This window comes from Apus apus, chromosome W (assembly GCF_020740795.1).
Source record: "Apus apus isolate bApuApu2 chromosome W, bApuApu2.pri.cur, whole genome shotgun sequence".
Lineage (NCBI taxonomy): Eukaryota > Metazoa > Chordata > Aves > Apodiformes > Apodidae > Apus > Apus apus.
In genome coordinates, this window is record NC_067311.1 from 5640897 (window position 1) to 5760030 (window position 119134).

General features: G+C 47.2%; 1 protein-coding gene across 1 annotated transcript; it reads left to right on the forward strand.

The window, feature by feature from the left end:
- Window positions 1–24292: 24292 nt before the first annotated feature.
- Window positions 24293–113420, forward strand: LOC127395199 (uncharacterized). Its single transcript, XM_051641774.1, has 2 exons — window positions 24293–25144; window positions 113338–113420. The coding sequence occupies exon 1, from the start codon at window positions 24296–24298 to the stop codon at window positions 25094–25096; it is 801 nt and encodes a 266-aa protein (XP_051497734.1). The 5' UTR covers window positions 24293–24295; the 3' UTR covers window positions 25097–25144; window positions 113338–113420.
- The last annotated feature ends 5714 nt before the right edge of the window (window positions 113421–119134 follow it).

A 119134-nucleotide genomic window follows, 5' to 3' on the forward strand; every position in this document is an offset into this window, starting at 1 on the left:
AGTGCGTGGGAGCAAGTGAAGGCAAGACAAAGAGAGAGAGCGAGTGGAAGTGAGAGCAGGAGAGTGAGCATGAAGGCAAGCAAGAGGAGATGAGTGAGCGGGAGGGCAAGGGAGGACAAGAAGGCGGAGGGAGGGGGAGGGGGAGAGGCCGAGCAAGAGGGGGAGGGGGGCAAGGAGACAAGGGGGCAAACAGGGATTAGGGGACAAGAGGGCAGAGAGGCGCGAGGAGGCAGGGAATAAGGAGGCAAGCGAGGTGGTGAGGGGTTATGCGGAGGTGTCACGGTTTAATGCTGGGCCGAAAATTAAACGAATGACAGATTGCTGTAACCCCCCCTCCCTCCCCCTAGAAGAACCCACTCCCTTATCTGCTTGAGAAGGACTGGCCTTATTGTTGTCCCAAAAATTGATTCCTTACCCAGTATGCAAAGTCCAATCCACACACAGAAATGAGATATCAAGTTTATTACAATCCTGTGAAGGATCGGATGCTACCAGGCTAATGCCAAGAAGCTAGCACACCATAGTAACAACACAGAGAATATTTATACACTCCAGGTTAAGATGAAGTTACATTGTCCGGGGGCTAAAATTGATAAGGGGTGTTTTGGCTTAGGGGGGTGATTTAAAGATTTACTCAAGCACTGGCTTAGCTGACTTGGGACATTCCAATTCCTGTTGTTATCTGTATGGTTAACAATGCATCCTGTCCTGGAGCCAGCCAGTCCAGCAATCATCACCCTAAGCACAGTTATTCTGAGTCCCGTTTAACATCATCCCCTCCCTGGTCTTGTAAAACCTTTGGAGCTTTTGGCACAGGGATAAGGGCTGGGACCTTTCCTCTTTCTCTTGGCTTTGCTCCTAGTCACAGGGTCGACTAAGTAGTGGTGTGGACTGAGAGTAGCCATAGGAGCTGCAGCAGTAGCAGCAAGGCTCCCTTCCTGAATCAAAATAGCGGCAGTGCCTGCAGGGGAGGAAGCAGCAGCTGCAGTTGTAGCAGCAATATTTGCAGTTCTCGATGGCTGTGTTGGAGTCGTAGCAGCAGTGCTCTCTTTACGAGTCTGAGCAGCAGCTCTCACCCTATGAATGGGTGTGCTCACTCTCAGAGTTTTGAGATAATTGTCTTATGTCTCCCTAACACATCAAAAGCATTCATAATATTCAATAGGACATTCAGAAACACCCCCAATATCATAAAGCTATTTTGATAAAAATCTGGTGGACTCAGTTCGAGAGAAAATGGAGTGGTATAGTTCCCCAAGGTAAACTGAAAGTGCAATTACCAACAAAGTTTTCTATGTCTACGTTAAACATCACTGCAAAATGTACCACAATGTATGTCAGTATTAAGGACCATATCACAACTACAGCTCTTGAGCAACGCTTACCATTGATAAACCACAAAGAGACACCAATACCAGCTACAAAGAAGCATATCACATACCCTACATACCACAGATATGACATCACAGTCTGTTCAATTTCCAACCTTTTGAGACTTTCAAGCGAAAACCTCTTGATACTCTCTTAAGGGAGCCATCTGGGAGTATCCTCCCATCAGAGTTGGAATTCAAACTATTCAGACAATTAGTCAGAATTTAAGCCTAGGCTCAAGCTAATGAGCTTGGGGCATGTTGGGCACCACTAAATCTGTCACTGTTTAATGCTGGGCCAGCAAATAAATGAATGACAGATTGCTCTCTATTAACCACTCTCCCTCCCCCTATAGGGAAGAGAGAGGAAATAAGGGAGAAAGACTAACGGCTTGGGAACTAAACTACACAGCTTTAATGAAACAGTAGTGCTGAAAAGGAAAATAATTAAATATATACAAATATAAACAAATATTAAAAACCCCCTATTGCACCACTCAGGCTCATGTCACCACTGAGGCTGCAGGGCAGGCCCTGGAAAAGTCCTGGACTCGACTGCTGGAGTCAGTGGCAGACAGAAGCTGGGTGCAAGAACGCAGGGATTCAGGAACACATGGACTGGGATCAAAGGCAGACGAATGGATGGAATCCTCCCAGGGTGCCAGCCATGGACAAAGAGAGCTCATGATTCCTCATATTTATACTACATATGACGTGTATGGGATGTAATACTTTGGCCAATTTTGGTCACCTGTCTGGTCCACTCCTCCCCACAGGATGGTCACAGATGTGACCCCTTTCCTCCCTTCTGTTTCCAGAGCATAAGATGCTTTTCAGAACCAAGCAGTGGCCTTGGTTCTGCATACCATTCTCCAGCAGTAACTATAAACATCAAGCTTTATCAGCCCTAGAAGCAGACACTGACTGAGAAACATGCTGTTAATTTCAGCAAGTGCAGGTTCTTAAAAGGGACTTAACTGAAAAGTAAAATCACCAGAAAGAAAATTGATTTTATCCTGGCTCAACCCAGGACAGGGGGCAAGTGAGTGAGGAGGTGAGTGGGGGTGAGGAGGCAGGCCAGTGGACAAGGAGGTGAGTGGGAGCGAGGAGCCAAGTGAGTGGACAGGGAGGTGAGTCAGGGCAAGAAGGCAAGTAACAAGGGCAAGCTGAGTGGGGACAAGGAACCAAGCAAGAGCAAGGGGCGAGGGGGCAAGGAGATGAGCATGATGAGGGGTTGTACCAGGGGGAGGAGGTGAGCGTAGGTTGTCACCAAATATGGGAAAAATAACTTATGGACACCAATGTGATATAGATAAGCAGACACTTCTTAGACATAGACACTTCTTAGAATCATAGAATCATAGGGGTTGGAAGGGACCTCGAAAGATCATCTAGTCCAACCCCCCTGCCAGAGCAGGGTCACCTAGAGTACATCACACAGGAACGCATCCAGGTGGGTTTTGAATGTCTCCAGTGAAGGAGACTCCACAACCTCTCTGGGCAGCCTGTTCCAGTGCTCTGTCACTCTCACAGTAAACATTTTTTTTCTGATATTCACCTTAAACCTCCTATGCTCCAATTTGTATCCATTACTCCTTGTCCTATCACTGGTCATCACTGAAAAAAGCTTAACTCCATCTTCTTGACACTCACCCTTTACATATTTGTAAACATTGATGAGGTCACCCCTCAGTCTCCTTTTCTCCAAACTAAAGAGACCCAGCTCTCTCAGCCTTTCCTCATAAGGGAGATGTTCCACTCCCTTAATCATCTTTGTGGCTCTGCACTGGACTCTTTCCAGCAGTTCCCTGTCCTTCTTGAACTGAGGGGCCCAGAACTGGACACAATACTCCAGATGCGGCCTCACCAATGCAGAATAGAGGGGGAGGAGAACCTCTCTTGACCTACTAACCACCCCCTTTCTAATGCACCCCAGGATGCCATTGGCCTTCTTAGCCACAAGGGCACACTGCTGGCTCATGGTCATCCTCCTGTCCACCAGGACCCCCAGGTCCCTCTCTCCTACACTGCTCTCCAGCAGGTCAGCCCCCAACCTGTACTGGTACATGGCGTTTTTCTTCCCCAAATGCAAAACTCTACACTTGCCCTTGTTGAACTTCATCAGGTTTTTTCCCGCCCAAGTCTCCAGCCTGTCTAGGTCTCGCTGAATGGCAGCACAGCCTTCTGGTGTGTCAGCCACTCCTCCCAGCTTGGTGTCATCAGCAAACTTGCTGAGGGTACATTCTGTACCCTCATCCAGGTCGTTGATGAAGATGTTGAATAACACCGGTCCCAGTACCGACCCCTGAGGGACTCCACTAGTCACAGGCCTCCAACTAGATTCTTCCCCATTGACTACAACTCTCTGACTTCTTCCTTTCAACCAGTTCTTGATCCACCTCACTGCCTGATCATCAAACCCATACTTGATCAACTTATCTACAAGGATGCTGTGGGAGACGGTGTCAAATGCTTTACTGAAATCAAGATAGACCACATCCACCGCTCTACCATCATCTATCCACCTAGTAATTTCCTCATAGAAGGCTATGAGGTTAGTCAAACATGACTTACCCTTGGTAAAACCATGTTGACTGCTCTTGATGACCCCCATCTCCTTGATATGTCTAGAGATAGTGCCAAGGACAAGTTGTTCCATCACCTTTCCAGGGATGGAGGTGAGGCTGACCGGTCTATAGTTACCCGGGTCCTCCTTCTTGCCCTTCTTGTAGACTGGAGTGACATTTGCTATCCTCCAGTCCTCAGGCACCTCTCCTGTTACCCATGACTTACCGAAGATGATGGAGAGTGGCCTAGCAATGACCTCCGCCAGCTCCCTCAGCACCCTTGGATGCATTTCATCCGGACCCATCGATTTATGGATGTCCAGATTACGCAACTGATCCCTAACCCAATCCTCATCTACCTGGGCAAACTCCTCCTTTATCTTGACTTCTTCTGGGGCTATATGAAACTGGGGCTCATGGGGAAAGCCTGCAGGAGTAAAGACAGAGGCAAAGAAGGCATTCAGCACCTCTGCCTTCTTTAAATCCTCTGTCACCAGGGCACCCGCCTCATTCAACAGTGGGCCTATATTGCCTCTGGTATTAGATTTATTGGCTATGTATTTGAAAAAGCCCTTTCTATTGTCCTTAACCCGACTTGCAAGGTTAAGTTCCAAGGAGGCCTTAGCTTTCCTAGTTGCCTCCCTACATTCTCTGACAACAGTCCTATATTCCTCCCAAGTAACCAGCCCCTCCTTCCATGATCTATAGATTTTCCTTTTCCACTTGAGTTTGCCCAGCAGTTCCTTTTTTAATCACGCTGGTCTCCTAGCTCCCTTACTAGATTTCCTAACCCTTGGGATGCTCTGATCCTGTGCTTGCAAGAAGTGGTCCTTGAATGTTGACCAGCTATCTTGAGCCCCTTTACCTTCTAGCACTCTGTCCCATGGGACTTCCCTTAACAATTGATTGAGGAGGCCAAAGTTTGCTCTGTGGAAGTCCAGGGTTCTGGTCCTGCTGGGTATTCTGTTCCTCCCACACAGGATCCTGAACTCCACCATCTCGTGGTCACTGCAGCCAAGGCTGCCATTGACCACCACTGCTTCAACAAGGCCCTCCTTGTTGGTGAGCACAAGATCCAGCAGTGCTCCTCTTCTGGTCGGCTTGTCCACCATTTGCATTAAGAAGTTGTCATCAATGCATTGGAGGAACCTCCTAGACTGTAAAAGGCTGGCTGTGTAAGTCTTCCAGCAGATATTGGGATAGTTAAAATCTCCCATGAGGACCAAGGACTGCAGTTGTGAGGCTACTGTCAGCTGCCTGTAGAAAGCCTCATCAACTTCCTCATCTTGATCAGGAGGTCTGTAGTAGACTTCCACAACTGTATCACCCATACCACTCTGCCCTTTAATTCTTACCCACAGACTTTCAACTTGCCCCTCATCAGCCCCTGCACAAAACTCGATACATTCTAGTTGCTCTCTCACATAAAGAGCAACTCCACCACCTCGCTTCACCGACCGATCTTTCCTAAAAAGCACATAGCCATCCATGGCCACATTCCAGTCGTGTGAGCTGTCCCACCATGTCTCTGTTATTGCTACCAGATCATAACCCTTAGACCGCACACAGACCTCTAACTCTTCCTGTTTATTCCCCATGCTACGTGCATTGGTGTACAGGCATTTCAGGAAGCAAGCAGAGCACACTGGTGGGACCAAATCCTCCTTAGACTACCCTCCTTCAGGCCCTGGTATGTTTCTCTTGGGCTTGTCCCTAACAGACCCAGTTTTCTCCCCTTCCCCCTTCACATCTAGTTTAAAGCTCGCTCAATGAGCCCTGCTAAGTCCTGCCCCAAAAGCCTTTTCCCCCTCTGTGACAGGTGCATCCCACCTGCCACCATCAGGCCAGGTGTCTCATATAGCAGCCCATGATCAAAAAAAACAAAACCCTGCCTTTGGCACCAGTCTCGTAGCCATTCATTCATCAGTAAACTCTTCCTGTTTACCTCTCCACCCATTCTTACAGGAGGTATGGAGGCAAACACTACTTGCTCTCCAGACCCCCTAACTAGCCGTCCCAGGGCCCTGAAGTCTCTCTTCATTGCCCTTACATTTCTTGTAATAATTTCGTCACTGCCAACCTGAAAAATCAGCAGTGGGTAGTAATCAGATGAATTTACAATACTAGAGAGTTTCCTTTTAACATCTCTAATGCGAGCCCATTTATTGACACGTGGAGGATACGGGGGATAACTCCTCCTAGCGTATCCTGAATTGCATTACAATCAATAGGTTTTTGTAGATTAAATTTCTATTGTCCAAAATATTTAACATAAAAATGCATATAATGCTCGCTTTTAATTATTCATTAAGTTTAACCTTTGCATTGATTGGCCCCTTCAAGTTACATAACTTCATACATATTCATTTCTAACAAAGATCACTGGTCACCCTATTGATTGTAGTCCGATATTCAAACCAGGTTGGCATTGGGAAAGGGGATATTCAAGCAGCATAACTGGTTACTGAGACCTTGGCTACCATGATAGAGTCAGGATTTATTATTGTATTATTCTTTCCACAGTAACTGCTGAAGCATATCTTACTTTTTTTGCAACACTAGACCTTAGCTACTTGTACATACCACTTGTCTAGTACATGTGGTTTCTGTGACTACTGAAGTAAAACATAATTACCAACTCCCCGTCCCAATATGATTCCTATACAAACAGTTTCTTCTAAAAGCCTTGTCTTGGTCAGGCCCAACCAGGCCTTCTAAATAATCAAAATGTAGTCAATTCAGTAACAGTGGGAGGAGGCAAGTACAGGACAGTGAGCGTAGGGTGGCAAGCATTAGGTGATGAGCACCAGGAGATGAATGCAAGGATACAAACCTGAGCAAGAGTGTGAAGAGACTAGTGACGGGATGAGCACAATTGAGAGAGGGAGGAGATTAGAGAGAGAAGATGAATGCACAAGAGAGGAACAAGGATATGAGCATGAGGGAGAGAGAGAGGAGATGAATGTGAAAAGACAAGCTAGAGAAAGAGAAGTAGACAAGCATGTACTAGAGAGCAAGGAAAGGAGCAAAGACTATATCAAGAACAAGAGTGAGGCAGCTAGAGCAAGAGACCAGGAGGCAGCAGGCAAGAGAGGGAGGAAAAGAGTGCAAGGAAAAGAGGAAGAGAGGGAACGTGAGATGGCAAGAGTGAGACAGCAGTTGTGAGACAGAATGAGCGAGACTGTGAGAGTAAGTCAGTGTGGGCAAGACAGTGAGTTCAAGTGAGATGGCAAATGCAAGACTGAGTAAGAGAGGGTGAGACAGTGAGCAAACATGCAACAGTCAGGATGAAGGACGAGTTTGCTTTGGTAGATGAGGACTGGGTTAGGGATCAGTTAAGCAATCTGGACATGCATAAATCAATGGGTCCGGATGGAATACACCCGCGAGGGCTGAGGGAACTGGTGGAGGACATTGCTAGGCCACTCTCCATCATCTTTGGTAAGTCGTGGGCAACAGAAGTGCCTAAGGACTGGAGGATGGCAAATGTCACTCCAGTCTACAAGAAGGGCAAGAAGGAGGACCCGGGTAACTATAGACCAGTCCTTAAGAGCAGTCAACATGGTTTTACCAAGGGGAAGTCATGTTTGACCAACCTTATAGCTTTCTATGAGGAAGTAACTAGGTGGATAGACGACAGTAGGGTGGTAGATGTGGTTTATCTTGATTTCAGTAAAGCGTTTGACACTGTCTCCCACAGCATCCTCATAGATAAACTGAGGAAGTGTGCTCTTGATGGTCAGGTAGTGAGGTGGATCATGAACTGTTTGAAAGGAAGAAGTCAGAGAGTTGTGGTCAATGGGACAGAATCTAGTTGGAGGTTGGTGACTAGTGGAGTCCCTCAGGGGTCGGTACTGGGGCTGGTGTTGTTCAATATTTTCATCAACGACCTGGATGAGGGAACAGAGTGTGCCCTCAGCAAGTTTGCTGATGACACAAAACTGGGAGGTGTGGCTGACACACCAGAAGGCTGTGCTGCCATTCAGCGAGACCTGGACAGGCTGGAGACTTGGGCAGGGAGAAACTTGATGAAATTCAACGAGGACAAGTGTAGAGTCTTGCATCTGGGGAAGAACAACCCCATGTACCAGTACAGGTTGGGGGCTGACCTGCTGGAGAGCAGTGTAGGAGAAAGGGACCTGGGGGTCCTGGTGGACAGGAGGATGACCATGAGCCAGCAATGTGCCCTTGTGGCCAAGAAGGCCAATAGCATCCTAGGGTGCATTAGAAAGGGTGTGGTTCTCCTCCCCCTCTATTCTGCCTTGGTGAGGCTGCATCTGGAGTATTGTGTCCAGTTCTGGGCCCCTCAGTTTAAGAAGGACAGCGAACTGCTTGAAAGAGTCCAGTGCAGAGTTACAAAGATGATTAAGGGAGGGGAACATCTCCCTTATGAGTAAAGGCTGACGGAGCTGGGTCTCTTTAGCTTGGAGGAGACTGAAGGGCGACCTCATCAATGTTTACAAATATGTTAAGGGCGAGTGTCTGGAGGACGGAGCCAGGCTTTTTTCAGTGATGTTTAGTGATAGGACAAGGGGCAATGAGTACAAACTGGAACACAGGAAGTTCCACTTCAACATGAGGAAGAACTTCTTTATTGTGAGAGTGACAGAGCACTGGAACAGGCTGCCCAGAGAGGTTGTGGAGTCTCCTTCGCTGGAGACATTCAAAACCTGCCTTGACGCGTTCCTGTGTGATGTACTCTAGGTGATCCTGCTCTGGCAGGGGGGTTGGACTAGATGATCTTTCAAGGTCCCTTCCAACCCCTATGATTCTGTGATTCTGTGATTCTGTTATGCAGTCACAAGCGTGAGAATGTGACTGCTAGCAAGTGCAAGCAGGTGACAAAAAGAATGCTAGGTGTCAGTAGCATATGTGAGAACAAGTGCAAGGTCATGGGAGTGGGCACAAGATGGTGGACAACACATTTAGTGAGCGTGAGACAGAAGAGCGAGTGAGTAAAAGTGAGCAAGATAGTGAGAACGAGAGAGTGAGTTGGCATGAGTGAGACAGAGAAAGATAGATATGGAAGGAGAGAGCAAGTGCCACAGACTGAGCAAGAACTAGAGAGAAACTAAGAGACTGAACAAGTGAGAGACAGACAAGGAAAGAGAAAGAGAGAGACAGTGAGTGTGAAAAAATTCAGAGCTGGAGACAGAGGCACACAGACAGTGAGAGAGGGACTGTTAGAGAGCTAGAGCGAGAGGGAAACAGTGAGCAAAGGCATGAAAGATAGAAGATAGTGAGATAGAAGGAAAACTCAAAGAGAGACAGAGAAGATTAAGGTGTTAATTGATCTAGTGGTTCAAGCAGAATACCTGAAGGTTATGGGGTTTACTGCAGGCTGCAACACTTGGGTGTTTTCTAAATAGCAAATAGGTACAAACTATAGTCCGTGGTTTCTCTAATTTGTGAAGTATGTGTTTTCAATAGTGTGTTGTTGGTGTTTTGCATGTGAGATTTTGTTTGGGCAGGGTGTTAATTTTTTTGTTTGGATTTTGTTGTTAGTTGTGAAGGGAAGAATGTGCTTAATTGTTGCAAAAACAATCAACTTCTGGAATATTTTACTTAGATTAATGCTTGCCCAGGATGTTGTTAACTGCTTTGCCATCCTCTGAGGAAGGTACTACAGAATACTGTAAAATACCTGCCCATGGCAAGGGGGTTGGAACTATTTGATCTTTAAAGTCCCCTCCAACCCAAATAATTCTATGAAAATACAGAGCTCTTGGACACTGATAAGTAGGTCTTCATGGGGCAAGTGTATAAGCACTGTGACTTTTTACTGAATGTAGTGCAGCTTAAATGTTTTGGCAAACACTTATTCTAGCTAGATTTTAAATTAGGTGTTAATTATATATTAAAACTATATTATTTTTTAAAATTGACATCAAGTAGTTTAGATATGGAAAACCTGATTAGACTTAAGAGATGTATTAAAATACAAGAGGAGTTTCTGAAGTGAATAATACTTTCATGAAATTACTGCAGTGTAAAACCTGCAGTAATCTTTTACAAATATGAGGGCCTCTTGATTATCCTTTGAAGACAGTAAAATTCATCTCCTTGTATGCTGCTCATATCATGCTTCATTTCACCAAAATTATCTGCTACAATATTTAGATCTCTCTCTTGCTCTTTCTCTTGCACACTCTCTCTTAGAACTTTACACCAGTTTAAATGTTTATTTCTATTTAGTCTGTTCACTGTAAGCCCTTCTGTTCACACTGTCAGAACCATATTATCTTAATAACAGGAAAAGTGATCAAGTACTTAGGATATCTTGAATTATATAACTTATTGTTGGGGGTTAACCTCAGTAGGCAGCTAAGCACCACAAAGCTGCCCTCTCATTTCCCTCCTCAGTGCTATGGGGAAGAGAATTGGAAGGGTAAAAATGAGAAAATTTGTGGGTTGAGATAAAGATAGTTTAATAGGTAAAGCAACAGCTGTGCACGCAGGCAAAGCAAAATAAAACAAGGAATTAATTCACTACTTCTCATTGGCAGGCACATGCTCAGCCATTTCCAGGAAAGCAGGGCTCCAACTGTTACTTGGGAAGACAAATGCCATAACTGTGAATGCCCCCCTTCCTCCTTTCCCCCAGCTTTTATTTCTGAGCAGTGACATCATATGGTATGGAATATCCCTTTAGTCAGCTGGGATTGACTGTCCCAGCTCTGACCATCCCAACTTCTCGCACGCCCCCAGCCTACTCACTGGTGGGGCAACATGAGAAACAGGAAACCATAGAATCACAGAATGGTTTGAGTTGGAAGGGACCTTAAAGAGCATCTAGTTCCAACCCCCTGCACGGGCAGGGACACCTCCCGCTAGATCAGGTTGCTCGGGGCCCCATCCAACCTGGCCTTGAACACTTCCAGGGATGGGGCTTCCACAACTTCCCTGGGCAACCTGTTCCAGTGTCTCACCACCTTCACACTAAAGAATTTCCTCCTAATGTCTAACCTAAATCTCCCCTCTTCCAGTTTTGATCCATTACCTATTGTCCTCTCACTACAAGCCCTTGTCCAAAGTCCCTCCCCAGCTTTCCTGTAGGCCCCCTTCAAGTACTGGAAGGCCGCTATAAGGTCTCCCCGGAGCCTTCTCTTCTCCGGGCTGAACAGCCCCAACTCTCTCAGCCTGTCCTCGTAGGAGAGATGCTTCAGCCCTTGGATCATCTTCGTGGCCCTTCTCTGGACTTTCTTCATGAGTTACATGTCCTTCTTATGTTGGGGGTGCCAGAATTGGACACAGTACTCCAGGTAGGGTCTCATGAGAACTGAATAAAGGGGGAGAATCACCTCCCTGGCCCTGCTGGCCATGACTCTTTTGATGCAGCCCAGGACATGGTTGGCTTTTTGGGCTCCAAGCACACATTGCCAGTTCATGTTGAGCTTCTCGTCCACCATCATCCCTAAGTCCTTCTCCTCTGGACTGTTTTTGTCCATTCTCCACCCAGCCTGTATTTGTGCTTGGGATTGCTCTGACCCAGGTGCAGGACCTTGCACTTCACCTAGTTGAACTTCATGCAATTTGCATGAGCCCACCTCTCAAGCCTGTCAAGGTTGCTCTGGATGGCATCCCTTCTGTCCTGGTTTGAGCCAGGATGAAGGCAATTTTCTTTTTACTGATATTTTTTTCCATTCAGTAAGATCTCTTTTAACTAGCAGCAAGTTTTCTGGTTAGTGGTCTGATAACACTGGAATGTTTATGTTACTGCTGAGACACCGAAGTCACTTTGCTCTACTTGTTGAATCTGTGGCCTCAGATGCTAAGGGAGCAGAAGAGTTGTATCTGCAACACTCCCGTAGTGAGGAGTGGACTAGACAGACAGCAAAATTGGCCAAAGTGTTCCATTCCATATATCTATGTAAGCTCAGTGTAAGGTCAGAGATCACAGAAGTTAACTTCCTTCCTGCTTCTTCTTCCCTTCTCTTCCATTCATGGCCAGCATCTGGGGAGGACTCCGTCTATCCATCACCATTGATCCCTAGGCTCGTGCATTCCTGACCCTCATAACTCTACCTTCAGCTCCTGTCTGCTCTGTTGCTGTCTCTGGCAGCGGTCCGGGACATTTTGGAACTGCTCACAGTTCAGGAGATGCCGTGGGAGTTTCTGGGGGTGTGGTGAGGCAATAGGGTTTTGCACATTCCTGCACATACTTGTATATATTTTATTTTATCATTAGTATTTAATTAAAGCTGTCTAGGTTTCAATCCGGAAAGTCTCTCTCCTTCATTATCTCTCTCCTTTCCCTACCAGGGTGGGAGGGAGGAGATCGACAGCATTATTGTCGCTGGTTTAATTGCTGATCCTGGGTCAAACTGTGACACCTTTCCTCCAGTGTGTCGGCCTCACCACACACTTTGATGTCATCAGCAAACTTGCTGAGGGTGCACTCAGTTTCACTGTCCATGTCACAGAGATAGATGTTAAATAGCACCAGTCTCAGTACTGACCCTTGGGGAACACCACTCATCACAGGTCTCCATCTGAACATCGAGCCATTGATCACTACTCTTTGAGTGCAATCATCCAGACAGTTCTTTACCCAATGAATGGTCCATCCACCAAACACATACAGTTCCAGTTTTAATACCAGGATGTCATGCAGGACAGTGTCAAAGGCTTTGCACAGGTCCAGGTAGATGATGTCGCTTGCTCTTCCTTTGTTCACAGAAGCTGTGACCCCATTGTAGAAGGCCACCAAATTAGTCAGGCAGGATTTGCCCTTGGTGAAGCAGTGTTGGCTGTCACCAATCACTCCTTTGTTTTTCCATGTGCCTTAGCAGAGCCTTCAGGAGGATTAGCTCCATTATCTTTCCGGGCACAGTGGTGAGACTGACTGGTCTATAGTTTCCCAGGTCTTCCTTTTTTCCCTTCATGAAAATGGGAGTTATGTTTCCCTTTTTTCAGTCAGTGGGGATTTCTCCAGACTGCTAGGACTTTTCAAATATGATGGACAGAGGCTTTGCAACTTCGTCGGCCAATTCCTTCAGGAGCTGTGGATGAATCCTGTCAGGTCCCATAGACTTGTGCACCTTCAGGTGGTCATGAACCTGCTCTCCTACAGTGGGGAGATCTTCCTTTTCATAGTCCATGCCTTTACCTTATCTAACTTGGATGGTGTGACCAGAGCCTTTGCTGGTGGACTGAGGCAAAGTAGTCATTGAGTACCTCAGCCTTCTCTATGTTCTGCATGTCCAGGTTTCCAGTTTCCTTCTAAAGTGGGCCCACAGTTTCCCTCGTCTTCATCTTATTGCTGACGTACCTGTAGAAACCTTTCTTGTTATTCTTAGCATCCCTGGCCAGGTACAACTCTGTCTGTGCTTTGGCCTTCCTTACCTGATCCCTTGCTGCTCTGACAATTTGTCTGTACTCCCCCCAGGATACCTGGCCCTGTTTCCACTCTCTGTAAACCTTGTTTTTACATTTAACTGTGTCCAGAAGCTCCTTGCTCATCCATACACACCTCACAGCTCTCCTGTCTGCCTTCCTCTTTGTTGGAACACATAGCTCCTGGGCATGGAGGAAGTGATCCTTGAATATGGGCCAGCTTTCCTGGGCTCCCCTTCCCTCCAGGGCTTTGTCCCATGGTACCCTACCAAGCAGATCCTTGAAGAGACAAAAATCTGCTCTCTTGAAGTCGAGGGTAGTGAGCATGCTTCACTCCTTCCTCACTGCCCTAAGGATCCTGAATTCAACCATGTCATGGTTGCTACAGCCTTGTCTCCCATTAAGTGTTAAATCATCAACCAGCCCATCTCTGTTAGTGAGAACAAGGTCCAGCAAAGCACCTTTTCTTGTTGGTTCCTTGTCCTGGTTTGAGCCAGGATTAAGCCAATTTTTCTTTTAACTGATTTTTTTTTCCTTCAGTAAGCTTTCTTGTAACTAGTAACTGTGTGTTCTGCTAAGCTGATAAGACAGTGGAATGTTTTTCTAACTACTGAGGTTTCAAGGTTACATCTTCACTCCGCCGGCTCAGACACTACGGGGAGATCTCTGACCCCCCCCGTGGGAGGCTGAGTTAGACAGACAGCAAAATTGGCCAAAGATATTCCATTCCATATATCTACGTAAGCTCAGAGGAAGGACAGAGATCTTAGAAGCCAGCTTCCTCCTTCTTCTCGCCGCCTCTCTTCCGTCCATGGCCGGCGTCCGGGGAGGACTCTGCTCATCCATCACCGCCGACCCTTAGGCTCGAGCCCTCCTGACCCTCATAACTCTTCGCTTTCTCCAGCAGCGGCTCCAGGATTTCTCGGGACTCTTGCCAGTTCAGGGGAGTGCTGTGGGAGTTGCTGGGGGTGGGGGGAGGCGAGAGGCTTTTGCCCATATCTGAATATATCTGTATATAATTGTATATATAATTTCTTGTGTGATTCATTAGTGTTTTAAGAAAAGCTGTGTAGTTTAGTTTTCAATCCAGCCAAGTCTCTCTCCTTTTCTCTCTCTCCTTCCCTGACTGGGTGTGGGGGGGAGGGGATCGAGAGCATTGTTGTCGGACCTGAGTCAAACGGTGACAACAATTTAATTGGCGCCCAACGTGGGGCTTGATTTTAAGCCCAGATTACACATTTTCATCAATTGGGAGTGTCCAAAATTCCATCTCTGAGGGGAGGAATCCCTCAGATAGCAATGAGCAATAATTCTGCTGAGTGTCCTGACGGATTGAAAACTGAACAGACACTTGCTGCAATGAATCTATTGGATCTTTTTCCAAACCTGCAATTGTACATGTGGTATGTAGCTGAGGGCATTCTGCACTTTGTAGCTGCTCTTGTGATTCTTTTGTGGTTTATTGACAGAACTGTAGCCATAGTCAACCGTATCATTACCAGCCTAGTGATCCTAGGGATGATGATACTGTTCTCTATGGGGTCACTGTATGTGTACAGTTACACTGCTAGTCCTACTGGTACAACTCCTAAAGTGAATAGAACGGTCCATGTTGGTAACAGCAATAGCTGGTTTAATTTTACCTCTCCATATTCTCTCAAGCTGAATCTCCCAGCTCTTGATGTGAATAGCATGGTTGCAGTGGGGATGTTTTTGCTGAATGTTTATAATATAGTGTGGATGCGTAGGGCCAGATGTTGTTCTGCTCACTGCCATTCCCCCACAGGCAATGTTGCTGCCACTGCTGCTGCCAACACCACTGCTGCCAATACCACCACTCCTGCTGCTACAAAAACAACTGCTTCTACAAAGAAAAAGCCTGATCCATCGCGAATGAAGCTAGTTGACCCTGTGACTAAGAGCAAGGCAAAGCGCTCCGCCCTTTTCACCCGCTCCCGTCTGAGATATCCAGAGTTCCTTGAAGCAGCAGAAGGTGAGGGTGAGGAAGAAGAGGATCCTAATACAGTTGATGGAGCAGGTGCCTCTCAGACAGAGGCTGACGGTGAGGAAGGGAAGGATTCTAAATCAGATGATGGAGCAGGTACCTCTCAGACAGATAAAAAACCAGACCACTCTCAGACAGATAAAAAACCAGGCCACTCTCAAGCAAATAAAAGAACAGCAGGTCCTCCTCAATCAGATGACGACGATGACCTTGCCCACCCTTTCTCTATGAAAGAACTGCGCCTCATGAGAAAGGACTTCACCTGCATTGATGGTGAGGGGATCCTTCCTTGGCTGCTCCGATGCTTTGATAGTGGTGCTGAGACCTACAATGTGGATGAGAGAGAAGCCAAGCAGTTGGGATCCCTGGCCAGAGATGCTGGTATTGACAGAGCACTTAGTAGTAAGACAGGAACTACTACCCTGTGGGACCGACTTCTTTCAGCTGTGAGAGAGAGATATCCCCACAAGGGTGACATCGGATGGCGCCGAAGCAGAACACCCACTCTTGAGAAAGCCATCACCTACTTGAGAGAGATTGCTGTGCAAGAAGTGATCTATAATAACGATGGAATCACAGATCCTGATGATGTTGAGTGTGACACACAAATGTTCCGGAAGTTTGTTCAGGCTGTACCAGCAGCGCATGCCCATATATTCTCCTTCATGGGATGTTTTGAAGGTTACGAAAGACCAACTGTACGTGAGGTAACTGTTAAAGCACGACAGTATGGAGACATCCTCTCTGATTCCCTTTACTTCCAAACCTCAGCTGTTAAGAAAATGGTTGACAGGAAGTATAAGATGCCAAACGGATGGGGAAGTAAACTCCAGACTCTTCCTAGAGACAACTGGTCACGTGTTGCAGCTATTAAGAAGAGACATCCTGCTACGAGACAGCAGCAAGGAAGACAGGACTCACTGCGACGCCACCTGTGGTCTCTCTTGAAAAATCATTTTAGAGAGGACATGAGAGTCTGGGACAAGAAACCCACTGATATGCTCCAGTTACGTGTGCAAGAGCTTCTAAACAGAACAAAGGCAGGAGATGGTTCTTCCAAGAAGAAGGTTGCACCAGTCAACAACCAGGATGGTTCATCGAGCTCTAGTGCTCAACCCTAGGGATGCCCTGCCTCCAGCCAGGAGGAGGAGAGGGACAACCGAGTTTATTGGACTGTGTGGATTCGGTGGCCTGGCACATCAGAACCACAAAGATATAAAGCTTTGGTGGACACTGGTGCACAGTGCACTCTAATGCCATCGAATCATAAAGGGACAAACCCTGTCACTATCTCTGGAGTGACAGGAGGTTCTCAACAACTGACTGTTGTGGAGGCCGGTGTGAGCCTCACTGGTAAGGAGTGGCAAATGCACCCTATAGTGACTGGCCCAGGTGCTCCGTGCATCCTTGGCATAGACTATCTCAGGAAAGGATACTTCCGTGACCCGAAAGGGTACCGGTGGGCCTTTGGTATAGCAGCTGTAGAGACTGAGGACACTGAACAGCTGCCTACTTTGTCTGGCCTTTCAGATGACCCTTCTGTAGTAGGGTTGCTGAAGGTTGAAGACCAACAGGTGCCAATTGCCACTTCAACAGTGCATAGACGACAGTATCGCACCAACAGAGACTCTGTGATCCCCATTCATAAGCTGATACGGCAACTGGAGAGCCAAGGTGTGATTAGCAGGACTCATTCACCCTTCAACAGTCCTATCTGGCCAGTGCGAAAGCCTGATGGCAAGTGGAGGCTGACAGTGGACTATCGTGGCCTGAATGAGGTGACACCACCACTTAGTGCTGCTGTACCGGACATGCTAGAGCTTCAGTATGAGTTGGAGTCAAAAGCAGCTAGGTGGTATGCCACTATTGACATTGCTCATGCATTCTTCTCTATTCCCATAGCACCAGAGTGCAGGCCACAGTTTGCTTTCACTTGGAGGGGAGTCCAGTACACCTGGAATCGACTGCCCCAGGGGTGGAAACACAGCTCAACCATTTGCCATGGACTGATCCATGCTGCACTGGAGAAGGGTGGAGCTCCAGAACACCTGCAGTACATTGATGACATCATTGTGTGGGGTGACACATCAGAAGAAGTTTTTGAGAAAGGTAAAAAGATCATCCAAATTCTTCTGGATGCTGGTTTTGCTGTAAAAAGAAGCAAGGTCAAGGGACCTTCGTGAGAGATCCAGTTCCTGGGAATCAAGTGGCAAGATGGTCGTCGCCAGATCCCAATGGATGTTGTCACCGTTTGACTCAGGTCCGACAACAATGCTCTCGATCCCCTCCCCCCCCCACCCAGTCAGGGAAGGAGAGAGAGAAAAGGAGAGAGACTTGGCTGGATTGAAAACTAAACTACACAGCTTTAATTAAAACACTAATGAATCACACAAGAAAATATATACAATTATATACAGATATATTCAGATATGGGCAAAAGCCTCTCGCCTCCCCCCACCCCCAGCAACTCCCACAGCACTCCCCTGAACTGGCAAGAGTCCCGAGAAATCCCGGAGCCGCTGCTGGAGAAAGCGGAGAGTTATGAGGGTCAGGAGAGCTCGAGCCTAAGGGTCGGCGGTGATGGATGAGCAGAGTCCTCCCCGGACGCCGGCCATGGACGGAAGAGAGCGGCGAGAAGAAGGAGGAAGCTGTCTTCTAAGATCTCTGTCCTCCTCTGAGCCTACGTAAATATATGGAATGGAATATCTTTGGCCAATTTTGCTGTCTGTCTAACTCAGCCTCCCACGGGGGGGTCAGAGATCTCCCCAAAGTGTCTGAGCCGGCGGAGTGAAGGTGTAACCTTGAAGCCTCAGTAGTTAGAAAAACATTCCACTGTCTTATCAGCCTAGCAGAACACACAGTTGCTAGTTACAAGAAAGCTTACTGAAGGAAAAAAAAAATCAGTGAAAAGAAAAATTGGCTTAATCCTGGCTAAAACCAGGACATTCCACCCCTTATTCCATACCATATATTACATACAGGCTCTATACTTTACCAGTTGTCAAATTAAGGATTCTCTCCCAAAGTCAGATTACCTTGAGGTACATATTGTACTTCACCATCCTCCATCATTACACACCAGATATGTCCAGGTCCCTGAGCAAAAGCAATACCCCTGACAGGTTTACCTTTGCCTGAAGCAGGATAGACCCAAACACTTTTACCCAGCAGGTTTCTTTCACATACCACAGGGACTTTATCCCCATCTGTAGTATGCAAAAGGTCTGACTGGGCAGGACCAGCCCTATTGATGGATCCCCTGGTATTAACTAACCAGGTGGCCTTTGCCAAATTTTTATCCCAGTTTTTGAAAGTTCCACCACCCATTGCCTTTAGGGTAGCCTTCAACAGACCATTGTACCTTTCAACTTTCCCTGAGGCCTGTGCATAGTATGGGATATGGTAGATCCATTCAATACCATGCTCTTTAGCCCAGTCAGTGACAAGACTGTTTTTGAAATGAGTCCCATTGTCTGACTCAATTCTCTCTGGAGTACCATGTCTCCACAAAATTTTCTTCTCAAGACCCAGAATAGTATTCCTGGCTGTGGCATGAGGCACAGGATATGTCTCCAACCATCCTGTACTTGTTTCCACCATTGTAAGCACATAGCGCTTACCCTGGCGGCTTTGAGGAAGTGTGATGTAGTCAATTTGCCAGGCCTCTCCAAATTTGTACTTTGACCACCTCCCCTCATACCACAAAGGTTTCAACCGTTTTGCCTGCTTAATTGCAGCACATGTCTCACAGTCATGGATCACCTGTGCAATAGTGTCCATGGTTAAGTCCACCCCTCGGTCACGAGCCCATTTGTATGTTGCATCTCTGCCCTGATGACCTGAAGCATCATGGGCCCACCGAGCCAGAAAAAGCTCACCCTTGTGTTCCCAGTCTAAGTCTACTTGGAACACTTGAGCAGCCTCATCTGCTCGTTGGTTGTGTCGATGTTCCTCAGTGGCTCGACTCAGAGGCACATGTGCATCCACATGACGCACTTTTACCTCCAGTTTCTCTATCCGAGCTGCAATGTCTTTCCACAGGTCAGCAACCCAAATAGGTTTACCCTTTCGCTGCCAGTTATTCCGCTGCCACTGTTTTAGCCAACCCCACAAGGCATTTGCTGCCATCCACGAGTCAGTGTAGAGGTAGAGTCTCGGCCACCCCTCTCGCTCAGCAATGTCCAAAGCCAGCTGGATGGCTTTTACCTCTGCAAACTGACTTGATTCACCTTCTCCTTCAGCTGCTTGTGCAACCAGTCGTGTAGGACTCCACACGGCAGCTTTCCACTTCCGGTGGTTCCCTACAAGACGACAGGAGCCATCGGTGAAAAGAGCAAATTGTTTCTCAGTCTCTGGTAGATGATCATATGGTGGAGCTTCTTGAGCTCGTCTCACCACTTTTTGTGGTGGCATTCCAAAGTGGGTGCCTTCTGGCCAGTTTGTAATTGCTTCCACAATACCTGGACGATTAGGTTTCCCTATTCGGGCTCTTTGGGTGATCAAAGCAGTCCATTTACTCCAAGTCACATCGGTGGCATGATGGACAGGAGAAAGGTTATTCTCGAACATGAATCTCAGCACCGGTAGCCTGGGCGCCAGAAAGAGCTGTGCTTCAGTGCCAATCACTTCTGAAGCGGCTCTAACTCCTTCATATGCTGCAAGTATCTCCTTCTCAGTTGTTGTGTAGTTGGCCTCGGAACCTCTGTAGCTCCGGCTCCAGAATCCCAGGGGTCGACCTCGAGTTTCCCCTGGTGCTTTCTGCCAGAGGCTCCAGTTGGGACCATTGTGTCCGGCTGCAGTGTAGAGCACGTTCTTGATGTCTGGCCCTGTTCGAACCGGTCCAAGGGCCATTGCCTGCGCAATCTCCTTCTTGATCTGCTCAAAAGCTTTCTGTTGGTCAGGACCCCATTTGAAATCATTCTTCTTTCTGGTCACCTCATAGAGAGGTTTCACAATTTCACTGTAACATGGAATATGCATTCTCCAGAAACCAACAGTCCCTAAAAAGGTTTGAGTGTCCTTTTTAGTTGATGGTGGGGCCATAGCTGTTACTTTGTTAATCACATCCATTGGGATCTGGCGACGACCATCTTGCCACTTGATTCCCAGGAACTGGATCTCTCGCGAAGGTCCCTTGACCTTGCTTCTTTTTACAGCAAAACCAGCATCCAGAAGAATTTGGATGATCTTTTTACCTTTCTCAAAAACTTCTTCTGATGTGTCACCCCACACAATGATGTCATCAATGTACTGCAGGTGTTCTGGAGCTCCACCCTTCTCCAGTGCAGCATGGATCAGTCCATGGCAAATGGTTGAGCTGTGTTTCCACCCCTGGGGCAGTCGATTCCAGGTGTACTGGACTCCCCTCCAGGTGAAAGCAAACTGTGGCCTGCACTGTGGTGCTATGGGAATAGAGAAGAATGCATGAGCAATGTCAATAGTGGCATACCACCTAGCTGCTTTTGACTCCAACTCATACTGAAGCTCTAGCATGTCCGGTACAGCAGCACTAAGTGGTGGTGTCACCTCATTCAGGCCACGATAGTCCACTGTCAGCCTCCACTCACCATCAGGCTTTCGCACTGGCCAGATAGGACTATTGAAGGGTGAATGAGTCCTGCTAATCACACCCTGGCTTTCCAATTGCCGAATCAACTTATGAATGGGGATCACAGAGTCTCTGTTGGTGCGATACTGTCGTCTATGCACTGTTGAAGTGGCAATTGGCACCTGTTGGTCTTCAACCTTCAGCAACCCTACTACAGAAGGGTCATCTGAAAGGCCAGACAAAGTACGCAGCTGTTCAGTGTCCTCAGTCTCTACAGCTGCTATACCAAAGGCCCACCGGTACCCTTTCGGGTCACGGAAGTATCCTTTCCTGAGATAGTCTATGCCAAGGATGCACGGAGCACCTGGGCCAGTCACTATAGGGTGCGTTTGCCACTCCTTACCAGTGAGGCTCACACCGGCCTCCACAACAGTCAGTTGTTGAGAACCTCCTGTCACTCCAGAGATAGTGACAGGGTTTGTCCCTTTATGATTCGATGGCATTAGAGTGCACTGTGCACCAGTGTCCACCAAAGCTTTATATCTTTGTGGTTCTGATGTGCCAGGCCACCGAATCCACACAGTCCAATAAACTCGGTTGTCCCTCTCCTCCTCCTGGCTGGAGGCAGGGCATCCCTAGGGTTGAGCACTAGAGCTCGATGAACCATCCTGGTTGTTGACTGGTGCAACCTTCCTCTTGGAAGAACCATCTCCTGGCTTTGTTCTGTTTAGAAGCTCTTGCACACGTAACTGGAGCATATCAGTGGGTTTCTTGTCCCAGACTCTCATGTCCTCTCTAAAATGATTTTTCAAGAGAGACCACAAGTGGCGTCGCAGTGAGTCCTGTCTTCCTTGCTGCTGTCTCGTAGCAGGACGTCTCTTCTTAATGGCTGCAACACGTGACCAGTTGTCTCTAGGAAGAGTCTGGAGTTTACTTCCATTTGGCATCTTATACTTCCTGTCAACCATTTTCTTAACGGCTGAGGTTTGGAAGTAAAGGGAATCAGAGAGGATATCTCCATACTGTCGTGCTTTCACAGTTACCTCACGTACAGTTGGTCTTTCGTAACCTTCAAAACATCCCATGAAGGAGAATATATGGGCATGCGCTGCTGGTACAGCCTGAACAAACTTCCGGAACATTTGTGTGTCACACTCAACATCATCAGGATCTGTGATTCCATCGTTATTATAGATCACTTCTCGCACAGCAATCTCTCTCAAGTAGGTGATGGCTTTCTCGAGAGTGGGCGTTCTGCTTCGGCGCCATCCGATGTCACCCTTGTGGGGATATCTTTCTCTCACAGCTGAAAGAAGTCGGTCCCACAGGGTAGTAGTTCCTGTCTTACTACTAAGTGCTCTGTCAATACCAGCATCTCTGGCCAGGGACCCCAACTGCTTGGCTTCTCTCTCATCCACATTGTAGGTCTCAGCACCACTATCAAAGCATCGGAGCAGCCAAGGAAGGATTCCCTCACCATCAATGCGGGTGAAGTCCTTTCTCATGAGGCGCAGTTCTTTCATAGAGAAAGGGTGGGCGAGGTCATCGTCGTCATCTGATTGAGGAGGACCTGCTGTTCTTTTATTTGCTTGAGAGTGGCTTGGTTTTTTATCTGTCTGAGAGTGGCCTGGTTTTTTATCTGTCTGAGAGTGGTCTGGTTTTTTATCTGTCTGAGAGGTACCTGCTCCATCATCTGATTTAGAATCCTTCCCTTCCTCACCGTCAGCCTCTGTCTGAGAGGTACCTGCTCCATCAACTGTATTAGGATCCTCTTCTTCCTCACCCTCACTTTCTGCTGCTTTTGTCTTTGCCTTGCTCCTAGTCACAGGGTTAACTAGCTTGGTTCGCGATGGATCAGGCTTTTTCTTTGTAGAAGCAGTTGTTTTTGTAGCAGCAGGAGTGGTGGTATTGGCAGCAGTGGTGTTGGCAGCAGCAGTGGCAGCAACATTGCCTGTGGGGGAGTGGCAGTGAGCAGAACAACATCTGGTCCTACGCATCCACAATATATTATAAACATTCAGCAAAAACATCCCCACTGCAACCATGCTATTCACATCAAGAGCTGGGAGATTCAGCTTGAGAGAATATGGAGAGGTAAAATTGAACCAGCTATTGCTGTTACCAACATGGACCATTCTATCCACTTTAGGAGTTGTACCAGTAGGACTAGCAGTGTAACCGTACACATACAGTGACCCCATAGAGAACAGTATCATCATCCCTAGGATCACTAGGCTGGTAATGATACGGTTGATTATGGCTACAGTTCTGTCAATAAACCACAAAAGAATCACAAGAGCAGCTACAAAGAGCAGAATGCCCTCAGCTACATACCACATGTACAATTGCAGGTTTGGAAAAAGATCCAATAGATTCATTGCAGCAAGTGTCTGTTCAGTTTTCAATCCGTCAGCACACTCAGCAGAATTATTGCTCATTGCTCTCTGAGGGATTCCTCCCTTCAGAGATCGAATTTTGGACACTCCCAATTGATGAAAATGTGTAATCTGGGCTTAAAATCGAGCCCCACGTTGGGCGCCAATTAAATTGTTGTCATCGTTTGACTCAGGTCCGACAACAATGCTCTCGATCCCCTCCCCCCCCCACCCAGTCAGGGAAGGAGAGAGAGAAAAGGAGAGAGACTTGGCTGGATTGAAAACTAAACTACACAGCTTTAATTAAAACACTAATGAATCACACAAGAAAATATATACAATTATATACAGATATATTCAGATATGGGCAAAAGCCTCTCGCCTCCCCCCACCCCCAGCAACTCCCACAACACTCCCCTGAACTGGCAAGAGTCCCGAGAAATCCCGGAGCCGCTGCTGGAGAAAGCGGAGAGTTATGAGGGTCAGGAGAGCTCGAGCCTAAGGGTCGGCGGTGATGGATGAGCAGAGTCCTCCCCGGACGCCGGCCATGGACGGAAGAGAGCGGCGAGAAGAAGGAGGAAGCTGTCTTCTAAGATCTCTGTCCTCCTCTGAGCCTACGTAAATATATGGAATGGAATATCTTTGGCCAATTTTGCTGTCTGTCTAACTCAGCCTCCCACGGGGGGGTCAGAGATCTCCCCATAGTGTCTGAGCCGGCGGAGTGAAGGTGTAACCTTGAAGCCTCAGTAGTTAGAAAAACATTCCACTGTCTTATCAGCCTAGCAGAACACACAGTTGCTAGTTACAAGAAAGCTTACTGAAGGAAAAAAAAATCAGTGAAAAGAAAAATTGGCTTAATCCTGGCTAAAACCAGGACAGATGTGATTAACAAAGTAACAGCTATGGCCCCACCATCAACTAAAAAGGACACTCAAACCTTTTTAGGGACTGTTGGTTTATGGAGAATGCATATTCCATGTTACAGTGAAATTGTGAAACCTCTCTATGAGGTGACCAGAAAGAAGAATGATTTCAAAAGGGGTCCTGACCAACAGAAAGCTTTTGAGCAGATCAAGAAGGAGATTGCACAGGCAATGGCCCTTGGACCGGTTCGAACAGGGCCAGACATCAAGAACGTGCTCTACACTGCAGCCGGACACAATGGTCCCAACTGGAGCCTCTGGCAGAAAGCACCAGGGGAAACTCGAGGTCGACCCCTGGGATTCTGGAGCCGGAGCTACAGAGGTTCCGAGGCCAACTACACAACAACTGAGAAGGAGATACTTGCAGCATATGAAGGAGTTAGAGCCGCTTCAGAAGTGATTGGCACTGAAGCACAGCTCTTTCTGGCGCCCAGGCTACCGGTGCTGAGATTCATGTTCGAGAATAACCTTTCTCCTGTCCATCATGCCACCGATGTGACTTGGAGTAAATGGACTGCTTTGATCACCCAAAGAGCCCGAATAGGGAAACCTAATCATCCAGGTATTGTGGAAGCAATTACAAACTGGCCAGAAGGCACCCACTTTGGAATGCCACCACAAGAAGTGGCGAGACGAGCTCAAGAAGCTCCACCATATGATCATCTACCAGAGACTGAGAAACAATTTGCTCTTTTCACCGATGGCTCCTGTCGTCTTGTAGGGAACCGCCGGAAGTGGAAAGCTGCCGTGTGGAGTCCTACACGACTGGTTGCACAAGCAGCTGAAGGAGAAGGTGAATCAAGTCAGTTTGCAGAGGTAAAAGCCATCCAGCTGGCTTTGGACATTGCTGAGCGAGAGGGGTGGCCGAGACTCTACCTCTACACTGACTCGTGGATGGCAGCAAATGCCTTGTGGGGTTGGCTAAAACAGTGGCAGCGGAATAACTGGCAGCGAAAGGGTAAACCTATTTGAGTTGCTGACCTGTGGAAAGACATTGCAGCTCGGATAGAAAAACTGGAGGTAAAAGTGCGTCATGTGGATGCACATGTGCCTCTGAGTCGAGCCACTGAGGAACATCGACACAACCAACGGGCAGATGAGGCTGCTCAAGTGTTCCAAGTAGACTTAGACTGGGAACACAAGGGTGAGCTTTTTCTGGCTCGGTGGGCCCATGATGCTTCAGGTCATCAGGGCAGGGATGCAACATACAAATGGGCTCGTGACCGAGGGGTGGACTTAACCATGGACACTATTGCACAGGTGATCCATGACTGTGAGACATGTGCTGCAATTAAGCAGGCAAAATGGTTGAAACCTTTGTGGTATGAGGGGAGGTGGTCAAAGTACAGATTTGGAGAGGCCTGGCAAATTGACTACATCACACTTCCTCAGAGCCGCCAGGGTAAGCGCTATGTGCTGACAATGGTGGAAACAAGTACAGGATGGTTGGAGACATATCCTGTGCCTCATGCCACAGCCAGGAATACTATTCTGGGTCTTGAGAAGAAAATTTTGTGGAGACATGGTACTCCAGAGAGAATTGAGTCAGACAATGGGACTCATTTCAAAAACAGTCTTGTCACTGACTGGGCTAAAGAGCATGGTATTGAATGGATCTACCATATCCCATACTATGCACAGGCCTCAGGGAAAGTTGAAAGGTACAATGGTCTGTTGAAGGCTACCCTAAAGGCAATGGGTGGTGGAACTTTCAAAAACTGGGATAAAAATTTGGCAAAGGCCACCTGGTTAGTTAATACCAGGGGATCCATCAATAGGGCTGGTCCTGCCCAGTCAGACCTTTTGCATACTACAGATGGGGATAAAGTCCCTGTGGTATGTGAAAGAAACCTGCTGGGTAAAAGTGTTTGGGTCTATCCTGCTTCAGGCAAAGGTAAACCTGTCAGGGGTATTGCTTTTGCTCAGGGGCCTGGACATACCTGGTGTGTGATGATGGAGGATGGTGAAGTACAATATGTACCTCAAGGTAATCTGACTTTGGGAGAGAATCCTTAATTTGACAGCTGGTAAAGTATAGAGCCTGTATGTAATATATGGTATGGAATAAGGGGTGGAATGTCCTGGTTTGAGCCAGGATTAAGCCAATTTTTCTTTTCACTGATTTTTTTTTCCTTCAGTAAGCTTTCTTGTAACTAGTAACTGTGTGTTCTGCTAAGCTGATAAGACAGTGGAATGTTTTTCTAACTACTGAGGTTTCAAGGTTACATCTTCACTCCGCCTGCTCAGACACTACGGGGAGATCTCTGACCCCCCCCCGTGGGAGGCTGAGTTAGACAGACAGCAAAATTGGCCAAAGATATTCCATTCCATATATCTACGTAAGCTCAGAGGAAGGACAGAGATCTTAGAAGCCAGCTTCCTCCTTCTTCTCGCCGCCTCTCTTCCGTCCATGGCCGGCGTCCGGGGAGGACTCTGCTCATCCATCACCGCCGACCCTTAGGCTCGAGCCCTCCTGACCCTCATAACTCTTCGCTTTCTCCAGCAGCGGCTCCAGGATTTCTCGGGACTCTTGCCAGTTCAGGGGAGTGCTGTGGGAGTTGCTGGGGGTGGGGGGAGGCGAGAGGCTTTTGCCCATATCTGAATATATCTGTATATAATTGTATATATATTTTCTTGTGTGATTCATTAGTGTTTTAAGTAAAGCTGTGTAGTTTAGTTTTCAATCCAGCCAAGTCTCTCTCCTTTTCTCTCTCTCCTTCCCTGACTGGGTGGGGAGGGGAGGGGATCAAGAGCATTGTTGTCGGACCTGAGTCAAACGGTGACATTCCTCTACCATTTGGAGGAGGAAGTTGTCATCAATGCACTTCAGGAACTTCCTGGATTGCTGATGCTTTTCTGTGTTGTTCCTCCAGCAGATATCGGGGTGGTTGAAATCTCCCAGGAGGACCAGGGCCTTTGAGCATGAAGCTGCTCCTATCTGCCTGTAGAGGGCCTCATCCACTTGGCCACCCTGATCTGGTGGCCTGTAGCAGACCCCCGCTATGACATCTCCTGCCCCTGTCTTCCCTTTAACCCTGACCCATAAGGTTTCAGTGGATTCCTCCTCCATCCCCAGGTGGATCTCCACAGACTCCAGCTGGTCATTAATGTAGAGGGTGACACCCCCTCCTCTTCTGCCCTGCCTGTCCTTCCTAAAGAGCCAATCATCCCCCCACTCCAGTCATAGGAGTCATCCCACCATGTCTCAGTGATACCAATAACATCATAGACCTGCAGGCATGCACACATCTGCATTTCCTCCTGCTTATTCCCCATGCTCCATGCATTTGCATGGAAGCATTTAAGATGGTCCCCTTCAAAGCGATCATGCTGTCAGGGATAACAATTTGCAGGTCAGATGCTTTCCTTTTGGCCTGCAATCCTCCTGTAGTCCCAGGGCATATGTTACTGGCTCTGTCCTCAATGTGGTGGATGTGAAAGCCTTGATCTGGGAAAGGGACAACTGGCCATTGCCAAGTGGCTGCCGGACACATCTACACTGCTGACTCACCGTTCATGGTGGTGAAGACAGTTTTGTTCATGGTGCTGAACAAGCGCTTCCTGCTGATCAGCATGCAGTTGTCCCAGCGGTGATTCAGTGGTGTGGAAGTGTCTGGCAGCCAGTTATCCTAGACCCCTTGATGCTGTGTAAGCACTGTTCTGCAATAGCTAAAACACTAGTGTGTTATCAACACTGTTTTGGTCAGAAATTCAAAACATAGCACCATGCAAGCTGCTATGAAGAAAATTAACTCTATCCTAGCCAAAACCAGTACACTTATGTTATAGAATCAGTCAGATAATATTATTTGTCATTAAAAAAGAAAGAAAAAATATTAAAGGAATAAGAAGATTTTGCTTGGTTTTGATGTCCTTGTAATTTTTGATGTAATCTGAGATAAAACTTTCCTTTGAACTTTACTGTGAAATACAACCATAACATCTTTTACCATATATTATTTTGTTGTTCCGTAAAATGTACATAAAATGAATACATTTTACAAGGAAAAGCCTTTTAAAATAAGTAAAACTTGCAGTTTCCAGGTCTACAAACTCAATCTGCATTCAGAGAGTTCAAGCAGGGTCTTTTTCCTTGTAAAGGTTCAACAACACAACAAGGAGGGGTTTGAGCAGTTGACCCCTTCCCCTTGTTTTAGTTTATACCTGCCAAACCCCCCCCCCCCCCGGATAGTACGCACTTCTACTCAAAAAGGGAATGAGGACACGGAGTGAGGGGTTTATATGTGTTGATATTTTATAAACAAAACAGAGATGTACAAATATATAACTATAGTACAAGCCACTGATGAGATGAAGATTGTTATGGTAAAGGGAGGTGATTTAGAACGCGTCGCAGTTCTCCCCCCGTTGGGGTCGCCGTTGTGCGTGAGTATGGGGAGTGAATTCTAGAGAGGGGAAAAGCAGGGAAGATCCCCGGATGGGGTTCTTATGCGTTGAAGGTAGCAGAGGTGACGGCTCCTGGGCTGGAGGGCAGCAGGCACGCAGCGCGTAGGCAGCAGGCAGCACCACGTGAGCAGCAGACAAATGCCGCGTGGGCGGCGGCTCCCTCGGGGTGGTGGTCCCGGCTGGGCTCGGCGCTGCACTGTCCTCGGCTCGGCTCGGTTCCGCCTCGGCTACTGCTGCGACGGTGGCTCCTGGCTCGGCTCTGTGCTGTTCTCGGCTGCAGGAAGAGATGAGGCCCCGGCTCGGCTGGTGGCAGTTCCCGGCTCCAGCTGGGCTGTCCTCGGCTGCCGGTAGGGGTCTCAGCTCTCTGTTCTTAAAAGAACAGTTAGATTTCAGTCTTTATTCCGCCCCTGGAATCCCACGAAGATCTGGCAGGCCGCAGCACACTAGTGTGTCCCTAAGCTACTGATGAGTTCTAATCTCCTTTTTCACAGAGGCAGAAGCCCCCCCCTCCCCCGTGCTGTCCAGTGATTTATCTTAGGTTAGGGTGAGTTTCAGGTGCCGCAATGCATTATCTCATCTGCATGCCAGCCCTGGCCCAGCCAATCTTGAGTCCCGGGGCAGGACAGACCAGCTACAGACAGAGGGGTCGACCCCTTCAGCAAGGAGCCAGTGTCTTGGATCTTGACGGTTCCAGGTGTCAGAGGCACTGTGCAGGAGTGGTGTCCATTTAATCGTCCTTATATGTTGAAATAGTTTCATGGGAGACATATATATTTTTTTTTGTGGTAAGGGACATAACCCTTACATTTCCACATTGGCACGGTATGTTTTCTGCTATTAATCCCTTTATTGCTGCTCATTGGAATTTAGTAAATAATTTGGTCCTAGAATAAATAATTTGGTCCTAGAATAGTTTGAGTTAAAAGGGACCTTTAAACATCATCTAGTCCAACCCCCCCTCTGCAATGAGTAGGGACAACTTTCACTTGATCAGGTTGCTCAGAGCCCCATCCAACCTGACTTTGAATGTTTCCAGGGATGAGGCATCTACTACCTCTCTAGGCAACCTGTGACAGTGTTTAACCACCCTCATTGTAAAAAATGTCTTCCTTATATCTAGTCTAAATCTATGTATTTCAGTTTTGTCCTGGTTTGAGCCAGGATGAAGCCAGTTTTTCTTTTGCTGATCCTTTTTTTTTTATTTCAGTGAGCTTTCTTCAACTAGCAACTGCGTGTTCTGCTAGGTTGATAAGACACTGGAATGTTTTTGTAATTGCTGGGCTCTCAAGGTCGTGCCTTTGCTCTGCCGGCTCAGACACTACGGGGGGATTTGTGCCCCCCCCCGTGGGAGGCTGGGTTAGGTGAACAGCAAAACTGGCCAGAGATATTCCATTCCATATATCTACGTAGGCTCGGGGGAAGGTCGGAGATGACAGAAGAAAACTTCCTTCCTTCCTGCTTCGCTCTCTCGCCGCTTCGCTTCGCCTCTCTATCTGCCTTCCTTCTTCTCTCTTTTTTTTTTCTCTCTTTCTTTCGTTCGTGGCCGGCGTCTGGGAAAACACCATCTGCCCATCATCGTCGACCCATCGACCTCAAGCCCTCCTGACCCTCATAACTCTCTGCCTTTCCCCAGGAGCAGCTTCGGGATTCCTCAGAATTGTCTCTTCTGAGGGAAGTGCTGTGGGAGTTGCTGGGGGTGGGGGGAGGCGAGAGGCTTCTACCACACCTTTGTATAATCACTATATATATATATATATACACTCTTATATCACGTATTAGTATTACAAATAAAGTTGCACGGTTCAGTTTTCAATCCAGCCAAGTCTCTCTCTTTTTTTTCTCTCTCTCCTTCCCTACCTGGGTGGGAGGGGGAGGGGATCGAGAGCATTGTTGTCAAACTGAGTCAAACGTTGACAAGTTTAAAACCATTACCCCTTGTCCTGTCACTACAGGATCTGCTAAAAAGTTTGTCTCCATCTTTCTTATAAGCCCTCTTTAAGTATTTAAAGTCTGCTATAAGGTCTCCCCGGAGCCTTCTCTTCTCCAGGCTCAACAACTGTAGCTCTCTCAGCCTGTCCTCATAGAAGAGGTCTTCTATCCCTCTGATAATTTTTGTGGCCCTCTTCTGGACCTGCTCCAACAGGTCCATGTCTTTCCTGTGTTGGGGACTCCAGAGCTGGACACAGTACTCCAGATTGGTTCTCGCCAGAGCAGAGTAGAGGGGCAGAATCACTTCCCTTGACCTGCTGGACATGCTTCTTTTGATGCAGCCCAGGATAAGGTTGGCTTTCTGGGCTGCAAGCTCACATTGCCAGCTCACGTACGGCTTTTGATTCACTAGTACCTCCAAGTCCTTCTCTGCAGGGCTGCTCACAAGAAGGAATTGAAATCAACTTAGACTCAGCTGTGTTGCCTTTGCAGGCAGTACAGGGGTGAATATTATTAACAGGGGGTTTTTTGTGACCAAATTTTTTTTTCCTTCTAGCAGAGTGTTCCAGCTAGGAATGATAACAAACAGTGGAATGTTTTTCTAACTGCTGGGTCTTCAAGGTCATACCTTTACTCTGCCAGCTCAGACACTACAGGGAGATCTGTGACCTCTCCTGTAGGAGGCTGAATTAGACAGACAGCAAAATTAACCAGAGATATTCCATTCCATATATCTACGTAAGCTCAGAGGAAGGTCAGAGATCACAGAAGACAACTTCCTTCCTGCTTCTTCTTCCGTTCTCTTCCATCCATGGCCGCCATCCGGGGAGGACTCCATCCATCACCATCAATCCCTAGGCTCGAGCGACCTGACCCTCATAACTCTGTGCTGTCTTCGGCAGCAGTCGAGAATTTCTTGGGACTGTTTGCATCTAAGGAGAGTGCTGTGGGAGTTGCTGGGAGAGGGGGGAGGCAAGAGGCTTTTGCACATATCTGAACATATTTGTATATAATAGTATATATTTTCTTTTATCATTAGTGTTTAATTAAAACTGTGTAGTTTAGTTTTCAATCCAGTAAAGTCTCTCTTATTCTCTCTCTCCTTCCCTACCTTGGTGGGAGGGGGAGGGGATCGAGAGCATTGTTGTTGAACCCGAGTCAAACAGTGACAATTGTGTTTATGCAATTTTACTTATTTCAATTTCTTAAACAACAGTGTTCTCTAATTATGCAGTCTCAGATTGCTCAGAGTGAAAGCCTGAGTGAAACAGAACTGGGAAAGTCAGAAAGGTAGATACCTGGGACTGAGTTTTTCAAAATTTTTTCCTTAATGATTCCAAAGAGGAAATATTGAGAGTCTCAATGATAACGTATGTCTTTCAGTTTTTTAATTTTGCAGCTAGAGAACAAAAACCCCTCTGTCATGTTTTCAAGGGGGAAATTTATGTGCTTGCACATGAGCTTTATAGACACACAAGATTTATAAAATGTACTTAAAGTTTATTTGAATTTTTAGTACAATATGTTACAATTAACACTTTAAAACATAAATGGATGTTTAAAATTGTCTGGAATTATGTCACAGTTAGAGGCCCAGAGTCACTTCTGAAGCTGTAATGTTTCAATTTCTACTTAAAAGCAACTGGAGTATAAAGCAAGCATACATTGCTTTTATTAAAAAATAAGGGTTTTTTTTAAGCTTCTGAAAACCTGTATCAACTTCCTTTTCAGGAAGGATTTTAATGTAGCTGCTGCAAGTGATTTAGGACAAAGGAAGATAAGAAAATTGGCAGAAGCTTGATGTGGTAGGATTCCTTAATATAATTTTATATCATCTTCTAGTTTTCCAGTCTTTGGGATCCTTTACAGAGGTAACTCGTAAATCCAGTAAGAATAGCTACCATCATGTGGAGAAAATTCCTGGATGGTTATCAAATGACAAAGTTTACAGATACCTTTAGGGGACCAGGACAGAGATAAAAGTTACTGAAATAGAAAAGCAAAAGGATGAAAGACAGGGAGTGCTCCTTATAAGTATGCTGTGGGCTGCAGATATCAGTTTTCTGGAAGGATGAAACTTTTTCAAACAGGGATGAGTGGGGTGTACATTCAGCAAGAGAGGGATATGGAATGAACACCAGAGAGATAGTAAGAAAGATGTGAAAAAGAGTACCACAGACTTCTCAGTTGTTGAGGGGAGCTGCTCCGAAGCTGGGTCAATCTGCAGTGGAGCAGCAGATATTGGCAAATAGGGTTTTTCCTGCAGTTTCCCTGTGGTAGGGAAACACCAGGGGAATGGAGTGACATGCCAGAAGCTGGAAGCTCTCCTGAGAGCCGCTGATGAGACCTGGACATTGACAGAGCAATGGACGCCACCCCGCCTATAAAAAGTGGCCCTAAGGAGTGAGAAGGATCAGGAGTGCTGTGTGTCAGAGTGGGGCGTGACAGTTTGAGCAGGAAGGGCACCAGAGCTCGGCCAGGGAATGATGGTATCTACCTGGCAGAAAGCCATGGCATCCCTCAGTTCTGCACACACTAGGTCTGATGCAACTTCCCAGACTGAGCTCTCCTGGGAAAACGTTGCCACTATGGTGTATGTCTGCAGGGTGTGCCCTACCCACACACCATTATCAGATGGTAGCAGTGAGCTAGTTCTCCACCTAGTGATGGAGCTCTGGGAGGAAGTGAATAGGTTAAGAAGCATCAGGGAATGCAAGAGAGAGATAGACCACTGGAGCCACAATCTACCCTCCCTGAAACAAGCCCAACAGGCTGACAGGGCTCATAACACAGAGAAGTCCCTATTCTCTCTTTGCCTGGATGAACACGGTGACTTAAAGGATAGGGGTAAATGGCAGCAAGTTCCTGCCCGGTGTAGCAGGTGCCACAGGCATGTCTCTCCAGCAACTGCCACACGTTCCCAGTTCCCCTTGCATAATAGGTATAATGCTTTGCAAGGGGAACTGAATGCTGACAAGGATGATGGTTCACCTTGCTTGGAGATGACACCAAGGTTGAATTGGGCTACACCCTGCATCAAAACCACTCCAGTAAAGAAAAAAACAGGTCATAGTCACAGGTGACTCAATTCTGAAGGGAGCAGAAGGCCCAATGTGCAGAGCGGACCCACTTCTTAGGGAAGTCTACTGCCTCCCTGGGACCTGGGTTAAAGATGTTCAGAGAAAGCTCCCTTCCCTAGTAAAGCTCTTGGATTACTATCCATTATTGATCTTTCAGGTAGGCAGTGATGAAACAGGAACAAGAATTCCAAAGGCAATGAGGAGAGCCTTCAGGGCCTTAGGACTGGTTAAGGGATCACAGAAACACAAGTAGTATCCTCCTCTGTCCCTCCAGTTGTGGGGGATTGATGAGGGAATAAACAGGAATATCAACACCTGGCTCCAAGACTGGTGTTGTCACGGGCAGGACTTTGGGTTCTTTGACCACCATGGCTTGATTTACATAACACCAGGCCTGCTGGCAACAGATGGGGAACACTTGTCTCAAAGGGGGAAGAGGATCTTGGTGCAAGAGCTAGCAGGGCTCACTGTGAGAGCTTTAAACTAGAGTTGAAGGGAAAGGGCACAAAATTGGGCCTGGGGCCAGCATGCAAGTATTTGAGGGATGGTGTGCTAGCAAGGTTTTTTAGTCTGCCGTTTCAGTGGAGGTAGGGGATGGAGACTCGTGGTAGCACAGATGAAAGAGTTACTGGTTGGTTAGTGTCACGGTTTGACAGGATCGGCACTTAAACCAGAGACAACAATGCTCTCAATCCCCTCCCACCCAGGTAGGGAAGGAGAGAGAGAATGAGGGAGAGAGACTCTCTGGATTGAAAACTAAACTAGACAGCTTTAATTAAACACTAATGATAAAAGAAAATATGTACAATTATATACAAATGTGTTCAGGAATGTTGTCCTGGTTTGAGCCAGGATGAAGCCGCTTTTCCTTTTACTGATTCTTTTTCCTTCTACTAATTTTTTTTTTTTCCTTTAGTAAGCTTTCTTTTAACTAGTAGCAAAGTGTTCCAGTTAGGAGTGATAACACTGGAATGTTTTTCTAACTGCTGGGTCTTCAAAGTCACATCTTTACTCTGCCGGCTCAGACACTACGGGGAGATCTATAACCCCCCCCCCGTAGAAGGCTGAGTTAGACAGACAGCAAAATTGGCCAGAGATATTCCATATATCTACGTAAGCTCAGAGGAAGGTCAGAGATCACAGAAGACAACTTCCTTCCTGCTTCGTCTCCCCTTCTCTTCCATCCATGGCTGGCATCCAGGGAGGACAATTTTTCTGTCTGTCTAATTCAGCCTCCTACGGGGGGGTCATAGATCTCCCAGTAGTGTCTGAGCTGGCAGGGCAAAGATGCGACCTTGGAGTCCTGGCAGTAACATAAATATTCCAGTGTTATCATTCCAAGCTGGAACACTCTGCTACTAGTTAAAAGAAAGCTTACTGAAGGAAAAAAAAATCAGTAAAAGGAAAACTGACTTAATCCTGGCTCAAACCCGGATAGTTAGTTACCATGGAAGTGCCTGAGAACAGTCAGGTAGGAATTGGGATTTCTCGTGACAAAAAGGTGGCAAGACCATCAGCCCAACTGAAGTGCATCTACACAAATGCATGCAGCATGGGCAGCAAACAAGAGGTGCTGGAAGTCATTCTGCAGCAGGAAATGATTATATTGTTGCCATCACAGAAATGTGGTGGGACAACTTGCATGACTGGAGTGCTGCAATCAATGGCAACAAGGTCTCCAGAAGGCATAGGCAAGGAAGGAGAGTACTATGAATGCCTGGAACTCAATGATAGTGACAATAGGGTTGACAGTGACAATAGAGTTAAACGTTTATGGTTAAGAGTCAGGGGAAGGCCAACAAAGCAGACATCTTGGTGGGAGTCTGTTATAGACCACTCAACCGGGATGAAGAGACAGACAAAATATATAGAAATCTGAGAGAAGTCTCTTGATCACTTGCCCTTGTCCTTGTCGGGGACTTCAACTTCCCAGATGTCTGCTGGAAACGTAATACAGCAGAGAGGGAACAGTCCTGGAGGTTCCCAGAGTGTGTGGAAGATAACTTCCTGACATAGCTGGTGAGGAGGTCAACTAGGGAAGGCATCCTGCTGGACATGTTGTTTGTCAACAGAGAAGGGCATGTGGAGGATGTGATGGTTGGAGGCCATCTTGGTCATAGTGACCACAAAATGATAGAGTTGTCTATTCTTGGAGAAGTAAGGAGGAGGATCAATGGAACTGCCACCTTGGACCTGAAGACTTTGACCTGTTTTGGAGACTGGTCCACAGAGTCCCTTGGGAGGCAGTCCTGAAGGGCAAAGGAGTCCAGGAAGGCTGGACATTCTTCAAGAAGGAAGTCTTAAAGGCACAGGAGCAGTGCTGTGCTGAAAGATGAGCCAATGAGGAAGACCAGCCTGGCTGATTAGAGAGATCTGGTTGAAACTCAGGGAAAAAAAGAGTTTATGGCCTTTGGAAAAAGGGGTGGGCCACTCAGGATGACTACAAAGATGTTGTGAGGCTATGCAGGGGGGGAAATCAGAAAGGCCAAAGCCCAACTTGAAGTCAACCTGGCTGCACCTGTCAAAGATAACAAGATATGCTTCTAAATATATATTAGCAACAAAAGGAGGACTAAGAAGAACCTCTGTCCTTTATTGGATGCAGGGGGAAACATAGTGATTAAGGATGAGGAGAAGGCTGAGGTACTTAATTGCGGTGGAGCCAGGGACCGGGACGCCATGATGGTCACAAGTATCAGCCTTTATTATTATATTACATCACATGCTTATACTTTTTTCTCCTGTCCACGTGCCTTACGCTTCCTTCCCATTGGTTAACAGCTTCTGTTCACGCATTCTATCTTACTTTGTGATAGGTTACAAGTTTCTTACATTTTCTTACAAGAATGTCAACATGCATCCGTATCTCTCTCATACCTTCTTTTCCCACAAACATGTTTTTCTCTAACTGCCAAGGGCACAGCTGTAGTTTGTTAAAATCAAGGCCGCTTGGGGCCCGTAGCTGATGCCCACAATTCCCCCATTTTGTTTTTCAACAAAAGGGCTGTGTTTACCATCCTCTGCAGGGCCCTTTGCAGAGTGGATGGCAAACACAGCACTACTGACAAAATGATAGTGATGGCACATAATCTTGACAATCCTGTTTGCAACAAGCTTTTAACCCATCCTGATATTTTTCAACCTTCCAACCATTTATTCAGTCCAAAAAAATCCATTATCTTCTGCGATCCTTTTGGTGGTGTCACTCAGTTCCTGGATGCTCTTGTGGATTGACTTTAAGTTGTCTTTCAAGTCCATGTTCCATCAAAGCTTCACATCCGTGTCCATAAGCTAACGATAGGAAATCAATAGCAGCGCAATTCTATAAACATGGCAAACACTCTTCATATTAGTTACTAAGACACTCAATAATTCGGAAATCTCATTAGCTCTTTTTACCACACAACACACTAACTTACTCAATTCTATCAAAGTATTTGCATTTGCATCTACGTTTGCGTTTGCTTTTGTGGCCGCAAGCTGAAGCAAAAATGAACTAACAGCAAAGCACTCCCTAACATTCTACAAATCTACTGTGTTAATACTTTTCAACATTATCTGTTACAATTCTCCTTTTTACCTATAGTGATGAGTATAATTTAATATCATTTTTGTGCCGAAAGATACTCAGTCTGGGCTACTGAAGTACAAAATTTTGTTTGATTCATGGCATGTAACAATGATACCCATATATCTTTACTGTTCCTTGGCATCAGGTGAGGTGCCATTAATTCTGTCGTCCCGACGGTCAGCGTCCAGGACAGGGCATACACACCAAGCAGGTACCCAGCGAATCCCAGTATCTGTGGAAACACAAGCATAACCTCGCCCCCAAGTAACAAGGTCCCAGGGGCCTTCCCAGACTCGAGTCTGAAGGTTACGAACCCAAACAGGGGCACGCGATCACACTAGGTCCCTGTCAGAATGCAAAGAAGAGAAATGAGTTATGAGAATAGGTACTGTGCTAGAAGGAGGAAAAGTTAGATGATTCATTGTATATACTGCTTTCCACACTCGTGCTTGTGGAGTTTCACCCATCATTCCCCCTTTGTCACCGTTTGACTCAGGTCCGACAACAATGCTCTCGATCCCCTCCCACCCAGGTAGGGAAGGAGAGAGAGAAAAAGAGAGAGACTTGGCTGGATTGAAAACTAAACTACACAGCTTTAATTAAACACTAGTGATATAAGAAAATATATACAATTATATACAGATTTGTTCAGGTATGTGCAAGAGCCTCTCGCCTCCTCCCAACACCAGCAAATCCCACCACACTCCCCTGAGCTGGAACAGTTCCGAGAAATCCCGGAGCTGCTGCTGGAGAAAGTGGAGAGTGATGAGGGTCAGGAGAGCTCGAGCCTAAGGGTCGACGGTGCTGGATGGATGGAGTCCTCCCCGGACGCCAGCCATGGACGGAAGAGAAGGGAAGAAGAAAGAAGGAAGGAAGTTGTCTTCTGTGATCTCTGACCTTCCTCTGAGCTTATGTAGATATAAGGAATGGAATATCTCTGGCCAATTTTGCTGTCTGTCTAACTCAGCCTCATATGGGGGGGTCACAGATCTCCCCGTAGTGTCTGAGCCGGCAGAGTGAAGGTGCGACCTTGAAGCCCCAGCAGTTAGAAAAACATAGAATCATAGAATCATAGAATCATAGGGGTTGGAAGGGACCTCGAAAGATCATCTAGTCCAACCCCCCCGCCAGAGCAGGGTCACCTAGAGTACATCACACAGGAAGGCGTCCAGGCGGGTTTTGAATGTCTCCAGAGAAGGAGACTCCACAACCTCTCTGGGCAGCCTGTTCCAGTGCTCTGTCACTCTCACAGTAAAAAAAATGTTTCTGATATTCACCTTAAACCTCCTATGCTCCAATTTGTATCCATTACTCCTTGTCCTATCACTGGTCATCACTGAAAAAAGCTTAACTCCATCTTCTTGACACTCACCCTTTACATATTTGTAAACATTGATGAGGTCACCCCTCAGTCTCCTTTTCTCCAAACTAAAGAGACCCAGCTCCCTCAGCCTTTCCTCATAAGGGAGATGTTCCACTCCCTTAATCATCTTTGTGGCTCTGCGCTGGACTCTTTCAAGAAGTTCCCTGTCCTTCTTGAACTGAGGGGCCCAGAACTGGACACAATACTCCAGATGCGGCCTCACCAATGCAGAATAGAGGGGGAGGAGAACCTCTCTTGACCTACTAACCACCCCCTTTCTAATGCACCCCAGGATGCCATTGGCCTTCTTAGCCACAAGGGCACACTGCTGGCTCATGGTCATCCTCCTGTCTACCAGGACCCCCAGATCCCTTTCACCTACACTGCTCTCCAGCAGGTCAGCCCCCAACCTGTACTGGTGCATGACATTTTTCTTCCCCAAATGCAAAACTCTACACTTGCCCTTGTTGAACTTCATCATGTTTTTCCCCGCCCAAGTCTCCAGCCTGTCTAAGTCTCTCTGAATGGCAGCACAGCCTTCTGGTGTGTCAGCCACTCCTCCCAGCTTGGTGTCATCAGCAAACTTGCTGAGGGTACATTCTGTACCCTCATCCAGGTCGTTGATGAAGATGTTGAATAACACCGGTCCCAGTACCGACCCCTGAGGGACTCCACTAGTCACAGGCCTCCAACTAGATTCTTCCCCATTGACTACAACTCTCTGACTTCTTCCTTTCAACCAGTTCTTGATCCACCTCACTGCCTGATCATCAAACCCATACTTGATCAACTTATCTACAAGGATGCTGTGGGAGACGGTGTCAAATGCTTTACTGAAATCAAGATAGACCACATCTACCGCTCTACCATCATCTATCCACCTAGTAATTTCCTCATAGAAGGCTATGAGGTTAGTCAAACATGACTTCCCCTTGGCAAAATCATGTTGACTGCTCTTGATGACCCCCATCTCCTTGATATGTCTAGAGATAGTGCCAAGGACAAGTTGTTCCATCACCTTTCCAGGGATGGAGGTGAGGCTGACCGGTCTATAGTTACCCGGGTCCTCCTTCTTGCCCTTCTTGTAGACTGGAGTGACATTTGCTATCCTCCAGTCCTCAGGCACCTCTCCTGTTACCCATGACTTACCGAAGATGATGGAGAGTGGCCTAGCAATGACCTCCGCCAGCTCCCTCAGCACCCTTGGATGCATTTCATCCGGACCCATCGATTTATGGATGTCCAGATTACGCAACTGATCCCTAACCCAATCCTCATCTACCTGGGCAAACTCCTCCTTTATCTTGACTTCTTCTGGGGCTATATGAAACTGGGGCTCATGGAGAAAGCCTGCAGGAGTAAAGACAGAGGCAAAGAAGGCATTCAGCACCTCTGCCTTCTTTAAATCCTCTGTCACCAGGGCACCCGCCTCATTCAACAGTGGGCCTATATTGCCTCTGGTATTAGATTTGTTGGCTATGTATTTGAAAAAGCCCTTTCTATTGTCCTTAACCCGACTTGCAAGGTTAAGTTCCAAGGAGGCCTTAGCTTTCCTAGTTGCCTCCCTACATTCTCTGACAACATTCCTATATTCCTCCCAAGTGACCAGCCCCTCCTTCCATGATCTATAGATTTTCCTTTTCCATTTGTTTGCCCAGCAGTTCCTTTTTTAACCACGCTGGTCTCCTAGCTCCCTTACTAGATTTTCTACCCATTGGGACACACTGATCCTGTGCTTGCAAGAAGTGGTCCTTGAATGTTGTCCAGCTATCTTGAGCCCCTTTACCTTCTAGTACTCTGTCCCATGGGACTTCCCTTAACATTCCAATGTCTTATCAGCCTAGCTAGAACAGAATGTTGCTAGTTAAAAGAAAGCTTACTGAAGGAAAAAAAATTAGTAAAAAGGAAAATTGGCTTCATCCTGGCTCAAACCAGGACACCCTTTTTGTTTTTCAAGCAACACCTTGAGGGACTGATGTGTGCACTCAATGGTAGCTTGACCTGTGGGAGAATGAGGAATGCCTGTCATATGCTGGACACCCCATAATTGCAAAACCTATTGAGTCCGGCTAGCAGTATAGCCGAAGCCCAACAAGCTGCTCCTTTTTTTTTTTTTTTTTTTTTTTTTGTGGTATGGTACAAAAACCCACTACAAAAGGTGTAATGGATCTGCCCATTCTTCATACCATTGAGCAATAAGTCCAACCGGGTGATCATGAGATACCAAGACATACAAACTAAGAGGAATAGCAGTAACGACTTTCCATGCCTTCTTTTCTGAAATGGCAATTTCCACCTGTTTAAGTGCTGTTTCAGCTTCTGCTGTGAGGCACCGAGGAGACAGTAGGTCAGTGTCTCCTTTTAACAGTTCAAAGAGTGGAGCTAGCAAGGTGTTAGATAGCCCCAACAAAGGCCTTAGCCAATTGATAGTTCCCAACAATTTCTGTAAGTCATTCGAGGTAAATCCGTGTTGCATAATCGTAGTTCTTAAATCACGTAGAATAGTCCAATGAAACGGATCCCACTCATTTGATTCCTTCTCATTACCACGAATAACAGGGCAAGCTAAAATATCACCGGCCAGTTCCACTTCTCCTGCCTCTTTAGCCTGCGCATAAACTTTCTTCCAAAATTTGCCTGGGTCTGGGCCTTGAATTGCTACAGAAACCGGCTGTATAGTCAGTAAATTCTGAAGGGGAGGGGCAGAGGGCAAACACGTCACTCCGTCATTAGCTCCGGGGGCTGGAATCACAGACTGTGCAGTTAGTGAGCTCTGCAGGGGGGGGGGCGGGAGGCTGATAGTTCTCTCTGTCGTTCCCCCCAAGGGCTGGAATCACAGGCTGTACAGTTAGAGGGGCAGAGGGCAAACACTTCATCATATTTTATGCCCCTCTTTACCAATATTCTTAGCAGAATGTTTAATATAGACCTCTCTTCTGCTGACATCTTTGCCCCCATATTTATGTTCCCAGCTGCTCACCTTTGCCTCCCAGAGGTGTGTATTTCTTCTGTGTCTGGACTAGGCTCCCAAACCGCCTTTCTTTTTTTTACTTGGCTGGACTCTGCTGCTAACTGCTCTCAGGTCCGCAGTTACTAATCACTATCCCCTTTAACCTAGGCTCTTGATCTGCCTTTTTTTTTTTTTTTTTTTTTACTTAGCTGGGCTCCACCGCCGGCTGCTCTCAGGTCCTCAGTCACTGATTCTTATCACGTCGGCCCTGCTCTCAGGTCCGCAGTTGCCGATCCTTATCATGTCGGGGTCACCATTTGCGGCGGAACCAGGGACCGGGACACCATGATGGTCACAAGTATCAGCCTTTATTATTATATTACATCACATGCTTATACTTTTTTCTCCTGTCCACGTGCCTTACGCTTCCTTCCCATTGGTTAACAGCTTCTGTTCACGCGTTCTATCTTACTTTGTGATAGGTTACAAGTTTCTTACATTTTCTTACAAGAATGTCAACATGCATCTGTATCTCTCTCATACCTTCTTTTCCCACAAACATGTTTTTCTCTAACTGCCAAGGGCACAGCTGTAGTTTGTTGAGATCAAGGCCACCTGGGGCCCGTAGCTGATGCCCACATTTAATGCCTTCTTTGCCTCAGTCTTTAGTAATAGGACAAGTTGTTTGCTGGCTGCCCAGTCTCCTGAGCTGGAAGACAGGGACAGGGAGCAATGTGAAGCCCAAATAATCAAGAAAAGATGGTTAGCAACCTGCTGCACCTACAGAAGTTTATGGGGCCATATGGGATCCACCCAAGGATGTTGAGGGAGCTGGTGGAAGTGCTCACCAAGCCACTTTCCATCATTTACCAGCAGTCATGGCTAACCGAGGAGGTCCCAGTAGAATGGAGATTGGCAAATATATATACATTTATATACAAATATGTTCAGATATGTGCAAAAGCCTCTCGCTTCCCCCCTCTCCCAGCAACTCCCATAGTTACATAAACATTCCACCGTTTGTTATCATTCTTAGATAGAACACTCTGCTACTAGTTAAAAGAAAGCTTACTGAAGGAAAAAAATCAGTAAAAGGAAAAGTGGCTTCATCCTTGCTCAAACCAGGACAAGAGGTTTCACAATTTCACTGTAACAGGGAATATGCATTCTCCAGAAACCAATAGTCCCTAAAAAGGTTTGTGTGTCCTTTTTGTTAGTTGGTGGGGCCATAACTATTCTTTTGTTAATCATGTTCATTGGGATGTGGCGATTTCCATCTTGCCACCTGATTCCCAGGAACTGGATCTCTCATGAAGGTCCCTTGACCTTGCTTCTTTTTACAGCAAAACCAGCATCCAGAAGAATTTGGATGATCTTTTTACCTTTCTCAAAAACTTCTTCTGGAGTGTCACCCCACACAATGATGTCATTGATGTACTGCAGGTGTTCTGGGGCTCTACCCTTCTCCAGTGCAGCATGGATCAGTCCACAGCAAATGGTTGAGCTGTGTTTCCACCCCTGGGGCAGTCGATTCCAGGTGTACTGGGCTCCCCTCCAGGTGAAAGCAAACTGTGGCTTGCACTCTGGTGCTAGAGGAATAGAGAAAAATGCACAAGCAATGTCAATAGTGGCATACCCCCTGGCTGCTTTAAACTCCAGCTCATACTGAAGCTCCAGCATGTCTGGCACAGCAGCACTGAGCAGTGGTGTAACCTCATTCAGGCCACAATAGTCCACTGTCAGCCTCCACTCTCCATCAGGCTTTCGCACTGGACAGATAGGACTGTTGAAGGGTGCGTGAGTCCTGCTTATCACTCCTTGGCTCTCCATTTGCTGGATCAGCTTATGAATGGGTATCACAGAGTCTCTGTTGGTTTCTATATTGTTGTTGAAGTGGTAATTGGCACCTGTTGGTCTTTGACCTTCAGCAACCTTGCTAGAGAAGGGTCATCTGAAAGACCAGGCAAAGTATGCAGCTGTTCAGTGTCCTCAGTTTCTACAGCTGCTACACCACAAAATCACAGAATCATCAACGTTGGAAAAGACCTTCAAGATCATCAAGTCCAACCATCCACTCTACAACCCCTAACCACTAAACCATCTCCCAAAACAGCACATCCACCTGTTTTTTGAACACCTCCAGGGACGGTGCCTCCACCACCTCCCTGGGCAGCCTGTTCTAATGCCTCTCTGCTCTTTCTGTGAAGGAATTTTTCCTAATATCCAATCTGAACCTCCCCTGGCACAACTTGACCCCATTTCCTCTTGTCCTATCACTAGTCACTATGGAGAAGAGGCCAACACCCACTTCACCACCATCTCTTCTCAGGTAGTTGTAGAGAGCAATGAGGTCTCCACTCAGCCTCCTCTTCTCCAAGCTGAACAGCCCCAGCTCCCTCAGCCTCTCCTCATAAGGCCGGTTCTCAAGACCCCTAATCAGCTTAGTTGCCCTTCTCTGCACCCTCTCCAGCACCTCAATGTCCTTCTTATACTGTGGCGCCCAAAACTGCACAGAGTACTCGAGGTGCGGCCTCACCAAGGCCGAGTAGAGGGGCAGTATCACATCCTCGTTCCTGCTGGTTGCACTATTTCTGATGCAGGCCAGGATGCTATTGGCCTTCTTGGTCACCTGGGTATGCTGCTGGCTCATGTTCAGCTGGCTGTCAATCAACACCCCCAGGTCCCTCTCTGCTGGGCAGCTCTCCAGCCACTCCTCCCTAAGCCTGTAGCGCTGCCAGAGTTTGGTGTGGCCAAAGTGCAGGACCTGACATTTGTCCTTATTGAAACTCATGCCATTGGCCTTGGCCCAACAGTCAAGCATGTCTATAGCCCTCTGCAGAGCCTCCCTGCCCTCAAGCAGATTGACACTCCCACCCAGCATAGTGTCATCTGCAAACTTACTGAGGGAGCACTCTATCCTTTCATCCAAGTCATCAATAAAGATGTTAAACAGGAGCAGCCCCAGCACTGAGCCCTGGGGAACATCACTCACGACCAGCCACCAACTGGATTCAGCTCCATTGAGCCCAACTTTTTGGGCCCAGCCATCCAACCAAATTTTTTATTCAGCAAAGTGTATGTGCATTCAAGCCACAAGAAACCAGCTTCTCTAGAATGCTGTGGGAAACCTTGTCAAAGGCCTTGCTAAAGTCAGGGTAGACAACATCCACAGCCCTTCCCTCATCCAATAAGCAGGTCACCCTGTAGTAGAAGGAAATGAGGTTAGTCAAATGGGACCTGCCCTTCATGAACCCATGCTGACTGGGCCTGATCACCTGGTTGTTCTGCATGCACCACATAACGATGCTCAGGATGATCTGTTCCATCAGCTTCCCTGGGACTGAAGTCAGACTAACAGGCCTGTAATTTCCCAGATCATCCTTCCGTCCTTTCTTATATATGGGGTTAACATTGGCTGATTTCCAGCCTGGTGGTACCTCTCCAGCCAGCCAGGACTGCTGATAAATGATGGAAAGCATCTTGGTAAGCACCCCCGCCAACTCTTTCAGCGCTCTTGGGTACATCCCATCTGGCCCCATAGATTTGTATGCATCTATGTGGTGTAGCAGGTCACTGACCATCTCCTCCTGGATTGTGGGGGGGAATGTTCTGCTCCTGGTCCCTGTTGCCTAGCTTAGGGAGTTTGATTTCTTCAACATAACTGGTCCTGTTACTAAAGACTGAGGCAAAAAAGTCATTAAGCACCTCAGCCTTTTCCTCATCATACGTCACCATGTTTCCTGCATCTAATAGGGAATGGAGGGTCTCCTTGGTCTTTCTTTTGTTGTTAATATATTTATAGAAGCTTTTCTTGTCCTTTACCATGGAGGCCAGATTACTTTCTAGCTGTGCTTTGGACCTTCTAATTCCCTCTCTGCATAGCCTCACAGCATTTTTGTAGTCATCATGAATGGCCTGCCCCTTCCTCCAAAGGCCATAGATTCTCTTTTTCTCCCCGAGCACCAGCCAAAGCTCCCTGGTCAGCCAGGCTGGTCTTCTATGCCACCAGCTCACCTTAGAGCACATGGGGATGGCCTGCTCCTGTGCCTTCAAGACTTCCTTGAAGAGCATCCAGCCTTCCTGGACTCCTATACTCTTCAGAACAGATTCCCAAGGGATTCTGGAAATCAGGGTGTTGAACAAGGTAGTTTGCCCTTTGGAAGTCTAGGGTGGCAGTTTTGCTGCCCCCCCCCTCCTGGCATCTCTAAGAATAGAGAACTTTAACAGCTCGTGGTCCCTGTGCCTTAGCAACTCTTGTACACTTATCTAGAGAATAGCAATGGGTTTATTATCCCAGGTTCTCATGTCCTCTTTATAATAATTATGCATGAGATCCCACAGGTGATGTTGGAGAGGGTCCTGTCTCTCTCGCTGCTGTCTTGTAGCAGGGCATCTCCTCTTAATGGCTGCAATACGAGCTCCATTGTCTCTAGGGAGAGACTGGGGCTTACCTTCCCATCTGTCCAGCATCTTATTCCTTCTGTTAGGCATTTTTTCAATGGCTGAGGTGAAGAACTGATGGGGATCAGAGATCATGTCTCTGTGCTGTCGTGCTTTGAAAGCTAATTCATGCACAGTTAGTCTATTGAATTCATCCCAACATCCCATGAAGGAGAATATGTGGGAGTGTGCTGCTGGTACAGCCTGCACAAACCTCTGGAACATAGGCGTGTCATACACAACATCACCAGGATTTATAATCCCGTGGTCATCATAGATCACCTCTCGCTCAGCTAATTCTCTCAAATATGTGACGGCTTTCTCAAGAGTGGGTGTTTTGCTTCAGTGCCAGCCCACGTCACCCTTATGGGGATATCTCTCCCTTACAGCTGAAAGAAGGCAGCTCCATAGGGTGGTAGTTCCTGTCTTACTACCAATTGCTCTGTCAATGCCAGCACCTATGGCCAGGGATCCCAACTGCCTGGCTTCTCTTTTGTCCACATCATAGGTATCAGTTCCACCATCAATGCATCGGAGCAACCAACAAAGAAGCGGCTCACCTTCATTGTGGGTAAAGTCCTTTCTCATGAGGTGCAGTTCCTTTAGAGAGAAAGGTTGGTCAAGATCCTCATCCTCATCTGCTTGAGAAGGGCCTGCTCCTCCATCTCCTTGAGAAAAGCCTGCTTCACCGATTATGCCTTTTAACATTGCTTTTATAAAATTGTCCTCTGCTGCTAAACATGGATCTAGAAGAGGTCTTCCTCTTCTTGTTTTGGGAGGCTATTTCTTTACTTTGCTCCTGATCACAGGATTAACTTTTGCTCATTTGGATTGAGTAGGAGTGGCCTTAGTTTTTGCAGTAGCAGCAGTGGTGGGTGCAACTCTGCCTGTGGGGGAGTGGATTGTTATCACTCTACGCATCTACAATACATTATAAACATTCAGCAGAAGCGTCCCTAGTAGAACAATGCTATGCAGATCAAAAGCTGGGAAATTCAGCCTGAGAGAAAACGGAAAGGTAAAACCGAACCTACCATTACTAACATAGACCTTTCTATTCATATGAAAAACCTTACTATACAGTGTGCTGCTTAAAAGAGAGTTCATTGAAGAAAAAAAAAAAAATCTGTAAAAATAATATTGGCTTCATCATGGCTCCAACCAGGACACTGACCAATCCAGTTCTCTTTATTATCTTTATCAATGATCTGGATGAGGGGATTGAGTGCACCCTCATTTTGCAGATGACACCAAGTTGGGATGGAGCGTTAATCTGCTTGAGGGTAGGAAGGCTCTACAGATGGACCTGGTCAGGCTGGGTCGATGGGCCAAGGCCAATTGTATGAGGTTCAACAAGACCAAGTGTCAGGTCCTGTGCTTGGGCCACAACAACCCCCAGCAGCGGTACAGGCTTGCAGAAGAGTGGCTGGAAAACTGCCCAGAGGAAAAGGACCCAGGGGTATTGATCAACAGCCATCTGAATATGAGCCAGCAGTGTGCCCATGTGGCCAAGAAGGTCAAGGGCATCCTGGCTTGTATCAGAAATAGTGTAGCCAGCAGGACTAAGGAAGTGATTGTATCTTTGTACTGGGCACTGGTGAGGCCACACCTTGAATACTGTGTACAATTTTGGGCCATCCACTTCAGGAAAGACATTGAGGTGCTGACGTGGCTAAGGGATCTGGGATTGTTCAGTCTGTAGAAAAAGAGGCTGAGAAGAGACCTCATCGCTCTCTACAACTACCTGAAAGGAGGTTGTAGTGAGCTAGGTGTTGGTCTCTTCTCCATAGTAACAAGCAACAGGAAATGCTCTCAAGTTGGGCCAGGGGGGGTTTAGATTAGATGTTAGAAGAAACTTCTTCACTGAAAAGCCTATTAAACACTGGAATAGGCTGCCCAGGGAGGTGTGCCACGACCCAGGTAGGGCAACCCAGGGAGATTGAGATGGGACCCCCTTGCTTTCAAAACTCCTTCTCAGAGAGGAGCCTAGGTGCAGTTGCATCCAGTCTTTGTCTCAGACCTGGCACTCCCAGGGAGCGTGAGTAAAATGTTACTGTCCAAGGAAATGCTTGACTGTTTGATACCCCTTGGCTGGATTAAGGTGAAATGACACTCAAGGTCTGTATTTGAATTACAGAATCATAGAATCTTAGGGGTTGGAAGGGACCTTGAAAGATCATCTAGTCCAACCCCCCTGCCAGAGCAGGATCACCTAGAGTACATCACACAGGAACGCGTCAAGGCGGGTTTTGAATGTCTCCAGCGAAGGAGACTCCACAACCTCTCTGGGCAGCCTGTTCCAGTGCTCTGTCACTCTCACAATAAAGAAGTTCTTCCTCATGTTGAAGTGGAACTTCCTGTGTTCCAGTTTGTACTCATTGCCCCTTGTCCTATCACTAAACATCACTGAAAAAAGCCTGGCTCCGTCCTCCAGACACTCACCCTTAACATATTTGTAAACATGGATGAGGTCGCCCTTCAGTCTCCTTTTCTCCAAACTAAAGAGACCCAGCTCCGTCAGCCTTTACTCATAAGGGAGATGTTCCCCTCCCTTAATCATCTTTGTAACTCTGCACTGGACTCTTTCAAGCAGTTCGCTGTCCTTCTTAAACTGAGGGGCCCAGAACTGGACACAATATTCCAGATACGGCCTCACCAAGGCAGAATAGAGGGGGAGGAGAACCTCTCTTGACCTACTCACCACACCCTTTCTAATACACCCTAGGATGCTATTGGCCTTCTTGGCCACAAGGGCACATTGCTGGCTCATGGTCATCCTCCTGTCCACCAGGACCCCCAGGTCCCTTTCTCCTACACTGCTCTCCAGCAGGTCAGCCCCCAACCTGTACTGGTACATGGGGTTGTTCTTCCCCAGATGCAAGACTCTACACTTGCCCCTGTTGAATTTCATCAAGTTTCTCCCCGTCTAACTCTCCAGCCTGTCTAGGTCTCGCTGAATGGCAGCACAGCCTTCTGGTGTGTCAGCCACACCTCCCAGTTTTGTGTCATCAGCAAACTTGCTGAGGTTACACTCTGTCCCTTTGGTCAGTTGGGGTCAGCTTTCCCGGGTGTGTCCCCTCACAACTACATGTGCACCCCCAGCCTACTTGCTGGTGGGGTGGTGTGAGAAGCAGAAAAGGCCTTGACTCTGTGTAAGCATCGCTCAGCAATAACAAAAACATCCCTGTATTATCAACACTGTTTTCAGCACAAATCCAAAACATGGCCCCATACTAGCTCATATGAAGAAAAGAAACTCTATCCCAGCCAAAACCAGCACAGTCAGTTATAGCTTAATGATTGGTGCCATAACATAATATGGCGTTATGACTACTTACTTCCTTTGCTTTTCAGTCCCTCCAAAGAAATATGGCAAGCAAGTCTAGTCTGAAGATGTGTCTTCTGAGACATGTTAGATTAGTGCGTTTACTCTAAGGATAATTAAATAATTTTAATCACAAAGAGTTGTCATGATACTCTGTCATGACTACTTAAGTTACTTCCTGGAAAATCAGTATACTTGCTGTGTTTTTGTACTTTTATTTAGTTTATCATATAGCATCCTACACAAATATAGCACAATGTTTTTATTGCTTCATTCTCCCCCCTCCTTTGAAGTTGTGGGAAACTGTTCTTTTCTTCCCCACATAAGTCTAAACAAAACCGGCTTGCGACAGAAGTAACTGAAAACTACAGAAATTCTGACCTAGTAGATTTCCATGCTTCATTCTTCTGAATTCCCATAATTTCCCCTATATTTGGTTAGTGCCATGTACTGAGTCTGTCTGGGATGAAGTTAATTTTCCTCATAGCTGCCTATATGGTTCTGTGCTTTGCATTTGTGGCTAAACAGTGTTGATAACATACCAATGTTTTAGCTATTGCTGAACAGTGCTTGCACACCATCAAGGCCACCTCTGTTTCTCACTCTGCCCTTGCAGTGACTAGACTAGGGGTGTGCAAGAGGTTGGGAAGGGACACAGCCAAGACAGCTGATCCAAATTGACCAGAGAGATATTTCATGCCTTGTAACATCATACTCAGCATGATGAGAGTGTAGTCTTTATGGGGGGGGGGTAGTCTTTACAAGGTTGCCATTGTTCTGACACCAGCTGAGCATTGGTATGCTTGTAGCAGGTGGTGAGTGATTGCCTTTGCGTCACTTGTTTTTTTGTTGTTGTTTTTATTCCCCCCCCCCCCTTCATTTATTAAACTGTCTTTATCTTGATCCTTGAGGGTTTTTTTTCTCTCTTTTGCTCTTCCCATTGTTTCCTCCATCCCACTGCTGGGGTGAGTGAGTGGCTAGTAGGTGCTTAATTGTTGGTCAGGGTCAACCCATCACATGCCATTATCAGATTTCAGTTAAAACTGTAAAGAATGCTCTGTGAAGAATTGATCATGAAGCAGTAATTGCAGAGGGGCACATCTTTTGAAGAACATGAAGCAATAATAATGTTGAATGCTTCTCAGTGTTGTGCCTTATGTAATGACAGCTTGTTATATTTTGCAGAAGACCTGCAAGACAGGTTATAGTCCTGTCAAAGAGATGAAAAAGAAGGCAGACTTTCTGAACATTACAAGCAGCCAAAAGTGCCCCTGAAAATGAATGTGTGATATGTTTTTGATCCTACTTGGAGACTGGCGGTGAACTGTAAATAATGAAAATATCTGAGATTTTGTCCTTAACAAAATGTGTGTATCTTCTTAGTGCAACTAATGAAGGAGTAGGGAGCTATTGCTACTGTTCCTGACTAGTTTTCACTCAGACTGTATTTAGAAGTGCAAAATTGAACAAATAAGTTTGTGTTACACATGGGCTTAGTATCTAAGCAGCCCTAAAATATCTACTGTTGCTGAAAGGTCTTGCATGTTTGTCTTGTCACAGCATCCATTTAAACAAGTTGTCCAAATGTGAAATGAGCAGGTACATGGTGTGCTGGGTGAAGAACTGGCTGAAGGACAGAGCTCAGAGGGTTGTAGTGAATGGGGCTACATCTGACTGGTGGCCAGTCACCAGTGATGTTCCTCAGGGCTCAATCCTAGGGCCAGTTCTGTTTGATCTATTTATCAGTGATCTGGATACAGGAGCCGAATGCACCATTAGCAAGTTTGCTGACAATAGCAAACTGGGAGGTGCTGTTGATTCTCTCAGAGGACAAGATGTCTTGCAGATGGTTCTAGATATATTGGAGCACTGGGCAATCACCAATGGCATGAAATTTAGCAGGAACAAATGCCATATTCTGCACCTGGGATAGAATAATGCTAGACACAAGTACAGATTGGGAGAGGAGTGGCTGGAGAGCAGCCCTGCAGAAAGGGATCTAGGGGTACTGGTTGACAGCAGGGTCAATATGAGTCAGCAGTGTGCCCTGGCAGCCAAGAGAGCAAACTGCATCCTGGGGTGCTGTCACGGTCCGAACCCGCTTTTGGGTCGAAGCCACCTTATCTCAGGGCACAATCACCCTGTTTGTTTATCAGGATTTTGTGACACTGATTATATATATTTAGGATAGCCTTTGAATTATTTCAGTGGGTCCGTCCCTGGCTGTTAGCCTGTTTGCTTCCACCGGATATATAACCGATTGATAAGCTCCTCTCGGAAGCACACACACACACAGGCAAGTTTTAGCTTTTACTAAAATATCAAATAGAGCAGTGGAGAGTGGGAAGAGATGTCGTAAATACACCAGGGAATATGTGTGTATGAAAGCAATAAAAGAGAGGGTGGTCACGAGCTCGAGCCTTTCCCTTTCGGGTTGACGAAAGTGAGTGCAAGTGAGGGGCCAATTACACACCCGGGGGGAGAACGCGTTAGAGATGAAAGGTTTGAATGGCAATGTTATGCTCCTGGAGCCGGGAGGGGGGTGTGTATGTGAGGCGAGTTGTGGCAGCAGTGGCAGATACAGCGTAGGTGCTGCGGCAGGGACAGCAGGGGTGGCGAGGCTGCAGCAGCTGCTTTGTTCATCCTTCTGGTGCCTCTGGCTGGTAGCCGAGCTACCGTTTGCCTGGGCGCACAGGGGACCGCTCTTTTTGGAGTTTGGGCACGGCACAAGTGGCAGGCCCACTCACCGCTATCGCCCTTAAGAGTTTCTTCCGATGATCTCAGGAGCGCTGGAGAGGCGAGGGGTCTGATGCCATTTTCCTCACTGGACCTGGGTCTGGTGGCAAAGTCATGGCCTGTGGTGGTCTCAGCAAGGGCTGCTTTCAGCTCGGCTCCTTTTATTTGGTTTTCCTTCTCCTGTCTCTTTTGTCTTCTCTCTCCTTTGTACCAGCAGCAGCGGGCAATGGGCACGGTAACAACCCACAGATGATCGCCTTTATGGGCCTCGCATTCATTGCTTACAGTCTTAGGCCGCCGTGCAGCTCATGATGAAGTCCCAGGCGCGGCCCCTACCCTGCAGCATTGCCGCCGTTTCTCCTTTATTTTTCTTTTATTTTTTCTGTTATGTCTCTCTCTTACAGTCAATTTCAGTGAGAGACATACTTTTGGAGGCCAGTTCTCCACAGGTGCAACAAACACAAGATGACCAGATGGTCAAAAAGAGGTGATTACCCTGCTGTATTCAGCATTGGTGCAGCCTTCCCTTGTTTTATTTTGTGTGTAACGCCGTTATTTCCACATGCGCTGGTGTCCTGGTTTGAGCCAGGATTAAGCCAATTTTCTTTTTACTGATTTCTTTTTCTTCGGTGAACTCTTTTAAGCAGCAAGTCTTCCAGGTAGTGGACTGATAACGCCTGAATGTTTATGTTACTGATGAGAGACCAAAGACTCTTTGTTCTGCTTCTTGAATCAACTGCTGAATCAACTGTTGAATCAAGAAGGCATAGCCCAAGGTTAGCCCATATCTATTAAACTGTGTGAATGAATGGTTGTTCACAATGTCCCTTGCGACTTAACAAAGATCATCCGAGCAAAGCACCTCCCCTGCGTGTCCAAGACAGGAAAACACTGTGGCACACCTGGCAAATTGACTACATCTGCTCACTGCCACCCTCAGGGGGTAAGAAATACATATTGGTGGGGGTGAAAGTAATTTCAGGAATCATGTGGCTGCAGCTGTAACGAGGAAAATACAGTAGTTTAACTGAATGGTTTAGCATACTCCCCCTTCTGGAGGAGATTCAGAGTGATAATGGGTCACATTTTACAGCTGGAATAGTACAGGACTTGGCCAAAGAAGAAGGGATTCGGTGGGTATTTCACACACCATGCTATCCCCAGTTATCTTTGCTTTGAAATTGTCTCAGTGAAAGTCCTTGCTAGGGCTCTGAGGTGGGAAAAGTGCTTCAGTGAAACTCTTTTTGGTGGGACTCTGAAGCAGCAACTTTGCAAAGCTGTCTCAGTGAAAGTCCTCGTGGGACTCTGAGACAGGCAAACGTTTTTAACATGCATCAGTAAAAGTCCTCCACTCCAGTGCGCAATGACTGCAGCCAAGGCTGCCTCCAATCCTGATGTCACCAATTAATTCTCAAAATAAAAATAAAAATAATTGCTAAGTCTCTGTCCATCATATTTGAGAGGCCATGGTGGTCTGGTGAGGTTCCCACTGACTGGAAACAAGGTAATATAGCTCGTATTTTTCAAAAGGGGGAAAAGGAAGACTTAGGGAACTACAGGCCGATCAGTCTCACCTCTGTGACCAGCAAGATCATGGAACAGATCCTCCTGGAAAGTCTGCTAAGGCACATGGAAAATAAAGAGGTGATTGCTGACCGCCAACATGGCTTCACTAAGGGCAGGTCGTGTTTGACCAATCTGGTGCCATTCTATAACAAGGCTACAGAGATGGTGGATGGTGGCAGAACAACTGACGTCATCTACCTGGATTCGTGGAAGGCGTTTGATGCTGTCCCACATGACTTCCTGGTCTCCAAATTGACAAGGCATGGATTTGACAGATGGACCACTCGGTGGATAAGAAATTGGCAGGATGGCCGTACTCAGAGAGTTGTGGTCAACGTCTCAATGTCCAAATGGAGGCAGGTGACGAGTGGTGTTCCTCAGGGGTCAGTATTGGGACCAGTGCTGTTTAACATCTTTGTTGGAGACATGGACAGTGGGATTGAGTGTATCCTCAGCAAGTCTGCTGATGATACCAAGCTGTGTGGTGTGACTGACACCCTAGAGGGAAGGGATGCCATCCAGAGGGACCTTGACAGGCTGGAGAGTATCTCTACACAGAAGGCAAACAAACCCAAAATATTTCAGTAGTCAGAAAACGACTGTACTCAGAAACATGAGGATATATAATAGAATCATAGAATCACTAAGGTGGAAAGGAACCTTAAAGATCATCAGGTTCAAACCTCCCTGCTATGAGCAGGGGCACCTCACACTAGACCAGGCTGCACAAAGCCTTATCCAACCTGGCCTTGAACACCTCCAGGGAGGGGGCTTCCACAACCTCCCCGGGCAACCTATTCCAGTGCCTTACTACCCTCATGGTGAAGAATTTCTTCCTGATGTCTAACATAAATCTCCCCTCTATCAGTTTAAAACTATTACCCCTTGTCATGTCACTGCCCTCTCTGATGAAAAGGAAGCCCCTCCCCGGCTTTCCTGTAGGCCCCCTTCAGGTACTGGAAGGCCGCTATAAGGTCTCCCGGGAGCCTTCTCTTCTCCAGGCTGGATAGCCCCAACTCCCTCAGCCTGTCTTCATAGCAGAGGTGCTCCAGCCCTTTGATCATCTTGCTGGCCCTTCTCTGGACCCTCTCCAACAGGTCCATATCTTTCCTGTGCTGAGGGCACCAGAACTGTACGCAGTATTCCAGGTGCGGTCTGACCAGACCAGAGTAGAGGAGCAGAATCACCTCCCTGGCCCTGCCGGCCACACTTCTTTTGATGCAGCCCAGGATGTGATTGGCTCTCTGGGCTGTGAGCGCACACTGGCGGCTCATGTCGAGCTTCCCATCTACTACCGCCCCCAAGTCCTTCTCCTCAGGACTGCTCTCTAGCCATTCTCCCTCCAGCCTGTAGCTGTGCCTGGGGTTGTGCCGACCCAGGTGCAGGACCTTGCACTTGGCCTTGTTGTTGGCCTTCATGAGGTGGGCATTGGCCCACCTCTCCAGCCTGTCAAGGTCCCTCTGGATGGCATCCCTTCCCTCTAGGGTGTCAGTCACACCACACAGCTTGGTATCATCAGCAGACTTGCTGAGGATACGCTCAATCCCACTGTCCATGTCTCCAACAAAGATGTTAAACAGCACTGGTCCCAATACTGACCCCTGAGGAACACCACTCGTCACCTGCCTCCATTTGGACATTGAGCCGTTGACCACAACTCTCTGAGTACGGCCATCCTGCCAATTTCTTATCCACCGAGTGGTCCATCTGTCAAATCCATGCCTTGTCGGTTTGGAGACCAGGATGTCATGTGGGACAGCATCAAACGCCTTCCACGAATCCAGGTAGATGACGTCAGTTGTTCTGCCACCATCCACCATCTCTGTAGCCTTGTTGTAGAATGGCACCAGATTGGTCAAACACGACCTGCCCTTAGTGAAGCCATGTTGGCGGTCAGCAATCACCTCTTTATTTTCCATGTGCCTTAGCAGACTTTCCAGGAGGATCTGTTCCATGATCTTGCTGGTCACAGAGGTGAGACTGATCGGCCTGTAGTTCCCTAAGTCTTCCTTTTTCCCCTTTTTAAAAATAGGGGTTATGTTCCCATTACTCCAAGTAGCGGGAACCTCACCAGACCGCCATGACCTCTCAAATGTGATGGACAGAGGCTTAGCAACTGCATCCACCAGCTCCCTCGGGACCCGCGGGTGAATCCCATCAGGTCCCACAGATTTATGCACCTTCAGGTTCTTTAGATGGGGATAAACTTGCTCTACTCCTACAGTGGGGGGTAATTAACTCTCCCAGTCCCTGCTTTCACCTGTTGTGGCCTTTGTGTTGAGGCTGGAGCACTTGCCAGAGAAGACTGATGCAAAGAAGTCATTGAGGACCTCAGCCTTCTCAATATCCTGTGTTGCTACCTTGCCCATTTGCTTCAGGAGAGGGTCTACATTCTCCTTGGTTGTCCTTTTCTCCCCAACATACCTAAAGAAGCTTTTCTTATTGTTCTTAACATCCCTGGCGAGATTTAATTCTAGCAGGGATTTGGCTCTCCTCACCTGATCCCTAGCTGTTCGGACAACCTCTCTGTAATCCTCCCAGGATAGCTGCCCTAGCTTCCACCCCCTGTAAGCTTCCTTCTTCAGTTTGAGCTTTTCTAGGAGCTGCTTACTCATCCACGCCGGCCTCTTGGAGTTTCTACTTGACTTCGTCTTAGTTGGGATGCAACGCTCCTGAGCCTGGAGAAGGTGATCCTTAAATATCAGCCAGTTTTCATGGGCCCCTCTACCCTCCAGGATGTTATCACTTTCTCTGAGCAGATCCCTGAAGAGGCTGAAATCTGCCCTCCTGAAGTCAAGGGTAGTAAGCTGACTGTGAGCCCTCCTTGCTGCCCTAAGGATCTCGAACTCCACCATTTCATAGTCACTACAACCTAGGCTGCCCTTGAGCTTGACATCCCTCACCAGCCTTTCCTCGTTGGTGAGGACAAAATCCAGCATAGCACCTCTCCTTGTTGGTTCCTCGATGACTTGGAAAAGCAAGTTATCATCCTTGCACTCTAGGAACCTCCTGGATTGTTTGCATTTAGCAGAGTTGTTCTTCCAACAGATGTCAGGGTGGTTGAAGTCTCCCATGAGGACCATGGCTTGTAAATGTGAAGCTGCTCCTATCTGTCTATATAGTGCCTTGTCTATATTATCCTCCTGCTCAGGCGACCTGTAGCAAACCCCCACCGTGATGTCACCTTGGCCTTTCTTCCCCTTAATCTTAACCCATAAGCTCTCTGTTGGCTCCTCATCCATCCTCAGGGAGAGCTCCATGCACTCCAGCTGGTCTTTGACATAGAGGACAACACCCCCATCCCCTCTCCCCTGTCTGTCCTTCCTAAAGAGTTTGTAACCCTCCATTCTGACGCTCCAGTCATAGGAGCCATCCCACCAGGTCTCAGTGATGCCAATGAGATCATAGCCCTGCAGGCTCACCCTCATCTCTAATTCATCCTGTTTATTCCCCATGCTGCGTGCACTTGTATAAAGGCATTTAAGCTCCAGTGAGGTTGCCTGACTAGCTGACCCGACCACTTCCATGGTTACTAACCTGTTAGTGAGCCCTCTTTGTTTCCCATGCTGTGTGCATTGGTGTAAATGCACTTGAGCTGGGTCATCGATTTCATCCCTGACATGGGCACACCACCCCTAGGCTCATCTGTAGTAAGCCTGGCTTTATCCCCCACTCCCTTCTAACCTAGTTTAAAGCCCTATCAATAAGCCCCACTAACTCCTGCTCTAGTACCCTTTTTCCCCTGTGGGACAGGGTCTTCCCATCCAATGTCAGCAGGCCCGGTGTCCTGTAAACCAAACCATGATCAAAAAACCCCAATTCCTGTTGGTAGCACCAGTTTTGGAGCCAGGCGTTGATCTGTGTGGTCTTTTTGTTAACCCATTAATCATTCCCCAAGAATGGAGGGACAGAGGAGAACACAACTTGTGCACCCGAGCCCTTGACCAGTCATCCCAATGCCCTAAAATCTTTCTTTATTACCCTCAAACCTCTTTTCCCCACCTCATCACTACCAACCTGAAAGATCAAAAGAGGATAATAGTCTGAGGGCCATAGCAGACCAGGAAGTTTCCTGGTTATATCCCTTACCCTGGCTCCAGGGAGGCAGCAGACTTCCCTGTGGGAAGGGTCCGGCCAGCATATGGGACCTTCAGTTCCCCTCAGAATGGTATCACCTATCACTGTCACCCTCCTCTTGCTCTTCTCAGAAGCAGTCTTAATATGAGGAGCTGGTTGCTTTGGCAGCTTCTTAGAAGCATTCCTATTGCGTTGAGCTGGCTGCTTTGGCAGCTCCCTGGATGGGGCTTCTGCAGCATCCTTGTTTAACTGGTCCCCTATCTCCAGAGCCCTGTATCTGTTCTGTAAGGGCACCTGGAAATGTGGGGAGGGTCCAGTGAGAACTCTTCTGCTACCCCTAGCAGGGACCTGCTTCCATTCCCCCCCGTCCTCTCCTAGTTCCCGTCCTTCTTCCTGGTGACCAGAGGGCTGGGGATCTTCTACCTCTCGTGAAGCTGCCTTTCCCCCAAGGATGGCAGGGTGCAGCTCCACCAATCTATTTTCCTTTCACGTTCCCATATGGACCTTAACCTCTCCACTTCCTGCTTAAGCTCAGCAACCAGGCTGGGCAAATAATTTATCTGGTCGCAGTGCGCACAGATGTTGTCTTTACTGTCATCCTGTAAGAGTGACAGACTCAGACACTCCATGCAGCCCGACACCTGGACAGCTGCATGCCTCTGAGGCAGATCAGCCTGGGTTCCAACATTGCTTTTAAGCAATAAAGAAAAATGCTGATGAAAGAGGTGCAGAGCAGATACTGAATTTATTCCCAATTTTATATGGGAAAAAGCTAATGAAATTGCAGATCTTCCTAAGGTATTCAGAAGAAAAAAGGCAGAAGTAAGTTCACAAAGTGGTGTAACATCTGTACTATAAAGGAAGTTAAGCAGCAGAAAAACACATGAAGATAAGATTCCGATCTTGGAATTTACACTGTCAAGAATTATCAGAGACTTTGTCCTAGTTTGAGCCAGGATGAAGCCACTTTCCCTTTTACTGATTTTTTTTTTTCCTTCAGTAAGCTCTCTTTTAACTAGCAGCAAGTGTTCCAGCTAGTGGTCTGATAACACTGGAATGTTTATGTTACTTTTGAGACTCCAAGGTCGCTTCTTTGCTCTGCCAGCTCAGATGCTACCGGGAGGTCTATGAACTCCCCGTAGGGGAGGCTGAACTAGATGGACAGCAAAATTGGCCAGAGATATTCCATGCCATATATCTACGTAGGCTCAGAGGAAGGTCAGAGATCACAGAAGACAACTTCCTTCCTGCTTCTTTTTCCCTTTCTCTTTCATCCATGGCTGGCATCCAGGGGGGACTCCATTTATCCATCACCGTCGACCCCTAGGCTAGTGCATTCCTGACCCTCGTAACTCTACGCCCTCTCTGGCAGCGGTCCGGGACTTTTCGGGACTGTTCAGAGCTAAGGAGAGTGCCGTGGGAGTTGCTGGGGGTGGGGGGAGGCAAGAGGCTTTTGCATATTCCTGAACATATTTGTATTTAATTGTACATATTTTCTTTTATCATTAGTGTTTAATTAAAGCTGTCTAGTTTTCAATCCAGAGAGTCTCTCTCCCTCATTCTCTCTCTCCTTCCCTACCTGGGTGGGAGGGGGAGGGGATCGAGAGCATTGTTGTCTCTGGTTTAATTGCTGATACTGAGTCAAACCGTGGCAGACTGGACGAAATATTACTACAGTGAGTCACCAAGGCAGGTGAGGCAGGAAAATAGGCAAATGTGAAAAAGTAGAGATTTGTGCTTCTAAAAAGAGAGAGAAAATGATATTTTTTTGCATACTGTCTCTTCTTATCTGGGATCAGAAAAATCAGTTTGGTCATTGATGCAGTACATTATCCAAAAGAAAGAAAAAAAAAAAAAAAAGAGGAAGAGATGCAAGAGTTATGGGTATTAAAATGAAAGAAAAAGTCTATGTAGAGAGACAACAATGATTATCTACTATCTGGAGATGAGTTGGGTCTTATGCAAGGCAAAGGTAAGGGCAAGAAAGGGAAAAAGTCAGGTGAGAGAGTAAAGCTTCAGACGACCAACACAAGCCTCCCATGAGGCTGCTCAGCTGTAAGAAGGAGAAAGGTTCTCATGGGAAGGGCAGCAAACATCTAAAAAGCAAAAAGCCATGTATTTCTTAAAATTTTAAGAACACCACTCAATTATTTTAATGTATACATAGCTTCAAATATTAATGTAATATATTGCATTAAATAGATAATGAGCTTTACTTTGATCAAGCTGGAACTGTGCTTGTCTATTTAACTTGCTTACAGATGTTTTAGTACAAATTACATCCAGTCCATAGTGTTGCCTCAGGGAAAACCTGGTACTTTGTTTGCCATGTCAGATTTCCCAGCTTTGCCCTTCCCCAATGCTTACTGACTTACAAAAGTTTTTTTCTGATTGCAATAAGCTTTAAGAAATCAAACTCGTTTCTAGGAAGCTACAAATTACCTCACCTGCCTACAGTAAAACTGACTTTTTTTCTTTACATCTCTGTTCTTTATACAAATACCCCTAACTAAAAACTGCAATGGAGAAACATTTTTTTTTTTTTCTTTAAAGGGGATTATTAGGGTCAAGAAGTATTTTTCAGCATTATCTATATGCGACTCTTCTTAGATCTTACAATATATATTGACACTTTGCAGAAAATATGAACTAGTACAAAATAAACCTTTTCTCATAGGGTCACTTAAAATACCTATTTTAGTGTAGTGGGCATATGTGGAAAGGTTTTGGTAGCCAGAAGGGCTGCAGGGGTGGCCTCTGTGAGAAGAGGCCAGCCCTGCAGGATGGGGGCCCATCTTGTGCCAGATACAGCCAGTTCCAGCAGGCTCAACAACAGCCCCACTGCAGGCCAAAATTGAGACCACGAGCAAAGTTGGTGATGTGTCTGTGAAAACATATTTAAGAAAGGGCAAAACTGCTGGAGAGAGAGGAGGAGGGACCAAAAAGAGTGAGAAACAAAAGAGGGAACATCAAGGTCAGAGGAGGAGGTGGAGAACCTACATCGAACAGATGGATATTCCTGAAGGACCGCAGCCTATGGAGAACCCATGTCAGAACAGAGCTTTAAACTAGACTCAGTGGGGTAAGAGGATGGAGTTTTGAGCAACAGAGAAAAGCCAGGGGCTGCTGATGCATTGGGAACCAACACGGGAACACCTGAGAAATGCCGCAAAAGAACTGGGGCTTGATCCTCCAAAAAGGTGACATGGTCGAGAGCCCGGCTGAAGGGCCTCTATCCCAATGCACGCAGCACAGGTAACAAACAGGAGGAGTTGGAAGCTACTGTGCAGCTGGAAAGCTATGGCCTAATTGCCATCACTGAAACTTGGTGGGATGACTTGCATGACTGGAGCGCTCCAATCGATGGCTAGAGGCTGTTTAGAAGGAAGGAGAGGCTAGGGGGAGGAGGGGAGTGTTGCCCGCTATGTAAAAAGACAAAAGGTTAATTGCACAGAGCTGTCTTTGAAAGACAGCAATGAACAGGTTGAGAGCTTATGGGCGGCCAAGCCAACAAAGGAAACCTCATGGTTGGTGTCTACTATAGGCCGCCCGATCAAGGGGAGGATGTTGACGAAGCGTTCTTACTTCAACTACCAGAAGCATCACACTTGCAGGCAAGGAGTAAAGTCAAGACCCTGAATTTTAGGAGAGCGAACTTTCAGGTGTTTAAAGAACTAGTGGATGGGACCCCCTGGAAAACTGCCCTCGGGGATAAAGGAGCAGAAGTGAGCTGGCAGCTCTTTAAGGATGTTTTTCTTAGAGCACGAGAGCTCTCGATTCCCACATGTAAGAAATCAGGCAAGGAAGGCAGGAGACCCATGTGGCTGAGTAAGGACTTTCTGGTCGAGCTGAAGTGCGCGAAGGAAATGCATAGGCAGTGGAAGCAGGGACATGCATCCTGGGAAGAATATAGGGATGCTGCCCCCGGGTGTGTAGGGATGGGATCGGGAAGGCTAAGGCACAGCTGGAGCTGAATTTGGCAAGGGGTGTGAAGAATCATGAGAAGGGCTTCTACAGGTGCGTTGGTGGGAAAAGGAATACTAAAGAAAACATACACCGCCCCCACCTCCCCCTGATAAGTAAGACAGGAGACCTAGTGACAGCTGATACGGAGAAGGCTGAGGTACTCAATGATGGTTTTGCCTCCGTTTTCACTGGCAATCACTGTTCCCACATCTCTTGAGTCCCCGAACCTCAAAGCAGTTACAGGACTGGGGGAACAAAGTCCCTCCTGTCGTAGGAAACGATCTGGTTCGAGACCACCTGAGGAACCTGAACATACACAAGCCCATGGGACCTGACGAGATGCATCCCAGGGTCCTGAGGGAATTGGCAGCTGTAGTTGCTAAGCCACTCTCCATCATATTTGAAAAGTCGTGGCAGTCAAGCAAAGTCCCCGGTGACCGGAGAAAAGGGAATATCACACCTTTTTTTTTTTAAAAGGTGGACTCTGGGAATGACCGACCAGTCAACCTCACCTCTGTGCCCTGTATAATCATGGAGCAGATCCTCCTGGAAGCTACATCAAAGCATATGGAAGACAGCGAGGTGATTTGAGAAAGCCAACATGGCTTTACCAAGGGCAAATCGTGCCCGACTACTCTACGATGGAGTGACTGCATCAGCGGACAAGGGAAGAGCAACTGACGCCCTCTACCTGGACTTCTGTAAGGCCTTTGACACAGTCCCCCACAGCATTCTTGCCTCTAAATTGGAGAGAGATGGATTTGATGGATGGACTATTAGATGGATAAGGAATTGGCCGGATGGCCACATCCAAAGAGTTACAGCTAATGGCTCAATGTCCAAATGGAAACTAGTAATGAGTGGTGTCCCTAAAGGATCCGTACTGGGACCAATACTGTTTAATATCTTCATTAATGACATAGACGGTGTCCTCAGCAATTTAGCGGATGACACCAAGCTGAGTGATGCAGATGATACTCTAGAAGGAAGGATTACCATCCAGAGGGACCTTGACAGACTGGAGAAGTGGGCCCATGCAATCCTCATGAAGTTCCACAAGGCCATGTGCAAGGCCCTGCACCTCGGCTGGGGCAGTCCTCATTATCACGTGAGCCGTGATGAAGCTGCAATGCATAGTCCAAGGGCAATCAAAAGAGACTTTAGGGCCTTGGGACGGTTCATGAGGGAAGCTGGGGCACGGGTTATTTTTTCTTCTCTACTTCCAGTTGTGGACAGTGACACTGGAAGAAACAGACACATCCAGTCTATTAGAACATGGCTCCATGGCTGGTGTCACCACCACAATGTTGAGTTTTTTTGGTAATGGGATGGCCTACACGGCACCAGGATTGCTGGTGTCGGATGGGATTCACGTTTCTCAAAGGGGGAAGAGGATCTTTGCTCAGGAGGTTGCAGGGCTCATTGACAGAGCTTTAAACTAGACTTGAAGTAGTAGGGAGATAATACCAGGCTTCCCTGTGGTAAGCTGTGGATGACATGCCAAGGTTAGAGGGACAGGATGATATCAATGGCCTTCAGCCTGATAACCGGAGATGTGCAGGGTACACTGCAGCATGCTTGAAGTCTTATGGAGACTTCCTTTCCCTTTCCCTTTCCCTTTCCCTTTCCCTTTCCCTTTCCCTTTCCCTTTCCCTTTCCCTTTCCCTTTCCTTGTTCTTTTATTCTGTGTGTAATGGCATTATTTCCACATGCGCTGGTATGATCCCTTTTTCATACTATGAGTAGATTATGAGAGATCATTCCTTCTTTCTTTGTATGGATAATAGCTCATTTTTCCTTTGACTTTATGAGAGCAAGCAAAGACTGACTAGTTCATAAAGTACTGTGGGATGTGCTTGTTCCAGTGACCCACCTAAATGAACTGGAAAAACATTTTTCCAAAGATGACAAATTAGGGAGCTTTGCAGAAGTCCTCACAGGAGTAGGAGGTGGAATGGCCACTGAAGCAAATGTGTGATTCCATGCTTATGAATGTTTCTCCATGCTGTGAAATGGAGTACCTGAGACTGTCAGCACTTACATTCCTGATTGCTGACCTTCCTGGCAATCCTCCCATTGGTATTTTCTTGCTATGTTATTTTTCACCAATATGAGCTCATAGTTATCTCTAGGTTCTCCTTGCTGCTCCAAAAACATCCTGACCAGTTACTTCATCAGTACGCATCTCATTATTTTATTTTTTTTTTCCTGTAGTGGCAAACAGCAAATGTTTTGGGAGATAATAAATGTTAGTGGTCATTCCCTGACTGCAGAAAGTCATTCTGCGAAGGAGCCCTTTAGAGCATCCAGCTGGATCATTCACTTCTCTGTTCACCAGGGAAAGTTTCCCAGTAGGGAGTTAGCAAGTAAATTGAACCAGTCTTCAAAGATGAATTACATATTTTTTAGTTACCTTCTTGTGGAAAGTGATGCTAAGCCTGTTTTATGAGAGTAATCATTTAGTAAAAGGAAAAATATTTTTGTCTTAGCTACACTTGCGATCCTGCAAGCCACTAGGAAGCTTTACTGACTCAATTAAAACAATTCTGCCAGATAAATGTGAACCAATTTAAAGTCATATGCTGCTGGGATACTCAATTCTAAAATGTAATAGTATGGATACCTTGGCTTCCTTACTCTGCATTCCTTTTAAGGGTTGATTTAATGGCTTTTTAAAAATAGTCTTAAAATTAAGGGAAAGACTGCTACAAGACTAGAAGATGAATCTCAGGAAGTCGATGTTTTTACTGTGCATCAGTTAAGGTGCCAAAGCATAATTCCTTTTTTTCCCCCTGATTATGTATCAATGTTGTTTGTTAAAACGTAAAATACGTTTCTGTCCTGGTTTGAGCCAGGATGAAGCCAATTTTCCTTTTGCTGATTTTTTTTTCCAGAGATACCAGAGATGCTGGTATTGACAGAGCACTTAGTAGTAAGATGGGAACTACCACCCTCTGGGACCGACTTCTTTCAGCTGTGAGAGGGAGATACCCCCACAAGGGTGACATCGAATGGCGCCGAAGCAGAACACCCACTCTTGAGAAAGCCATCACATACTTGAGAGAAATAGCTGTGTGAGAAGTGATCTATGATAAAGATGGACTTACAAATCCTGATGATGTTCTGTGTGACACACAGATGTTCCGGAGGTTTGCACAGGCTGTACCAGCAGCACATGCCCATACATTCTCCTTCATGGGATGCTTTGAAGATTATGAAAGACCAACTGTACGTGAGGTGGCTTTCAAAGCACGACAGTATGGAGACATAATCTCTGATTCCCTTCAGTTCCACACCTCAGCCATTGAAAAAATGACTGACAGAAAGAATAAGATGCCAAACGGATGGGGAAGTAAACTCCAGATTCTCCCTAGAGACGACTGGTCACGTGTTGCAGCCATTAAGAAGAGACGTCCTGCTACGAGACAGCAGCGAGAGGGACGGGACCCACTGAGACGCCACCTGTGGTCTCTCTTGAAAAATTATTTTAAAGAGGACAGGAGAGTCTGGGACAAGAAACCCACTGATATTCTCCAGTTACGTGTGCAAGAGCTACTAAACAGAACAAAGGCAGGAGATGGTTCTTCCAAGAAGAAGGTTGCACCACTCGTCACCCAGGATGGTTCATCCAACTCTAATGCTCAACCTTAGAGATGCCCTGCCTCAGGCCAGGAGGAGGAGAGGGACAACCGAGTTTACTGGACTGTGTGGATTCGGTGGCCTGGCACATCAGAACCACAAAGATATAAAGCTTTGGTGGACACTGGTGCACAGTGCACACTAATGCCATCGAATCATAAAGGGACAGACTCCGTCACTATTTCTGGAGTGACAGGAGGATCTCAACAACTGACTGTTGTGGAGGCCGATGTGAGCCTCACTGGTAAGGAGTGGCAAATGCACCCTGTAGTGACTGGTCCAGATGCTCCGTGCATCCTTGGCATAGACTATCTCAGGAAAGGATATTTCCGTGACCCAAAAGGGTACCGGTGGGCCTTTGGTATAGCAGCTGTAGAGACTGAGGACACTGAACAGCTGCATACTTTGCCTTGGCCTTTTAGATGACCCTTCTGTAGTGGGGTTGCTGAAGGTTGAAGACCAACAGGCGCCAATTGCCACTTCAAGAATTCAATAGACGTCAATATCGCACCAACAGAGACTCTGTGATCCCCATTCATAAGCTGACCCGGCATCTGGAAAGCCAAGGTGTGATCAGCAGGACTCACGCACCCTTCAACAGTCCTATCTGGCCAGTGCGAAAGCCTGATGGCAAGTGGAGGCTGACAGTAGACTATCATGGTCTCAATGAGGTGACACCACCACTCAGTGCTGCTGTGCCGGACATGCTAGAGCTTCAGTATGAGCTGGAGTCAAAAGCAGCCAGGTGGAACGCCACTATTGACATTGCTCATGCCTTTTTCCCTATTCCTATAGCACCAGAGTGCAGGCCACAGTTGGCTTTCACCTGGAGGGGAGTCCAGTACACCTGGAATCGACTGCCCCAGGGGTGGAAACACAGCTCAACCATTTGCCATGGACTGATCCACGCTGCACTGGAGAAGGGTGGAGCTCCAGAACACCTGCAGTACATCGATGACATCATTGTGTGGGGTGACACTCCAGAAGAAGTTTTTGAGAAAGGTAAAAGGATCATCCAAATTCTTCTGGATGCTGGTATTGCTGTAAAAAGAAACAAGGTCAAGGGACCGTCACAAGAGGTCCAGTTCCTGGGAATCAAGTGGCAAGATGGTCATCGCCAGATCCCAATGGATGTGATTAACAAAATAACAGCTATGGCCCCACCATCAACTAAAAAGGACACTCAGACCTTTTTAGGGACTGTTGGTTTCTGGAGAATGCATATTCCCTGTTACAGTGAAATTGTGAAACCTCTCTATGAGGTGACCCGAAAGAAGAGTGACTTTAAATGGGGTCCTGACCAACAGAAATCTTTTGAGCAGATCAAAAAGGAGATTGTGCAGGCAATGGCCCTTGGACCAGTTCTAACAGGGCCAGACATCAAGAATGTGCTCTACACCGCAGCCGGACACAACGGTCCCAACTGGAGCCTCTGGCAGAAAGCACCAGGGGAGACTCAATGTCGACCCTTGGGATTCTGGAGCCGGAGCTACAGTGGTTCTGAGGCCAACTACACAATAACTGAGAAGGAGATACTTGCAGCATATGAAGGAGTTAGAGCTGCTTCAGAAGTGATTGGCACTGAAGCGCAGCTCCTCCTGGCGCCCAGATTACCAGTGCTGAGATTCATGTTCCAGAATAACCTTTCTCCTTTCCATCATGCCACCAATGTGACTTGGAGTAAATGGACTGCCTTAATCACCCAGCGAGCTCGAATAGGAAGACCTAATCGTCCAGGTATTGTGGAAGCAATTACAAACTGGCCAGAAGGCACACACTTTGGAATGCCACCACAAGAAGTGGTGAGATGGGCTCAAGAAGCTCCACCATATGATCATCTACCAGAGACTGAGAAACAATTTGCTCTTTTCACCGATGGCTCCTGTCGTCTTGTAGGGAACCGCCGGAAGTGGAAAGCTGCCGTGTGGAGTCCTACACGACTAGTTGCACAAGTAGCTGAAGGAGAAGGTGAATCAAGTCAGTTTGCAGAGGTCAAAGCCATCCAGCTGGCTTTGGACATTGCTGAGCGAGAGGGGTGGCCGAGACTCTATCTCTACACTGACTCGTGGATGGCAGCAAATGCCTTGTGGGGTTGGCTAAAGCAGTGGCAGCAGAACAACTGGCAGCGAAAGGATAAACCTATTTGGGTTGCTGATCTGTGGAAAGACATTGCAGCTCGGATAGAGAAACTGGTGGTAAAAGTGCGTCATGTAGATGCACACGTGCGTCTGATTCGAGCCACTGAGGAACATCGACACAACCAATGAGCAGATGAGGATGCTCAAGTGTTCCAAGTAGACTTAGACTGGGAACATAAGGGTGAGCTCTTTCTGGCTCAATGGGCCCATGACACTTCAGGTCATCAGGGCAGAGATGCAACATACAAATGGGCTTGTGACCAAGGGGTGGACTTAACCATGGACACTATTGCACAGGTGATCCACGACTGTGAGACGTGCGCTGCAATTAAGCAGGCAAAGTGGTTGAAACCTTTGTGGTATGAGGGAAGGTGGTCAAAGTACAGGTTTGGGGACGCCTGGCAAATTGACTACATCACACTGCCTCAGAGCCGCCAGGGTAAGCGCTATGTGCTTACAATGGTGGAAACAAGTACAGGATGGTTGGAAACATATCCTGTGCCTCATGCCACAGCCAGGAATGCTATCCTGGGCCTTGAGAAGCAAATCTTGTGGAGACGTGGTGTCACCGTTTGACTCAGGTCCGACAACAATGCTCTCGATCCCCTCCCCCCCCCACCCAGTTAGGGAAGGAGAGAGAGAAAAGGAGAGAGACTTGGCTGGATTGAAAACTAAACTACACAGCTTTAATTAAAACACTAATGAATCACACAAGAAAATATATACAATTATATACAGATATATTCAGATATGGGCAAAAGCCTCTCGCCTCCCCCCACCCCCAGCAACTCCCACAGCACTCCCCTGAACTGGAAAGAGTCCCGGGAAATCCCGGAGCCGCTGCTGGAGAAAGCAGAGAGTTATGAGGGTCAGGAGAGCTCGAGCCTAAGGGTCGTCGGTGATGGATGAGCAGAGTCCTCCCCGGACGCCGGCCATGGACGGAAGAGAGCAGGCGAGAAGAAGGAGGAAGCTGTCTTCTAAGATCTCTGTCCTTCCTCTGAGCTTACGTAGATATATGGAATGGAATATCTTTGGCCAATTTTGCTGTCTGTCTAATTCAGCCTCCCACGGGGGGGTCAGAGATCTCCCCATAGTGTCTGAGCCGGCGGAGTGAAGGTGTAACCTTGAAGCCTCAGTAGTTAGAAAAACATTCCACTGTCTTATCAGCCTAGCAGAACACACAGTTGCTAGTTACAAGAAAGCTTACTGAAGGAAAAAAAAATCAGTGAAAAGAAAAATTGGCTTAATCCTGGCTCAAGCCAGGACATTCCACCCCTTATTCCATACCATATATTACATACAGGCTCTATACATTACCAGCTGTCAAATTAAGGATTCTCTCCCAAAGTCAGATTACCTTGAGGTACATATTGTACTTCACCATCCTCCATCATCACACACCAGGTATGTCCAGGCCCCTGAGCAAAAGCAATACCCCTGACAGGTTTACCTTTGCCTGAAGCAGGATAGACCCAAACACTTTTACCCAGCAGGTTTCTTTCACATACCACAGGGACTTTATCCCCATCTGTAGTATGCAAAAGGTCTGACTGGGCAGGACCAGCCCGATTGATGGATCCCCTGGTATTAACCAACCAGGTGGCCTTTGCCAAATTTTTATCCCAGTTTTTGAAGGTTCCACCACCCATTGCCTTTAGGGTAGCCTTCAACAGACCATTGTACCTTTCAACTTTCCCTGAGGCCTGTGCATAGTATGGGATATGGTAGATCCATTCAATACCATGCTCTTTAGCCCAGTCAGTGACAAGACTGTTTTTGAAATGAGTCCCATTGTCTGACTCAATTCTCTCTGGAGTACCATGTCTCCACAAAATTTTCTTCTCAAGACCCAGAATAGTATTCCTGGCTGTGGCATGAGGCACAGGATATGTCTCCAACCATCCTGTACTTGTTTCCACCATTGTAAGCACATAACGCTTACCCTGGCGGCTCTGAGGAAGTGTGATGTAGTCAATTTGCCAGGCCTCTCCAAATCTGTACTTTGACCACCTCCCCTCATACCACAAAGGTTTCAACCGTTTTGCCTGCTTAATTGCAGCACATGTCTCACAGTCATGGATCACCTGTGCAATAGTGTCCATGGTTAAGTCCACCCCTCGGTCACGAGCCCATTTGTATGTTGCATCTCTGCCCTGATGACCTGAAGCATCATGGGCCCACCGAGCCAGAAAAAGCTCACCCTTGTGTTCCCAGTCTAAGTCTACTTGGAACACTTGGGCAGCCTCATCTGCTCGTTGGTTGTGTCGATGTTCCTCAGTGGCTCGACTCAGAGGCACATGTGCATCTACATGTCGCACTTTTACCTCCAGTTTCTCTATCCGAGCTGCAATGTCTTTCCACAGGTCAGCAACCCAAATAGGTTTACCCTTTCGCTGCCAGTTATTCTGCTGCCACTGTTTTAGCCAGCCCCACAAGGCATTTGCTGCCATCCACGAGTCAGTGTAGAGGTAGAGTCTCGGCCACCCCTCTCGCTCAGCAATGTCCAAAGCCAGCTGGATGGCTTTTACCTCTGCAAACTGACTTGATTCACCTTCTCCTTCAGCTGCTTGTGCAACCAGTCGTGTAGGACTCCACACGGCAGCTTTCCACTTCCGGCGGTTCCCTACAAGACGACAGGAGCCATCGGTGAAAAGAGCAAATTGTTTCTCAGTCTCTGGTAGATGATCATATGGTGGAGCTTCTTGAGCTCGTCTCACCATTTCTTGTGGTGGCATTCCAAAGTGGGTGCCTTCTGGCCAGTTTGTAATTGCTTCCACAATACCTGGACGATTAGGTTTCCCTATTCGGGCTCTTTGGGTGATCAAAGCAGTCCATTTACTCCAAGTCACATCGGTGGCATGATGGACAGGAGAAAGGTTATTCTCGAACATGAATCTCAGCACTGGTAGCCTGGGCGCCAGAAAGAGCTGTGCTTCAGTGCCAATCACTTCTGAAGCGGCTCTAACTCCTTCATATGCTGCAAGTATCTCCTTCTCAGTTGTTGTGTAGTTGGCCTCGGAACCTCTGTAGCTCCGGCTCCAGAACCCCAGGGGTCGACCTCGAGTTTCCCCTGGTGCTTTCTGCCAGAGGCTCCAGTTGGGACCATTGTGTCCGGCTGCAGTGTAGAGCACGTTCTTGATGTCTGGCCCTGTTCGAACCGGTCCAAGGGCCATTGCCTGCGCAATCTCCTTCTTGATCTGCTCAAAAGCTTTCTGTTGGTCAGGACCCCATTTGAAATCATTCTTCTTTCTGGTCACCTCATAGAGAGGTTTCACAATTTCACTGTAACATGGAATATGCATTCTCCAGAAACCAACAGTCCCTAAAAAGGTTTGAGTGTCCTTTTTAGTTGATGGTGGGGCCATAGCTGTTACTTTGTTAATCACATCCATTGGGATCTGGCGACGACCATCTTGCCACTTGATTCCCAGGAACTGGATCTCTCGCGAAGGTCCCTTGACCTTGCTTCTTTTTACAGCAAAACCAGCATCCAGAAGAATTTGGATGATCTTTTTACCTTTCTCAAAAACTTCTTCTGATGTGTCACCCCACACAATGATGTCATCAATGTACTGCAGGTGTTCTGGAGCTCCACCCTTCTCCAGTGCAGCATGGATCAGTCCATGGCAAATGGTTGAGCTGTGTTTCCACCCCTGGGGCAGTCGATTCCAGGTGTACTGGACTCCCCTCCAGGTGAAAGCAAACTGTGGCCTGCACTCTGGTGCTATGGGAATAGAGAAGAATGCATGAGCAATGTCAATAGTGGCATACCACCTAGCTGCTTTTGACTCCAACTCATACTGAAGCTCTAGCATGTCCGGTACAGCAGCACTAAGTGGTGGTGTCACCTCATTCAGGCCACGATAGTCCACTGTCAGCCTCCACTCGCCATCAGGCTTTCGCACTGGCCAGATAGGACTGTTGAAGGGTGAATGTGTCCTGCTAATCACACCTTGGCTTTCCAATTGCCGAATCAGCTTATGAATGGGGATCACAGAGTCTCTGTTGGTGCGATACTGTCGTCTATGCACTGTTGAAGTGGCAATTGGCACCTGTTGGTCTTCAACCTCCAGCAACCCTACTACAGAAGGGTCATCAGAAAGACCAGACAAAGTACGCAGCTGTTCAGTGTCCTCAGTCTCTACAGCTGCTATACCAAAGGCCCACCGGTACCCTTTCGGGTCACGGAAGTATCCTTTCCTAAGATAGTCTATGCCAAGGATGCACGGAGCACCTGGGCCAGTCACTATAGGGTGCGTTTGCCACTCCTTACCAGTGAGGCTCACACCAGCCTCCACAACAGTCAGTTGTTGAGAACCTCCTGTCACTCCAGAGATAGTGACAGGGTTTGTCCCTTTATGATTCGATGGCATTAGAGTGCACTGTGCACCAGTATCCACCAAAGCTTTATATCTTTGTGGTTCTAATGTGCCAGGCCACCGAATCCACACAGTCCAATAAACTCGGTTGTCCCTCTCCTCCTCCTGGCTGGAGGCAGGGCATCCCTAGGGTTGAGCACTAGAGCTCGATGAACCATCCTGGTTGTTGACTGGTGCAACCTTCCTCTTGGAAGAACCATCTCCTGGCTTTGTTCTGTTTAGAAGCTCTTGCACACGTAACTGGAGCATATCAGTGGGTTTCTTGTCCCAGACTCTCATGTCCTCTCTAAAATGATTTTTCAAGAGAGACCACAGGTGGCGTCGCAGTGAGTCCTGTCTTCCTTGCTGCTGTCTCGTAGCAGGACGTCTCTTCTTAATGGCTGCAACACGTGACCAGTTGTCTCTAGGAAGAGTCTGGAGTTTACTTCCATTTGGCATCTTATACTTCCTGTCAACCATTTTCTTAACGGCTGAGGTTTGGAAGTAAAGGGAATCAGAGAGGATGTCTCCATACTGTCGTGCTTTGACAGTTACTTCACGTACAGTTGGTCTTTCGTAACCTTCAAAACATCCCATGAAGGAGAATATATGGGCATGCGCTGCTGGTACAGCCTGAACAAACTTCCGGAACATTTGCGTGTCACATTCAACATCGTCAGGATCTGTGATTCCATCGTTATTATAGATCACTTCTCGCACAGCAATCTCTCTCAAGTAGGTGATGGCTTTCTCGAGAGTGGGTGTTCTGCTTCGGCGCCATCCGATGTCACCCTTGTGGGGATATCTCTCTCTCACAGCTGAAAGAAGTCGGTCCCACAGGGTAGTAGTTCCTGTCTTACTACTAAGTGCTCTGTCAATACCAGCATCTCTGGCCAGGGATCCCAACTGCTTGGCTTCTCTCTCATCCACATTGTAGGTCTCAGCACCACTATCAAAGCATCGGAGCAGCCAAGGAAGGATTCCCTCACCATCAATGCGGGTGAAGTCCTTTCTCATGAGGCGCAGTTCTTTCATAGAGAAAGGGTGGGCAAGGTCATCGTCGTCATCTGATTGAGGAGGACCTGCTGTTCTTTTATTTGCTTGAGAGTGGCTTGGTTTTTTATCTGTCTGAGAGTGGTCTGGTTTTTTATCTGTCTGAGAGGTACCTGCTCCGTCATCTGATTTAGAATCCTTCCCTTCCTCACCGTCAGCCTCTGTCTGAGAGGTACCTGCTCCATCAACTGTATTAGGATCCTCTTCTTCCTCACCCTCACTTTCTGCTGCTTTTGTCTTTGCCTTGCTCCTAGTCACAGGGTTAACTAGCTTGGTTCGTGATGGATCAGGCTTTTTCTTTGTAGAAGCAGTTGTTTTTGTAGCAGCAGGAGTGGTGGTATTGGCAGCAGTGGTGTTGGCAGCAGCAGTGGCAGCAACATTGCCTGTGGGGGAGTGGCAGTGAGCAGAACAACATCTGGCCCTACGCATCCACAATATATTATAAACATTCAGCAAAAACATCCCCACTGCAACCATGCTATTCACGTCAAGAGCTGGGAGATTCAGCTTGAGAGAATATGGAGAGGTAAAATTGAACCAGCTATTGCTGTTACCAACATGGACCGTTCTATTCACTTTAGGAGTTGTACCAGTAGGACTAGCAGTGTAACCGTACACATACAGTGACCCCATAGAGAACAGTATCATCATCCCTAGGATCACTAGGCTGGTAATGATACGGTTGATTATGGCTACAGTTCTGTCAATAAACCACAAAAGAATCACAAGAGCAGCTACAAAGAGCAGAATGCCCTCAGCTACATACCACATGTACAATTGCAGGTTTGGAAACAGATCCAGTAGATTCATTGCAGCAAGTGTCTGTTCAGTTTTCAATCCGTCAGAACACTCAGCAGAATTATTGCTCATTGTTATCTGAGGGATTCCTCCCCTCAGAGATGGAATTTTGGACACTCCCAATTGATGAAAATGTGTAATCTGGGCTTAAAATCAAGCCCCACGTTGGGCGCCAATTAAATTGTTGTCACCGTTTGACTCAGGTCCGACAACAATGCTCTCGATCCCCTCCCCCCCCCACCCAGTTAGGGAAGGAGAGAGAGAAAAGGAGAGAGACTTGGCTGGATTGAAAACTAAACTACACAGCTTTAATTAAAACACTAATGAATCACACAAGAAAATATATACAATTATATACAGATATATTCAGATATGGGCAAAAGCCTCTCGCCTCCCCCCACCCCCAGCAACTCCCACAGCACTCCCCTGAACTGGAAAGAGTCCCGAGAAATCCCGGAGCCGCTGCTGGAGAAAGCAGAGAGTTATGAGGGTCAGGAGAGCTCGAGCCTAAGGGTCGTCGGTGATGGATGAGCAGAGTCCTCCCCGGACGCCGGCCATGGACGGAAGAGAGCAGGCGAGAAGAAGGAGGAAGCTGTCTTCTAAGATCTCTGTCCTTCCTCTGAGCTTACGTAGATATATGGAATGGAATATCTTTGGCCAATTTTGCTGTCTGTCTAATTCAGCCTCCCACGGGGGGGTCAGAGATCTCCCCATAGTGTCTGAGCCGGCGGAGTGAAGGTGTAACCTTGAAGCCTCAGTAGTTAGAAAAACATTCCACTGTCTTATCAGCCTAGCAGAACACACAGTTGCTAGTTACAAGAAAGCTTACTGAAGGAAAAAAAAATCAGTGAAAAGAAAAATTGGCTTAATCCTGGCTCAAGCCAGGACACGTGGTACTCCCAAAAGAATTGGGTCAGACAATGGGACTCATTTCAAAAACAGTCTTGTCATTGACTGGGCTAAAGAGCATGGTATTGAGTGGATCTACCATATCCCGTGCTATGCACAAGCCTCAGGGAAAGTTGAAAGGTACAATGGTTTGTTGAAGGCTACCCTGAAGGCAATGGGTGGTGGAACTTTCCAAAACTGGGACAAAAATTTGGCAAAGGCCACCTAGTTAGTTAATACCAGGAGATCCATCAATCGGGCTGGTCCTGCTCAGTCAGACCTTTTACACACTGCAGATGGGGATAAAGTCCCTGTGGTATGTGAAAGGAACCTGCTGGGTAAAAGTGTTTGGGTCTATCCTGCTTCAGGCAAAGGTAAACCTGTCCGGAGTGTTGCTTTTGCTCAGGGACCTGGACATACCTGGTGTGTGATGATGGAGGATGGTGAAGTACAGTATGTACCTCAAGGTAACTTGACTCTGGGGGAGAATCCTTAATTTGACAGTTGGTAAAGTACAGAGCCTATATGTAATATATGGTATGGAATAAGGGGTGGAATGTCCTGGTTTGAGCCAGGATGAAGCCAATTTTCCTTTTGCTGATTTGTTTTTTCTTCAGTGAGCTTTCTTTTAACTAGCAACATTCTGTTCTAGCTAGGCTGATAAGACATTGGAATGTTTTTCTAACTGCTGGGGCTTCAAGGTCGCACCTTCACTCTGCCGGCTCAGACACTACGGGGAGATCTGTGACCCCCCCCATAGGAGGCTGAGTTAGACAGCAAAATTGGCCAGAGATATTCCATTCCATATATCAACGTAAGCTCAGAGGAAGGTCAGAGATCACAGAAGACAACTTCCTTCCTTCTTCTTCTTCCCTTCTTTCCCGTCCATGGCCGGCATCCGGGGAGGACTCCGTCCATCCAGCACCGTTGACCCTTAGGCTCGAGTTCTCCTGACCCTCATCACTCTCCGCTTTCTCCAGCAGCAGCTCCGGGATTTCTTGGAACTGTTCCAGCTCAGGGGAGTGTGGTGGGAGTTGCTGGGGGTGGGGGGAGGCGAGAGGCTCTTGCACATACCTGAACATATCTGTATATAATTGTATATATTTTCTTATATCATTAGTGTTTAATTAAAGCTGTGTAGTTTAGTTTTCAATCCAGCCAAGTCTCTCTCTTTTTCTCTCTCTCCTTCCCTACCTGGGTGGGAGGGGATTGAGAGCATTGTTGTCGGACCTGAGTCAAACGGTGACAGTTTCTCACTATTTTATTCAGAAAGGGAGATTGTAAAGGTTATGCCTCAATAAATATAACCTTTTATCTTTTCTGCGTGTGGAAAGCTTCCAAATTTTGTATTGACATATCTTAATCATCTGTTATTTTGGCTTCTCTGTTATAAAGACCAATAGAGATATTATTGCAGAGAGAGCAGAAATTATGACAGAGTTCTACAGATAACTTGACAGAATGAAAAATAAAGAACTGTGTCAAAAAATAAAGATGTTCAAATTTTAGTTTGCTATGCCCTACATTTTTCCCAAACACAGATAAAACTCTAGTCTGTCTTTGATTTTAACTTGTTGTTAGCGTTGACATGCTCCATTCTTTCTCTTTAATATACTCATGTTGGGGCCAGTGGATGTTCTGCTGCTTAGTTTCTTAGTTTACTTGAAATTACTGCAATCTTAGAATCATAGAATTGCTTTGGTTGGAAAAGACCTTTAAGATCATTAAGTCCAACCGTTAACCTAGCATGCTGCCATGTCCACCCCTAAACCATGTCCCTAAGCAACACATTTACACGTCTACACATCTACACACCTCCAGGGATGGTGACTCCACAACTTCCCTGGGCAGCCTGTTCCAGTGCCTGACAACCCTTTCAGTAAATAATTTTTTCCTAATATCCAATCTAAACCTCCCCTGGCGCAACTTGAAGCCTTTTCCTCCTGTCCTATCGCTTGTTACTTAGGAGAAGAGATCAACACACACCTCACTACAACCTCCTTTCAGGTTGTTGTAGAGAGTCCTAAGGTCTCCCCTCAGCCTCCTTTTCTCCATACTAAACAATCCCAGTTCCCTCAGCTGCTCCTCATAAGACTTGTGCTCTAGACCCTTCACCAGATTCATTGCCCTTATTTGGACACGCTACAGCACCTTGAGCCTGTTGCTTGGAGATGTGCTGGATACACTGCAGCACACTTGAAGTCTTATGGAGATGAGCCAGGGGCTCCTGCTGTAATAGGAGCCAACAGGGAAAAAACAGTGAAATACCCCAAAGAAATTCCAGCCACTCCAGTCAGCAAGTCACCTTCATTGGGGGCACGTAGCAGCATGGGGGAATAAACAAGAGGAGTAAGAGATGTGCACATGCCTGCAGAGCTATGATCTTATTGGCATCACGGAGACATGGTGGGATGACTCCTATGACTGGAGTGTTGGAATGGAAGGATACAGGCTCTTTAGGAAGGACGGGCAGGGGAGAAGAGGAGAGGGTGTTGCCTTTTACGTCAATGACCAGCTGGACTGCATAGAGCTCCGCCTGGGGATGGATGAGGAGCTGACTGAGAGCTTATGGGTCAGGATTAAAGGGAGGGAAGGGGTCATTATAGTGGAGGTCTACTACAGGCCGGAGCAGATGAGGCCCTTTATAGACAGACAGCCCTGGTCCTCATGGGGGACTTCAACCACCCTAATATCTGTTAGAGGGACAACACAGCAGGGCATAAGCAATCCAGGAAGTTCCTGGAATGTGTTGATGACAACTTCCTTCTCAAAGTGATAGAGGAGCCAATGAGGAGTGGTGCTATGCTGGACCTTGTTCTCACCAACAAGGATGGGCTGGTAGGGAATGTGAAGCTCAAGCACAGCCTTGGCTGCAGTGACCATGAGATGGTGGAGTTCAAGATTCTTAGGGCAGCAAGGAGGGTGCACAGCAAGCTCGCTATCCTGGACTTCAGGAGAGCAGACTTTGGCCTCTTCAGGGACCTGCTTGGTAGGGTACCATGGGATAAAGCCCTGAAGGGAAGGGGAGCTCAACAAATCTGGTTAAAATTCAAGGATCACCTCCTCCAAACTCAGGAGCAATGCATCCCAACAAAGTGGAAGTCAGGCGAAAACACCAGGAGGCCTGCATGGATGAACAAGGAGCTCCTGGACAAACTCAAACACGAGAAGGAAGCCTACAGAGGGTGGAAGCAAGGCCAGGTAGCCTGGAAGGAATACGGAGAAATTGTCTGAGCAGCCAGGGATCAGGTTAGGAAAGCTAAAGCCCTGGTAGAATTAAATATGGCTGGGGACATCAAGGGCAACAAGAAAAGCTTCTATAGGTGTTTCAGTGACAAAAGGAAGACTAGGGAGACCTGGTTACCCAGGATATGGAGAAGGCTGAGGTGCTCAACGACTTTTTTTGCCTCAGTCTTCACTGGCAAGTGCCCAGGCCACACCGCCCAAGTCACAGAAGGCAAAGGCAGGGATTGGGAGAATGAAGAACCACCTGATCTAGTGGTAGGGTTCCCTGCTCATGGCAGGGGGGCTGAAACTAGATGATCTTTATGGTCCCTTCCAACCTTAATGATTCTATGATTCTAAGATCAGGTTCAAGACCATCTAAGGAGCCTGAAGGTGCACAAGTCCATGGGACCCGTGGGTCCTGAGAGAACTGGCAAATGAAGTTGCAAAGCTGCTTTCCATCATATTTTAAAAGTCCTGGCAGTCTGGTGAAGTTCCCACTGACTGGAAAAGGGGAAACATAACCCACATTTTCAAAAAGGGAATAAAGGAAGACCCAGGGAACTACAGGCCAGTCAGTCTCATCTCTGTGCCCTGCAAGATCATGGAGCAGATCCTCCTGGAAACTATGCTGAAGCACATGAAAAATAAGGAGGTGATGAGTGACAGTCAACATGGCTTCACTAAGGGCAAATGGGTCTAATTGTTAAAACAAAAGTCCTCATTGTCTTCTGGCGTCCCTACGCCAGGCGTTGTTCTGTAACAGGTTCCTGTGGTGGTGGGCTGAGCGCATCGACAGCATCCAACACTGGCTTAGTCCATCTTGCTGGGACCCAAAGTGGACCTGTTGGGGTGGAAACACAAAGATACCCTCGACCCCAATATAAGACCCTTGCTGGCTCCTGCCATTGACCTGTTTTGGGGTCTCTGTATCTAACCCTCACATTTTGCTCCTTTTGTCCTGTCAGAGGGACATGATGCTTGATGGCAGCAGGTTCTTTATTTTCTCCAAAAACACAGAGAAAGTTTAGCACAAAGAGACATTTTAGCAACCTTCCCTGAAGATCTTTCGTGTCAGAGAACTTCTTTAGATATCTCTTCAAAGCGCCATTGGCTCTTTCTACAATTGCTTGCCCTGTTGGAGAGTTGGGGATACCTGTGATATGTCTGATCCCCCATGACTGCAGAAATTCTCTAACCCTTTTGCTAGAGTAGGCTGGGCCATTATCTGTTTTTATCAGCTGTGGTGTTCCCATTACCGCAAAACAGCTACTGAGGTGCCTTTCCACATGTATGGCCTTCTCCCCAGCCTGAGCGGTGGCCCATATAAAGTGACTATAGGTATCTATAGTTACATGCACATATTTTAACCTCCCAAACTCGCCTACATGCGTGACATCCATCTGCCAGTTCTCGTTGGCTTTCAGGCCTCGAGGGTTAACTCCCAAACCTAAACCACAACCTCCATTATGGTGACTACAAACTGGACATGACCTGACTATGGCCTTGGCTTCCTCATATGAGATTTTAAATTCCTTCTGTAACCCCTTGGCATTCTGATGAAACTTAGAATGTGCTTCTCTGGCCAATGTTTGTTGTGGTAAAGGTGTTCCTTGTAACACTGACACTAGTTTGTCTGCTCGTGAGTTGCCTTCTAATCCTACATCCCATTTATGACTCCTTATGTGAATAACAGAAAAAGGGTGCTGCCTTAACCTGATGGCTTTCTGTAGTTGTATAAAAAGTGCATGCAACCTTTTGTTTTGGACTTCCCTAATATAAGCTTCCTCTATTCGTTCACACACCCCCGCTACATATAGGGAGTCTGTGACAATATTAAGGGGCCCTTTTAGGTTCAACATCGCCCACACCACCGCTAGCAGTTCCATTGTTTGTAAAGAATCCATGTCGGTGGCTGGGAGTAGCTGCTGTCGCCAAGCTTCTCCTTCTTGCCAGGTCACCGCCGCTGATCTGGATTTTCGTCCAACATCGGTGTAGGCCGTCACTGCATTCTCTAGCGGTGTTAAAGATCTCTTTGGACGTTGCATCCAGCCCCACTGTCCAACCCAACTCAGCGGTATACTGGGAATTTTGTCCGTGGCGATCACACAGCTGGCCCCCAATACTGCGTCCTGTAGCTCCATGCTATTGCGTAGATACCACGTCAAGGTGTCTTTCTGCATAGGTATCCATATCTGCTCTGGCTCCACTCCTGTGACTTGCAGCGCTCATTCGCGCCCCTTTTTCACGAAGTCTGCCAACATTTCAATTTTCTGATAAAAGGTTCTATGTTGTTGCAATGGGGGAGAAATCCATTCTAATACCCATACCTCCCCCGTTTTCTTTTGTTGCTGAGCTAAGGCACCCAATAGATATTTAGGGCCACACCAGATGATGAGCTGTATCGGGAGGGTAAAGTCCCGTCTGCGTACACTGCCGCAGAGCACACAGTCAATTATTTGTTGTAGAGCAGCTTGTTGCTCTGCCGTGACCGTGACTGGTTGCATGGGGTCAGTACCCTTGAGTAGAGGCCTCAGCTGGTCCAGCAATTCATTAGGTATGCCGACAACAGGGCGCAGCCATTGTAGGTCTCCTAACAGCTGCTGAGCATCATGTAGCGTAGCTATTCGCGTTGTTAATTGCAGTTTTTGTGGGGACACTGTTGAATCTGTGAGCGTCCACCCTAAATACTTCCAGGGCGCCGACATTTGGATTTTTTTCTGGGGCTACTACCAGTCCTTGTTTGTTTAATGTTTCCTGTATTATTCTAACGTGATGGTCAGAAAATGATTGCTGCTGCGCAAACAAAATGTCATCCATATAATGATAGATGATCATTTCGGGCCACTTTTGACGTAGCGATTGGAGGGCATTATCCACATACAACTGACAAAGTGTAGGGCTGTTTCGCATACCTTGTGGTAATACAGTCCATTCAAAGCGCTGATCAGGCCCTTCTCTGTTTAAAGCGGGCAGTGTAAATGCAAACCTTTTGATATCTCGAGGGTGTAGGTCAATTGTAAAGAAACAGTCTCTTAGATCTACTATTAACAGGGGCCAATTAGATGGTAACATGGCAGGGTTAGGTAGTCCTGGTTGTAGGGCTCCCATGGGCTCCATCTGATTATTTACTGCTCTTAGGTCATGTAACAGCCGATACTTTCCAGATTTCTTCTTAATAACAAAAATAGGGGTATTCCACGGGCTAGTCGATAGCCTCAAATGTCCCTGATCAAACTGTTCTTGTACCAGCTCATGTGCTTGTTCTAGACTTTCCCTTTTCAGTGGCCATTGCTTAACCCAGACTGGCGTATCGGTAGTCCAAACCAGTGGGATCGGGGAAGTCCATGCAATGACCGTTAACCCAAAGGGTGCTCAGTGGTTAATACCATTCCCAGTTGAGACAGAATATCCCTTCCAATAAGGCACTGTACCGGTGGAGGCAAAGGCACGACGGAAAACACATTGTGCAGCGTCTTCTTGTCAATGGTTACCAGCAATGTGGGGGATCGCCTGGCCAGGGTCAACCCACCCACTCCGGTGACCGTTGACATTGATGCTTGTAGTGGCCAATGTTGGGGCCAACATTCTGGGGCAATGATGCTGGAATCTGCACCAGTGTCCAATAGTCCTTGGAGGGTTTTCTTTTCTCCTTGAAACTCCAGTTGTATGATGTGCTTCGGCCTGTCGGTTAGATCTAGGGTCAACCCTCCAGTAGAGCCGAACCCTCGCGCTCCCCTCTCTGACGCTTGTGGTGGCGCTAGAGGTTTTGTTATTTGTGGAAGTGGAATTAGCTGAGCCACCCTTTGGCCCTGTTGTATCCGTAACGGTGGAAAAGGGGTGTATACCATCATTTGTATTTCTCCAGTATAATCAGCATCAATTACTCCTGGCAATACAAACAGTCCCATCATTGATGCCGAAGAACGCCCTAAAAGCAAAGCACCCATAGCTTGTCCTTGGATTATGATAGGTCCTTGTATCCCTGTTGGCACTTTCTCGGGTCTAGTGGTCATCAGTGAGACGGTTACTGCAGCTGCCAGGTCCAGGCCGAGGCTTCCGGTGGTGGCGGGCCGTAGGAGGGTACCGGTGCTTGTTGCTGGGCAGCAGCTATTTGTGTCTGAGCGCGGCTGCTGTTGGCTTTGTTCGCGCTGCCCTTGTAGTTTCCCGGACGGCGTGGGCAAGCGCCTGTGTTGTGGGAATCGACGCGGCACTTCTGACACCACAGGCTGGTGGCTTGACAATCCCGGCGTATGTGACCCATTCCTCCACAGCGATAACACCGTAGTCGGCCGCTAGATGGAGCCTTTACACCAGTGATCGCAGAGGCTTGTAAGGGTGCAAGAGCAGCTAACACCTGAGTCTGCGCTGCCTCAGCTTGTTTGTGTAATCCTGCCCCTAGTTCTTTGATTGCCTCTACTAGCATGGCTTGGGGACCTGTGGGTACACTGGAAAGGCGCTCAAGGGCTTGTTCAATGGTCCACTCCCACCCTAAGGTGCTCAATATACTTCTTGTTGCTGCATTACTGTTTTGGATAGCACACTGCTTTAACATTGCACCTTTCATATAGTCAGGGACCCCAGCTCGTTCAATGGCACTAGCAACTTTATCTATAAAATTGCCAAAAGCCTCATCTTTTCCTTGTTTGATTCCCATGTAGGATGGAGTTCCCCCTGGCTCCTTCACTAGATCCATGGCCTCCCGGGCTAGCCTCATAGCTTCCCTACACTTATCAGGGCCAAGTAATGCTTGTGCCTCAGTCCGCACAAATGCACCTAAGCCCATCAGCTCGGCTAAGGTGACGCCTTGTAAGGGGTCTCCCGGTGGCCGTTGCACTTGGGTGCATTGCTGGCATAATGCCTGCCAATGGGCACTGAAAAGGAGTTGTTGATGTTGTGAGAAAATCAGCTTAGCCAATGCTCTGCAGTCACCCGGCAACAACAGCTGAGTTCCCCAAATATAATCTAGCATTTGCTTTACTGGTTCACTTTTAACACCAAACTGACTAACAGTGGCTCGTAATTGAGATAAAAGTTTCCAATCCAGAGGCGTAATAGCGGCTTGTAATCCTCCCTCAGCCAGCGGCGTATACACCACTGGGCAGGCTACGTCTTGCGCAGCCCCTAATGCCCCACTATCCCCCGTTTCCATGCAATCTTTTGCCAGTGCAGCCCAAGCCTCCCTGCGCTCCTTCGCAATGGCCTCCGCTAGATGGCTCTCCGCCCCAGGGATCGGCTCATTGCCACCGCGGAGCTGGGGGCCCCCGGGCCATGGCTCTGGGGGAGCAGTTGGCCTCACCGAGTCGGCAGGCGGGGAAGACGCAGGGGCTGGCGGTGGCAGCGTAACCGTGGATGTCGCGGGGGGTAACGGACACTCAGACCAGCCGCTATAGTCTCTATTTTTACTTTGTGCCACATTAGCCTGTTGCGCTGCCTTCTTTTCAGCCTGATGTTGCAAAAGCTCATTGTGAACAACTTTCCATAACTTGCCTAATTTTTTAGCAGTCTTATCATCCTCTAAAGTGGCCTCCCATAGCTTATCCCCAAATTTACGCCATTCCTGTAACTCGTGTACTGTGTGGGGGTTCAAAAAGAGCCCCTTATCATACCCATAAGCTAACAACCCAGGGAGTTCCTTCTTAACATTTATACCCTTAATCCCACGCTTTTCTAAAAAGCAAAAAAAAAAAATCATATGCTGCTTGCCTTTCCATGATTAAATCGTCAGCGCTGTTGCAGCCTTACAAGGTCTCGGCAGCACGTATCGGCCGGGCTCGCCTTTGCGGTCACCCAGGGCGCGGCACCCCCTCCTTCTCGGTGCTTATTTCGCCGTCCCCGCTGCTTCAGGACCCGAACCACCTCGTCGCTCCGCCGTGGTCGTTCTCCGTCGGGGTCACCATTTGTGGGAGGCGACGGGAGAAACGCAACCGACCATGATGAGTGATCAGCAAGCCTCGTTTATTGACTCCAATCAGGCAGTATTTATACTCTCAATAATGAAGCTCACCATTGGCTAACTGTTAATGTTAACCACGCCTTTGATTACATTATTGTAGTTAGTGTTCCCAGGCTAGCTTTCTCACTCTCATGTCCAAGTTCCCTCTACCATATCTTGTTATTGTATAGCAGTTTTTGTGCTCAAGGGCATGCTGTCCTGGTTTCTTGCAAAACTCCCTTTTCTCAGCTCTTACAATTAACCAACTGTATCATGTCTACGTGACCTTTCTCACGCAGCCAGGCTTCTGCAAGACTCTCCACACTGAGAGAACTGGCAAATGAAGTTGCAAAGCTGCTTTCCATCATATTTTAAAAGTCCTGGCAGTCTGGTGAAGTTCCCACTGACTGGAAAAGGGGAAACATAACCCACATTTTCAAAAAGGGAATAAAGGAAGACCCAGGGAACTACAGGCCAGTCAGTCTCACCTCTGTGCCCTGCAAGATCATGGAGCAGATCCTCCTGGAAACTATGCTGAAGCACATGAAACATAAGGAGGTGATGAGTGACAGTCAACATGGCTTCACTAAGGGCAAATGGGTCTATGACCTTTGGAAGAGGGGACAGGTCACTCATGAAGTCTATAAAGATGAAGTGAACCTATGCAGGGTGAAAATTAGGAGAGCCAAAGCGCAGCTAGAGCTCAAACCGGCTACAGCTGTTATAGATAATAAAAAATGTTTCTATAAGTTCATTAACAGCAAAAGGAGGATTAGAGAAAATCTCTCATTCTTTATTGGATGCCAAGGGAACCTTAGTAACAAAGGATGAGGAAAAGGCTGAGGTGCTCAACACCTACTTTGTCTTTAGCAGTGGAACTAGCTGTTCCATAGATACACAGACACATGAGCTAGGAGACAGAGAGGGGGTGCAGAACGAGGTCATCACAATTAAAGAGGAAGTGGTCAGAGATCTGCTACACCACTTAGATGCACACAAGTCTATGGGACCGGATGGGTTACATCCTAGGGTGCTGAAAGAGTTGGCAGATGTGACCACCCAGCCACTTTCCATTATTTACCTGAAGTCCTGGTTAACTGGGGAGGTCCCAGTGGACTGGAAGGTAGCAAATGTAACACCCATCTATAAGAAAGGCAAAAAGGAGGATCCAGGAAACTATAGACCTGTCAGTCTGACCTCAGTGCCAGGGAAGGTCATGGAGCAGATCATCTTGAGTGTCATTAGAAGACATATTGAGGACAACCAGGGGATCAGGAGCAGTCAGCATGGGTTTATGAAAGGCAGGTCCTGCCTTACGAACCTGATCTCCTTCTATGACCTGATGACCCAACTATTGGACGAGGGAAAGGCTGTGGATATTTGTGGAGAGTTTTGCAGAAGACTGGCTGCGTGAGAAAGGTCACGTAGACATGATACAGCTGGTTAATTGTAAGAGCTGAGAAAAGGGAGTTTTGCAAGAAACCAGGACAGCATGCCCTTGAGCACCAAACTGCTGTACAATAACAAGATATGATAGAGGGAAAGCTTGGACATGAGTGTGAGAAAGCTAACCTGGGAACACTAACTACAATAATGTAATCAAAGGTGTGGTTAACATTAATAGCTAGCCAATGGTGAGCTTAGCTTTGCACTATGTTATGAGCTTCATTATTGAGAGTATAAATATTGCCTGATTGGAGTCAATAAACGAGACTTGCTGATCAATCATCATGGTCGGTTGCATTTCTCCCGTCGCCTACCACAGATATTGTCTATCTGGACCTCCAAAAAGCATTTGACACGGCTCCCCATAGAACTCTCATAAAAAAACTGGCTGCTCGTGGCCTGGATGAGCGCACAATATGTTGGATCAAGCACTGGCTGGACAGTCGGGCCCAAAGAGTGGTGGTCAATGGAGTCAAATCCAGCTGGCGGCCGGTCGCAAGTGGTGTTCCTCAGGGCTCAGTGTTGGGACCGTTTCTGTTTAAACATCTTTAGTGATGATCTCGATAAGGACATAGAGTGTATTATCAGTAAGTTTGCAGATGACACCAAGCTAGGCGGGAGTGTTGATCTGCATGAGGATAGGGAGGCTCTACAGAGAGACTTGGATAGATTAGTTTGTTGGGCTAATGTTAGTGGTATGGGCTTCAACAAGGCCAAGTGTCGGGTCCTACACTTGGGCCACAACAACCCCATGCAATGCTACAGGCTTGAGGAAGTGTGGCTGGAAAGCTGTCTGGCAGAAAAGGACCTAGGGGTTCTGATTGACAAGCGGCTGAATATGAGCCAGCAGTGTGCCCAGGTGGCCAAGAAAGCCAACGGCATCCTGGCCTGTATTAGAAATAGTGTGACCAGCAGAAGTAGAGAGGTGATTGTCCCCCTGTACTCAGCACTGGTGAGGCCACACCTGGAGTATTGTGTCTAGTTTTGGGCGCCTCAATTCAAGAGAGATATCGAGGTGCTGGAGCGAGTACAGAGGAGGGCAACGAAGCTGGTGAAGGGCCTAGAGAATAAATCTTATGAAGAATGCTTGAAGGAGCTGGGAATGTTTAGTTTGAGGAAGAGGAGGCTGAGGGGAGACCTCATCAGTCTCTACAACTACCTGAAAGTTCATTGTAGAGAGGCTGGTGCTGGTCTCTTTTCACAGGTAATCAGTGACAGAACAAGAGGGAATGGTTTCAAGCTGCAACAGGGTAGGTTTAGATTGGCCATTAGGAAAAATTTCTTCACAGAGAGAGTGGTTAGACACTGGAATAGGCTGCCCAGGGAGGTGGTTGAGTCACCATCCCTGGATGTGGTTAAGAGTTGTTTGGATGTGGTGTTGGTAGATATGGTTTAGGGTTTAGGGGAGAACTTTGTAGAGTAGGGATGATGGTTGGATTCAGTGATCCCAAGGGTCTTTTCCAACCTGAATAGTTTTATGATTCTATGATTCAAATCACGCCTGACAAATTTGGTGGCCTTCTACAACAGGGTTACAGCACTGGTGGATAAGGGAATAGCAACCGATGTCATCTACCTGGACTTGTGCAAAACGTTTGATACTATCCCATACAACATTCTTGTCTCTAAATTGGAGAGACATGGGCTTCACGAATTAACCACTTGGTGGATAAGGAACTGGCTGGATGGTTGCACTCCAAGAGTTGCGGTCAACGGCTCGATGTCCAAGTGATGAGTGGCGTTTCTCAGGGGCCGGTATTAGGACAGGCGCTATTTAACATCTTTGTCGGCAACATGGGTGGTGAGATTGGGTGCACCCTCAGCAAGTTTGTCAACCAAGGTGTGTCGTGTGGTTGACACACTGGAGGGAAGGCATGCCGTCCAGAGGGACCTTGACAGGCTTGAGAGGTGTGCCCATGTAAACCGCATGAAGTTTAACAAGGCCAAGTGCAAGGTCCTGCACATGAGTCGAGGCAATCCCAAGCACAAATACAGGCTGGGCGGAGAATGGATTGCGAACAGCCCCGAGGAGAAGGACTTGGGGGTATTGGTTGATGAGAAGCTCAACGTGGGCCGGCAATGTGCACTTACAGCCCAGAAAGCCAGCTGTATCCTGGGCTGCATCAAAAGAAGCATGAGCAGCAGGTCGAGGGAGGTGATTCTCCCCTTCGACTCCACTCTTTGAGACCCCACCTGGAGTACTGTGTCCATTTCTGGAGTTCCAAACATAAGAAGGACATGGAGCTGGAGCTGTTGGAGTGAGTTCAGAGGAGGGCCACAAAGATAATCAGAGGGCTGGAGCACCTCTCCTATGAAGACAGGCTGAGAGAGTTGGGGCTGTTCAGCCTGGAGAAGAGAAGGCTCCAGGGAGACCTTATAGTGGCCTTCCAGTGCCTGAAGGGGGCCTACAGGAAAGCTGAGGAGGGACTTTTTACAAGGTCATGTAGCAATAGGACAAGGGGAGGGGGGGTGGTTTTAGCTGAATCAGGGTAGATTTAGGTTAGACATAAGGAAGAAATTCTTTAGTGTGAGGGTGGTGATACACTGGAACAGGATGCCCAGATAACTTGTGAATGCCCCATCACTCGAGTGTTCAAGACCAAGTTGGATGGGGCTTTGAGCAAGCTGATCTAGTAAAAGATGTCCCTGCCCACGGCAGGGAGATTGGTCTAGATGATCTAGGGTGTCACGGTTTGACTCAGGATCGGCAATTAAACCACAGACAACAATGCTCTCGATCCCCTCCCACCTCGATAGGGAAGGAGAGAGAGAATGAGAGAGAGACTCTCTGGATTGAAAACTAAACTACACAGCTTTAATTAAACACTAATGATAAAAGAAAATGTGTACAATTATATACAAATGTGTTCAGGTATGCGCAAAAGCCTCTCGCCTCCCCCCACCCCCAGCAACTCCCACCACACTCCCCTGAGCTGGAACAGTTCCGAGAAATCCCGGAGCTGCTGCTGGAGAAAGCGGAGAGTGATGAGGGTCAGGAGAACTCGAGCCTAAGGGTCGACGGTGCTGGATGGACGGAGTCCTCCCCGGACGCCGGCCATGGACGGAAGAGAAGGGAAAAAAAAGAAGGAAGGAAGTTGTCTTCTGTGATCTCTGACCTTCCTCTGAGCTTACGTAGATATATGGAATGGAATATCTCTGGCCAGTTTTGACCACCTCGCAGTACCCCTCGCGATCTGGGAAGGTGACGGGGTTTCTGCACACCCACCAGTAATTGACCAACCCGAAACCACAATGGACTTTATTCCCAAACCAAAATGGTGGGCGATCCCGCTCCCAAGACGGTACATGACTGGGACCCTTTGCACACCTAAAGAAAGAGGCTAGGCATAAAGGGCTTCCCCCTGAGCTATTAACTCAGAATTACAGCTATAATAATTTAAAAGAATGTGTAGAAAGTGGCCATCATGCCCTGTGAGCAGGAACGATCAGTGCCAAAAGGGAAACTGAAAGAGCCTCCCTCTGCTAAAGGCAAACACAGAAACAGAGGGAGGAGGAAGGTGAGATTGGCAATGCAATAGAAATTGAAAGTGCAGTAACTACTCCAGGGAAATTGTGGGAAAACATACATGGGAACCAACACGATTGGCCAAAAGAAAATAAATTAGACTCCAAAATAAGTGTACCTCCTCAAGTTTGGCAGAATATTCTAAAATTAACCCAAAATTCAAAAGGAGACTTGGAAATCACTTGCAGTGTCGGACCAAATAAGTATCCGGAAAACAAATTATTAATGAGGGAGAAGGAAGTGTGCAGATTGGAGAATTAGATGCGGTATACAATGTGTTCACCAAAGCAATTGATACAAATGAACCCCTGTATATTTTTATGGATTCATTTGCGGTGTATTAAGGGTGTACAGAATGGATATCATTTTGGGAGATAAATGATTGGAAAATACACAATGTCTTAGTATGGCAAACTGATAAATGGAAAAGAATACTTGAAATAGCCAAAGCCAGTCCTCGCTTTTATGTAGGGTGGGTTCCATCCCACCAGGCTAACATCAAAAGTGAGGCAGCAAAATGGAACGACGAGGTAGATGACCTCGCAAGAATTAACGTGATTGAAATAAGTGAAGCATTAATGCAAGGGGAAGTAAACAAGTGGGGAAGATTGCTTGAATGGCTTCATTGTAAAAAGGGTCATGCAGGCAACTACGACCTGTATAAAGAAGCCCAATGTAGGGGCTGGCCTGTCACCAAAGAGATATGCAAAACTACTGTATCTGCTTGCGACCAGTCTAAAATTACATTAGGCGAACACACCCTCACTAAAGAGAATCTGCATATAAGGGATAAAAAATTGTGGGAGAATTGGCAAATTGATTATATCGGTCCCTCTAGAAAGTCAAAAGGAAAATGCTATGTAATTGTAGCTGTGGAGGTTATCTCAGGTTTAACATATGCAGAATCATGTTCAAAAGCTACCGGGAACACTGTAAATTTCTTAGAGAAAGTTTTTTGGTATATTACCTAAGCCACGAAGTATTCGGTCTGACAACGGATCTCACTTTAGTTCACACATTGTCCAGCAATGGGCCAAGAGTGAAGGTGTTAAATGGACTTTCCATACTCCCTGTTACCCGCAGGCTAATGGGCTTGTGGAAAGAACCAAGGGATTAATTAAGAGCATTTTAAAACCCCAACATCCCCGATGGGATGAGAGGTTGAATAAAGCGTTAACGATAGTAAACAATCGTTGGGAAGTGAATGGGTGCCCCCGACTAAATGCATTCTATTCCAATCCACCATCGAACTCGGTTGCTAAAAAGCACGGGGTGAAAGATTCAGAAACTTCAATCAACAAGAAGAAAGTCACACTCAACCCAGGACAAACTGTTTTACTTAATTTACCCAATATCGGTAAAATTAACTTAATATTAAACGTGCCTATCAAACAAAATACATGGAAAGCACTTGACAAAGAAGGAAAACAATACAAAATTAGCACTAACTGGATAGTTTGTGTTAATTAACATAATGACTAATGATACAGACCTGCCTACATTTAGAGAACCACCTGTTTAACTGAAGAAAGCCATTCTGGAGATTAACCCTTTCCTCACCTGAATCTTGGGTTAATAATGCAGTAAATGTATATAGCTATTACTTTTGAATTCCTTGGGTTGAATTTGTCTTCATATCTTGATGTAATGTAATGGATGTATATCACTATTACTTTTGAATTCCTTGGGTTGAATTTGTCTTCATATCTTGATGTAATGTAATGGATGTATATCACTATTACTTTTGAATTCCTTGGGTTGAATTTGTTTTTCATATCTTGTAAATAATATATATAATGTAGTTACATTGGTAACACTGGAACTCTGAGAAACAGTGTTTATCACGGACCACTCAAAAGAGGACTGACCACCCTCTAGAGAGTGATGTAGTAATACTGTGTATCGGGAACTGGTCATTCCTGAACACAGAATAGCATCACAGTAGCACCAATGATTAGAGTTCTCAGAATGTTGATGCTGGTACAATGTATCCCAATTACAACACCAGACTTGATGCAACTAACTGATCATAAAGCAATACATGACCCATGAGATAAGAACCACTTTATTGATTTGGAACAAAATATCAGCAACACTTTTGAGTTTCAGTAATTGATGCATATGTAGAGGTCAGCAAGAGTGGATATTTAACTTATTGACTTCTCCCCAAACTCTGGAAGGGAACATGTTATATAGGAATCTGAATCAAAATTTGGAGCATACTACAAATGGAAACAAGTGATACAAATTATAAAAGACTTGGCAAAACAAATTAAAGAAGCTGCTTATGTTCCTGTCCAGACTTGGGAAGGGATCAAGTGGCATAATTATTTTTGGGTTTTTTGTTTTCTTTTTCTGGGGGGAATGGGGGATTGGTTTTATTTAAGTGTTGGAATTATTTTATTAACTTTTATTATACCTTGTATTATGTCCATATGTAATCTAATGTCCAACAGGAGAGTGGAGATAACTTTGGAAAAGGGGATAAAAGCAGAATAGATGTTTAAGATATCTTTTAAGATGAAGTCTGTCAATGTTTTTTAAAGCATTGTTTAATGTTTATGCAAAGTATTTAAAGTGTTATTACTCTTTTTTCATGGATATATCTTTGAACCTTTTCATGTAGTTAAGTGTTCTATAATACATAATTGCAATTTCTGTAAGCAACCTCCAAACAGGGAGAAGAACCCGGAAAATTTATTAGGTATCAATTTAGTGAGAGCCACGGGGTCAAGTGTGTAGAACTGGCCTCCAAAAAAGTATCTCTCACTGAAATTGACTGTAATATAGAGATGTAAGAGAAAAAAATAAAAGAAAAATAAAGGAGAAACAGTGGCAATACAGCACGGTAGGGGGCCGCGACTGGGACTTTATCACGAGCTGCACGTAGTAGGCCTGAGACTGCAAAGCAATGAATGCAGGCCCATAAAGCCTTTTGTGGATCGTTTGTTGTCCTGGTTTGAGCCAGGATTAAGCCAATTTTTCTTTCCACTGATTTTTTTTTTTTTTCCTTCAGTAAGCTTTCTTTTAACTAGCAACTGTGTGTTCTGCTAGGCTGATAAGACAGTGGAATGTTTTTCTAACTACTAAGGTTTCAAGGTTACACCTTCACTCCGCCGGCTCAGACACTATGGGGAGATCTCTGACCCCTCCCCGTGGGAGGCTGAGTTAGACAGACAGCAAAATTGGCCAAAGATATTCCATTCCATATATCTACGTAAGCTCAGAGGAAGGACCGAGATCTTAGAAGACAGCTTCCTTCTTCTCGCTTTCTCTTCCGTCCATGGCCGGCGTCCGGGGAGGACTCTGCTCATCCATCACCGTCAACCCTTAGGCTCGAGCTCTCCTGACCCTCATAACTCTCTGCTTTCTCCAGCAGCAGCTCCGGGATTCCTCGGGACTCTTGCCAGTTCAGGGGAGTGCTGTGGGAGTTGCTGGGGGTGGGGGGGAGGCGAGAGGTTTTTTGCCCATATCTGAATATATATCTGTATATAATTGTATATATTTTCTGGTATGATTCATTAGTGTTTTAATTAAAGCTGTGTAGTTTAGTTTTCAATCCAGCCAAGTCTCTCTCTTTTTCTCTCTCTCCTTCCCTACCTGGGTGGGGGGGAGGGGATCGAGAGCATTGTTGTCGGACCTGAGTCAAACGGTGACATTTGTGGATCGTTACCGAGCCCATTGCCTGCTGCTGCTAAGAGAGAGAAGACAAAAGAGAGAGGAGAAGGAAAACCAAATAAAAGGAGCCGAGCTGAAAGCAGCCCTTGTTGAGACCACCACAGGCCATGACTTTGCCACCAGACCCAGGTCCAGTGAGGAAAACGGCATCAGACTCCTCGCCTCTCCAGCGCTCCTGAGATCATCGGAAGAAAGCTCTTAAGGGCGATAGCGGTGAGTGGGCCTGCCACTTGTGCCGTGCCCAAACTCCAAAAAGAGCGGTCCTCTGTGTGCCCAGGCAAACGGTAGCTCGGCTACCAGCCAGAGGCACCAGAAGGACGAACAAAGCAGCTGCTGCAGCCTCGCCACACCTGCTGTCCCTGCCGCTGGTGTCACCTACGCTGTATCTGCCACCGCTGCCACAACTCGCCACACCCTTCCCCACGCCGGCTCCAGGAGGACGTAAGCATAATACCATTCAAACCTTTCATCTCTAACGCGTACTCCCCCCGGGTGTGTAATTGGCCCCTTACTCACGCACCTCGTCGACCCTATATGGGAAAGGCTTTGGGCTCTCTCTACCCCAAACTATAGGAGTCTTTTTTTCTTTCTCTTTACCAACTAGGTACATTTAGATATCCAGTTTTACACACACACACACTTTGAAAACTTTTACAGTAAAGTGGTATTTTAAACACATAATCTGTGTGTGTGTCTGCTTCTGAGAGGAGCTTATCAATCGGTTATATATCAGGTGGAAGCAAGCCAGCCCCAAGCCAGGGACCGACCCACCAAAATAATTAAGAAGGCTATCCTGAATATGTAATTTGGTGTCAGAAAATCCTGATAAACAAACAGGGTGATTGTGCCCTGAGATAAGGCGGCTTCGACCCAAAACCAGGTTTGGACCACGACACCTTAATTTGGTGTCAAGATGTGGGACACCGATTGTATAAGCCTCCGGATAGTACACTTAAAACACACACACGGCACATATTACACCACAATGGGAATTCTGGATATGCTGCATTCAGAGCAGACCGAACCACCCTGTCCTGGTTTGAGCCAGGATGAAGCCAATTTTCCTTTTACTGTTTTTTTTTTTTTTTCCTTCAGTAAGCTTTCTTTTAAGTACTCACAGAGCCTTCCAACTAAAGCTGATAAGAGAGGAATGTTTTTCTAACTGCTGGGTCTTCAAGGTCACATCTTTACTCTGCCGGCTCAGACATTACGGGGAGATCTATGACCCTCCCGTAGGAGGCTGAATTAGACAGACAGCAAAATTGGCCAAAGATATTCCATTCCATATATCTACGTAAGCTCAGAGGAAGGTCAGAGATCACAGAAGACAACTTCCTTCCTTCTTTTTTTTCCCTTCTCTTCCGTCCATGGCCGGCGTCCGGGGAGGACTCCGTCCATCCAGCACCGTCGACCCTTAGGCTCGAGTTCTCCTGACCCTCATCACTCTCCGCTTTCTCCAGCAGCAGCTCCGGGATTTCTCGGAACTGTTCCAGCTCAGGGGAGTGTGGTGGGAGTTGCTGGGGGTGGGGGGAGGCGAGAGGCTTTTGCGCATACCTGAACACATTTGTATATAATTGTACACATTTTCTTTTATCATTAGTGTTTAATTAAAGCTGTGTAGTTTAGTTTTCAATCCAGAGAGTCTCTCTCTCATTCTCTCTCTCCTTCCCTATCGAGGTGGGAGGGGATCGAGAGCATTGTTGTCTGTGGTTTAATTGCCGATCCTGAGTCAAACCGTGACACCCTAGATCATCTAGACCAATCTCCCTGCCGTGGGCAGGGACATCTTTTACTAGATCAGCTTGCTCAAAGCCCCATCCAACTTGGTCTTGAACACTCGAGTGATGGGGCATTCACAAGTTATCTGGGCATCCTGTTCCAGTGTATCACCACCCTCACACTAAAGAATTTCTTCCTTATGTCTAACCTAAATCTACCCTGATTCAGCTAAAACCACCCCCCCTCCCCTTGTCCTATTGCTACATGACCTTGTAAAAAGTCCCTCCTCAGCTTTCCTGTAGGCCCCCTTCAGGCACTGGAAGGCCACTATAAGGTCTCCCTGGAGCCTTCTCTTCTCCAGGCTGAACAGCCCCAACTCTCTCAGCCTGTCTTCATAGGAGAGGTGCTCCAGCCCTCTGATTATCTTTGTGGCCCTCCTCTGAACTCACTCCAACAGCTCCAGCTCCATGTCCTTCTTATGTTTGGAACTCCAGAAATGGACACAGTACTCCAGGTGGGGTCTCAAAGAGTGGAGTCGAAGGGGAGAATCACCTCCCTCGACCTGCTGCTCATGCTTCTTTTGATGCAGCCCAGGATACAGCTGGCTTTCTGGGCTGTAAGTGCACATTGCCGGCCCACGTTGAGCTTCTCATCAACCAATACCCCCAAGTCCTTCTCCTCGGGGCTGTTCGCAATCCATTCTCCGCCCAGCCTGTATTTGTGCTTGGGATTGCCTCGACTCATGTGCAGGACCTTGCACTTGGCCTTGTTAAACTTCATGCGGTTTACATGGGCACACCTCTCAAGCCTGTCAAGGTCCCTCTGGACGGCATGCCTTCCCTCCAGTGTGTCAACCACACGACACACCTTGGTTGACAAACTTGCTGAGGGTGCACCCAATCTCACCACCCATGTTGCCGACAAAGATGTTAAATAGCGCCTGTCCTAATACCGGCCCCTGAGAAACGCCACTCATCACTGATCTCCACTTGGACATCGAGCCGTTGACCGCAACTCTTGGAGTGCAACCATCCAGCCAGTTCCTTATCCACCGAGTGGTTAATTCGTGAAGCCCATGTCTCTCCAATTTAGAGACAAGAATGTTGTATGGGATAGTATCAAACGTTTTGCACAAGTCCAGGTAGATGACATCAGTTGCTATTCCCTTATCCACCAGTGCTGTAACCCTGTTGTAGAAGGCCACCAAATTTGTCAGGCGTGATTTGAATCATAGAATCATAAAACTATTCAGGTTGGAAAAGACCCTTGGGATCACTGAATCCAACCATCATCCCTACTCTACAAAGTTCTCCCCTAAACCCTAAACCATATCTACCAACACCACATCCAAACAACTCTTAACCACATCCAGGGATGGTGACTCAACCACCTCCCTGGGCAGCCTATTCCAGTGTCTAACCACTCTCTCTGTGAAGAAATTTTTCCTAATGGCCAATCTAAACCTACCCTGTTGCAGCTTGAAACCATTCCCTCTTGTTCTGTCACTGATTACCTGTGAAAAGAGACCAGCACCAGCCTCTCTACAATGAACTTTCAGGTAGTTGTAGAGACTGATGAGGTCTCCCCTCAGCCTCCTCTTCCTCAAACTAAACATTCCCAGCTCCTTCAAGCATTCTTCATAAGATTTATTCTCTAGGCCCTTCACCAGCTTCGTTGCCCTCCTCTGTACTCGCTCCAGCACCTCGATATCTCTCTTGAATTGAGGCGCCCAAAACTAGACACAATACTCCAGGTGTGGCCTCACCAGTGCTGAGTACAGGGGGACAATCACCTCTCTACTTCTGCTGGTCACACTATTTCTAATACAGGCCAGGATGCCGTTGGCTTTCTTGGCCACCTGGGCACACTGCTGGCTCATATTCAGCCGCTTGTCAATCAGAACCCCTAGGTCCTTTTCTGCCAGACAGCTTTCCAGCCACACTTCCTCAAGCCTGTAGCATTGCATGGGGTTGTTGTGGCCCAAGTGTAGGACCCGACACTTGGCCTTGTTGAAGCCCATACCACTAACATTAGCCCAACAAACTAATCTATCCAAGTCTCTCTGTAGAGCCTCCCTATCCTCATGCAGATCAACACTCCCGCCTAGCTTGGTGTCATCTGCAAACTTACTGATAATACACTCTATGTCCTTATCGAGATCATCACTAAAGATGTTTAAACAGAAACGGTCCCAACACTGAGCCCTGAGGAACACCACTTGTGACCGGCCACCAGCTGGATTTGACTCCATTGATCACCACTCTTTGGGCCCGACTGTCCAGCCAGTGCTTGATCCAACGTATCGTATGCTCATCCAGGCCACGAGCAGCCAGTTTTTTTATGAGAGTTCTATGGGGAGCCGTGTCAAATGCTTTTTGGAGGTCCAGATAGACAATATCTGTGGTAGGCGACGGGAGAAATGCAACCGACCATGATGATTGATCAGCAAGTCTCGTTTATTGACTCCAATCAGGCAATATTTATACTCTCAATAATGAAGCTCATAACATAGTGCAAAGCTAAGCTCACCATTGGCTAGCTATTAATGTTAACCACACCTTTGATTACATTATTGTAGTTAGTGTTCCCAGGTTAGCTTTCTCACACTCATGTCCAAGCTTTCCCTCTATCATATCTTGTTATTGTACAGCAGTTTGGTGCTCAAGGACATGCTGTCCTGGTTTCTTGCAAAACTCCCTTTTCTCAGCTCTTACAATTAACCAGCTGTATCATGTCTACGTGACCTTTCTCACGCAGCCAGTCTTCTGCAAAACTCTCCACAAATATCCACAGCCTTTCCCTCGTCCAATAGTTGGGTCATCAGGTCATAGAAGGAGATCAGGTTCGTAAGGCAGGACCTGCCTTTCATAAACCCATGCTGACTGCTCCTGATCCCCTGGTTGTCCTCAATATGTCTTCTAATGACACTCAAGATGATCTGCTCCATGACCTTCCCTGGCACTGAGGTCAGACTGACAGGTCTATAGTTTCCTGGATCCTCCTTTTTGCCTTTCTTATAGATGGGTGTTACATTTGCTACCTTCCAGTCCACTGGGACCTCCCCAGTTAACCAGGACTTCAGGTAAATAATGGAAAGTGGCTGGGTGGTCACATCTGCCAACTCTTTCAGCACCCTAGGATGTAACCCATCCGGTCCCATAGACTTGTGTGCATCTAAGTGGTGTAGCAGATCTCTGACCACTTCCTCTTTAATTGTGATGACCTCGTTCTGCACCCCCTCTCTGTCTCCTAGCTCATGTGTCTGTGTATCTATGGAACAGCTAGTTCCACTGCTAAAGACAAAGTAGGTGTTGAGCACAACTCCTAAAGTGAATAGAACGGTCCATGTTGGTAACAGCAATAGCTGGTTCAATTTTACCTCTCCATATTCTCTCAAGCTGAATCTCCCAGCTCTTGATGTGAATAGCATGGTTGCAGTGGGGATGTTTTTGCTGAATGTTTATAATATATTGTGGATGCGTAGGGCCAGATGCTGTTCTGCTCACTGCCATTCCCCCACAGGCAATGTTGCTGCCACTGCTGCTGCCAACACCACTGCTGCCAATACCACCACTCCTGCTGCTACAAAAACAACTGCTTCTACAAAGAAAAAGCCTGATCCATCGCGAACCAAGCTAGTTAACCCTGTGACTAGGAGCAAGGCAAAGACAAAAGCAGCAGAAAGTGAGGGTGAGGAAGAAGAGGATCCTAATACAGTTGATGGAGCAGGTGCCTCTCAGACAGAGGCTGACGGTGAGGAAGGGAAGGATTCTAAATCAGATGATGGAGCAGGTACCTCTCAGACAGATAAAAAACCAGACCACTCTCAGACAGATAAAAAACCAAGCCACTCTCAGACAGATAAAAAACCAAGCCACTCTCAAGCAAATAAAAGAACAGCAGGTCCTCCTCAATGGGATGACGACGATGACCTTGCCCACCCTTTCTCTATGAAAGAACTGCGCCTCATGAGAAAGGACTTCACCCGCATTGATGGTGAGGGAATCCTTCCTTGGCTGCTCCGATGCTTTGATAGTGGTGCTGAGACCTACAATGTGGATGAGAGAGAAGCCAAGCAGTTGGGATCCCTGGCCAGAGATGCTGGTATTGACAGAGCACTTAGTAGTAAGACAGGAACTACTACCCTGTGGGACCGACTTCTTTCAGCTGTGAGAGAGAGATATCCCCACACGGGTGACATCGGATGGCGCCGAAGCAGAACGCCCACTCTCGAGAAAGCCATCACCTACTTGAGAGAGATTGCTGTGCGAGAAGTGATCTATAATAACGATGGAATCACAGATCCTGATGATGTTGAGTGTGACATGCAAATGTTCCGGAAGTTTGTCCACTGGGACCTCCCCAGTTAACCAGGACTTCAGGTAAATAATGGAAAGTGGCTGGGTGGTCACATCTGCCAACTCTTTCAGCACCCTAGGATGTAACCCATCCGGTCCCATAGACTTGTGTGCATCTAAGTGGTGTAGCAGATCTCTGACCACTTCCTCTTTAATTGTGATGACCTCGTTCTGCACCCCCTCTCTGTCTCCTAGCTCATGTGTCTGTGTATCTATGGAACAGCTAGTTCCACTGCTAAAGACAAAGTAGGTGTTGAGCACCTCAGCCTTTTCCTCATCCTTTGTTACTAAGGTTCCCTTGGCATCCAATAAAGAATGAGAGATTTTCTCTAATCCTCCTTTTGCTGTTAATGAACTTATAGAAACATTTTTTATTATCTATAACAGCTGTAGCCGGTTTGAGCTCTAGCTGCGCTTTGGCTCTCCTAATTTTCACCCTGCATAGGTTCACTTCATCTTTATAGACTTCATGAGTGACCTGTCCCCTCTTCCAAAGGTCATAGACCCATTTGCCCTTAGTGAAGCCATGTTGACTGTCACTCATCACCTCCTTATGTTTCATGTGCTTCAGCATAGTTTCCAGGAGGATCTGCTCCATGATCTTGCAGGGCACAGAGGTGAGACTGACTGGCCTGTAGTTCCCTGGGTCTTCCTTTATTCCCTTTTTGAAAATGTGGGTTATGTTTCCCCTTTTCCAGTCAGTGGGAACTTCACCAGACTGCCAGGACTTTTAAAATATGATGGAAAGCAGCTTTGCAACTTCATTTGCCAGTTCTCTCAGTGTGGAGAGTCTTGCAGAAGCCTGGCTGCGTGAGAAAGGTCACGTAGACATGATACAGTTGGTTAATTGTAAGAGCTGAGAAAAGGGAGTTTTGCAAGAAACCAGGACAGCATGCCCTTGAGCACAAAAACTGCTATACAATAACAAGATATGGTAGAGGGAACTTGGACATGAGAGTGAGAAAGCTAGCCTGGGAACACTAACTACAATAATGTAATCAAAGGCGTGGTTAACATTAACAGTTAGCCAATGGTGAGCTTCATTATTGAGAGTATAAATACTGCCTGATTGGAGTCAATAAACGAGGCTTGCTGATCACTCATCATGGTCGGTTGCGTTTCTCCCGTCGCCTCCCACAAATGGTGACCCCGACGGAGAACGACCACGGCGGAGCGACGAGGTGGTTCGGGTCCTGAAGCAGCGGGGACGGCGAAATAAGCACCGAGAAGGAGGGGGTGCCGCGCCCTGGGTGACCGCAAAGGCGAGCCCGGCCGATACGTGCTGCCGAGACCTTGTAAGGCTGCAACAGCGCTGACGATTTAATCATGGAAAGGCAAGCAGCATATGATTTTTTTTTTTTGCTTTTTAGAAAAGCGTGGGATTAAGGGTATAAATGTTAAGAAGGAACTCCCTGGGTTGTTAGCTTATGGGTATGATAAGGGGCTCTTTTTGAACCCCCACACAGTACACGAGTTACAGGAATGGCGTAAATTTGGGGATAAGCTATGGGAGGCCACTTTAGAGGATGATAAGACTGCTAAAAAATTAGGCAAGTTATGGAAAGTTGTTCACAATGAGCTTTTGCAACATCAGGCTGAAAAGAAGGCAGCGCAACAGGCTAATGTGGCACAAAGTAAAAATAGAGACTATAGCGGCTGGTCTGAGTGTCCGTTACCCCCCGCGACATCCACGGTTACGCTGCCACCGCCAGCCCCTGCGTCTTCCCCGCCTGCCGACTCGGTGAGGCCAACTGCTCCCCCAGAGCCATGGCCCGGGGGCCCTCAGCTCCGCGGTGGCAATGAGCCGATCCCTGGGGCGGAGAGCCATCTAGCGGAGGCCATTGCGAAGGAGCGCAGGGAGGCTTGGGCTGCACTGGCAAAAGATTGCATGGAAACGGGGGATAGTGGGGCATTAGGGGCTGCGCAAGACGTAGCCTGCCCAGTGGTGTATACGCCGCTGGCTGAGGGAGGATTACAAGCCGCTATTACGCCTCTGGGTTGGAAACTTTTATCTCAATTACGAGCCACTGTTAGTCAGTTTGGTGTTAAAAGTGAACCAGTAAAGCAAATGCTAGATTATATTTGGGGAACTCAGCTGTTGTTGCCGGGTGACTGCAGAGCATTGGCTAAGCTGATTTTCTCACGACATCAACAACTCCTTTTTAGTGCCCATTGGCAGGCATTATGCCAGCAATGCACCCAAGTGCAATGGCCACCGGGAGACCCCTTACAAGGCGTCACCTTAGCCGAGCTGATGGGCTTAGGTGCATTTGTGCGGACTGAGGCACAAGCATTACTTGGCCCTGATAAGTGTAGGGAAGCTATGAGGCTAGCCCGGGAGGCCATGGATCTAGTGAAGGAGCCAGGGGGAACTCCATCCTACATGGGAATCAAACAAGGAAAAGATGAGGCTTTTGGCAATTTTATAGATAAAGTTGCTAGTGCCATTGAACGAGCTGGGGTCCCTGACTATATGAAAGGTGCAATGTTAAAGCAGTGTGCTATCCAAAACAGTAATGCAGCAACAAGAAGTATATTGAGCACCTTAGGGTGGGAGTGGACCATTGAACAAGCCCTTGAGCGCCTTTCCAGTGTACCCACAGGTCCCCAAGCCATGCTAGTAGAGGCAATCAAAGAACTAGGGGCAGGATTACACAAGCAAGCTGAGGCAGCGCAGACTCAGGTGTTAGCTGCTCTTGCACCCTTACAAGCCTCTGCGATCACTGGTGTAAAGCCTCCATCTAGCGGCCGACTACGGTGTTATCGCTGTGGAGGAATGGGTCACATACGCCGGGATTGTCAAGCCACCAGCCTGTGGTGTCAGAAGTGCCGCGTCGATTCCCACAACACAGGCGCTTGCCAACGCCGTCCGGGAAACTACAAGGGCAGCGCGAACAAAGCCAACAGCAGCCGCGCTCAGACACAAATAGCTGCTGCCCAGCAACAAGCACCGGTACCCTCCTACGGCCCGCCACCACCGGAAGCCTCGGCCTGGACCTGGCAGCTGCAGTAACCGTCTCACTGATGACCACTAGACCCGAGAAAGTGCCAACAGGGATACAAGGACCTATCATAATCCAAGGACAAGCTATGGGTGCTTTGCTTTTAGGGCGTTCTTCGGCATCAATGATGGGACTGTTTGTATTGCCAGGAGTAATTGATGCTGATTATACTGGAGAAATACAAATGATGGTATACACCCCTTTTCCACCGTTACGGATACAACAGGGCCAAAGGGTGGCTCAGCTAATTCCACTTCCACAAATAACAAAACCTCTAGCGCCACCACAAGCGTCAGAGAGGGGAGCGCGAGGGTTCGGCTCTACTGGAGGGTTGACCCTAGATCTAACCGACAGGCCGAAGCACATCATACAACTGGAGTTTCAAGGAGAAAAGAAAACCCTCCAAGGACTATTGGACACTGGTGCAGATTCCAGCATCATTGCCCCAGAATGTTGGCCCCAACATTGGCCACTACAAGCATCAATGTCAACGGTCACCGGAGTGGGTGGGTTGACCCTGGCCAGGCGATCCCCCACATTGCTGGTAACCATTGACAAGAAGACGCTGCACAATGTGTTTTCCGTCGTGCCTTTGCCTCCACCGGTACAGTGCCTTATTGGAAGGGATATTCTGTCTCAACTGGGAATGGTATTAACCACTGAGCACCCTTTGGGTTAACGGTCATTGCATGGACTTCCCCGATCCCACTGGTTTGGACTACCGATACGCCAGTCTGGGTTAAGCAATGGCCACTGAAAAGGGAAAGTCTAGAACAAGCACATGAGCTGGTACAAGAACAGTTTGATCAGGGACATTTGAGGCTATCGACTAGCCCGTGGAATACCCCTATTTTTGTTATTAAGAAGAAATCTGGAAAGTATCGGCTGTTACATGACCTAAGAGCAGTAAATAATCAGATGGAGCCCATGGGAGCCCTACAACCAGGACTACCTAACCCTGCCATGTTACCATCTAATTGGCCCCTGTTAATAGTAGATCTAAGAGACTGTTTCTTTACAATTGACCTACACCCTCGAGATATCAAAAGGTTTGCATTTACACTGCCCGCTTTAAACAGAGAAGGGCCTGATCAGCGCTTTGAATGGACTGTATTACCACAAGGTATGCGAAACAGCCCTACACTTTGTCAGTTGTATGTGGATAATGCCCTCCAATCGCTACGTCAAAAGTGGCCCGAAATGATCATCTATCATTATATGGATGACATTTTGTTTGCGCAGCAGCAATCATTTTCTGACCATCACGTTAGAATAATACAGGAAACATTAAACAAACAAGGACTGGTAGTAGCCCCAGAAAAAATCCAAATGTCGGCGCCCTGGAAGTATTTAGGGTGGACGCTCACAGATTCAACAGTGTCCCCACAAAAACTGCAATTAACAACGCGAATAGCTACGCTACATGATGCTCAGCAGCTGTTAGGAGACCTACAATGGCTGCGCCCTGTTGTCGGCATACCTAATGAATTGCTGGACCAGCTGAGGCCTCTACTCAAGGGTACTGACCCCATGCAACCAGTCACGGTCACGGCAGAGCAACAAGCTGCTCTACAACAAATAATTGACTGTGTGCTCTGCGGCAGTGTACGCAGACGGGACTTTACCCTCCCGATACAGCTCATCATCTGGTGTGGCCCTAAATATCTATTGGGTGCCTTAGCTCAGCAACAAAAGAAAACGGGGGAGGTATGGGTATTAGAATGGATTTCTCCCCCATTGCAACAACATAGAACCTTTTATCAGAAAATTGAAATGTTGGCAGACTTCGTGAAAAAGGGGCGCGAATGAGCGCTGCAAGTCACAGGAGTGGAGCCAGAGCAGATATGGATACCTATGCAGAAAGACACCTTGACGTGGTATCTACGCAATAGCATGGAGCTACAGGACGCAGTATTGGGGGCCAGCTGTGTGATCGCCACGGACAAAATTCCCAGTATACCGCTGAGTTGGGTTGGACAGTGGGGCTGGATGCAACGTCCAAAGAGATCTTTAACACCGCTAGAGAATGCAGTGACGGCCTACACCGATGTTGGACGAAAATCCAGATCAGCGGCGGTGACCTGGCAAGAAGGAGAAGCTTGGCGACAGCAGCTACTCCCAGCCACCGACATGGATTCTTTACAAACAATGGAACTGCTAGCGGTGGTGTGGGCGATGTTGAACCTAAAAGGGCCCCTTAATATTGTCACAGACTCCCTATATGTAGCGGGGGTGTGTGAACGAATAGAGGAAGCTTATATTAGGGAAGTCCAAAACAAAAGGTTGCATGCACTTTTTATACAACTACAGAAAGCCATCAGGTTAAGGCAGCACCCTTTTTCTGTTATTCACATAAGGAGTCATAAATGGGATGTAGGATTAGAAGGCAACTCACGAGCAGACAAACTAGTGTCAGTGTTACAAGGAACACCTTTACCACAACAAACATTGGCCAGAGAAGCACATTCTAAGTTTCATCAGAATGCCAAGGGGTTACAGAAGGAATTTAAAATCTCATATGAGGAAGCCAAGGCCATAGTCAGGTCATGTCCAGTTTGTAGTCACCATAATGGAGGTTGTGGTTTAGGTTTGGGAGTTAACCCTCGAGGCCTGAAAGCCAACGAGAACTGGCAGATGGATGTCACGCATGTAGGCGAGTTTGGGAGGTTAAAATATGTGCATGTAACTATAGATACCTATAGTCACTTTATATGGGCCACCGCTCAGGCTGGGGAGAAGGCCATACATGTGGAAAGGCACCTCAGTAGCTGTTTTGCGGTAATGGGAACACCACAGCTGATAAAAACAGATAATGGCCCAGCCTACTCTAGCAAAAGGGTTAGAGAATTTCTGCAGTCATGGGGGATCAGACATATCACAGGTATCCCCAACTCTCCAACAGGGCAAGCAATTGTAGAAAGAGCCAATGGCGCTTTGAAGAGATATCTAAAGAAGTTCTCTGACACGAAAGATCTTCAGGGAAGGTTGCTAAAATGTCTCTTTGTGCTAAACTTTCTCTGTGTTTTTGGAGAAAATAAAGAACCTGCTGCCATCAAGCATCATGTCCCTCTGACAGGACAAAAGGAGCAAAATGTGAGGGTTAGATACAGAGACCCCAAAACAGGTCAATGGCAGGAGCCAGCAAGGGTCTTATATTGGGGTCGAGGGTATCTTTGTGTTTCCACCCCAACAGGTCCACTTTGGGTCCCAGCAAGATGGACTAAGCCAGTGTTGGATGCTGTCGATGCGCTCAGCCCACCACCACAGGAACCTGTTACAGAACAACGCCTGGCGTAGGGACGCCAGAAGACAATGAGGACTTTTGTTTTAACAATTAGACCCATTTGCCCTTAGTGAAGCCATGTTGACTGTCACTCATCACCTCCTTATTTTTCATGTGCTTCAGCATAGTTTCCAGGAGGATCTGCTCCATGATCTTGCAGGGCACAGAGATGAGACTGACTGGCCTGTAGTTCCCTGGGTCTTCCTTTATTCCCTTTTTGAAAATGTGGGTTATGTTTCCCCTTTTCCAGTCAGTGGGAACTTCACCAGACTGCCAGGACTTTTAAAATATGATGGAAAGCAGCTTTGCAACTTCATTTGCCAGTTCTCTCAGGACCCACGGGTCCCATGGACTTGTGCACCTTCAGGCTCCTTAGATGGTCTTGAACCTGATCTTAGAATCATAGAATCATTAAGGTTGGAAGGGACCTTAAAGATCATCAAGTTCCAACCCCCCTGCCATGAGCAGGGAACCCTACCACTAGATCAGGTGGTTCTTCATTCTCCCAATCCCTGCCTTTGCCTTCTGTGACTTGGGCGGTGTGGCCTGGGCACTTGCCAGTGAAGACTGAGGCAAAAAAAGTCGTTGAGCACCTCAGCCTTCTCCATATCCTGGGTAACCAGGTCTCCCTAGTCTTCCTTTTGTCACTGAAACACCTATAGAAGCTTTTCTTGTTGCCCTTGATGTCCCCAGCCATATTTAATTCTACCAGGGCTTTAGCTTTCCTAACCTGATCCCTGGCTGCTCAGACAATTTCTCCGTATTCCTTCCAGGCTACCTGGCCTTGCTTCCACCCTCTGTAGGCTTCCTTTTTGTGTTTGAATTTGTCCAGGGGCTCCTTGTTCATCCATGTAGGCCTCCTGGTGTTTTTTGCCTGACTTCCTCTTTGTCGGGATGCGTTGCTCCTGAGCTTGGAGGAGGTGATCCTTGAATATTAACCAGCTTTCTTGGGCTCCTCTCCCCTCCAGGGCTTTATCCCATGGTACTCTACCAAGCAGGTCCCTGAAGAGGCCAAAGTCTGCTCTCTTGAAGTCCGGGGTAGCGAGCTTGCTATGCGCCCTCCTCACTGCCCTAAGGATCTTGAACTCCACCATCTCATGGTCACTGCAGCCAAGGCTACCCTTGAGCTTCACATTCCCCACCAGCCCCTCCTTGTTGCTGAGAATGAGGTCCAGCATAGCACCTCTCCTCATTGGCTCCTCTATCACTTGGAGAAGGAAGTTATCATCAACACATTCCAGGAGCCTCCTGGATTGCTTATGCCCTGCTGTGTTGTCCCTCTAACAGATATCAGGGTGGTTGAAGTCCCCCATGAGGACCAGGGCTGTCTGTCTATAAAGGGCCTCATCTGCTCCGGCCTGTAGTAGACCTCCACTATAATGACCCCTTCCCTCCCTTTAATCCTGACCCATAAGCTCTCAGTCAGCTCCTCATCCATCCCCAGGCGGAGCTCTATGCAGTCCAGCTGGTCATTGACGTAAAAGGCAACACCCTCTCCTCTTCTCCCCTGCCCGTCCTTCCTAAAGAGCCTGTATCCTTCCATTCCAACACTCCAGTCATAGGAGTCATCCCACCATGTCTCCGTGATGCCAATAAGATCATAGCTCTGCAGGCATGTGCACATCTCTTACTCCTCTTGTTTATTCCCCCATGCTGCTACGTGCCCCCAATGAAGGTGACTTGCTGACTGGAGTGGCTGGAATTTCTTTGGGGTATTTCACTGTTTTTTCCCTGTTGGCTCCTATTACAGCAGGAGCCCCTGGCTCATCTCCATAAGACTTCAAGTGTGCTGCAGTGTATCCAGCACATCTCCAAGCAACAGGCTCAAGGTGCTGTAGCGTGTCCAAATAAGGGCAATGAATCTGGTGAAGGGTCTAGAGCACAAGTCTTATGAGGAGCAGCTGAGGGAACTGGGATTGTTTAGTATGGAGAAAAGGAGGCTGAGGGGAGACCTTAGGACTCTCTACAACAACCTGAAAGGAGGTTGTAGTGAGGTGTGTGTTGATCTCTTCTCCTAAGTAACAAGCGATAGGACAGGAGGAAAAGGCTTCAAGTTGCGCCAGGGGAGGTTTAGATTGGATATTAGGAAAAAATTATTTACTGAAAGGGTTGTCAGGCACTGGAACAGGCTGCCCAGGGAAGTTGTGGAGTCACCATCCCTGGAGGTGTGTAGATGTGTAGACGTGTAAATGTGTTGCTTAGGGACATGGTTTAGGGGTGGACATGGCAGCATGCTAGGTTAACGGTTGGACTTAATGATCTTAAAGGTCTTTTCCAACCAAAGCAATTCTATGATTCTAAGATTGCAGTAATTTCAAGTAAACTAAGAAACTAAGCAGCAGAACATCCACTGGCCCCAACATGAGTATATTAAAGAGAAAGAATGGAGCATGTCAACGCTAACAACAAGTTAAAATCAAAGACAGACTAGAGTTTTATCTGTGTTTGGGAAAAATGTAGGGCATAGCAAACTAAAATTTGAACATCTTTATTTTTTGACACAGTTCTTTATTTTTCATTCTGTCAAGTTATCTGTAGAACTCTGTCATAATTTCTGCTCTCTCTGCAATAATATCTCTATTGGTCTTTATAACAGAGAAGCCAAAATAACAGATGATTAAGATATGTCAATACAAAATTTGGAAGCTTTCCACACGCAGAAAAGATAAAAGGTTATATTTATTGAGGCATAACCTTTACAATCTCCCTTTCTGAATAAAATAGTGAGAAACTGTCACCGTTTGACTCAGGTCCGACAACAATGCTCTCAATCCCCTCCCACCCAGGTAGGGAAGGAGAGAGAGAAAAAGAGAGAGACTTGGCTGAATTGAAAACTAAACTACACAGCTTTAATTAAACACTAATGATATAAGAAAATATATACAATTATATACAGATATGTTCAGGTATGTGCAAGAGCCTCTCGCCTCCCCCCACCCCCAGCAACTCCCACCACACTCCCCTGAGCTGGAACAGTTCCAAGAAATCCCGGAGCTGCTGCTGGAGAAAGCGGAGAGTGATGAGGGTCAGGAGAACTCGAGCCTAAGGGTCAACGGTGCTGGATGGACGGAGTCCTCCCCGGATGCCGGCCATGGACGGGAAAGAAGGGAAGAAGAAGAAGGAAGGAAGTTGTCTTCTGCGATCTCTGACTTTCATCGAAGCTTACATAGATATATGGAATGGAAAATCTCTGGCCAATTTTGCTATCTATCTTATTCAGCCTCCTATGGGGGGGGTCACAGATCTCCCCGTAGTGTCTGAGCCGGCAGAGTGAAGGTGCGACCTTGAAGCCCCAGCAGTTAGAAAAACATTCCAATGTCTTATCAGCCTAGCTAGAACAGAATGTTGCTAGTTAAAAGAAAGCTCACTGAAGAAAAAACAAATCAGCAAAAGGAAAATTGGCTTCATCCTGGCTCAAACCAGGACATTCCACCCCTTATTCCATACCATATATTACATATAGGCTCTGTACTTTACCAACTGTCAAATTAAGGATTCTCCCCCAGAGTCAAGTTACCTTGAGGTACATACTGTACTTCACCATCCTCCATCATCACACACCAGGTATGTCCAGGTCCCTGAGCAAAAGCAACACTCCGGACAGGTTTACCTTTGCCTGAAGCAGGATAGACCCAAACACTTTTACCCAGCAGGTTCCTTTCACATACCACAGGGACTTTATCCCCATCTGCAGTGTGTAAAAGGTCTGACTGAGCAGGACCAGCCCGATTGATGGATCTCCTGGTATTAACTAAGTAGGTGGCCTTTGCCAAATTTTTGTCCCAGTTTTGGAAAGTTCCACCACCCATTGCCTTCAGGGTAGCCTTCAACAAACCATTGTACCTTTCAACTTTCCCTGAGGCTTGTGCATAGCACGGGATATGGTAGATCCACTCAATACCATGCTCTTTAGCCCAGTCAATGACAAGACTGTTTTTGAAATGAGTCCCATTGTCTGACCCAATTCTTTTGGGAGTACCACGTGTCCTGGCTTGAGCCAGGATTAAGCCAATTTTTCTTTTCACTGATTTTTTTTTCCTTCAGTAAGCTTTCTTGTAACTAGCAACTGTGTGTTCTGCTAGGCTGATAAGACAGTGGAATGTTTTTCTAACTACTGAGGCTTCAAGGTTACACCTTCACTCCGCCGGCTCAGACACTATGGGGAGATCTCTGACCCCCCCGTGGGAGGCTGAATTAGACAGACAGCAAAATTGGCCAAAGATATTCCATTCCATATATCTACGTAAGCTCAGAGGAAGGACAGAGATCTTAGAAGACAGCTTCCTCCTTCTTCTCGCCTGCTCTCTTCCGTCCATGGCCGGCGTCCGGGGAGGACTCTGCTCATCCATCACCGACGACCCTTAGGCTCGAGCTCTCCTGACCCTCATAACTCTCTGCTTTCTCCAGCAGCGGCTCCGGGATTTCTCGGGACTCTTTCCAGTTCAGGGGAGTGCTGTGGGAGTTGCTGGGGGTGGGGGGAGGCGAGAGGCTTTTGCCCATATCTGAATATATCTGTATATAATTGTATATATTTTCTTGTGTGATTCATTAGTGTTTTAATTAAAGCTGTGTAGTTTAGTTTTCAATCCAGCCAAGTCTCTCTCCTTTTCTCTCTCTCCTTCCCTAACTGGGTGGGGGGGGGAGGGGATCGAGAGCATTGTTGTCGGACCTGAGTCAAACGGTGACAACAATTTAATTGGCGCCCAACGTGGGGCTTGATTTTAAGCCCAGATTACACATTTTCATCAATTGGGAGTGTCCAAAATTCCATCTCTGAGGGGAGGAATCCCTCAGATAACAATGAGCAATAATTCTGCTGAGTGTTCTGACGGATTGAAAACTGAACAGACACTTGCTGCAATGAATCTACTGGATCTGTTTCCAAACCTGCAATTGTACATGTGGTATGTAGCTGAGGGCATTCTGCTCTTTGTAGCTGCTCTTGTGATTCTTTTGTGGTTTATTGACAGAACTGTAGCCATAATCAACCGTATCATTACCAGCCTAGTGATCCTAGGGATGATGATACTGTTCTCTATGGGGTCACTGTATGTGTACGGTTACACTGCTAGTCCTACTGGTACAACTCCTAAAGTGAATAGAACGGTCCATGTTGGTAACAGCAATAGCTGGTTCAATTTTACCTCTCCATATTCTCTCAAGCTGAATCTCCCAGCTCTTGACGTGAATAGCATGGTTGCAGTGGGGATGTTTTTGCTGAATGTTTATAATATATTGTGGATGCGTAGGGCCAGATGTTGTTCTGCTCACTGCCACTCCCCCACAGGCAATGTTGCTGCCACTGCTGCTGCCAACACCACTGCTGCCAATACCACCACTCCTGCTGCTACAAAAACAACTGCTTCTACAAAGAAAAAGCCTGATCCATCACGAACCAAGCTAGTTAACCCTGTGACTAGGAGCAAGGCAAAGACAAAAGCAGCAGAAAGTGAGGGTGAGGAAGAAGAGGATCCTAATACAGTTGATGGAGCAGGTACCTCTCAGACAGAGGCTGACGGTGAGGAAGGGAAGGATTCTAAATCAGATGACGGAGCAGGTACCTCTCAGACAGATAAAAAACCAGACCACTCTCAGACAGATAAAAAACCAAGCCACTCTCAAGCAAATAAAAGAACAGCAGGTCCTCCTCAATGGGATGACGACGATGACCTTGCCCACCCTTTCTCTATGAAAGAACTGTGCCTCATGAGAAAGGACTTCACCCGCATTGATGGTGAGGGAATCCTTCCTTGGCTGCTCCGATGCTTTGATAGTGGTGCTGAGACCTACAATGTGGATGAGAGAGAAGCCAAGCAGTTGGGATCCCTGGCCAGAGATGCTGGTATTGACAGAGCACTTAGTAGTAAGACAGGAACTACTACCCTGTGGGACCGACTTCTTTCAGCTGTGAGAGAGAGATATCCCCACAAGGGTGACATCGGATGGCGCCGAAGCAGAACACCCACTCTCGAGAAAGCCATCACCTACTTGAGAGAGATTGCTGTGCGAGAAGTGATCTATAATAACGATGGAATCACAGATCCTGACGATGTTGAATGTGACACGCAAATGTTCCGGAAGTTTGTTCAGGCTGTACCAGCAGCGCATGCCCATATATTCTCCTTCATGGGATGTTTTGAAGGTTACGAAAGACCAACTGTACGTGAAGTAACTGTCAAAGCACGACAGTATGGAGACATCCTCTCTGATTCCCTTTACTTCCAAACCTCAGCCGTTAAGAAAATGGTTGACAGGAAGTATAAGATGCCAAATGGAAGTAAACTCCAGACTCTTCCTAGAGACAACTGGTCACGTGTTGCAGCCATTAAGAAGAGACGTCCTGCTACAAGACAGCAGCAAGGAAGACAGGACTCACTGCGACGCCACCTGTGGTCTCTCTTGAAAAATCATTTTAGAGAGGACATGAGAGTCTGGGACAAGAAACCCACTGATATGCTCCAGTTACGTGTGCAAGAGCTTCTAAACAGAACAAAGCCAGGAGATGGTTCTTCCAAGAGGAAGGTTGCACCAGTCAACAACCAGGATGGTTCATCGAGCTCTAGTGCTCAACCCTAGGGATGCCCTGCCTCCAGCCAGGAGGAGGAGAGGGACAACCGAGTTTATTGGACTGTGTGGATTCGGTGGCCTGGCACATTAGAACCACAAAGATATAAAGCTTTGGTGGATACTGGTGCACAGTGCACTCTAATGCCATCGAATCATAAAGGGACAAACCCTGTCACTATCTCTGGAGTGACAGGAGGTTCTCAACAACTGACTGTTGTGGAGGCCGGTGTGAGCCTCACTGGTAAGGAGTGGCAAACGCACCCTATAGTGACTGGCCCAGGTGCTCCGTGCATCCTTGGCATAGACTATCTTAGGAAAGGATACTTCCGTGACCCGAAAGGGTACCGGTGGGCCTTTGGTATAGCAGCTGTAGAGACTGAGGACACTGAACAGCTGCGTACTTTGTCTGGCCTTTCTGATGACCCTTCTGTAGTAGGGTTGCTGGAGGTTGAAGACCAACAGGTGCCAATTGCCACTTCAACAGTGCATAGACGACAGTATCGCACCAACAGAGACTCTGTGATCCCCATTCATAAGCTGATTCGGCAATTGGAAAGCCAAGGTGTGATTAGCAGGACACATTCACCCTTCAACAGTCCTATCTGGCCAGTGCGAAAGCCTGATGGCGAGTGGAGGCTGACAGTGGACTATCGTGGCCTGAATGAGGTGACACCACCACTTAGTGCTGCTGTACCGGACATGCTAGAGCTTCAGTATGAGTTGGAGTCAAAAGCAGCTAGGTGGTATGCCACTATTGACATTGCTCATGCATTCTTCTCTATTCCCATAGCACCAGAGTGCAGGCCACAGTTTGCTTTCACCTGGAGGGGAGTCCAGTACACCTGGAATCGACTGCCCCAGGGGTGGAAACACAGCTCAACCATTTGCCATGGACTGATCCATGCTGCACTGGAGAAGGGTGGAGCTCCAGAACACCTGCAGTACATTGATGACATCATTGTGTGGGGTGACACATCAGAAGAAGTTTTTGAGAAAGGTAAAAAGATCATCCAAATTCTTCTGGATGCTGGTTTTGCTGTAAAAAGAAGCAAGGTCAAGGGACCTTCGCGAGAGATCCAGTTCCTGGGAATCAAGTGGCAAGATGGTCGTCGCCAGATCCCAATGGATGTGATTAACAAAGTAACAGCTATGGCCCCACCATCAACTAAAAAGGACACTCAAACCTTTTTAGGGACTGTTGGTTTCTGGAGAATGCATATTCCATGTTACAGTGAAATTGTGAAACCTCTCTATGAGGTGACCTGAAAGAAGAATGATTTCAAATGGGGTCCTGACCAACAGAAAGCTTTTGAGCAGATCAAGAAGGAGATTGCGCAGGCAATGGCCCTTGGACCGGTTCGAACAGGGCCAGACATCAAGAACGTGCTCTACACTGCAGCCGGACACAATGGTCCCAACTGGAGCCTCTGGCAGAAAGCACCAGGGGAAACTCGAGGTCGACCCCTGGGGTTCTGGAGCCGGAGCTACAGAGGTTCCGAGGCCAACTACACAACAACTGAGAAGGAGATACTTGCAGCATATGAAGGAGTTAGAGCCGCTTCAGAAGTGATTGGCACTGAAGCACAGCTCTTTCTGGCGCCCAGACTACCGGTGCTGAGATTCATGTTCGAGAATAACCTTTCTCCTGTCCATCATGCCACCGATGTGACTTGGAGTAAATGGACTGCTTTGATCACCCAAAGAGCCCGAATAGGGAAACCTAATCGTCCAGGTATTGTGGAAGCAATTACAAACTGGCCAGAAGGCACACACTTTGGAATGCCACCACAAGAAATGGTGAGACGAGCTCAAGAAGCTCCACCATATGATCATCTACCAGAGACTGAGAAACAATTTGCTCTTTTCACCGATGGCTCCTGTCGTCTTGTAGGGAACCGCCGGAAGTGGAAAGCTGCCGTGTGGAGTCCTACACGACTGGTTGCACAAGCAGCTGAAGGAGAAGGTGAATCAAGTCAGTTTGCAGAGGTAAAAGCCATCCAGCTGGCTTTGGACATTGCTGAGCGAGAGGGGTGGCCGAGACTCTACCTCTACACTGACTCGTGGATGGCAGCAAATGCCTTGTGGGGCTGGCTAAAACAGTGGCAGCAGAATAACTGGCAGCGAAAGGGTAAACCTATTTGGGTTGCTGACCTGTGGAAAGACATTGCAGCTCGGATAGAGAAACTGGAGGTAAAAGTGCGACATGTAGATGCACATGTGCCTCTGAGTCGAGCCACTGAGGAACATCGACACAACCAACGAGCAGATGAGGCTGCCCAAGTGTTCCAAGTAGACTTAGACTGGGAACACAAGGGTGAGCTTTTTCTGGCTCGGTGGGCCCATGATGCTTCAGGTCATCAGGGCAGAGATGCAACATACAAATGGGCTCGTGACCGAGGGGTGGACTTAACCATGGACACTATTGCACAGGTGATCCATGACTGTGAGACATGTGCTGCAATTAAGCAGGCAAAACGGTTGAAACCTTTGTGGTATGAGGGGAGGTGGTCAAAGTACAGATTTGGAGAGGCCTGGCAAATGGACTACATCACACTTCCTCAGAGCCGCCAGGGTAAGCGTTATGTGCTTACAATGGTGGAAACAAGTACAGGATGGTTGGAGACATATCCTGTGCCTCATGCCACAGCCAGGAATACTATTCTGGGTCTTGAGAAGAAAATTTTGTGGAGACATGGTACTCCAGAGAGAATTGAGTCAGACAATGGGACTCATTTCAAAAACAGTCTTGTTACTGATTGGGCTAAAGAGCATGGTATTGAATGGATCTACCATATCCCATACTATGCACAGGCCTCAGGGAAAGTTGAAAGGTACAATGGTCTGTTGAAGGCTACCCTAAAGGCAATGGGTGGTGGAACTTTCAAAAACTGGGATAAAAATTTGGCAAAGGCCACCTGGTTAGTTAATACCAGGGGATCCATCAATCGGGCTGGTCCTGCCCAGTCAGACCTTTTGCATACTACAGATGGGGATAAAGTCCCTGTGGTATGTGAAAGAAACCTGCTGGGTAAAAGTGTTTGGGTCTATCCTGCTTCAGGCAAAGGTAAACCTGTCAGGGGTATTGCCTTTGCTCAGGGGCCTGGACATACCTGGTGTGTGATGATGGAGGATGGTGAAGTACAATATGTACCTCAAGGTAATCTGACTTTGGGAGAGAATCCTTAATTTGACAGCTGGTAAAGTATAGAGCCTGTATGTAATATATGGTATGGAATAAGGGGTGGAATGTCCTGGTTTGAGCCAGGATTAAGCCAATTTTTCTTTTCACTGATTTTTTTTTCCTTCAGTAAGCTTTCTTGTAACTAGCAACTGTGTGTTCTGCTAGGCTGATAAGACAGTGGAATGTTTTTCTAACTACTGAGGCTTCAAGGTTACACCTTCACTCCGCCGGCTCAGACACTATGGGGAGATCTCTGACCCCCCCGTGGGAGGCTGAGTTAGACAGACAGCAAAATTGGCCAAAGATATTCCATTCCATATATCTACGTAAGCTCAGAGGAAGGACAGAGATCTTAGAAGACAGCTTCCTCCTTCTTCTTGCCGCTCTCTTCCGTCCATGGCCGGCGTCCGGGGAAGACTCTGCTCATCCATCACCGCCGACCCTTAGGCTCGAGCTCTCCTGACCCTTATAACTCTCCGCTTTCTCCAGCAGCGGCTCCGGGATTTCTCGGGACTCTTGCCAGTTCAGGGGAGTGCTGTGGGAGTTGCTGGGGGTGGGGGGAGGCGAGAGGCTTTTGCCCATATCTGAATATATATCTGTATATAATTGTATATATTTTCTTGTGTGATTCATTAGTGTTTTAAGTAAAGCTGTGTAGTTTAGTTTTCAATCCAGCCAAGTCTCTCTCTCTTTTTCTCTCTCTCCTTCCCTAACTGGGTGTGGGGGGGAGGGGATCGAGAGCATTGTTGTCGGACCTGAGTCAAACGGTGACAGAGCACCACAGCGGTGGTTGGCGTTGTTCCATGATGTTCCACAGACAGATAAACAGTGCTTGCAACTCCTTATTAGCTACATGTCCTAAGATAGATCGTGAAATTCGTGTCACTGCTCCAACCACATATAGTGAGTCCACTACAAGATTTAGGGGATAATGAGAAAAGTCTGTTAGGGCCCAAATTACTGCTTTCAATTCTAGCATCTGTACTGATGCTCTATTCTGGTTTACCCGAGTAACCCAACGACCCTCTTCCCGGTAGGCATACCCATACTTCCCAGTACGACTACTGGCATCAGTAAATACAGTTACCGCATCAGAGATGGGATCTTTGTTCAATAAGGGTCTCTCTTCTAATACTAGGGCCGTATTAAATAGTGGATGGCTTGGATAGTGATTATCTAAGGAAACTCCTGTGGTTGCCAGAGCAAATGCAATGCTTTGCTGAGTCCAGTCCTCGATCAGGTCTAGTGTTTTAAGTGGCAAAATGATTGATGAAGGATCTCTTCCAGCAATAGTTCGAAGGCGACGTCTGGATTTCAGCAACAGCGCTCCAATAGCTTCAAATCTGGGTGTGATTGTGTTCTGGAGGTGAGATGGCGTAAAAACCCATTCCAAAATATATAGCTTCCCTTGATCATCAATCTGGGCAATTAGAGTGGCAACTTCTTGATGTTTGTTATACACTATGAGAGTTACGGGCAAATTTTCTTGATACCGATACGCTGCAGTGCCTGCCAGTTTTTGTTCAATTAATTGTATTGTCTTTTTTCCATCGGGCCGAGTTGTCTTGGCTCTGCGGGATTCGTGGCCCCGTGCAACAGCGCAAACAGAGGTGCCATCTCTTCGTTGGTGATGCCACAATAAGTTCTGATCCACTGTATGTCACCAACCAATTTTTGTACCGAACTCACTGTATTCACGTTGGCTCTTAACTGCATCTTCTGTGGGGGTACTCGAGAATCTGTGATAGTCATACCTAAATAGTTCCAAGGAGAGTGTCGCTGGACCTTTTCTGGAGCTATGACCAGACCATATTGCCGTAAACAGTTCGTTAGCTCCTGCTCCAAAGTTTCAGTGATTTGACCCTTGCTGGCCACTAGGATATCATCCATATAGTGGTAAGTTAGTAAATCAGGATGCGCCGTTCGCCAAGGCTTCAAAGCGAGATTCACAAACCATTGACAAATTGTTGGAGAATTTTTCATTTCCTGCGGCAAAACTGTCCATTGATAACGCTCAGCCGGCGCGGCTCAGTTGATGGAAGGTACAGTAAATGCAAAACGCCCCCTATCTTCAGGATGTAGCGGAACGGTGAAAAAACAATCTTTTAGATCGACCACTAGAAGGTCCCAATCCTTTGGCAACATTACTGGTGATGGGAGGCTGGGTTGTAGCGCGCCCATATCCTGCATACAGTCATTAATGGCGCGCAGGTCGTGTAACAACCGCCATTTCCCTGACTTCTTTTGTATGGTAAAGATTGGCGTATTGTTGCAGAATGGCTTGAGCAGCAGGGCCATGGGCCCCTGCTATCTCCTCGAGAGGCCTTGAGAGTGTAGCACAAACAGCAGCTGTACAAGCAATCTCTTTTTTTAGCCTAACACAAGTATAAACAATCTCTGTTAGCTTAAACTAACTCAAGGACAAGGTGGAGAAGTAGAATGATAGAAAACAAGGAAGAACCCTGGAACTCAGATGTGTGTTATTATCCAGTAAAATCACTGCAAGTAGTTGCCGTCCAGTGAAATCACTACAAGTAGTTACTATCCAATGAATTCACTATGCGTGGTTACTATCCAATGAATTCACTACATGTAGGTTTGGAAAAGGGTATAAAAGTAACACTGTGTATTCAATAAATCGAAGCTTGCTTTATCAATCACATTGATTCTGGACTGCTTGCTTCCCTCGCCGCCGGCAGCGTATTCCACGGGCTTGTTGATGGTTTAACATGGCCTGCTGGTAATTGTTCTTCCACCAGGGCTTGGACACATTGCAGCTTCTCTTCCGGAAGTGGCCACTGGTTAACCCACACTGGTACATTGGTCTTCCATGACAGTCTCAGCGTTGGGCAGGAGCTGCTATCCGTGGCCGCTATTAAAAATGCGTTTGCATCGTCAGGCCCCATTGGCTCAAAGCATCTCGCCCAAGAATCCATAAGGGTGTGTACATTACGTAGGGGCGGACATGAGCCACATTACCTTCCGCATCTGTCACACTTACAAAAGAGTCACTAATCTTAGTAGCAGATTGCCCTCCAATTCCAGATACAGAGATATTTAACTCCTGCAACTTCCAGGCTTTAGGCCAAGCATGATGAGGTATGATAGTAATATCAGATCCCATGTCCAGCATCATTTCCACCCCCTGCAGGGTTATCCCTTCTGGGCCCACGATATTCACTGTCCGTTTTGGGCGGTCTGTGGTTATGCGCTCACAAAAGGCCACTTGGGGCACTCCCGTGGAACCAAAACCACCTGTTCCCCGCTTCATGGTCTCGGTTCTGGGGACAGCTCCTCTAAAAGGAATAAGCTGGGCTATTTTACTCAAAGCTGGAATAGTAACTGGGGGCGAAAAAATTTTTACCATAATTCCAGTGTTCCCGGTATAATCCGCATCAACACAACTGGGCAAAACAAATATACCCATTCGTGAAGCTGAAGAACAACCAATCAATAGTGCTGATAGGCCATTTCCCAGTGGACCCGTGCAAGTAGATTTAAGCACATGCACCTTGTCATCCGTAATTATTGTAGATTCTGCCACGGCCAGATTGACTCCTGCGCTTCCGGCTGTGGCGGCAGTGAGCTCGTGGAGGCAGCCGCTACCCAGGGATATTTGTTCGCCGCGTCCCTCTGCACGCGGCTCTGGTAGTTTCCCGAAAGGGAAGCACCATCCTTTCTAAATCGTGAGTGACATTCGGTGGCCTTATGCCCAAACTTATGACATCGGGTGCAGTTTCCGTTAAAATTACCAATTGGCCCCACACTCCCGGCTCCTCCTCCTCTTCTACGCTCTGGGCACTGCCGTTTCAGATGTCCCACTTTGCCACATTGAAAACAAGCTTCGCGGAGCCCCTTATTCCCCCGCCCTTGGGGCTTCCTCTGATCTAATGCTACCGCTAGAGCCTGAGTGTGGATCTTTGCCTTTTCTGCCTCCATCAACAAGAGAAACCCCTGGTTGCAAAGTGGCGAGTATCTGTTTACAGGCTGAGTTGGCATTTTGAACAGCCAAGTTGGGGCTGCATCCAATGCCTCTTTAAGTCGGTCCACAAAACTCAAAAAGGATTCCTCTGGCTTCTGCATGATCTTGGTATATGGCAGCTGGGGTGCGCCCACTTGCGGCAGGGCCAAAAATACGGCCAGAGCAGCATTTTTTGATTGCGTCAGGATTCGAGGGTGTAGCGCCGCCTGTTGGGATGGATCCCGAAATTGCCCCGTACCCATCAGTTGGTCTAAGCTGACGACGTGCAGCGGATCACCTGGTGCCAAATTAAGATTCTCCAACATTTTGGCCTCTAGTCCTTCCTGCCATTTGGCCATCCAGAGCATATAAGTGGTAGATGTCAGGATCAGTTCCATCAGGGATTTTGATTCAGCTGGAATCAGCTCAGTGTATTTAAAGAGGGCACAAACTTGATTGCGTACTAGTTTGTTATCATGGCCATATGCCATCACTGTCTTTTGTATGTTAATAACCATTTTCCAATCTAAGGGATCCCAACGTGGGCCGTGCTCTGTCCGGGTGACTGGCAGGGATAAAGGGGAAAGCGCAAAGTCCCCTTCTAGCCGCGCGTTTTCGATGATGCCTTTCCACCGGGCGGTGTGATTATAACTTGGGTCACTAGGGGGCGCCCTCGTCCCGTCTGTCTCCCGAGCTGCCGGGGAAGAAGGCACTTCTGTTTTTTTACCCGGTGATGTGGGCGGTCTGGGCGGGACTTGAGATAATGGCTGCCCTCCCCCCGAGGCAAAAGAATCGGCGCTGCACCGCATTAGTTCCTGAAACTCCTGTATCCACTCCTTCTCTGC

Excerpts from the sequence above, each read along its gene's own strand:
- LOC127395199 (XM_051641774.1), top strand. The coding sequence starts at position 24,296 with ATGGCCCTTGGACCGGTTCGAACAGGGCCAGACATCAAGAACGTGCTC.